This window comes from Sebastes fasciatus, chromosome 3 (genome assembly GCF_043250625.1).
Source record: "Sebastes fasciatus isolate fSebFas1 chromosome 3, fSebFas1.pri, whole genome shotgun sequence".
In the NCBI taxonomy this organism is placed as follows: Eukaryota; Metazoa; Chordata; class Actinopteri; order Perciformes; family Sebastidae; genus Sebastes; species Sebastes fasciatus.
Window position 1 is genome coordinate 41,431,282 of NC_133797.1, and position 142,637 is coordinate 41,573,918.

General features: G+C 43.5%; 9 protein-coding genes and 1 non-coding gene across 24 annotated transcripts in view; 4 read left to right on the forward strand and 6 right to left on the reverse strand.

Annotated features, from left to right (window-relative positions):
- The window catches only part of LOC141765180 (spectrin beta chain, non-erythrocytic 1-like), a 41,927-nt gene extending 37,158 nt beyond the window's left edge, over positions 1-4,769 (reverse strand). The window contains exon 1 of one of the 2 annotated variants that reach the window (XM_074631200.1): positions 4,619-4,769. The gene's annotated coding sequence lies outside the window, so the exon portion shown is untranslated. The remainder of the gene's footprint in view (positions 1-4,618) is intronic. The other variant, XM_074631201.1, reaches the window with a different exon arrangement.
- A 5,431-nt stretch (positions 4,770-10,200) lies between these two features.
- polr3f (polymerase (RNA) III (DNA directed) polypeptide F) lies at positions 10,201-16,347 on the reverse strand. The gene is made up of 9 exons (XM_074631300.1): positions 16,180-16,347; positions 13,771-13,888; positions 13,619-13,686; positions 13,464-13,531; positions 12,639-12,751; positions 12,389-12,532; positions 11,339-11,446; positions 11,034-11,225; positions 10,201-10,403 (listed from the first exon to the last, which is right to left on the reverse strand). The coding sequence occupies exons 1-9, from the start codon at positions 16,239-16,241 to the stop codon at positions 10,326-10,328; spliced, it is 951 nt and encodes a 316-aa protein (XP_074487401.1). The 5' UTR covers positions 16,242-16,347; the 3' UTR covers positions 10,201-10,325.
- Positions 16,348-23,537: 7,190 nt separating this feature from the next.
- Positions 23,538-33,686, forward strand: dzank1 (double zinc ribbon and ankyrin repeat domains 1). 6 transcript variants are annotated; one of them, XM_074631228.1, is made up of 20 exons: positions 23,538-23,697; positions 23,896-24,046; positions 24,128-24,221; positions 25,233-25,296; positions 25,811-25,926; positions 26,020-26,090; positions 26,725-26,881; positions 26,983-27,138; positions 27,362-27,445; positions 27,638-27,754; positions 28,241-28,402; positions 28,484-28,718; positions 29,705-29,808; positions 30,065-30,148; positions 30,247-30,337; positions 30,539-30,594; positions 30,947-31,030; positions 32,083-32,210; positions 32,749-32,823; positions 33,311-33,686. In XM_074631228.1, the coding sequence occupies exons 1-20, from the start codon at positions 23,589-23,591 to the stop codon at positions 33,471-33,473; spliced, it is 2,301 nt and encodes a 766-aa protein (XP_074487329.1). In that variant the 5' UTR covers positions 23,538-23,588; the 3' UTR covers positions 33,474-33,686. The 6 variants fall into 6 exon arrangements, 5 of the variants coding, with proteins under 5 accessions (XP_074487329.1, XP_074487331.1, XP_074487330.1 ...); XM_074631230.1 differs by having other exon boundaries at positions 26,983-27,096; XM_074631229.1 differs by having other exon boundaries at positions 26,725-26,842.
- A 1,511-nt stretch (positions 33,687-35,197) lies between these two features.
- On the reverse strand, positions 35,198-41,234 carry kat14 (lysine acetyltransferase 14). 2 transcript variants are annotated; one of them, XM_074631226.1, is made up of 11 exons: positions 40,976-41,234; positions 40,752-40,873; positions 40,218-40,339; positions 39,257-39,429; positions 38,752-39,180; positions 37,829-38,424; positions 37,243-37,376; positions 36,248-36,423; positions 35,960-36,150; positions 35,627-35,843; positions 35,198-35,596 (listed from the first exon to the last, which is right to left on the reverse strand). In XM_074631226.1, the coding sequence occupies exons 1-10, from the start codon at positions 41,232-41,234 to the stop codon at positions 35,670-35,672; spliced, it is 2,376 nt and encodes a 791-aa protein (XP_074487327.1). In that variant the 3' UTR covers positions 35,198-35,596; positions 35,627-35,669. The 2 variants fall into 2 exon arrangements, with proteins under 2 accessions (XP_074487327.1, XP_074487326.1); XM_074631225.1 differs by having other exon boundaries at positions 35,198-35,843.
- A 642-nt stretch (positions 41,235-41,876) lies between these two features.
- Positions 41,877-45,443, reverse strand: pet117 (PET117 cytochrome c oxidase chaperone). The gene is made up of 2 exons (XM_074631323.1): positions 45,253-45,443; positions 41,877-42,026 (listed from the first exon to the last, which is right to left on the reverse strand). The coding sequence occupies exons 1-2, from the start codon at positions 45,346-45,348 to the stop codon at positions 41,877-41,879; spliced, it is 246 nt and encodes an 81-aa protein (XP_074487424.1). The 5' UTR covers positions 45,349-45,443.
- Positions 45,444-47,807: 2,364 nt separating this feature from the next.
- rrbp1b (ribosome binding protein 1b) lies at positions 47,808-65,887 on the forward strand. Of its 5 annotated transcripts, none has more exons than XM_074631216.1 (24): positions 47,808-47,919; positions 50,944-51,633; positions 52,460-52,599; positions 53,285-53,407; positions 53,801-53,953; positions 54,853-54,971; positions 55,172-55,325; positions 56,345-56,441; positions 56,629-56,708; positions 57,111-57,148; positions 58,542-58,634; positions 59,326-59,368; positions 59,595-59,635; positions 60,755-60,842; positions 61,329-61,409; positions 62,142-62,234; positions 62,391-62,462; positions 63,760-63,846; positions 64,018-64,110; positions 64,193-64,264; positions 64,347-64,439; positions 65,141-65,224; positions 65,313-65,385; positions 65,677-65,887. In XM_074631216.1, exons 2-24 carry the CDS (start codon positions 50,970-50,972, stop codon positions 65,778-65,780), a joined length of 2,685 nt encoding a protein of 894 aa, XP_074487317.1. In that variant the 5' UTR covers positions 47,808-47,919; positions 50,944-50,969; the 3' UTR covers positions 65,781-65,887. The 5 variants fall into 5 exon arrangements, with proteins under 5 accessions (XP_074487317.1, XP_074487315.1, XP_074487319.1 ...); XM_074631214.1 differs by having other exon boundaries at positions 65,313-65,384; positions 65,664-65,887; XM_074631218.1 differs by having other exon boundaries at positions 65,313-65,384; positions 65,682-65,887.
- A 607-nt stretch (positions 65,888-66,494) lies between these two features.
- On the reverse strand, positions 66,495-98,195 carry LOC141765190 (CSC1-like protein 2). 3 transcript variants are annotated; one of them, XM_074631222.1, is made up of 24 exons: positions 97,772-98,195; positions 88,009-88,227; positions 86,349-86,428; positions 85,896-85,934; positions 84,416-84,506; positions 83,803-83,840; positions 83,518-83,660; positions 80,902-80,953; positions 80,609-80,717; positions 79,467-79,537; positions 78,787-78,867; positions 77,575-77,698; positions 77,246-77,379; positions 76,061-76,198; positions 75,806-75,959; positions 75,543-75,649; positions 75,073-75,159; positions 74,922-74,987; positions 74,542-74,704; positions 74,232-74,337; positions 73,944-74,111; positions 71,822-71,937; positions 71,638-71,721; positions 66,495-71,484 (listed from the first exon to the last, which is right to left on the reverse strand). In XM_074631222.1, the coding sequence occupies exons 2-24, from the start codon at positions 88,198-88,200 to the stop codon at positions 71,272-71,274; spliced, it is 2,556 nt and encodes an 851-aa protein (XP_074487323.1). In that variant the 5' UTR covers positions 88,201-88,227; positions 97,772-98,195; the 3' UTR covers positions 66,495-71,271. The 3 variants fall into 3 exon arrangements, with proteins under 3 accessions (XP_074487323.1, XP_074487324.1, XP_074487325.1); XM_074631223.1 differs by having other exon boundaries at positions 66,495-71,487; XM_074631224.1 differs by lacking the exon at positions 85,896-85,934 and having other exon boundaries at positions 66,495-71,487; positions 97,772-98,194.
- A 5,141-nt stretch (positions 98,196-103,336) lies between these two features.
- On the reverse strand, positions 103,337-103,442 carry LOC141765456 (U6 spliceosomal RNA). Its single transcript, XR_012593505.1, has one exon. It is a non-coding gene; the product is annotated as a U6 spliceosomal RNA (small nuclear RNA).
- Positions 103,443-117,668: 14,226 nt separating this feature from the next.
- On the forward strand, positions 117,669-127,712 carry LOC141765231 (3-oxo-5-alpha-steroid 4-dehydrogenase 2-like). Its single transcript, XM_074631310.1, has 5 exons — positions 117,669-118,091; positions 122,056-122,219; positions 124,301-124,402; positions 125,463-125,613; positions 127,245-127,712. The coding sequence occupies exons 1-5, from the start codon at positions 117,808-117,810 to the stop codon at positions 127,309-127,311; spliced, it is 768 nt and encodes a 255-aa protein (XP_074487411.1). The 5' UTR covers positions 117,669-117,807; the 3' UTR covers positions 127,312-127,712.
- An 11,438-nt stretch (positions 127,713-139,150) lies between these two features.
- Positions 139,151-142,637, forward strand: part of dpy30 (dpy-30 histone methyltransferase complex regulatory subunit) — a 5,050-nt gene continuing 1,563 nt past the window's right edge. The window contains exons 1-3 of one of the 2 annotated variants that reach the window (XM_074631320.1): positions 139,151-139,223; positions 140,266-140,306; positions 142,551-142,598. In XM_074631320.1, coding sequence (XP_074487421.1) covers positions 139,214-139,223; positions 140,266-140,306; positions 142,551-142,598 — 99 coding nt within the window. In that variant the 5' untranslated portion in view covers positions 139,151-139,213. Of the gene's footprint in view, positions 139,224-139,243; positions 139,365-140,265; positions 140,307-142,550; positions 142,599-142,637 lie in introns of those variants that run through there. The other variant, XM_074631321.1, reaches the window with a different exon arrangement.

The window sequence follows — 142,637 nt, forward strand, 5'->3', positions numbered from 1 at the left end:
AATAATACTGTCATTAATACTGTCAATAATACTGTCATTAATACTGTCATAATACTGTCATTAATACTGTCAATAATACTGTCATTAATACTGTCAATAATACTGTCATAATACTGTCATTAATACTGTCATAATACTGTCAATAATACTGTCAATAATACTGTCAATAATACTGTCATTAATACTGTCATTAATACTGTCATTAATACTGTCATTAATACTGTCAATAATACTGTCATTAATACTGTCAATAATACTGTCATTAATACTGTCAATAATACTGTCATTAATACTGTAATTAATACTGTCATTAATACTGTCATTAATACTGTCATTAATACTGTCATTAATACTGTCATTAATACTGTCATTAATACTGTCATTAATACTGTCAATAATACTGCATATTACTGTCAGTATACTGTCAATAATACTGTCATTAATACTGTTAATAATACTGTCAATAATACTGTCAATAATACTGTCATTAATACTGTCAATAATACTGTCATTAATACTGTCAATAATACTGTCATTAATACTGTCATTAATACTGTCATTAATACTGTCAATAATACTGTCATTAATACTGTCAATAATACTGTCATTAATACTGTCAATAATACTGTCATTAATACTGTCATTAATACTGTCATTAATACTGTCAGTAATACTGTTAATAATACTGTCAATAATACTGTCAGTAATACTGTCAATAATACTGTTAATAATACTGTCATTAATACTGTCAATAATACTGTCATTAATACTGTCAATAATACTGTTAATAATACTGTCATTAATACTGTCATTAATACAGCAATGCAGCAACCTCGTATCTCCAGCCTGTTTTCAGCTTAGTGACGACTCATCTTCATCTGATCTAAGAGGCTTTTTAAAGAGTTTATTCAGCTTCAGGAGGACGAAGAGGACGAAGAGGAGGATTTACTCTTCATCCTTCAGTTAATCACAAACATTCAACATCAACACATCTGGAGATACCTGGTTTCACCTGGACAGGAAGGACCTAGATAAATGTAGTGGAGTATTTAGTACAATAGTTACCTCTGAGATGTAGTGGAGGAGAAGTAGATATACTCTAGTATAAGTACCGTGAATCTGTACTTAATTGTATTGCAGTTACTGTTGTAAAACGAGGTGCGTTTGAATCGTCCACCTGAGAGAGAAGAGGTCTGTGATCACACTAATAGCTCTAAACCAAGATGGAGGAACTCTGGAGCCTCTTCCCTTCATTATTCATGTTAATGAGCGTCAGTCTGGTGAGCTGAGGACACTCAGAGACACTAATATCAGACCTTAAACTAATCATCTGCATTATTGATCACCAGTTATAAAGCGTATCGTGTTTCAGACATTTAAATGTTCAAACAGTAGAATTCATGTTGTTTATTAACGGTCTGATCCATTACCAGACAAACTGCTGAATATCATCATAATAATATTCATAATAATAACACAGGAGTGAGAGTAAATATGGAACGTTTCCATCGTAAACATTTCCTGTAACGCTCACATTGATTATTTCAGAGTATTCCCAGAGGACGCCTACAGACAGGACGCTACTTCCTGTCATGGTTCCATTAACTCTAATGTGTTCTCTGAGTACCTCCGCAGAACGTTTGGAGAACGTACTCTGAAGCTTCAGGAAGACATTAAAATGTTGTGTTTAAGAACATTTATCCAAAGAATAAGACCGTGAGACAAACAACCGACGTCCTGTAAACGTGTTTATGAGCTTTGTTTACATGATGTGGTCCAACATAAGGTTCTCCTACAGTTTGTCCGTCAGACGAGTCGCACGGTTCCTTCACATGAAACTCGTGTTTACAACACGGGGAAGGCGTGGACACGATATGCTCGGCGTTAAAGTGGTTAAGTGGTGAGAACGCCGCCGCTAAGCAACAACAATATTAACGTTACTGTCGGCTAGGGATGCACAATTACACAAATAATAATCATGACTTCGGGGTTCCCACAGTTAACTGAACATGATCGACTGAGATATTAACGTTTGAAATGTTCTGCTCGTAGAAAACTCTGCAGCAGATCAAATCAAATCAAGCGCTTCCTAAACTAACAGCCACCATCCGGTGATCCAGATGTTTTGGCTTCACTTTTAGGTATAGATATTATCTATACAACCAATGTGTTTATGATTAAAGGTCCCATATCGTGCTCATTTTCAGGTGCATACTTGTATTTTGTGTTTCTACTTGAACATGTTTACATGATGTAAACACCTTTATTTTCCTCATCCTGTCTGTCTGAATATTCCTGTATTCACCCTCTGTCTGAAACGCTCCGTTTTAGTGCATTTCAACTGAATTGCGTTGTTAGGCAACAGCTTGGGTCCATGTTTACTTCCTGTCAGCTGATGTTATTCACATCCACTGCAACAGGAAATAAACTGGGAGTCATTTAGAATGTTTACGTTTAAAACCGTGTAATGGTCTAAATATTGTATATTTGTGACATCACAAATGGACAGAAATCCTGACGGCTTGTTTCAAACCTCACGCTCCACCTCCCTGACGGTGCGCTGGTGGTGCGCCCGACCCTGCGGGGACGGGATCCCCCTCAGCCGGTGCGCGCTGGCCCTCACTTTCATTGCACTGCGGGGTTGTGCTTGCACCCTCTGACTCGCGCGTGCGTTAGACTCCTTGGTTCGTGTTTCAAGGCGGGTCGGGTGGGTTGCCAACATCGCCACAGACCTCTGGCGCCTTTTACGGACGTGGCACAGCGCGGTTGGGGTGCACTGAGGACAGTCCGCCCCAGTCGACAGTCGCACGGGTAGCAGGGGGCCCCGTAAAGCTGCAGCTGTGAGCCACCTTCACACCCTCCAGCTGGCTGTTAACGAGGGTCTTTTGGCACAGAGAAGTACTCGTATCGGTACTCGTATCGGTACTCGGTATCGGCGAGTACCCAAATGTAAGTACTTGTACTCGGTCTGAAAAAAAGTGGAATCAGTGCAATTATTATGTAGCGAAAAATTAACTGCCATGGCCTCCGACATTTCTGACAACGCCAACAAACACGTCACAACTCGTGAACTCTGAGCTTTCAGAAACTTTCCCCTGACGAGGGCGTTCATATGAACTCTACTGGTGAACACGGTAAACACCACCACATCTGAAGGAACCAGTAAAACGTGAAGAAGGTGAACAAGAGAACGTTCTGTAGAGAACCTTCTAAAGTTACAACGCATGATGACTTGCATTATTATCAATGTTTATCTGTTGACTGTTGCTTCCATTCATTAATTTATTCATTCATTCATTGTTTGTTTGTTTGTTTCCTTTAAAAGTTCTGAGCTTCAAACTGAGTTTCATTCGACCAACAAAACCCCAAAATTAAAAGATATATGAATGTAAATGGGTTCTGTGGGTACCCACGAGTCTCCCCTTTACAGACATGCTCACTTTATGATGATCACATGCAGTTTGGGGCAAGTCGTAGTCAAGTCAGCACACTGACACACTGACAGCTGTTGTTGCCTGTTGGGCTGCAGTTTGCCATGTTATGATCTGAGCATATTGTTTTATGCTAAATGCAGTACCTGTGAGGGTTTCTGGATCAATATCTGTCATTGATTTGTGTTGTTCATTGATTTACAATAATAAATATATCCATACATTTACATAAAGCAGCATATTTGTCCACTCCCATGTTGATAAGAGGATTAAATACTGGACTGATCTCCTTTAAGGTTCATTTAGAACAGATAAAAACATGATTCAATATTTGAATTGATTGACAGCTCTAATTATTATTAATAAACATGTTTCTGATTTAACTAATCAGAACGTTTAGAAAACATTCCCAGAATGTTCCAGCAACTAAATATTGATGCTGAGTGTTGAGTTCGGGTTCTGGTTCTGGTGTATAGAGACCTATAGAGTCCTATAGGGATCTATAGAGACCAGTCTGGGGAGGTCTGCAGGTCCAGCCCGGACCCCCCTCCCTGGAGGACCCTGGAGCCGCCCTGCCCTGCGTGACGTCATCACGGTTCTGGAACCTCCATGTTTGTGTTTTGCAGGGATTCACGCAACGTTCCCGCAACGTTCACGCAACCACCACCAGTCCACCGGGCCTGCAGAGCCTCCCTCAGCCGGGGGCCGGAGGCTGCAGGCCGGACTAATCCTGCTCATCCTCCCGCTGCACAAACACACCAATACCGTGCACTGTTTATTGTCCTGAGCACGCACACACACACTAACACAACACCATCTCCTCTTCCTCCCGCGGCCACGCCTGTTTTTGCGTCCGTGCATGATGGCGCACCGTTATTCTGCTCCATCCTCCATCCGGCCGCCTCTACAGGCTGCTGGGCGGCCGGCTGAGGAGCACCGCGGGCCGGCCACAGAGAGAGAGAGGGACCGGGGAGAGGGACCGGGCCTCCGGGAGGACTCTCTGCTGCAGACCGGAGAGAGAGTCCTCACTCCCGGGTCTCCGACGGGTCTCCGACGGGTCTCCGAAGGGGAGTTAACGGAGGATCGGAGGCTTCACCGCTCCAATCACTGCACCGCGACAACACAAACCCAGTAGAACCCAGTAGAACCCAGTACAGACCAGTAGAACCCACTGAGGAGCTGCTTACCTGCTCAGAAGATCACAGCGAGTCTGCGAAGTTGAGCTGAGACGAAGAAGAGTCGGAGACAGAGAGAGAGGACAGACTGAGAGACAGACAGGAGGAGGAGGAGGAAGAGGAGGAGGAAGAGGAGGAGGGAGCTGCTGCTGCTGCTGCTGCAGGGAATGACGGGAAAGAATCCGCACTGCCCCCCCCTCCCTCCCTCCTCCTCTTCCTCCTCCCCCTCCTCCTCCTCCTCTCTCCCTCCTCCTCTTCCTCCTCCCCCCTCCTCCTCCTCTCCTCCCTCCTCCTCCTCCTCCTCCCTCCTCTCTTCTCCTCCCTCCTCCCCCCTCCCTACCTCCTCCTCTTCCTCCTCCTCCTCCTCCCTCCTCTCTTCTCCTCCCTCCTCCCCCCTCCCTACCTCCTCCTCTTCCTCCTCCCCCCTCCTCCTCCTCTCCTCCCTCCTCTCCTCCCTCCTCCTCCCCCCTCCTCCTCCTCTCCTCCCTCCTCCTCCTCCTCCTCCTCCTCTTCCTCCTCCTCCTCCTCCCTCCTCTCTTCTCCTCCCTCCTCCCCCCTCCCTACCTCCTCCTCTTCCTCCTCCCCCCTCCTCCTCCTCTCCTCCCTCCTCCTCCTCCCTCCTCCTCCACTCCTCCCTCCTCCTCCTCTCCTCCTCCTCCTCCTCCTCTTCCTCCTCCTCCTCCTCCCTCCTCCTCTTCCTCCTCCCCCCTCCTCCTCCTCTCCTCCCTCCTCTCCTCCCTCCTCCTCCTCTTCTCCCTCCTCTCCTCCTCTCCTCCCTCCTCCTCCTCTTCCTCCTCCTCCTCCTCCCTCCTCTCTTCTCCTCCCTCCTCCTCCTCTTCCTCCTCCTCCTCCTCCCTCCTCCTCCTCTCCTCTCCTCCCTCCTCCTCCTCTTCCTCCTCCCCTCCAGTCTGCATCAGTTCGGGTCTAGGTCTAGGTCTAGGGTCTAAGTCTAGACTTAGACCCTAGACCTAGACCTAGATCTAGATCTAGATCTAGGTCTAGCGCCTCCTGCAGGCTGCAGAGTTCTCTACAGCCACCAGATGAACATGTTGATCTGTCCTGATGGAGGCGCTAGAGACGGAGAGGAAGGGGTTGATCCTCTAGATCTAGATCTAAGTCTAGACTTAGACCCTAGACCTAGGTCTAGGTCTAGACCTAGATCTAGACCTAGATCAGGGGTCAGCAACCTTTACTATCAAAGAGCCCTTTTAGGTAAATAAACAAAACTAAAATCTGTCTGGAGCCACAAAACATGTGATCACTGTGATGAAGGTAACTCAGTTTATAGTCTCAGTATATAGTATATCAGTCTGATGCAGTGAGGGCCAGAGAGACTATGGACTACGGAGTATTAGGGCCACATTGAGGGAACAACATCTGAGATTTACAGAATAAAGTCACAATATTAAAAAGTCATAATATTACGAGAATAAAGTCATAACTTTACGGAAAAAAGAAAATAACATGTAAATATTACGACTTTTTTTCTCGTAAACCTTTGATTTTATTCTCGTAATATTACGACTTTATTCTCGAAATCTCAGATAAATTTTTTTCCTCAATGTGGCCCTAATACTCCGTCGTACCGTCGTGCCGTCGTGCCGTCGTACCATAGACCTACAACAATGATAAATAAAAATTAAAATTCCCACAACCAACAGTTAGTGTAGTGCCTGCATTATAGAGGTAGCGTAGATCACTACTGTTATATATTACCAGCATGATATGATCTAGATCCAGATTTAATTCAAGCTAACTGATAAATAAAGATTGTTTATGATAACGTTTTAGTGTGTGTACGTAACCTCTGGTTTATAGAGGCACATGCACATTCAACAACAAAACTAGCCCAAATAACAGTTAAAACCTATTCAGCATCCTGCTAACATATTAAAAACGTATGTTTGCGTTAATGTTACCTAACTGAACGCTGCTAACAGCTAACACTGCTGGTAAACACGAAGTCAGAGACGGGCATCAACAGTGTTCGAAGTTAGCTTGCTCTTAAAGGGACTGTTTGTAAGAATCCTAAATGTGTTGTTAACAGCTTCACCTGTGTCCGTTAAGTCAACTAAAGTCAGCGTCCTGTTGCTGGCGCTTGTGCTCGCTCTACATAGACATGAAGGAGCATCGCTCAACACAGTGAGGAGACACACGTCAGCTAAAAGCACAATATCACTCTATATTTCAGCTGCTTGGCAGTAATGTTAGCTGACCAGACCAAGGTCTCTCCATGAATCAATGCTGATCCTAGTGTTGGCTTTTCCTGCCTCAGCCTCCCGACCGCGGCCGGAGGGAACAGGGGAGACGCCGGAGTTTTGGTCGGAGACGATAACGTTTCTCTCTGCGGAGCCCCGTCACTTCACAAGACACGGGAAACCTCTGTTGGTCTGGAGGAGCTGCAGCAGTTATTTCTGCACAAACGTCCACTGAACATTCACTAGATGTTCTCAGAGCTAAACTAACTCTTCTGCAGTGTGGAGTGAGCAGCATGCACGTGAGAGGTGGAGAGAGAAGGACCGCGGTTCTAGGATGTTCTACTAACATTAGAAGAACACTGAATGAGAGACAGCTAGCTTTACCACAGTGACCAACGTTAGCTAATGAATCATTTCTTGTCCTTCACCTCTTAAACAGCATTAGTGACCCGTCCAGATGGAAAGTACCAATAACTACAACGTTACACGTCCATCCTGGCAGCAGTATGAGGGAACGTTATGTAGCTAAACATCTCTAAAGTAAGAGACAACTTTTCAACTAGCAAGCTATGCTAGCTAACGCTGTCCGTCTATCGCTGTCACCTCCTTGATCATAACAGAATATAGGAACCTTCATCACTGCTCAGTGCTCATTTTACAAAGGTCACCACAAGACAGCGTGTTCTTTGTTTAGATTATCAAACACTGGATCAAAGATCTTGGGTTCGGGCTGTCAGCGTTAGCTGGCGTAGCTAGCACGCTAGTGAGCCTTGACTTTCCCAGGATGAGACAGAATTGCATAGTGAAAGCAAAGTTTATGGGAAACCAATCTAAACGCACATTATATAACATAAAGGACACGCTGTCTTGTGGTGGCCTTTCTAAAATGAGCAGTGGTTAGTTACTATATTGTGTTATGATCAAGGAGTTGATAAGCTAGCGTTGAAACGTCTTCTTCCACTGAAGTGATTGAATTACTGCAGCAGCTGCTGTATACGGCTCACACGGCCGAAGACTTGTATTTGAGTTTTTTCTCCTTTGAGAGGTGATCTAAACACTTATGGGTTGTAAAAGATAAAGATTTGACAGGCTTGTGCGGTAGCCTGAGTTCCTGGTGTTAGCCGCCATGTTGGTACAGTGTTTTGCCTCCAGGCTCTGAGCCAGTGACTGAAAACTATGAATTAGAGGACATTTTGAAGAGAATTTCTAGGAACCAAAGATGATAGATCGCTACAAGGATGACGTATTCCTGTAGTCCAACAGGAAGTGATCATCTCCCTGGTTCCCGCCACTAACAGGAAGTGATCATCTCTCTGGTTCCCTCCGCTAACAGGAAGTGATCATCACCCTGGTTCCCTCCACTAACAGGAAGTGATCATCTCCCTGGTTCCCTCCACTAACAGGAAGTGATCATCTCCCTGGTTCCCTCCGCTAACAGGAAGTGATCATCACCCTGGTTCCCTCCGCTAACAGGAAGTGATCATCACCCTGGTTCCCTCCACTAACAGGAAGTGATCATCTCCCTGGTTCCCTCCACTAACAGGAAGTGATCATCTCCCTGGTTCCCTCCGCTAACAGGAAGTGATCATCACCCTGGTTCCCTCCACTAACAGGAAGTGATCATCTCCCTGGTTCCCTCCACTAACAGGAAGTGATCATCTCTCTGGTTCCCTCCACTAACAGGAAGTGATCATCTCTCTGGTTCCCTCCACTAACAGGAAGTGATCATCTCCCTGGTTCCCTCCACTAACAGGAAGTGATCATCTCTCTGGTTCCCTCCACTAACAGGAAGTGATCATCTCTCTGGTTCCCTCCACTAACAGGAAGTGATCATCTCTCTGGTTCCCTCCACTAACAGGAAGTGATCATCTCCCTGGTTCCCTCCACTAACAGGAAGTGATCATCTCTCTGGTTCCCTCCACTAACAGGAAGTGATCATCTCCCTGGTTCCCTCCACTAACAGGAAGTGATCATCACCCTGGTTCCCTCCACTAACAGGAAGTGATCATCTCCCTGGTTCCCTCCACTAACAGGAAGTGATCATCTCCCTGGTTCCCTCCGCTAACAGGAAGTGATCATCACCCTGGTTCCCTCCACTAACAGGAAGTGATCATCTCCCTGGTTCCCTCCACTAACAGGAAGTGATCATCTCTCTGGTTCCCTCCACTAACAGGAAGTGATCATCTCCCTGGTTCCCTCCGCTAACAAGAAGTGATCATCTCTCTGGTTCCCTCCACTAACAGGAAGTGATCATCTCTCTGGTTCCCTCCACTAACAGGAAGTGATCATCTCTCTGGTTCCCTCCACTAACAGGAAGTGATCATCTCCCTGGTTCCCTCCACTAACAGGAAGTGATCATCTCCCTAGTTCCCTTCCCTCCACTAACAGGAAGTGATCATCTCATAAACATAAGGCTGTAAAGGAGGATGAGTCGGCGTGACGCCGTTTAATCGTCATTTAGCCGCTTGTTAGCAACCGTCTTTTTTAAAACTCACCAGTAGGATATCTATTGACGTATTTTATATCGTAGAACAAAACGTTAAAAACTCTGCAGCTAGTGTTAACCACAGACCTTATTTCAGACATCTAACTAAAAACACATTGACTTCCAGACGAAGGAACAGGAAGTGACATCATGCTGACTCATTCCCGGGTTTTAGGACTCATTCCTGCAACTTTCTATTGAAAGACGCTGAGTCACGGGTCTTGGGGTACGGGGTATAACACATGCGCAGTGTAACTGGAGCTGCGTTCGTGCGTCGCTATTGGCTCAATTTCAGATCAGATTTTACTGTGCATGTTGTTGAACCCCCAAAGATACGACGCGTTGATGACGCGTGACCTCTCCTCTTTTCACCCTCCTTGCTGGGAACAAGGAAAAGGAACAACTGTAATTTTGTGTGTTTTCGACAGCTGCTGAGGCTCCTGGGTAATGTAGTATTTATAGAAAAACATTGTGCTTGATGAGCAGAAGCTGACAGTGTGGTTCCACAAGGAAACTTCCTGAGAACATGAGAACATGTTGTGTAAAGTGATCCGTGCTGACGGTCAGCACCGAGCCCATTACTCCTCTGATGGAGCACTCTAACCACGTCTGATGGAAAACACTAACGAGAGCTGTGATTGGATAAACACACTCAGAGTGCATCAGAGAACAGCAGCTACATACCTGAGTGCTGCTGTCAGGGACTGTTTTCATATCGATTCAGAATTTAGTCCATAAAATGTTAAGAAGAGACCATCTGAGTGAGTCCCACACTTTGTCCTCAATACTTCACTCAACGGGTCAGAAATCACTAGAACAGTTCAGACATTCTGGTTTTGTGTGTCCAGCTTTGGAGCTTTCAACAGAGCGCTCACTACCCTTTAAAACTGCACAACAACACATCAACAACACATTTTTCATTTGTTTTTATTAAACTTTGTGATAAATAGAAAATAAAAGACGAGGATCACAGATCGCTGGGAACATAAACTGAAAATTTCCTCACAGAGAAAAAGAGCAGAGAGACAAGGAGCTGTCAGAAGTCCAACCACTCCCTCATGTAGATGCAGTTGGACGGAGAGATTTCTCCTCCTTCGTGACAGTCGTCAAACACCTAACCACAGGAAACAGGAAGTTAGGATCAACCATGGAAACGGTTCTGGCTAGAGAGGATCCGTCTGGTGTAAATATGACGTCACGTTCTCGGCGAGAGAAGACTTGTGTTAACGTTGTAAACAGATAAAATCATGTAGAAACTCCTTCAGCACAGACTCCACCTCGCTGCTCCGCCGTTCCTCGCTGGGAGCCAACACCAACACCACACTGCTGGAGGTCCAGGCCGTATTACTGGGCCCGCTGGAGGGAAGGGAGGCACGGGAGAACCAGAACCAGGACTGAGCGGGGCAGACTGTCAGACCCTGCTGCAGTAAAATGAGAGGTTTTCTAAAGGGACTCTGGTGCTCGGAACCACTACCGCTGTTTCCCACAGGGACCGCCAAAACCAATGATAATGAAATAAATATTAACCTTGAACTTGATTCATGACTTAATCTAAAACAAATTAACATTTAACAAAACTGCAAATTCAACCTTCCTACAAGTGTCGAGATACAGGACGCCTGCAGAACGTAAACGCATGAACACAAACTCTAGCCAGAGTTTTACACAAGACGGATCCCTTCTAGCCAGAACTCATGGAAACCCTCTGATCTGGTCCTTTAAAACTGATCACATGTTGCGTTACCGGGCAGAGTCCGCAGGGCGTCCTGACGAGGCCGGTGGCTTGGATGATGGGGTTGACGCCGCGGTAAAGTTTCATCTGTCCGTCCACGCTGCCCACCGTTCCCTCCTTGGCGGCGATGACGGTCACCTCCACCTTCCCGTCGTAGATCAGCGTGTTCAGGATGGTCTCGATGTCGTCCATGGACAGATCCACCTGTAGTCAAGACAAAGAGTCACACTAAGATATGAAGTAAATCATGTGGATCAGCAGGTCGGTGTTGGTGGCGTGTGATGTCATAAAACGGGGCGGGGCTGTGAGAGCTTCACCTTGCTGATTCCCAGCTCACAGATGTACTTCCAGACTTCATGCGAGGTGGCGAACGAGCTGTTCCTCTGGACCATGGGACTCTGTTTGCTGTCCCTCGCCACTTCAGCCTGAACACACAACACAGACGGAGGGTCATGTGACATGTCATGTGTGCAACAAAGATATCTGTGCACATCGAATACGGAGTAACAGCAGCACTAGAATACGGAGTAACAGCGGCACTAGAATACGGAGTAACAGCGGCAGTAGAATACGGAGTAACAGCGGCACTAGAATACGGAGTAACAGCGGCAGTAGAATACGGAGTAACAGCGGCACTAGAATACGGAGTAACAGCGGCAGTAGAATACGGAGTAACAGCGGCAGTAGAATACGGAGTAACAGCGGCACTAGAATACGGAGTAACAGCGGCAGTAGAATACGGAGTAACAGCGGCACTAGAATACGGAGTAACAGCGGCACTAGAATACGGAGTAACAGCGGCAGTAGAATACGGAGTCACAGCGGCACTAGAATACGGAGTAACAGCGGCAGTAGAATACGGAGTAACAGCGGCAGTAGAATACGGAGTAACAGCGGCAGTAGAATAAGGAGTAACAGCGGCAGTAGAATACGGAGTAACAGCGGCAGTAGAATACGGAGTAACAGCGGCAGTAGAATAAGGAGTAACAGCGGCAGTAGAATACGGAGTAACAGCGGCAGTAGAATAAGGAGTAACAGCGGCAGTAGAATACGGAGTCACAGCGGCAGTAGAATACGGAGTAACAGCGGCAGTAGAATACGGAGTAACAGCGGCAGTAGAATACGGAGTAACAGCGGCAGTAGAATAAGGAGTAACAGCGGCAGTAGAATAAGGAGTAACAGCGGCAGTAGAATAAGGAGTAACAGCGGCAGTAGAATAAGGAGTAACAGCGGCAGTAGAATACGGAGTAACAGCTGCAGTAGAATACGGAGTAACAGCGGCAGTAGAATACGGAGTAACTGGTCTGACAGATCATCTCAAATCAAATAATGTTGATATTAGAAGGCGTTTAAATAAAGTTTTGTACCTTGCTCTGAAGGAACTTGAAGCACTGCTGGTTGAGAACTTCGACAAACTCAGACTCAAAGTCCTGGTCGCTGTACCAGGCGCCCCCCGTCACCGAGCGGTCCGGCTGCAGGTTGTACAGCATGTACACCTTCTTCTTAGACGCCTGCACATAAACATGAGACGGTCAGACAGGAAACCACCTCGTATCTCCACGGGGTCAGCCGATCAGGAACAACAGCTGATGTTTGTTTTTAACATTTTAAACTCACAGCGACAGATTTGACGGCTTTGATGAGTTTCTTGCTCTCCAGGTTCTTCAGGATCTTGTTGACCTCAGTCAGAGGGAGGTTGCTCTTAAAGCGGATATCTCTGCTCCAGATCCCTGCAGCACAACACTACCATTAGTTTATAGTGTTTATATCAGACCACCGTTAGTTTATACTCATTTATAATCAGACGTTCTTCGCCCGTTGAAATCTTTCAAAGCGAGCCACAGGAATAAATAGAAACGTGGCTTTTGCAGCGCTTTGTCACTCTCGGCCAGTTAGTTCATTCCAATAGAAAACATGCGATCAAACTGATTTAGTCACTGACGGTTGCTTGCGTTACATTCTGTTTGGAGGGTGTAATATGTAGCCTACATCCCGATACGTTAGACCTCTCTGAGTTGTACACATTATATCCCCTCTAGACTTTTTTTGTGAACCCCCAACCTAAAGTTCAAACTGCACCTTTCAACCTTAACAAAGGCAGCGCAGACCAGATCCACTTCTTCCCTTCTTGTCTTTCACAATAAAAGCTCTTGACATATAATACTCACAGGCGAGTATTTCAGTTGTTAATTCGTCACGCCCCCCGGTGAGTAAAGGCCTTAACTTTAGAAGATACCGATGTGATGTGTCTGCTGAAGTTAACTGGTATATTAACTTGTGAATGTATTTCATCATGAAGACATCTACTGATGTCCAGGATGAACAGTTTTACTGATGAACGGTTGTTTGAAGACTTGAATGACGACTCGACCCTCTAACGTGTAGAAACAGGAAACGGCGATCAGCATCAGCTCTGTGTGAACTCCCGATAACGTTTCTTACCTTTGTTTCCTGCGTCCTCAATGACCTGATAAACCAGCTTCTCCTGGTTGTCTGAACCTTTCATCTTACTGAAACACAACAACAACAACAACAACAACAAGAGGTCAGGAGGCCCACAATCATTTAAACAGACATCCCATAATATTCAGCGTTACCTGGCGCTCTGCATGTCCTTCATCCTGTACAGGAGACCTGAACTGTTCCTCAGCAGGTCCAGCTGACCCTGGAATCAATCACACTGATCAGAAACACTATCGACCAATGAGGAGAGAGGAGTGAGCAGTGACATAATCGTGATGAGACTGACCAATGACAGCAGCTTGTTGATGGCCATGGCTCTCTGCGTGGGCTCCAGTTGAGGCATGTCGTTCTGGATCACCTGGTCGGTGATACCGTGAGGAAACTGCTGACACAGGTCTTTGATCCTAAACACACAAAATGTTGGATTATTATTAAAAATGTATTTTATGTATATATATATAGACTGTATATAGAGTTTGCTGTTACAGAATGTATATAAAGATGGATGACAGTCATTTTAACAAATGTAAACAATATTCTATATACTGTATATTGGACAGGTTTTTATTCTGTATGGCTGCAACTAACGACTGTTTACATTAATAATATGAATTGACTAATTGTTAAATCTATAAAATATCCCATGAAGTCTTCAGTATAAAACAGAACATCTTTTGATTTGATTCATTTTCTGCTGACACCTTTTAGTATTATTATTATTATTATTATTATTAATATTATTATTATTATTATTAATATTATTAATATTATTATTATTATTATTAATATTATTATTATTATTATTATTATTAATATTATTATTCTTAATATTATTATTATTATTACTGTAACTGTATTATTTTGGTTTAAACGTTGTTCAGTTGTCTTTAGGACATCTTTGTTTAGTCGTCGTTAGGACATCTTCGTTGAGTCGTCGTTAGGACATCTTCGTTTAGTCGTCGTTAGGACATCTTCGTTGAGTCGTCGTTAGGACATCTTCGTTGAGTCGTCGTTAGGACATCTTCGTTTAGTCGTCTTTAGGACATCTTCGTTTAGTCGTCTTCAGGCACATCTACGTTTATTCGTCGTTAGGACATCTACGCTTAGTCGTCTTTAGGACATCTTTGTTTAGTTGTCTTTAGGACATCTTTGTTTAGTTGTCTATAGGACATCTTTGTTTAGTTGTCTATAGGACATCTTTGTCAGTTGTTGAGTTGTCTTCAGGACATATTTGTTTAGTTGTTTAGTCGTCTTCAGGACATCTTTGTTTAGTCGTCTTTAGGACATCTTTGTTTAGATGTCTTCAGGACATCTTTGTTCAGTTGTCTTCAGGACATCTTTGTTTAGTCGTCTTCATGACATCTGTTCAGTCGTCTTTAGGACATCTTTGTTCAGTCGTCTTTAGGACATCTTTGTTGAGTTGTCTTCAGGACATCTTTGTTGAGTTGTCTTCAGGACATCTTTGTTGAGTTGTCTTCAGGACATCTTTGTTGAGTTGTCTTCAGGACATCTTTGTTGAGTTGTCTTCAGGATATCTTTGTTGAGTTGTCTTCAGGACATGTTTAGTTGTCTTCAGGACATCTTTGTTCAGTTGTCTTCAGGACATGTTTAGTTGTCTTCAGGGCATCTTTGTTCAGTTGTCTTCAGGACATGTTTAGTTGTCTTCAGGACATCTTTGTTTAGTCGTCTTCAGGACATGTTTAGTTGTCTTCAGGACATGTTCAGTTGTCTTCATGACATCTGTTCAGTCGTCTTTAGGACATCTTTGTTGAGTTGTCTTCAGGACATCTTTGTTTAGTTGTCTTCAGGACATCTTTGTTTAGTTGTCTTCAGGACATCTTTGTTCAGTTGTCTTCAGGACATGTTTAGTTGTCTTCAGGACATCTTTGTTGAGTTGTCTTTAGGACATCTTTGTTGAGTTGTCTTCAGGACATCTTTGTTTAGTTGTCTTCAGGACATCTTTGTTCAGTTGTCTTCAGGACATCTTTGTTTAGTTGTCTTCAGGACATCTTTGTTTAGTTGTCTTCAGGACATCTTTGTTCAGTTGTCTTCAGGACATGTTTAGTTGTCTTCAGGACATCTTTGTTGAGTTGTCTTTAGGACATCTTTGTTGAGTTGTCTTCAGGACATCTTTGTTTAGTTGTCTTCAGGACATCTTTGTTTAGTTGTCTTCAGGACATCTTTGTTCAGTTGTCTTCAGGACATCTGTCTACCTGCTCAGGTGAATCTATTCTAAACACATCTTCAGTGTTTTCTGCTTCCAGACAGGAGCTCGTGTATTTAACCACAGCAGAGGAACATTTAAACCAAAATAATCCCAACAGATTAAGTCTCTTGTTTTCTGGATTAAACGAGTTATTAAAACATGAGTCTACATCTGTAAGAACAATTCGGCTCCACATTCAAACCACCAAGCAGAACTTTAACCATGAAGTGTCTGTCCATCCTGTGATGCTGAGACAACCTTTCATCATTATAACAGTTAAAGATGATAGAAAATGTTCAGATTATGGTGAAATAGTAAACTGGGAGGGCTGGCTGAAAAACCGAATTTACAATAACTTCACCAGGTTTCATAAAATGTATTTAATCTCTGAATATAACTTGTGTGTGTCTGATGATGAGCGAGTAAACACTAAATGTGATAGAAAGTGGACGGAGTTCGGCTCAGCTCGCTACCTGCCGGAGGACTCACCTGTTCTCCACCTCCGCAGAGTCTGGAGGACTCATCTCCTTCTTCACCTTCACATCCGACATTTACACAGTTTCTCTGTCTTCTGTCTGAGCTGCTGGGAATGTTAGTTAGACTGTTAGCCTGCTAGCCTGTTAGCCTGTTAGCCTGCTAGCCTGTTAGCCTGTTAGCCTGCTAGCCTGTTAGCATGGGAGCTAATGTTATCATGCTAGTTCAGGGTCCTCACAAGTTAGTGGGAGCGTCCTGACAACTGCCTGTTCAGAATATCACCATGGGGCGTTTATGGAACTTAAAGGTCCCATATTATAAAACATGAAAACATGAATATTTTACTTATATTTCTTCTGATATTTTACTTATATTTTTCTGATTTTTTACTAATATGTTTTCTGATATTTTGGGGTTATTTCAAGTCAAGTCAAGTCAATTTTATTTGTATCGCCCAAAATCACCAATCCGCCCCAAGGGGCTTTACAACCTGTACAGGATACGACACCCTCTGTTCATCACTTTAATGTTGCAGCTGGTAAAGATGGAGCTACTTTTTCTGACATTTTACTAATATTTTTCCTGATATTTTATTAATATTTTTCTGTTAGTTTACTAATATTTTTCTTATATTTTACGAATATTTTTTCTGATATTTTACCACAATTCTTCAGATTTTTTACATATATTTTTTTCTGATATTTTACGAATATTTGCTGATATTTTACGAATATTTATTCTGATATTTTTGGAATATTTTTCTGATATTTTACCACAATTTTTCTGATATTTTAAATATATTTTTTCTGATATTTTACGAATAGTTTTTCTGATATTTTTGGAATATTTTTCAGATTTTTTACTAATATGTTTTCTGATATTTTACGAATATTTTTTCTGATATTTTACCACAATATTTCTGATATTTTACATATGTTTTTTCTGATATATTACGAATATCTTCTGACATTTTACTAATATTTTTTCTGATATTTTACGAATATTTTTCTAATAGTTTACTTATATTTTTCTGATAGTTTACTAATATTTTTCTGATATTTTACTAATATATTTTCTGATATTTTACAAATATTTTTCTGATATTTTACTTATATTTCTTCTCATATTCTACTAATATTTTTCTGATATTTTACGAATATTTTCTGATATTTTGGGGTTATTTCAAGTCATGTGAAGTCAATTTTATTTGTATAGCCCAAAATCACCAATCTGCCTCAGGGGGCTTTGCAACCTGTTCAGGATACGCGTTTTTACTTTTTTTTTTTATTATAAAGCAGGTTTAAGTTCTGTATAAATACTGTGAAAGTATCGAAACACTCAATCCACAGGGAAATACACACAGCCCGCATTCAGAAACTCTGCATTTGAAATAAGCTGTCAGGATTTCTGCCCATTCATACTGATTAGTACTAAACTCAGACACAAGCTGAAATCATAAATTACCAGTGTATTTCTATAAGTATAAGGTATGAAAGAAGATAATATCAATAAAATACGCTCAATCAATCCACCCACACACTCATTTAGACTCATTATGGTCATTTGGGAAAGAAACTTTTATTCTATCAATTGATAAAAAGGGCATACCATAAGTTTGTTTAGAGACATGATAACACACATAAATTGAAATATTAAAGGTCCCATATTGTAAAAAGTGAGATTTTCATGTGTTTTATATTATAAAGCAGGTTTAAACGCTATATAAATACTGTGAAAGTATCAAAACACTCAATCCTTGGAGAAATACACAGCCCGTATTCAGAAACTCTGCATTTGAAACAAGCCGTCAGGATTTCTGCCCATTTGTGATGTCACAAATATACAATATTTAGACCCTTCACACAATTTTAAATGTCCATCCATCCATCCATCTTCAACCGCTTATCCGGGATCGGGTCGCGGGGGCAACAGCTCCAGCAGGGGACCCCAAACTTCCCTTTCCCGGGCCACATTAACCAGCTCTGACTGGGGGATCCCGAGGCGTTCCCAGGCCAGAGTAGAGATATAATCTCTCCACCTAGTCCTGGGTCTTCCCCGTGGTCTCCTCCCAGCTGGTCGTGCCTGGAACACCTCCCAAGGGAGGCGCCCAGGAGGCATCCGTGCTAGATGCCCGAACCACCTCAACTGGCTCCTTTCGAAGCAAAGGAGCAAGGACTCTACTCCGAGTCCCTCACGGATGACTGAGCTTCTTACCCTATCTCTAAGGGAGACGCCAGCCACCCTCCTGAGGAAACCCATTTCGGCCGCTTGCACCCGCGACCTCATTCTTTCGGTCATGACCCAACCCTCATGACCATAGGTGAGAGTAGGAACGAAGATTGAACGGTAGATCGAGAGCTTTGCCTTCCGGCTCAGCTCTCTTTTCGTCACAACGGTGCGGTAAAGCGAATGCAATACCGCCCCTGCTGCTCCGATTCTCCGACCAATCTCACGTTCCATCGTCCCCTCACTCGCGAACAAGACCCCGAGATACTTAAACTCCTTCACTTGGGGTAAGGACTCATTCCCTACCCGGAGTAGGCAAACCACCGGTTTCCTGCTGAGAACCATGGCCTCAGATTTAGAGGTGCTGATTCTCATCCCGACTGCGTCACACTCGGCTGCGAACCGATCCAGTGAGTTCTGGAGGTCGCAGACCGATGATGCCAACAGGACCACATCATCTGCAAAAAGCAGCGATGAGATCCTCAGCACACCGATCTGCAAACCCTCCTCCACCCGACTACGCCTCGATATCCTGTCCATGAATATCACGAACAGGATTGGTGACAAAGCGCAGCCCTGGCGGAGGCCAACCCCCACCGGAAACGAGTCCGACTTATTGCCGAGGATCCGAACACAGCTCTCGCTTTGGGCGTACAGGGATTGGATGGCCCTGAGAAGTGCCCCCCTCACCCCATACTACCGCAGCACCCCCCACAGTATCTCCCGGGGGACCCGGTCATATGCCTTCTCCAAGTCCACAAAACACATGTAGACTGGATGGGCATACTCCCAGGCCCCCTCCAGGATCCTTGCGAGAGTGAAAAGCTGGTCCGTTGTTCCACGGCCAGGACGGAATCCGCATTGTTCCTCTTCGATCTGAGGTTCGACTATCGGCCGAACCCTCCTTTCCAGCACCTTGGAGTAGACTTTACCAGGGAGGCTGAGCAGTGTGATACCCCTGTAATTGGCACACACTCTCTGGTCCCCCTTTTTGAAAAGGGGAACCACCACCCCGGTCTGCCACTCCTTAGGCACTGTCACCGACTTCCACGCGGTGTTGAAGAGACGTGTCATCCAAGACAGCCCCTCCCCACCCAGAGCCTTCAGCATTTCTGGGCGGATCTCATCAACCCCCCGGGGCTTTGCCACTGTGGAGTTGTTTGACTACCTCAGTGACTTCCACCAGGGTAATTGATGATGGTCCCCCATCAGCTTCCAGCTCTGCCTCTACCATAGAGGGCGTATTGGTCGGATTCAGAAGTTCCTCAAAGTGCTCCTTCCACCGCCCGATTACCTCCTCAGTTGAGGTCAACAGTGTCCCATCCTTACTGTACACAGCTTGGATGGTTCCCCGTTTCCCCCTCCTAAGGTGCCGGATGGTTTTCCAGAAGCACTTTGGTGCCGACCGAAAGTCCTTCTCCATGGCTGCTCCGAACTCCTCCCACACCCGCTGCTTTGCCTCCGTCACGGCAGTGGCTGCTGCTCTTCGGGCCCGTCGGTACCCTGCAACTGCCTCCGGAGACCTCCGAGATAACATATCCCGGAAGGCCTCCTTCTTCAGTCGGACGGCTTCCCTGACCACCGGTGTCCACCACGGTGTTCGAGGGTTGCCGCCCCTTGAGGCACCTAAGACCTTAAAACCACAGCTCACCGCCGCAGCTTCGAACTTTGAACATCGTCCACTCGGGTTCAATGCCCCCAACCTCCACAGGGATGCCAGAAAAGCTCCGCCGGAGGTGTGAGTTGAAGATCTCTCGGACAGGGGCCTCCTCCAGACGTTCCCAGTTCACCCTCACTACGCGTTTGGGCTTACCAGGTCTGTCCAGAGTCTTCCCCCACCCTCTGACCCAACTCACCACCAGATGGTGATCAGTTGACAGCTCCGCCCCTCTCTTCACCCGAGTGTCCAAAACATTTTTAAACGTAAACATTCTAAATGTGTCCCAGTTTATTTTCATGGTTGCAGTGTATGTGAATGTCATCAACTGACAGGAAGTAAACATGGACCCAAGCTGTTGCCTAGCAACGCAATTCCGTTGCAATTCCGTCAAAATGCGCTAAAACGGAGTGTTTCAGACAGAGGGTGAATACAGGTGTATTCAGGCTGACAGTGTGAGGAAAATAAAGTTGTTTTTTTAACATTACAGCATGTAAACATGTTCTAGTAGAAACACAAAATACAAGTATGAACCTGAAGATGAGCACGATGTGGGAGCTTTAAAGAAGCTTCACCGTCCTCAGTGTCTGTACATGAGGATCAGAATCATGTTTATATCCATTAGGTTTACATAACAATAAACATAGTAAACTAAAATAAGAGATAAAAACAAGTACTGCAAACAGTCAAGAAACATAAAATAAAATACACAATGAAAATATAATAATAATAATTAAATATGATAAATATATATATAAATAAAATTAGATATAAATATCATATCAACAGTTCATATCGACAGTTTTTGTATTTGTATAAAAACCTTTGAAATGAAATAAAGTTATTTAATTAAAAAAAGAAGAAGGTGTATTTACCGGCGCAGCCCGGCGGGGCGGGCGGGTGATGGTTCTCTATTAGCCCCCCCCCCCCCCACACCGCTGTGTGCCGGTGACAATCACACGCGCGCCGCGCTAAACTCGTTGTTATGGTGACGCGTCCGTAAACAACCAGAGGACTCTGAGCAGAAAGTCTGATTGATCTCTGATCTGATCTGAAGTAAGAACACATTATTGATTATATTATATATTGATAATTGTTTAATTAGAAGTACACGCGCAGTGTGACGTCAGTGTTTCTGTTTCATGTTGATTTGATCTCAGTGGAAGTAACGTGAGGCTGAGGAGTAATCTACTAAAACTACATCTAATCAACTAATAAATGACGATGTATTATTATAGATTAAACTACCGGCAGTATATAATAATAAATGATGTATTATTATAGATTAAACTACCAGCAGTATATAATAATAAATGATGTATTATTATAGATTAAACTACCAGCAGTATATAAAGTCATTAAAAGTAGCTCCATCTTTACCAGCTGCAACATTAAAGGGATGAACAGAGGGTGTCATATCCTGTACAGGTTGTAAAGCCCCTTGGGGCAGATTGGTGATTTTGGGCTTTACAAATAAAATTGACTTGACTTGACTTGAAATAACCCCAAAATATCAGAAAAATATTTGTAAAATATCAGAAAAAGTATTAGTAAAAAATAAGAAAAATATTCAGAAAATATTAGAAAAAAATATTCGTAAAATATCAAAAAAAATATTCGTAAAATATCAGAAAAAATATTCGTAAAATATCTGAAAAATATTCGTAAAGTATCAGAAAAAATATTCGTAAAATATCTGAAAAATATTCGTAAACTATCAGATAAATATTCGTAAAATATCAGAAAAAATATTCGTAAAATATCAGAAAAATATTAGTTAACTATCAGAAAAATATTCGTAAAATATCAGAAAAGATATTCGTAAAATATCTGAAAAAATATTCGTAAAATATCAGAAAAAATATTCGTAAAATATCTGAAAAATATTCGTAAAGTATCAGAAAAAATATTCGTAAAATATCTGAAAAATATTCGTAAAGTATCAGATAAATATTCGTAAAATATCAGAAAAAATATTCGTAAAATATCAGAAAAATATTAGTTAACTATCAGAAAAATATTCGTAAAATATCAGAAAAAATATTCGTAAAATATCTGAAAAAATATTAGTAAAATATCAGAAAAATATTAGTTAACTATCAGAAAATATTAGTAAAATATCAGAAAAATATTAGTAAACTATCAGAAAAATATTAATAAAATATCTGAAAAAATATTAGTAAAATATCAGAAAAAATATTAGTAAAATGTCCGAAAAATATTCGTAAAATATTTAAAAAGTCATTAAAAGTAGCTCCACCGTTACCAGCTGCAACATTAAAGTGATGAACAGAGAGTTGTCGTTTCCTGTACAGGTTGTAAAGTCCCCTGAGGCCGATTGGTGATTTTGGGCTTTACAAATAAAATTGACTTCACTTGACTTGAAATAACCCCAAAGTATCAGAAAAATATTCGTAAAATATCAGAAAAATATTCGTAAAATATCAGAAAAATATTCGTAAAATATCAGAAAACATATTAGTAAAAAATCTGAAAAATATTCCAAAAATATCAGAAAAACTATTCTTAAAATATCAGCAAATATTCGTAAAATATCAGAAAAAATATATTTAAAATATCAGAAAAATTGTGGTAAAAAATCAGAAAAATATTCCAAAAATATCAGAATAAATATTCGTAAAATATCAGCAAATATTCGTAAAATATCAGAAGAAAATATATGTAAAAAATCAGAAAAATATTCGTAAAATATCAGAAGAAATATAAGTAAAATATCAGAAGAAATATATGTAAAATATCTGAAAAATATTCGTAAAATATCAGAAAAATATTCGTAAAATATCAGAAAATATTTGTAAAATATCAGAAAAATATTTTAAAATATCTGAAAAAATATTAGTAATATATCAGAAAAAATATTCGTAAAATATCAGCAAATATTCGTAAAATATCAGAAAAAAATATTCGTAAAATATCAGAAAATATTTGTAAAATATCAGAAAAATATTTTAAAATATCAGAAGAAATATTCGTAAAATATCAGAAGAAATATATGTAAAATATCAGAAAAATATTCGTAAAATATCAGAAAAATATTCGTAAAATATCAGAAAATATTCGTAAAATATCAGAAAAATATTCGTAAAATATCAGAAAAATATTTTAAAATATCTGAAAAAATATTAGTAATATATCAGAAAAAATGTTCGTAAAATGTAAGAAAAATATTCGTAAAATATTTAAAAAGTCATTCAAAGTAGCTCCATCTTAACCAGCTGCAACATTAAAGTGATGAACACATTAATGCATCAATAATTAGAATCCTATAATATAATATAGATTATTCTGCAGAACGACTACTTTCACTTTTAGTACGTCCAAGTATATGTTGATGCTGATACTTTTGTACTTTTACTTGAGTGAGGTTTTGAATGCAGGACTTGTAACAGAGTATTAACACATTTAAATAATTTCTTCCTCCTCTGATGATTGACTGATTGATTGATTGATTGATTGATTGATTGATTGATTGATTGATTGATTGATTGATTGATTGATTGATTGACAGACAACCGTCGTCATGACAGCAGGAGCGGTGTCGGCTCCGCTCATCATTCCCATTATCCAACGGCGGACACACAGAGCCAAGAACCACCTGGACACCAACACACCTGTCTCCATCCAGTCAGGTACCAGTAGTACCAGTAGTACCAGTGGTGACAATGGTGCCAATGGTACTAGTAGTACCAGTGGTACCAGTAGTACCATTAGTACCAGTGGTGACAATGGTGCCAATGGTACTAGTAGTACCAGTGGTACCAGTATAGTATCAGTAATACCAGTAGTACCAGTGGTACCAGGTGAGTCTGACAGGTGTTTCTCTGCAGACACTCCTGAAGTTCTGATCTTCTTCACTCTGGACGGGTCGCGGCCGGCGGCGGCGGCACAGCAAGGGTCAGCAGGCAGCAGCAGGAAGTACAGCGGACCCATCCTGCTGCCTGCTGGTCGAGTGGCTGTCAGAGCTGTAGCCGTCACCAGGTAACCGCTCACCTAACACAACGACAGTGCTGACAACACTTCCTGTCCAGCCTCTGTGACTCAATACAGTCTCATCCGTAGTGACGGCAGAGAGAGCTCCACGGTGACGAAGGTTTTCTCGGTTGAACATGTGGACTCAAACTGCAGGAAGGAGAGCGTCCAGAGTGACCAGCAGGTAAGACTACATTTCCCATGAGCCCCTGCTGCCATCTCCCTGCAGAGGATCATCATGTTGTGGTGATTCCTCCATCTTCCCTCTGACAGAACAGCGCCTCTTGCCTGAGGTCAGAGAGTAGAGAAGCAAAGACATGAAACTCTGGTGTTTTTTAGACAGCTGCAGCCGCCATTTTGGACTGAAAACACTTATTAAATTTATAATAGTTTATTGTTCAACACAGGACATTTCAGTAGAGACATTAATTATGACAATAGAATAGAAATAATGTAGTTTTACTTTTGTACGTCTCTTGTAGGAGGACGTTTTACTGGTGCCTGGTCGTCGCTTTCAGTCCAAAATGGTGGAAGCGTAGCTCTGCTGCTGGGCGCTGATGTTGACATGGAACCAACTATTAACATTCACTTCTTATCGATATATGTTGTTTGCTGAAGTCTCCGGGCTAACGTCCTGATTTATTAAAGTATTTTAAATAGTTTTAAAGGTCCCACATCGTGCTCATTTTCAGGTTCATTCTTGTATTTTGTGTTTCTACTAGAACATGTTTACATGCTGTAATGTTAAAAAAACACATTATTCTCCTCGTACTGTCTGTCTGAATATACCTGTATTCACCCTCTGTCTGAAACGCTCCGTTTTAGTACATTTCAACGTAATTGCAACGTAATTGCGTTGCTAGGCAACAGTTTGGGTCCATGTTTACTTCCTGTCAGCTGATGTTATTTACATACACTGCAACAGGAAATAAACTGGGACACATTTAGAATGTTTATGTTTAAAACCGTGTAAATATTGTGTATTTGTGACATCACAAATGGACAGAAATCCTAACGGCTTGTTTCAAACGCACAATTTCTGAATACGGGCTGTGTGTATTTCTCCTTATATACTGAGCGTTTTGATAGTTTAACAGTATTTATAAAGCACTTAAACCTGCTTTATAATATAAAAGACATGAAAATCTCACTTTTTACAATATGGGACCTTTAATGTTTAAAGTTTTCATTTCAGCGTCCGTCTGAAGGAACCTCGTTGTCTGCTGAGAACTTTGCTGGTTCTTCACTGAGGCCTCCAGGTCGGTTACACTGGTTACTCTACTATAATAATGATATAATAATAATGATAATAATAATTAAAGTATAGTTTCATTCTTCTGCTAAATACTGCCGTTGTGATATGTTTCTACTACAGTTAGCCTAGTTTAGCACAAAGACTGGAAGCAGGAGGAAAGTCTGTCTGATGTATGTGTCGTATGTTGTTAGCCAACAAGCCAATCAGCGGTCCATCCTGAAGCCAGCTAGGTTTAGCTGACTGGAACCAGAGGTCAGGATATGGAAGCTAACTCTGAGCTAACTAAGCTAATATCATAGGGCTTCATCTCAAATAGTGTAAATTGTTAGCGTTGGAGACAAACTATCCAGGAAGTGACAACCCAAAGACAAAATAAAAGTACATAAATTACAAAAGAAACATGTTGGGAAGGACATGTTTAAAACAAACTAAACACGTAGCTGTGTGAGAAACTAAACTAAACTGACAGATTTACGGGGATATCCCTTCATTCTTCCTGTCCTGTTGTTTGTCTTCAGAGCCGAGGATGATGGGAAACGCCTCTCCTCCATCAGGTCCTCGTTTTCTGAACAGTCTTCTGGGCTCTCCGACCCAACAACAACAAACTGGACCTTCCCAACGTTCCCAGTCAGCGGTAAACAGACCAGCTCATCCAAACCCAACACCGGCTGTGGTACTGAAACGTGTCCGTGATGACTTTTATTTTGTTGTGTTTCCTGTCTGTCAGAGTCCAGGTGTGTTGAAGCAGCTGAGCAGCACGCAGACGTCCCGAATCCACCGAGAGACCGACTTCTTGCGGTACGAACAGACGCGCTACCGTGACCTTTTTAATAATCATGTTGTTCTTTTTCCTTCGTCTCCGTTCTCTTTGTCCCAGAAGATGATTCATATTACAAGTTGTCTCACACATAACAGAATGATCCAGTCTCTTCCACACAGTGAGGCATACAGCTGATTAATTAAACACTGGTATCGGATCGGTACTCGGTATCAGCCGATACCCAAAGCCCAGGTATCAGTATCCGTATCGGGACTGAAAAAGTCGGATCGGTGCATCTCTACTTTTAAGTTTCACTTTCACTTTCACAACGTAGGAGGGCTCTAATGACCCACATCTATTGTGCTCATAGCGACCGATTTCTCCCATTTAATGGCCTGATAACAGTCTAACTGGTCCAATCTGAGCGTGATCTTAGAAACAAAACTGTCTTTGTGCATTTCCAGGTGTTCTAGACAGTTCTGTCCTTTAGCCCTTATAGTGGATCAGTTATCAGAACCACAGCATGAACCCTCATGAAGACTTTTAAATCACCAAACTCCACTCATGATGTAGATAACCTCTAGATTTAAACCTGTTAACACAGCTGTCTAATTCTCTGTGTCTGTCCCTGTCTGTCTCTACCTGTCTGTCTGTACCTGTCTGTGTGTCCAGGTGTGCTCAATGTTTGAGTTTTCGTCCTTCAGATCCTTTTTCTGGGTTCTGTGCTCAGTGTGGAGCTGCAGTTCCTCCGTTACCTGAGCACAGACGACCCCCTGCTGAGGGAGGACAGGTACTCCACTCACACCTGTCCTCTGCTGAGGGAGGACTGGTACTCCTCTCACACCTGTCCTCTGCGACGCTGAGACGCTCCACTGATCACAGTGTGTGTGTGTGTGTGTGTGTGCGTGTGTGTGTGTGTTTTGTTGTCAGGTGGTCTGCTGTGTGTTCTGTAACTCTCTGGTTCCGGTCAACACTCCGACCTGTTTCACCTGTGAAGCCTCCGTCCGTCAACAACTACAACCACAGTCTAGTAGAATACTACAGGTACACACAGTACTACAACTACAGTCCAGTAGAATACTACAGGTACACAGTACTACAACCACAGTCCTGTAACGCTGCGTTCACACGGCTACAGGCTACGAGACTCTAACGCTACGTTCACGTTTACTTCTACTGACTAAAGGATCTGAGTACTTCTTCCACCTCTGTGTAACATCACACGTCTCTCGTTATTCTTTCCATAATGAACTTCTCTGTCGGTGTCAGATAAACATCACTGACTGTATTCAGTGTGTTTGCTGTGCAGGATCACGTGCGGTGTGTTTACTGTGGAAGCGGGAATCCAGCTCACATCTCCAGCTGTTTGACCTGCGAGAGCCGCCTGCAGCCGGTAACACACAGACTACTACTGTATACTACTGTATACTACTGTATACTACATTTACACTTTGTTTTAACGGGTTGATCTAACTGTGTGTTGATGTGTGTGTGTGTGTGTGTGTGTGTGTGTGTGTGTGTGTGTGTGTGTATGTGTGTGTGTATGTGTGTGTGTGTGTGTGTTGATGTGTGTGTGCTGCTGCAGGCGGCGTGGAACGGCGCCCCCTCTGTCCGCTCAGCAGACGGCAGGAAGTTGACCTGCTCCAGATGTAAACGTTTAAACCACGGCGATGCCAGATACTGCGACTGGTGCGGCTCGAAGGTGAAGACACACCTGGACAACACCTGTGTCCTTCAGTAATACACTAGTAACACTGTTGTTGTTCATTGATGTGTAATATTCTGATTTTGGTGTGTTTCTGCTATAGCTAGCTCTGGGTTAGCGTAGCCTAGCACAAAGACTGGAAACCAAAGTGAACTGCTAGCCGACCGTCTACCGGTAGGATAGCGTTCTATAAAACGTTAAATCTCTTCAGCTCGTGTTAACAGAGCTTATATCAGACATCTGACTAAGAACACATCGACTTCCAGACAAGGGAACAGGAAGTGACATCATGTCTCTATTGTGGCTTGTGTGAATATTTTGGCTGAAAATGACCACATTCGTAGTTAATCAGTTGATTTTCACTCTTTTGTTGATTTAATTGTATTTTTAATGGAGCTAGGCAGTTTATCCTTCCAGTCTTTGTGCTAAGCTAGTGTGGAGAGTGAAGCATTGTGGGAAATGTAGTGCTGTGTGTACTTTTAGCCCGGTCACGCAGCCAGCTGTGTGGTTTGTCGGCGATGCGGAGCGAGCGGACATCCGTACGCCTTCTACTGCACAACCTGCGGCGCCTTTCTGGAAGCACCGCTGCCACCCACATCCTGCAATGACATCACGCGACCTGTCGGGGGCGCCGCCACGAACAAGGTATGCTGCACCGCTGACATCATCACTCACACAACTCATAATAGGATACGTGACACATTCTACGTACCTGTGTGCGAGCAGGCTTCAGTCCCAACTTCCCATGATGCCACCTGGCAGGCCACGCCCTCCTCCGGCCCCGCTCCTAGCAAGAAGTTAGCCACGCCCACTGCCGAGCAGTACACACAGACTGTTGGACTCTATTACCCATCAGCCACTGAGCTGCAGAGGAAGGAGCAACAGAAGACGCTACAACTCAGCAGGCAGCCGGCGACCAGAGACCGCCAACCGCTGCTGACCGCCATCAGCCCGGGCAGAGGTAAAATACTACTGATACTACTACTGCAAAATTGACCACAAAGACACACAAAATAACCACAAAGAGATACAAAATGACTACAAAGACACACAAAACAACCACAAAGACACACAAAACGACTACAAAGACACACAAAACAACTACAAAGAGATACAAAACAACCACAAAGACACACAAAACGACTACAAAGACACACAAAACAACTACAAAGACACACAAAACAAACACAAAGACACACAAAACGACTACAAAGACACACAAAACAACTACAAAGAGATACAAAATGACTACAAAAACACACAAAACAACTACAAAGACACACAAAACAACCACAAAGAAACACAAAACGACTACAAAGACACACAAAATAACCACAAAGAGATACAAAATGACTACAAAGACACACAAAACAACTACAAAGACACGCAAAACAACCACAAAGAAACACAAAACGACTACAAAGACACACAAAATAACCACAAAGAGATACAAAATGACTACAAAGACACACAAAACAACTACAAAAAGACACGCAAAATAACCACAAAGAGACACAAAACAACTACAAAGAAACACAAAACGACTACAAAGACACAAAACAACCACAAAGAGACACAAAACGACTATAAAGAGACACAAAACAACCACAAAGACACAAAACAACCACAAAGAGACACAAAACGACTACAAAGACACACAAAACGACCACAAAGACACAAAACAACCACAAAGAGACACAAAACGACTATAAAGAGACACAAAACAACCACAAAGAGACACAAAGGGACTACAAAGAGACACAAAACAACCACAAAACGACTACAAAGAGACACAAACCAACCACAAAGAGACACAAACCAACCACAAAGAGACACAAAACGACTACAAAGAGACACAAACCAACCACAAGACGCACTGTTTGTAGCTGTTTTGTGTCTCCTCAGTCGGGCGTGGTCTATTGTCTCATGACCCGTCCTTGTCCTCAGGTTACTGGAGGAAGCAGCTGGATCATGTGTGTGCTCACCTGAGGAGCTACGCTCAGAACAACGCCCCCTTCAGGGCTCTGCTGGGAGAGCCTCGTCTGGGCCGGGTACGCCACGCCTCACCTGCACCTCACCTGCACCTCACCTGCACCTCACCTGCACCTCACCTGTACAACAGTCACATCACCAGTGGGATTAATTCACTTCAATCACTCAGTCTCAGACACATGTTCAGACTGTGAGCGTGTCGTTTGGGTTCAGACCGGGTGAACAACATCTGTAGGTTGTCAGGTATCATGATCACCTGATCAGGTGCAGGCCGTGCTGTGGTTTACTTCCTGTTGTGTTCCTGCTCTCCTTCAGATGGTCTCTGCTGTGATTCAGGAAGATCCCTACGAGGTCAGCGTGACCGTCAGCTTCGTGTCGGCCGGACGGGAACACCAGCAGGTCTGTTCTGAAACCTGCCGCTGAGACACCGGAGGAAGGAAACCTTTCATTCTGTGTGTTTCAGTAAGGTGACTGACTGACGGTGTGTTTGTCCTCAGGTGAGTCCAACAGGTGACGGTGTTGGACCTGCAGGTGGGATCGAGACTCTGAGCAGCGTTACCGAGCGATCTGCCAACAGCAGCAGTCTCAGTAAGAACTAACAGCAGACACTTTACCTGGACATTCTCATCTACAGCTTTAATGGGATGCAGTTGTTGTTTTTCTGAACAGCTGACACACGTTGACAAAAAATAAGACGGTGATGTATCCTGATAAGCGAACGCACATCAGAAAATGTCACACATGTATTTTATACTCAGTTCCTCCTGGTTTTGTTTGTGTGTCTGACAGGAAGTGATCGGTCCACAGGTCTGATGAGAAAACCAAACCTGACCCCCAAACCGCCGGTAAGAAACCATCTCTGGACGTCTGACTGATAATAAAACAGAAGAAGAAACTGAACACTGTCAGTAGAGACATTAAATATGACAATAGAATAGAAATAATAAAGTAGTTTTACTTTAGTACGTCTCTTAGTAGACGGACGTTTTACTGGCGTCTGGTCGTCGCATTCAGTCTAAAATGGCGGCGGCGTAGCTCGCTGCTGGGCGCTGACGTTGACATGGAACCAACTATTAACATTCACTTCTTATTGATATACACTGTTTGTCTAAACTCACCTGAGATCAGACGTCTGCTGCTGTCTGACTTCCTGCGCCGTCAGAAACGCTCCTCTCTGATTGGTTCTCGTGGTTCCAGGTGAAGGACGTGCAGCTGCTGAAGGAGCTGGGTCCGGGTCCGGGTGGAGGTCAGGTCAGCGTCATCCAGCAGCTCCTGGACCAGGTAGGAGCCTCTGGGGGGGTCGACCTGTATGATTCTGGGGTTCTGGTGTAGTCGGCAGATATCCGGGTCAAGACTTCCTCTTCTGTGCGCTGCTCGTTGTTTAAAGACTAAAGCTCCAACGTGATTGGTTGATAGTACTTGGACTACGAATAGAAACCAGAACACTTCAGATACCAAATATTCTGATCCCGTTCCCGACCACTGTGTAACACCGGTAACACCGTGTAACACCGTGTAACACCGTGTAACACCGGTAACACCGTGTAACACCGTGTAACACCGTGTAACACCGGTAACACCGTGTAACACCGGTAACACCGTGTAACACCGTGTAACACCGGTAACACCGGTAACACCGTGTAACACCGTGTAACACCGGTAACACCGTGTAACACCGGTAACACCGGTAACACCGTGTAACACCGGTAACACCGTGTAACACGTGTAACACCGGTAACACCGTGTAACACCGGTAACACCGTGTAACACCGTGTAACACCGGTAGCACCGTGTAACACCGGTAACACCGTGTAACACCGTGTAACACCGGTAACACCGGTAACACCGTGTAACACCGTGTAACACCGTGTAACACCGGTAACACCGTGTAACACCGTGTAACACCGGTAACACCGTGTAACACCGGTAACACCGTGTAACACCGTGTAACACCGTGTAACACCGATAACACCGTGTAACACCGGTAACACCGGTAACACCGTGTAACACCGGTAACACCGTGTAACACCGGTAACACCGTGTAACACCGGTAACACCGTGTAACACCGTGTAACACCGGTAACACCGGTAACACCGTGTAACACCGTGTAACACTGGTAACACCGTGTAACACCGGTAACACCGGTAACACCGTGTAACACCTGTAACACCGTGTAACACCGTGTAACACCGGTAACACCGTGTAACACCGTGTAACACCGTGTAACACCGACCACCGTGTAATAAACCTGATTCATATGCAGGTATCTGAATCCTGGTCACCTGACGTAGTTCACACTGATTGGTCCGTTTGTTTCCTTGTTCACCACCAGGGGGCGGACCCTTCCTGCTGCGGCAGCGACGGACGACACGCTCTGGCGGTTGCCGTGGTGAACGGTCATCATGATGTACTTCCTGTTCTAGTGCAGCGAGGAGCCGACGTGGACCAGCAGTCTGGACAGTAAGACGACAAACAACCAGATAAAAACAGGAATAAGTTTCAGTCTGAGGCGTCGATGTGACAAAAACAATATTTAAAACAAGAACATTTCCTCATTTTCATGTTAGTTTGACATTTACTCATCACTCGATGCTAAATTATTTGTTTTCTTATTTTATCACAAAGTTTCTCTGTATTTGACCAAACCAACGTATCACGTTAAACTTAGTTATAACACAATAAGCTGCTCTGTTGTGTATTTGTGTTGTAACTTCCGTCCATATTTAACTCACATTCATTTATTGTCCCTTTTCTTGATTCGTGTCTCTCAATGTTTCTCTGAGTCCGTTCTGCTTTTCTAGACTGTTTACGTTTAATGTTAAAAAATAATCTGATTATGACATGAAGAGAAAATGTTCCTGTTATAACGACAGACTGCAGTGAGGGAAAGCTAAATATGAGTCCTCCTCCTCCTGTTCCTCATCTTCATCCTTATCCTCCTCCTCCTCCTCCTCCTCCTCCTCCTGTTCCTCCTCCTCCTCCTCCTCCTCTTCCTCAGGATGAAGAACACAGCTCTCCATGAAGCTGCCTCTCTGGGCTCTGAAGGTGTGAACTGTGCTCGGGTGCTGCTCAGGTATGACACACCTGCATTCACAGATGTCCAGAGAAAACCTCGTATCTTCAATATGTGACCTTTCCATGACTCAGAGAAACTGACTGCTGATACTACTACGAGTGCTACTACAGCAGCAGTAGTACTAATACTACTACAGTAGTACTGCTGCTGAACACCGTCAGCCAGGCAGAGGTAAAAAAAAAAAAAATACAACTGCTTCTGATAAAACAACTACAAAGAGACACAAAATGACTACAAAGACACGAAACAACTACAAAGAGACACAAAACGACTACAAAGACACAAAACGACTACAAAGACACAAAACGACTACAACCCGTAAAGAAACACTTGACCAGATGTTAAGTTCCATGGTTTCCTCATGATTTCCCTCCTGATTGGTTGGACAGGTTGATATTTAGCGGTCGTTGTTGTTGCTCCTCCCACCCCCCCGATGTCACCGTGACATCATTCATGACATCATTCTCCCCGATGTTGGTTTCAGCTGTAAGGCCGGCGTGAGGCGGAGGAACGCCGGCGGTCAGACGGCGTACGACGTGGCGGTGAACTCCAGCAGCAACGACATGGTGTCTCTGCTGGCTGCTCGGACCGGACTGGACCTGCTGGGCAAACTGGGAAAACCCAAACTGGACCTGGATGTGTTCTGACTGGTAGAACACATCAAACATCTGTCTTCACTGGTTTCATCTGAAGCATCCAGATGTTGAAATAACGGAGTACAAACTAGAGCAACATGTTCTGTTCTTAAATGGTTCTGATATGTTTAGACTTCTAGTACAGATAGTACTCAGACTAGTAATAGTACTCTTACTAGTAGTCATACTAGTAAGAGTACTCTTACTCGTAATAGTACTCATACTAGTACTCATATTAGTAATAGTACTCATACTAGTACTCATATTAGTAATAGTACTCATACTAGTACTCATACTAGTAATAGTACTCATACTAGTACTCATATTAGTAATAGTACTCTTACTGCTTGTAATGTTAATATTGTGTGAAACATGTTAACTGGATACTGAAGGCAGCGTGTGTTGGTTCACTGGATGTATTTAGTTTGAGATACTTTATTAAATAAAAAGTTATGTATGATGAAAGTCTGTTTGGTGCTGAAACCGAAGTGGGAGTTAATTTGAATTATTTAGGCGCCTGGGTTAGCTCAGTTGGTAGAGCGGGCGTCCATGTATTAAGGCTTGGTCCTGACCGCGGCGGCCCGGGTTCGAATCCATACTGTGGCCCTTTCCGCATCCACTCTCTCTCTCCCCCCTTTCAAGACTCTATCCACTGTCCTGTCAATAAAAATGGAAAATGCCCCCAAAAAAATAACTTTAAAAAAATTTAAATTATTTACATTTATTTTCTGTTGAAAAAGAAATTTCAACAACAAAATTAACAACAGCAAACATGTAGAGTAATACCTTTCGTACATGTTTAACATGTTACTGAAGTTAAACTCGTTTTGGTTTTAAAGGGACTGTTTGTAACTTCTTCACGTATAAATCCTTGCTGGTCGGTGTCTCGTGGTCGCTCGCATGTGTCTCATGGTCTCTCGTGTGTCTCATGGTCTCTCGTGTGTCTACGCTGTTCAGACTCAGACTCCAACACAAACTCCAGTGAAGCACCAAAACCTCTTGGTTGTATCTAGTGAAGCTGTTAAACAGTGTTGGCCGCGGTCGGAGGACGCGGGGGAGACCGTAGCTTTGGTCTCCAGGACCGGAGTCTCTGCTCCTCTGCTCCTCTGCCTGCCTTCACTCACACACCACGCTCCTTCTCTCTCTCTCTCTCTCTCTCTCTCTCTCTCTCTCCACCTCTCACGTGCATGCTGCTCACTCCACACTGCAGAAGAGTTAGTTTAGCTCTGAGAACATCTAGTGAATGTTCAGTGGACGTTTGTGCAGAAATAACTGCTGCAGCTCCTCCAGACCAACAGAGGTTTCCCGTGTCTTGTGAAGTGACGGGGCTCCGCAGAGAGAAACGTTATCGTCTCCGACCAAAACTCCGGCGTCTCCCCCGTTCCCTCCGGCCGCGGTCGGGAGGCTGAGGCGGGAAAAGCCAACACTAGGATCAGCATTGATTCATGGAGAGACCTTGGTCTGGTCAGCTAACATTACTGCCAAGCAGCTGAAATATAGAGTGATATGGTGCTTTTAGCTGACGTGTGTCTCCTCACTGTGTTGAGTGATGCTCCTTCATGTCTATGTAGAGCGAGCACAAGCACGAGCAACAGGACGCTGACTTTCATTGATCTAACAGCCACAGGTGTCGCTGTTAACAAGACATTTCTGATTCTTGCATAGTGTCCTTTAATGGCTCAGAAACATTCCGAGGAGAAACAGGTTTACTGGAGTCAAGAACTGACCAACTCGTATATAAAACCAGACATTATTGGAGACTTTATTTTTATATTTCGATGGTCCCGATATGATGGGATGCATTTCTGCTCTTGCAGAACGACTTCACAGTCAAGATTTTCCTGAATTATTGTTTGTCAGAATTTCTTGGTTGTAGATTTCTTCACAAAACGGTCACATCTTCCATGACACCAAAAATCCGGTTTGATTTAGTCAGTGTTGTCGGGCTCCAGCAGGCGGTGGTCTGTTACTGGAGGGCTCCTGCTTGAATCTCTGGACTGACTGAAAACCTGTCCTCCCCCTTCAGCAGCTACTGTCCAGGTGCCTTTGAGCCAGGCATTGTGCTACAGACCAGCTGTTGTCCAGCAAAAAAGGAAGAACTCTCCGTGTCTTCAGTACCGACAGGACTGCAGCAGGTGAACTCAGGTGAACTCAGGTGAACTCAGGTGAACTCAGGTGAACTCAGGTGAACTCAGTGTCGTCGTCATCTCAGCGTCTCAGTCGGAGGAAGAAGGCGTGGCGGCACTCTGTGCTGTCCACAGGATAGTATTTATCATAGAAGTCCAGGATGTACTCCTCCGCTTTAAAACCAAACTTCTGATAAAGCAGCATGGCGGGATTACTGGCCGACACGTGCAGCGTTACGTCTTTCCCCATACACGTCTGAAAAACACAAACAACAACACGTCTGAAAAACACAAACAACAACACGTCTGGGAAACACAAACAACAACACGTCTGGGAAACACAAACAACAACACTGACCCCTGCTGCCTCACCTGGATGAGATGGTAGATCATGAAGGTGCCGATGCCGGCTCTCCTCCACTCAGGATGGACCTGCAGGAAGGAGATGTAGGCCTCGTTGTACTTCACGTCAGGCACCATGAAACCAAAGCCGATCACGACTTTCTTATAGAGGACGACCACGCTGAAGTCCGGGTACTGCAGGCACTCTGATAGGTCCACACCTGGAGGGGGAGAAGACCAAACAAACGGTAGGTTTAGGAGACACAAATTCATGGTCGGGTGGTTCTAGGCAAGTAAACGAATGTGCGTCAGTGCTACCTGGCCAGAAGCTGTCGTGACACATGGCGTTGACAGAGGGGATGTGGTTTGGGCGGACGTAGCAGTAGTCGATGGAGGCGTTGGGTTCAGGGACCCAGTCAGGCTCCTTCCTGTGATGGTAAGCTCTGATCTCTGCCAACAACCTCAGCTTCACCGGACGACTCTCATAATCCCTCCTGAAAAACAAACACAGTGCTGTACTACCTACTATGATTACTATCACTAACGAGATGGCATTGACCCGTGGAGGTCAGAGGTAGTCAACCTTCTCTACCTGACGGAAGGTTTCGGGACTCTCTCTACTTGACGAAAGGTTTGAGAACTCTCTCTACTTGACGAAAGGTTTCAGGACTCTCTCTACTTGACGAAAGGTTTCAGGACTCTCTCTACTTGACGAAAGGTTTCAGGACTCTCTCTACTTGACGAAAGGTTTCAGGACTCTCTCTACTTGACGAAAGGTTTCAGGACTCTCTCTACCTGATGGAAGCTTTGAGAACTCTCTCTACTTGACGGAAGGTTTCAGGACTCTCTCTACTTGACGAAAGGTTTCAGGACTCTCTCTACCTGATGGAAGCTTTGAGAACTCTCTCTACTTGACGGAAGGTTTCAGGACTCTCTCTACTTGACGAAAGGTTTGAGAACTCTCTCTACTTGACGAAAGGTTTGAGAACTCTCTCTACTTGACGGAAGGTTTCAGGACTCTCTCTACTTGATGAAAGGTTTCAGGACTCTCTCTACTTGATGAAAGGTTTCAGGACTCTCTCTACCTGACGAAAGGTTTGAGAACTCTCTCTACTTGACGAAAGGTTTCAGGACTCTCTCTACTTGACAAAAGGTTTCAGGACTCTCTCTACTTGACGGAAGGTTTCGGTACTCTCTACTTGACGGAAGGTTTCAGGACTCTCTCTACTTGACGAAAGGTTTCAGGACTCTCTACCTGACGGAAGGTTTCAGGACTCTCTTTACCTAATTGAATATTTTATAAAACTCTTTACCTGATGAACGGTTTCAGGATGCGAGAGGTGTATGGACTCTTGATGGTCTGGTCCAAACTGCCTTCGGCTCCCATCAGACGATGCCAGAAGGACACCGAGTGCTGCTGGATGCCTCTTCTGCTAGAAAGGTTGGTCTGCACACAAACAAAGTTGTCTAATGTTTACCATAGACAAGTTTCATTTGAACATTTTACTGTTGCTTCAGTATCCTAAATTGCTATAAGAGCAGTTTCTCTGATACCTTGTTGACAGCAGCTGACCACTGGAGAACTGGTAAGAAGGATGTTGGCGGAGAGTTCAGAACTGTGTTAAGACTAACTCTGCTTTTTCATTATGCCTTCTACTGTATTTTGTGGTTTTGTTAAATTCTATAGAAAGAATCAACAGCTGTGAATGAACTACCATCATGAATGATTCCAGGAGCAGCATCAATGAAAAGTTGTCTTGAGGTCACATTGCTTCCTTAAAATAACCACTCCTGCTGAAATAGGATGCTAGGACATGACATGACGTAGGGAGGTAAGTATGAACCAACGGGATATAAGAGAATGTGACTGAATAAGACCAGGATGAATGTTGAAGGTACCTGGAAGCGATCAAGAATACGCATCTCCTGGCTGTTGGTGCAGTATCTCTCCATGACTCCACCTCGCATCAGTTTCCCCGCCCCCTGGGCGCCGTAGATCCCTCCCACCAGGCTGAGGGTGGCGCTGACCGCCCGGTCAATGTCCAGCAAGGGGAGCCCTCTCTGACGCTTGGCCTGGCGGACCAGCAGCTTCCTGTGGAGGCGTTTGGCCTGCGGGGTGACGGCCAAGGCCAGTGTGCAGGTATCCAGCCGTCGCAGCAGCATCCTCTCCTCATAAAGACTGAGGCAGGCGAAGTGAGGAGTCTGGGAGACGCCGCCAGCTCCGTCTGCTTTCTCAGGATGAGCTATCCTCCTCCGCTCGGGCCCTCCGGCACCAACACACCCACCAGTGGAGAGAGACGGACCTTCACTGCGTCCCACTGGCTCTTCAAAGTCGTCATCGCGCTCAAGGTCTTCATCGTCCTCGCTCTCTGCTTCACATTTGATATGTGGTGGTACTGGCCGGAGCTTCTTGCGGGCAACAAGGTTGGCGCGAGGAGGAGGGATGTACTCCATCCCTGGGTCGATCATTCCCTCCGTCTCCATCTCCTCATCGTCTGGAGGTCCAAGCAGCAGAGAGGACAGGCCATCAGTGTTTACATCATGTTAAAATAACGCAACAACTCACAGCGGACGGTTCATTTAGTAGATCCATCCATCCATTATCATTCACACCTACGGGACATTTAGGGTCACCAATGAACCTGCATGTCTTTGGACTGTGGGAGGAAGCCAGAGAACCAGAGTAAACCCACGCTAACACGGGGAGAACATGCAAACTCCAAACAGAAGCCACGACCCTCTTGCTGTGAGGCGACAGTGCTTTAGTAGATGTTCATTTCTATTTAGAAGAACACACCTGGATGAGTGGAACATGAACTCACCGTGGAACAGAGCCTGTGGCGGCATGGCGTCGGGGATGAGGTCTGCCTCCGACAGCAGACTGGGTGTTGCTGATTGAGATGCTGGCGTCCCCGGGGCGGAGAAATCAGGTGAAGGTGATGGTGACGGGCTGGTGAGCGGTGTTCGGTCTGATGAGCTGAGGGAGGAGAAATCAATGACCTCGCCTTTCTCCAGGACGAGGTCGGGCCGGCGACTGGCATTCCCCCCGCGGCCTCCTTTGACCGGCGTGGAGGAGGCGCTGCGGTCGGTGTAGCCTCCCACCGCCTCTTTCTGAGCCCGTCGGATGTCTTTGGCTTCTTGTGTGCGACAACGCTTCTCCTTCAGCTGGATGGCGTTCTCCACAGCGTTTCTGGCGCCGCGCTTCCTCAGGCCCTCCACGGTGATGATCGGGTCCATGGCAGGTTTCGAGGCTGTAGGTGAAAATATCAGCTCAGTGTCGTTTTGGACACATTTTGACCAGAGCTCTCCTGGATCAGTGCAGGTTACCTTTAGCCTTGGTGGTGGATTTGTCCGCCTCCGGCCGCAGAGTTGGAGGTCTGTTCTGAACGAGTTTCCACCAGCCGGGTTCGCCAAACTCCTGCGCTCCAGACCGGAAGAAGGTGGGACTGCCGACCGACAGGCAGCCGGCCACCGTGCTCCACCACGTCGATGTCTTCTTCCTGCAGAGAGACAGTCACCAGGTCAAACACGGGAACAGGAAACGGTACATTCGGACAGGACGTGCTGAACGAGGCAGAGCAGCCTCCTCTCTGGAGGTGAATCATGAGGAGCACATTGAGGTTATAAACAGGGACAAGCAGAGGACATGTCCAGTGATTCTTCACACTGTGCTGTACCATCTTTAGGCTGTCTCCACCACAGAGCCAAAAAACTTTTTGTTTTTTAAGCATGAATTCAAGTATGAAAGTACGTAGTAGTCGATACCAATACCAGTGAAATTCCATGATTCTCGATACCAATTCAATTCCCATTTCCTTCAACATCCACTCCTTGTTGTTAAGAAGTGAAACAGGTCATAATTCTCTCTATTATCTATTTTATATTGCTGTGAAAACATCTCCTTCAAACAACAATTAATTCAAGTTTCTCACCAAAAACTACATTTTACTAGAGTCCATTTGAAAACAACATGATAACGTTAAAGATAACCTTCACCCAATACTCATTTTTACTGAAAGCTTGAACGCATCATAATGTAATTCAATTGCACCTCCCGTGATGAAATCGTCAGGATGAGCTAACAAGCGCTCCTCTTGCTGATTTCAACACAGGTTTGTTGTTCACCGTGTAGCATCATCAGGGAAAAATAGGATGCATCCTGTGGACACGTCAAGAATTAGTTTACTGCGTTCCAAACACATTTTCAGCAGTCTCGCCCTCCACCTCCCTCCTTTTCAACAGTATTAATAGACATGTTAATAACAGTATTAATAAAAGCTACAGTGACCTCGTTCCCAGCAGGAAGTTCCAGTGGCGGCCAATAAAGGCGCAGATGTCCTCTTTCCACCTGAAGTAGCCCTGTCGGCCCGTCCCCTCCAGAGACAGGTTGTACATGGCCAACATCACCACCTGACACACATATTAAAACATGAAATGTTAATTATGATCATAAGCTTTGTTATTTTATCTTTCATATCAGAGGTGTGTATCTGTAGTGTGTGTGTGTGTGTGTGTGTGTGCTCACAGTGGGTCAAAGTAAGCGTAACCCTTTATGTTAAAGTAACCCTTTATGTTATTTCCGCTAACGTTGACTCAGCTAGTGCTAGCGTTCACATTATTCAGAACCTTATTGATTAGCTCACTGTGCTCACCTACGTCACTGCTTCCTGCTAACGGCTGAGTGGGCGTTAACATTTGAAATAAGCGGATCAGAACACAGGTGGAGCCGCCGTCTAAAGCCAGCAGAGCTCTGCGGTATGAGAAGAAGCTTTACTTAATGCTTGTGTTGGTTGCTGTGTATCAGCTGCAGCAGAGTTCGTACCTGCTGCCAGGTGAGTCTCATCCTCTCAAAGCTCTCTTTGCCGTCCTCGGAGCAGTCGGAGCAGATGAATTTAAAGAAGTTGTCTCCTTTCAGGTAGCTGGGCTGCTCACCTCTGAGCTGAGCTGAGGCACAAACACAAGAGTTAGAACTTCATTTAGTGAGTTTCATATTCAGGATCTGATGTGGATCACGAAGCAGCAGGTAAACGTGGTTTTGAATCTCACCTGCAGGGACCCACTTGTGGCAGCGGTCGCAGTAGAAGGACATGTCCTCACAGGCCCAGCCTCCGTCAGCCTCCTCGCCCACGTCGCTGGTCAGAGAGTCTCCGCTCTGGTCATGTGACAGGTCCACCGATCCCTGATCCTCCGACTCCACGATGAGCAGAGTCTCGCCCTCCACCTCCCCCTCCTCCAGACCCTCCGAGGCCGACGTACAGGCCGCCTCGTCCTCTCCTCCACCCAGCTGCTCGCTGCTGCTGTCCATCACTGACACACCTGTACAGGTAAACATCCGGTGAGTCAGAGCAGCGTCGCTCTCACACGGTTTACAGTCTGTGGTCGCTCTGATCGAGGTTTATTCATGACCCGCATCACAAATGTGACATCACTTCCTCTCTCTGGGCCGAGTGCAGCAGGTAGACTTCAAACTGGTTCTGATGAACCAGGACCAGAGGACAAACCAGGACCAGAGGACGAACCAGGACCAGAGGACAAACCATGACCAGAGGACAAACCATGACCAGAGGACAAACCAGGACCAGAGGACAAACCAGGACCAGAGGACAAACAAACACTACTGTTGAAACGTTATTAATCAGCTGTTCTATCGATGCTCTTCTTCTCTCCTTCAATAATAACTATTCTAACAGAGATTAAAACAGAAGAATTCAGACACCAAATGTTTTATTTAAAGAAGAATGAAATGAGTCAAACGTCCCGTTAGAGGATGTCCCCACAGTGTTGTGTGATGGGAGAATACTGTTGAACTTGCATGTTGAATGAGTTAATTAAGCATCAGTGAACCACAACGAGTCAACTGGGCTCTAAATATTTACTCCACAGTGTGTTGGTTAGTGATGATCTCCAGCCTCTCTGTGTGTGAACAGGTGGACACAGGTTACCTGTCTCAGTGGTCCTGTGGATGGAGCTCTGTCAGCCGGCGGCGTCTCTCCTCCTCCAGCTGTGTGGTCAGAGTCCTCTGCTCCTCCAGCAGCCTCAGATTCTCCTTCTTCCTCTGCAGCCGCTCCAGATCCCTGACGACGCCCTCGTGGAGACGCTGGACCACAAAACACAACAACAACAACAACATCAGCTGTGATTCATCCTGATGAACGTCATCATAATCCATCACATGATGACTTGTTTCAGTCTGGACCAAAGAGGACAGACAGACAGTTTTACACTGTAAATAGTCTCACTACTACTAATAACCCAATTCAGGAGTCCTTAACAGAAATGTAAACTGTTCAACCCTTGGTTTCATTTGTAATTGTTCGATCATGTTGTCTGTGTTATTGCAGATGGTATACATTTGGCCAGGGTGTTTTATTTTATTAATATTTTGGAAGTTGACCCTAAGCTCCTATAATAAGTCTCTAATAAACTGTGTGGCCCTGAAGGACAAACATGTCCCATTAAAACCACCATGTTTGATCCCACGGCCATTACAGCATCAAATCATTCATCCTAATATATCAGGATTTAATCTGGAACACTGGACTTTCACTATTTTACACCAGATTGAGCCATTTTCTCATGTTTGCCCATTTTTAAAAGGGACTGTTTGCAAGAATCAGAAATGTCTTGTTAACAGCGACACCTGTGGCCGTTAAGTCAACTAAAGTCAGCGTCCTGTTGCTGGCGCTTGTGCTTGCTCTACATAGACATGAAGGAGCATCACTCAACACAGTGAGGAGACACACGTCAGCTAAAAGCACAATATCACTCTATATTTCAGCTGCTTGGCAGTAATGTTAGCTGACCAGACCAAGGTCTCTCCATGAATCAATGCTGATCCTAGTGTTGGCTTTTCCCGCCTCAGCCTCCCGACCGCGGCCGGAGGGAACGGGGGAGACGCCGGAGTTTTGGTCGGAGACGATAACGTTTCTCTCTGCGGAGCCCCGTCACTTCACAAGACACGGGAAACCTCTGTTGGTCTGGAGGAGCTGCAGCAGTTATTTCTGCACAAATGTCCACTGAACATTCACTAGATATTCTCAGAGCTAAACTAACTCTTCTGCAGTGTGGAGTGAGCAGCATGCACGTGAGAGGTGGAGAGAGAGAGAGAGAGAGAGAGAGAGAGAGAGAAGGAGCGTGGTGTGTGAGTGAAGGCAGGCAGAGGAGCAAAGTACAGCAGAGACTCCGGTCCTGGAGACCAAAGCTACGGTCTCCCCCGCGTCCTCCGACCGCGGCCAACACTGTTTAACAGCTTCACTAGATACAACCAAGAGGTTTTGGTGCTTCACTGTAGTTTGTGTTGGAGTCTGAGTCTGAATGCATGAGACACCGACCTGCAATGATCTTTAGAAGTTACAAACAGTCCCTTTAACTCTGCCAACATCGCACACATTGCACCTTTAACTACTGAATGTGAAGCTAACTTCACATTCAGTAGTTAAAGTAACTTCCTCCTGAAAACACAAAGTCACTGAAACACCCAGCAGCTCATTTCGTCACTAACGTGTCTCTGATGCTTCTATTCTGAAAAACTGTACCGGATGTTGTTACTAGCTGCTAGCGGCTAGGTAGCGGCTGTATTATTATGAATCTGTAGTTAACCGTCAGCTTCAGTCAGTCAGCTTCAGTCAGTCAGAGTCAGTCAGTCAGCTTCAGTCAGCTTCAGTCAGTCAGAGTCAGTCAGCTTCAGTCAGTCAGCTTCAGTCAGTCAGCTTCAGTCTGTCAGCTTCAGTCAGTCAGAGTCAGTCAGCTTCAGTCAGAGTCAGTCAGCTTCAGTCAGAGTCAGTCAGCTTCAGTCAGAGTCAGTCAGCTTCAGTCAGTCAGCTTCAGTCAGTCAGCTTCTGTCTGTCAGCTTCAGTCAGTCAGAGTCAGTCAGTTTCAGTCTGTCAGCTTCTGTCTGTCAGCTTCTGTCTGTCAGCTTCAGTCAGTCAGCTTCAGTCAGTCAGCTTCTGTCTGTCAGCTTCAGTCAGTCAGAGTCAGTCAGTTTCAGTCTGTCAGCTTCTGTCTGTCAGCTTCAGTCAGTCAGCTTCAGTCAGTCAGCTTCTGTCTGTCAGCTTCAGTCAGTCAGAGTCAGTCAGCTTCAGTCAGTCAGCTTCTGTCTGTCAGCTTCAGTCAGTCAGAGTCAGTCAGTTTCAGTCTGTCAGCTTCTGTCTGTCAGCTTCTGTCTGTCAGCTTCAGTCAGTCAGCTTCAGTCAGTCAGCTTCTGTCTGTCAGCTTCAGTCAGTCAGCTTCAGTCAGTCAGCTTCTGTCTGTCAGCTTCAGTCAGTCAGAGTCAGTCAGTTTCAGTCTGTCAGCTTCAGTCAGTCAGCTTCAGTCAGTCAGCTTCTGTCTGTCAGCTTCAGTCAGTCAGCTTCAGTCAGTCAGCTTCAGTCAGTCAGAGTCAGTCAGTTTCAGTCTGTCAGCTTCTGTCAGTCAGAGTCAGTCAGCTTCAGTCTGTCAGTTTCAGTCAGTCAGTTTCAGTCTGTCAGCTTCTGTCAGTCAGAGTCAGTCAGTTTCAGTCTGTCAGCTTCTGTCAGTCAGAGTCAGTCAGCTTCAGTCTGTCAGTTTCAGTCAGTCAGTTTCAGTCTGTCAGCTTCTGTCAGTCAGAGTCAGTCAGCTTCAGTCTGTCAGCTTCAGTCAGTCAGTTTCAGTCTGTCAGCTTCTGTCAGTCAGAGTCAGTCAGCTTCAGTCTGTCAGTTTCAGTCAGTCAGTTTCAGTCTGTCAGCTTCTGTCAGTCAGAGTCAGTCAGCTTCAGTCTGTCAGCTTCAGTCAGTCAGTTTCAGTCAGTCAGCTTCAGTCAGTCAGTTTCAGTCAGTCAGCTTCAGTCTGCTTCAGTCCGCTTCAGTCAGTCAGCTTCAGTCTGTCAGCTTCAGTCAGTCAGCTTCAGTCAGTCAGAGTCAGTCAGCTTCAGTCTGTCAGCTTCAGTCAGTCAGTTTCAGTCTGTCAGCTTCTGTCAGTCAGAGTCAGTCAGCTTCAGTCTGTCAGCTTCAGTCAGTCAGTTTCAGTCTGTCAGCTTCTGTCAGTCAGAGTCAGTCAGCTTCAGTCAGTCAGTTTCAGTCAGTCCGCTTCAGTCAGTCAGTTTCAGTCAGTCAGCTTCAGTCTGCTTCAGTCCGCTTCAGTCAGTCAGCTTCAGTCTGTCAGCTTCAGTCAGTCAGCTTCAGTCTGCTTCAGTCCGCTTCAGTCTGTCAGCTTCAGTCAGTCAGCTTCAGTCAGTCCGCTTCAGTCTGTCCGTTAAACACCGGCCGGTTGTTATCTTAACGGTTAAACATTCCGTTAACTTCCGGTGACCTCCACAGCTAAGTTAAGCTAAGCTAACTGTTAGCTCGGTTCGGTTCGGTTCGGGTTACCTGTCTGTCCCAGGACTGGTTGAGGTGAACAGCAGCGACAGTGCTCAGAGTCAGAACCACAGAAACACCCAGAACCACTCTAGACACCGCAGACATCACGCTAGCGTTAGCTTCTATTAGCTTCAGATGCTAACCGGCTCTGAGGTCCAGCAGGCTGCTTCTTCTTCTTTGGTGTTTCTTGGCGGTTGGTGAACCAGCTTAAAGATGCAGTACCGCCACCTGCTGGCCTGGAGGGTGGGTCATTCTGGATAATCATTACTATATCTCACAAAATAAACAAAACAAAAAAAGTTTTTTTTAAATTTTTTTATTATTTATTTATTTTTATTTTTTATTGTGTCTTTTTTTTATTTATTTTATGTTGGTTTTGTTTAATTTCGGTTGTCCTTTTATGTTTGTCACAGCTCTTTGTTTATGTTTTCGCTATGCTTCTTCTGTATGTAAATGTTTTTAATGTTTTCTGCTGTTACTATGGATACTATCATTTTGAAATAAAAAATAAAAAAGATATATATTCTATGGAGTCTTTGGTTTAATCCTGTATGTCCTATTTTCAGATGTGTAATGTCCCAGTGTTCTTGCCAGGTTTTGTGCATGTAGTCCTTAATGATCGTTGACAATCAGCCGCCTGGTATCCAAACAGCGCCCTCCTCCGGCCTCTACCAGCATCCTACAGGAGAACTGTTAAAGCTAATACAAGTACACATACCACAGTGTAGAAATACTCTGGTACATTCAACATTTAAGTACAAAAGTACGAGCATTAAAATATAATTAAAGTACGAAATTGAAATAAGAAAACATTAAAATATACTTAAAGTACGAAAAGTAAAAGTACCCATTCAGCAGAATAATCTATAGTATACTATTGTATTACAATTATTGATGCCAAATGTTTTTGAATATTTTACAGATATTTTTCAGATATTTCACTAATATTGTTCTGCAATTTAACTAATATTTGTTTTTATCATATTTGACTAATATTTATCTCATATTTAAAATATTTTTCCTTTATTTTATTAATATCTTTCTGATATTCTATTAATATTTTCTCATATTTTTCTCATATTTTAAAAATATTTGTCTCATATTTTATTAATATCTTTCTGATATTCTATTAATATTTTCTGATATTTTACTAATGTTTTTCTCACATTTTATTAATATTCTTTTGATATTTTATCAATATTTTTTTATATTGTTTCTGATATTATACTAATATTTTTGGGATATTTTATTTGTCCAACTCTTTAATGTTGCAACTGGTAAAGGTGGAGCCAATTTGAATGACTTTATATACTGCTGGTAGTTTAATCTATAATAATACAGCATTTATTAGTTGATTATATTTTGTTTTAATAATCTGAATCTGTAAAATAACTAAAGTTAGTTAATAAATGTAGAGCAGTAAAAAGTACAATATTTTTCTCTGAGATGAAGCTGAGTAGAAGTAGAAAGTGGCAGAACATGGAAATAGTAGTATTTTTTAATAGTATCTTTTTCATATTTTTTATTGTAATCTTTCGATTCTATATTTATGTTCTTGACTTTTACAGTACTGTGTCATATTTTTATTTCCTCTTACTATGTTCAATGACAAATACCTTGTAAGTGAAAATAAATGTGATACTGAAATATTCCAGTAAAATACAAGTAAAGTGTACAGTACAAAGTTGTACAGTACTTGAGTAAATGTACTTAGTTACATTCCACCACTGGCTGTTAGCATATTCAACAACATAATATAGAATAAAAGATGATAACAAATTTATTAAATTAAAGAGATGAATTGAAATGTCGAAACATAAATACGTATGTTCTCAGCGGGTTCTTCAAATACATTTCTATAATGTTTTACGAAGCTTTTGGTTTTATTATTATTCATAGACAGAGATTAAGAGGTGAGCTCAACTCTTTGGCAACCAAAGAGGTTTGTTTATGGATAAAGAAAATGAACCCGATGTTCTGGACATTTGTTATGTGAGTAACATAAATCCTCCAGATGTGACAAAAATAAAACACTTTTATTGTTTTTTTTTCATTTTTATTATGCCTGTGATAATAACAAGTCATATTTTTTAATAATTAAATCAGAATATTTAAACATGTATTTAATTTGATTTAATACATGTTTCATTATTTACTAAAATAGATTATTTCTGTCATGTAAACAAATGCTTACTCAAAAATTACATCACAAATATTTATCAGAAATATTTAACAATAAAACAAAAATATTGAAATTAAAATATTATTTTATTAATTCTGTTAGAAAAAAATGTGTTGTTGAAATAATAGAAAATAAAATGATATATATATATCTTTTTATTTCCATTACAGATAAAAGTACTTTATTATTAGAAATAGTATATTTTACTATTAATACAATAATATAACAATCAGCACTGACTTTTAACAGAAAAAAGTAGTTTTCTATTCATAAAACAGTAAAAATAAATATTTTTATGTGAATAAAATCAGAACGTCAACATTTGTCAAATCTGTAGTTTTAAGAGAACTACATCTCCCATGAGGCTCTCTGGGTTAAATGTGACGTCCCCGCTGACTGACCAATGAGGAGCCGCGCTGCCGGCGGGGGGGCGGAGCTTCTGGTCTCGTTCAGAGAAAGTGCCACGACTCTGCAGCCTGACAGACTCAGCTGAGGTGAGGAAAACTATTTATACATTTCATTTAAAACTCAAATTTAACAAGTTTTCTATTGCACTGCTTCTAAAACTACAAATACACATTAATACTATACTCTGAAACTACAAATACACACTGAAAATACAAATACACACTAATACTACACTCTAAAACTACAAATACACACTAAAACTATACTCTAAAACAACAAATACACACTAAAACTACACTCTAATACTACAAATACTCACTAAAACTACAAATAAACACGAATACTATACTCTGAAACTATAAATACACACTAAAAATACACTCTAATACTACAAATACACACCAATACTACAAATACACTAATACTATACTCTAATACTACAAATATACACTAATACTATATTCTGAAACTACAAATACACACTAAAACTTCAAATACACACTAATACTATACTCTGAAACTACAAATACACACTAAAACTTCAAATACACACTAATACTATACTCTAAAACTACAACCAAAGTGATTTCCTATAGAAACATCTGGGAAAGAAGAAAACATCTGTCTGTTGTGTGTGTCGGTGGTTAAAGTCCGTTCATGAGATGAATGTTTTAAAGAGGCTCTCTGTTAAAAACACAACTTATATAAATATAAACAGTATGTATAAATACAAATAAGATATTAAATAGAGTTTGAGGGCTGCAGACTGAACACATCTGTGTGTGTTTTTATTTAAAGGGTTCAACTTTTAATGTGAAATTCAGTATCTGAGGTGTGAGTTACATAACTGTGGGTGTGTGTGTGTGTGCCTGCGTGCGAGTGTGTGTGTGAGTGTGTGTGTGTGTGTGTGTGTGTGTGTGTGTGTGTGCGTGCATGTGTGTGTGTGTGCCTGCGTGTGAGTGTGCGGGTGAGTTTGTGTGTGTGTGTGTGTGTGTGCCTGCGTGTGCGTGTGTTCACAGTACAAAGGGTTAATTGTGGATTCGGACACGTTGCTCTTTCTCTCACTGTGTGTTCTGTAAAACATATTCTGCAGTCAGAAATATAAAACATATTCAGGTACTTCAGTAAAACTCAATATAAATAACATGATGGAAGTTTTGGGAACAAAGTGTACTTCAAGTATAAAAAGTAAAATATCTCGTTATGCAGAGTCGTGTTTATATTATCACATTATTGAATCAATATTATCATGTGAGCTGTATCTGAATGCTGTCGTTGGTGCAGCTTTTAAATAATTCATATGTGAAAACAAAGAATCAACTTTTATAAACTCATCAAATGTTTTTTTAGCTAAAGTACCTCCAGCTGTTAGATAAACACACGCAGCACAGTAGAAGTATATAGAAGTGGAAATACTAGTAAAGTAACTTCCCGTCACTGCTGACACTTTTATCCAACATGTGTTCTGAGGCGGTTTTATGAACCTAACATGTAAAAAATGTTCATGTCTGCATCTCACGATTATTTTTCATGAATCTATTGATTATTTTATTGATTAATCGATTGTTTTACCTTCAAAAACACCAGAAAACAGTGAAAAAGCAGAGTTCCAGGTGGTTAACAGACCACAGATGTTCAGTTTACTGTGAAATAAAACTGTCACCAGACGATACGGTATGGTACGGTACAGTACAATACGGTACGGTACGGTATGAAACGATACGGTACAGTACGGTATGAAACGATACGGTACGGTACGGTATGAAACGATACGGTACGGTACGATACGATACGGTATGAAACGATACGGTACAGTACGGTATGAAACGATACGGTACGGTACGGTATGAAACGATACGGTACAGTACGGTATGAAACGATACGGTACGGTACGGTATGAAACGATACGGTACGGTACGATATGAAACGATACGGTATGAAACGATACGGTACAGTACGGTATGAAACGATACGGTACAGTACGGTATGAAACGATACGGTACGGTACGGTATGAAACGGTACGGTACGGTACGATACGATACGGTATGAAACGATACGGTACAGTACGGTATGAAACGGTACGGTACGGTACAGTACAATACGGTACTGTATGGTACGGTATGAAACGATATGGTATGAAACGATACGGTATGATACGGTACGATACGGTACGGTACGATACGGTACGATACTGTGCGATACGATAGGGTACGGTACTGTACGGTACTGTACGGTACGGTACGGTACGCTACGGAGAAACACATACCAATGTAAACCACAACAAACAGATATTGCACAAGATCTGCATAAAAACAGCATAAATAAGAGATAAAGATAAGAACACTATGACGCTGTCACACAACCCGACCGCCTCAAGAAACATTATTTAAAACACCGATTGAGGCACAAACAAGTTTTTAAGACAAGACTTAAATGACTCCAACAACAAAATGATTATCAAAATAGTTTCAGATTAATGTTCAGTCAATAATCTAGAGCTGCAACAATTAGTCGATCAACAGGACATTAATCAGCAGGTAGTTTGATAATCGATTCAGATGCTTTTCTTCGTCACATGTGATCGTATTTCTCATTTATCTCGTATATCTTTGAATTTATCGGCTCAAATAAAAACAGTGTTTGAATACGACATCTTGGCCGGTGGGAACTTTTAATGGTCATTTCTGACATTTTACAGACAAAACAATTAATTGACTAATCAATAAAATAATCAGCAGATGAATTGTTAGTTGTAGGAGACTAATCAATTAATCAGATCATCATTTCAGCTCAGCACATCATCCTTTGGTTTACAAGACATTTGTTAATAAAAGAGGCCGACTGTCACATCATCATTAAAACGTGCTTGATTTAAATACAGCCCACTGAATGAAGGTTTAGATTGAATCAGTGACGCTGAGCACACAGACGGTGACCTTTGACCTCCAGTTAATGATCAGCTGGTAAACAACAACCCAGGAAAATCAATATAGTAGTTGAGGTATTTTGCTGTGAATCAAAGTATTGGGTGGATTGTAATCGTCAAGCTCCACCTCTAGTGTTGTCTGGCTCTCCTTCAGGCTGAATGTCCGCCGTCTTTATCCTCCAGACTTCCTGTCCGACACTCTGGTCACCATGGACGTCTCCGACCCGCAGACACTCGGCTTCATGGTCTTTGGAGGATTCATGTTCATCTCGGCGGTGGGCATCGCCCTCGTCTCCACGCTCTCCATGAAGGAGACGTCGTATGAGGAGGCGCTGGCCAAACAGCGCCGCAAGCTGGTCCAAACGCAGCCTCAGAGAGCAGAGAAGAAGAAGAAGGACAAGACCCTGGAGAAGAAGAACAAAGCCAAGAAGAAGGAGGAGCGGCCCGACGAGAAGCTCTCAGACCCAGGCAGCGATGGCGGCGAGGAGCCTGAGGTGGTGGCTTGTACCGAGCCAGAATCTGACCCAGAACCTGCAGCTGAGCCGGCAGCTGCTGCCCCTGAACCCAAACCAACACCTGAACCAGAACCAGAACCCATCGTGGTCACCGCCACCGCCACCGCCACCACCATCGATTCTCCTCCGGCGCCATCACCAAAGGAGAAGAAGAAGAAGAAGTCAGCCAAGGTGGAGCTGGCTGCTGTGGTGGAAACCGTTGCTAAGGAAGTTCTGGTCATGGCCGCGGCGCCGGTGGTGGACGTGTCTCCGGTGAACGTCGTCACTGAAGTCACTAAAGAACCAACTGTTGCTAAAATTGAAGAACCCAAAGAGACGGCGAGCAAGAAGAAGAAGTCCAAGAACAAACCTGAACCAGGTGAGTTAACGAATGAACGGGGATCATCGTGTTTATCGACCTCAGAAGAACCAAACTGGTCGGACTCTACGGTAAAATAATGTTTAATTAAATTATGGATTTCAGTTTGATTAAATTATGTCTGATTAAAGCTGGTTATACACTGTACGGTTTCAGCCCGTTTCCAGATTTTACTCCCCGACGTCAGCGCCTTCTTTATCCTCTTTTTACAGTAATCAGAGCGTCGCTATCAAGATAACAATGAAGGCTACAACAGATATAGCTAGAAAAACTTAGCTAACTTACCTCCAGTTCTCTCTGGACAAGCCGTACTGTCCACGTCTTCCTCGCCACGAGTCCATATGACGTTAGGTCAGATGATGAAGGCAGCATGTTTCGGCCTTGTTAGCATCGTGACCCGTACAGACCTCTGTTAGCTAACAACCTTTACCTGCCTCGGAGCTTTCAAACCAAACTTTATTGACAACTGTCAACAGAAAGGCCCGCTGGAGCTGACGATCAGACAGTACAGTGTGATCACTCAGGTCGTGGCTGACGATCAGACAGTACAGTGTGATCACTCAGGTCGTGGCTGACGATCGGACCGTACGGTGTGATCGCTCAGGTCGTGGCTGACGATCGGACCGTACGGTGTGATCGCTCAGGTCGTGGCTGACAATCGGACCGTACGGTGTGATCACTCCGGTCGTGAGCTTTGGCTTCACATCGCAAATGATCTCCTCGTACAGTAGGAGTAGGAAGTACGACATTTATAGAATTACAGTGTACAGTGTATGGCCAGCTTAAAACAGAACATCCTGTCCTTTTGTCCTGGTTTTTCTTTAAGTGACCGACTCCTCCGTGCCACTGCCGTACGGCGAGCTGCTGTCTGCCGTGTCCAACGGGACGCTCAGCGACGACGAGATGCACAAACTCACGGAGGTCCTGAACCAGACAGCTGGTGTCCGCCAAGACTCTTGGCAGCTGGTAATGATTTAAATAAGGGCTATTCAAGTGTTCGTACTGGGAAGTTGATTTACCTCAAAATAAATTATCAGTTATTGGTTAAAGACGTTTCTCCTTCCCAATGTAAGTCAATGGGAAAAGGCATTTTTGGGGCCAATGGCATCACGTGTCGGACACGGAAGTTGTAGTACCGCCGTTTGGCCTCTACGGAAATTTGATTCACAGCCCGGGGCTCTTCCTGGAGGCTTGGATATATACAAATTATAGTGCATTACTTTTTGTAGGTATAGCTACGAACAGTTTATTGAGACCAGCCTGCAATATACCATTCACCAGATACCAGCTAACGTTAGCAGCTAGCACGCTTACCAACTAGTTTTAGCAGATGGATCAATACAGTGACATAAATAGCATTCAAAAGTTAACGTTCGACTTAAGTCCAGTGTTCGAGGTAGCACACGACCACCAACACTGTTGAGGTGGTCGTCCATTATTGGGTGTTGAGAAGCGGACGGCCCGTTGTTATTCTGAAACATCAATAGTGCTCGGTGTGGAACGGCTTTAAGTCTGATGGTGTTGGCACATGCCACCATTTCCACTACATCACCACCTTCCAACCCACGTGACCCGAAAGCGGCCGTAGTGTGAATCATTCTCCACGTTCGGAAAGCTTTTAAATAAATCTGAGTCTTTGTTTGACCTTCAGGCCTGTCAGAAAGGAGACCCACTGTCCGTTCTGAAGAAACAGCTGGAGGAGAAAGAGAAGCTGCTGACCACCGAGCAGGAGGGCGCCGCCACCGCCAAGAGCCGCCTCCGAGATCTCAGCAAGGTGAGCCAGGAAGCGTCCAGATCGTCAATCGTGTGATCTCTGCGAGATTCATTCCTTCAGTTCTGTTGGTTTTGTCAAGGTGACAACAATGCTACCCAACAAGGAACAGTACCGAGACACCTTAAAATATCTGAGATACAACGACAAGTCAGTAGAACAGATGGAAATGTTCCAGACGGAGGGGACTGAATCAGACATGTCTTAAAATAACCACTGAAGAATGTGAAATAAGGCAACTGACTCCATTAGTAAGATTCCTCTGGACTCTAGACAGAGGAAACAACCAAGCAAATACATTTGGACAGTTGATTAAATTAACATGTTGGCTTCAGACCTTCAGTGTTTCATAAGAAAGTCAAGGTTACTTTAGGCTTCCTGTGTTTCCTTCTTCAGGAACTTGGTGCAGAGAAATCCAAGGTGGCGTCTTTGGATGCCCGTCTGAAGGCGGAGCTGAGTGCTCAGGTTCAGAAGGTCGATGCCATGCAGGCCAGAATGGAGACTGCTAACCAGGAACACCTGAACCAAACCCAGAAGCTCAACCAGAAGGTACAAACCATACCAACTAACTCTGAATCCTTCAGTGGCAGATCAAAGGAAGCTTTTCAGGGCCAGTAAAGTCTCAAGTCCAAAAGGGCAAGTCTAAGTAAAGTCTCAAAACCTTGCGGGAAAATCTAAGTCAAATCCCAGAGGGAAAGTCAAAGTCGAGTCAAGTCCTTGAGGGCAAGTCTAAATCAAGTCCCCAAGGGCAGATCCAAGTCAAGTCCCCAAGGGCAAGTCTAAGTCAAGTCTCAAATCTTGTCAAAGCAAGTATCAATTCAAATAAAGTCTCAAGTCCAACAGGGCAAGTCTAAGTCCAATCTCAAAACCTTGCTGGAAAATCTAAGTCAAATCCCAGAGGGAAGAGTCAAAATCGAGTCAAGTCTTGTAAAAGAAAAGTCTTAAGTCTCAATTCAAGTCCTTGGAGGTATGCCTAAGTCATGTCTTGTGTCCTTGAGGGAACATTTGAGTCAAGTCTCAAGTCTTGTCAAAGCAAGTATCAATTCAAGTCTAATGCCCTTGAGGGCAAGTCTAAGTCCAATCTCAAAACCTTGCAGGAAAATCTAAGTGAAATCCCAGAGGGAAGAGTCAAGTCTTGTAAAAGAAATGTCTCAAGTCAATCTCAAGTCCTTGAGACCAGATCCAAGTCAAGTCTGAAATGTTCTCAAAGAAAGTCTCAATTCAAGTCTAAAGTCCTTGGAGGTATGTCCAAATCAAGTCACAGGTCTTCAAGAGCAAATTCCAAATCTGTGAGGTCTCTGAATGCTGATCATTAAAATGACTCTCAAAGCTGTTAATAGTGACTTTAAGTATCAGGGGTCGAGTTCTGTCTGACTGGTTGTTGGCCGGCACAGATAAGCTAAGTCCTTGTAGCATGTTTTAGCTAACTGTCTGTTAAACTTGAACAGATCGGGGGTCTGCAGGAGCAGCTGGAGAACGGTCCCAACGCTCAGCTGGCCCGACTGCAGCAGGAGAACTCCATCCTCCGAGACGCCCTGAACCAGGCGACCAGCCAGGCCGAGAGCAGGTAACGCACACAACGACCGACCGCTAGACTGGGTCGTATCGTAGCTCCTGACCTGTAAATAGCATTCATGTCAACATCCGAGTCGTTGTTATGACTGTGATAACTCTGGTTGTTAACAAATGACAGGACTGGTTCTGTCGGACCCCGTCAGTCCACCAGCTTCCTTCCGTCATCCGGTCTAACCCTAACCCTCCCTGCAGGCAGAACGCGGAGCTGGCCCGTGTCAGGCAGGACTGCGTCCGTCTGGGTAAGGAGTTGACCGAGCGTACCGACGCTCTGCGGGCCGACGAGGAGCGCAGGAAGAGCCTGGAGTCCAAGATGGCTGCTGCCGAACAAGAACTGTCCCAAGCCCAGGTCAGAAACACAGAACTGTAAATGTCCATTCTTCAGAGAGAAAAGCTCACCAAGCTGCATCTGTGGTTTCTTACTTCTTTCAAATACTTTAAAAATGTCTTCTCCAAAACACCTTTATGTTAACATTCAATATGACGGTGGAGCTAACAGGAAGTGACCATGGACGTATAAAGAGAACTGGATACAGCGTCGGAGGCTCCCGTTCATTCCTATGAGAGAGTCTCAGTGGAGCATGAAGCCGAAATCGCTCGACTGTCAGATCATCGGCGTTCTTCCTCATCCATTGGGCCCATAGATCAGGCGCAGTAGCGTCTCCTTTAACTCCTCCTCCACCTCCTCCTCCTGCCTCTCGCTCCTTTAACTCCTCCTCCCGCCTCTCGCTCCTTTAACTCCTCCTCCACCTCCTCCTCCCGCCTCTCGCTCCTTTAACTCCTCCTCCACCTCCTCCTCCCGCCTCTCGCTCCTTTAACTCCTCCTCCACCTCCTCCTCCCGCCTCTCGCTCCTTTAACTCCTCCTCCACCTCCTCCTCCCGCCTCTCGCTCCTTTAACTCCTCATCCCAGCTCTCGCTCCTTTAACTCCTCCTCCCGGCCCTCGCTCCTTTAACTCCTCCTCCCGGCCCTTGCTCCTTTAACTCCTCCTCCCATCCCTCGCTCCTTTAACTCCTCCTCCCGGCCCTCGCTCCTTTAACTCCTCCTCCTCCTCCTCCTCCTGGCCCTCGCTCCAGCCTCGGTCTGGGTCTCACTCACATGAACGGAGGAAGGGAAATAACTCTGGATTCAGCTGTTAGTGCGTTTTAATGATTCAGACTGGGGAGTTGATTCACCTCAAAATAAATGATCCTCTGAGTTACAGACGTCTCTTTCCCAATGGAAGCATGGGAAAAAGTATTTTTGGGCCCGATGGCGTGACGGACATGGAAGTTGTAGTACCGCCGTTTGGCCATTACGAACGTTTGCTTCACAGCCCGGCGCTCTTCCTGGAGGCTCGGAAGTGACCCGTTTTTTCTGTTTGTTTCAGCTGGTCCATGAGGACGCTGAGCGTGCTCAGCAGCGGCGACTGGAGGAAGTGCGTTTGGAGCTGAACGCGGCGCAGCAGGAAGCCGCTGCCGTTAGCGGTGAGTGTTTCTGTCAGTGTAAAGCTAACTCCGCCCACAATGTCCCAGGAACTATGGATAAGTCCAGGAATGATCACAGGAAATAAAACATTCCTTCAGTACACAGATTTCTGTATTTCCATCACGTCTCAATGTTCCAGACAGCCAGTAACTCAATAACAGGATTGTTCTGCTGTTGGTCCCTCAGAGCTGCAGGGGGCGCTGGCGTCCAGAGAGACCGAACTACAGGAGCTCAAGGTCCAGCTGGAGAGCCGCGCTGCAGCCCAGGTAAATAACCTGCTATTATTAAACAACTCCTTTGATTGATTTATATTGATGACAACAAATTGCTGTTTATTCTGTTGCTTTCTCCGCCTTCATGACCCCCTCACTGCTGATTGAAAGGAATGTGAAGACATTTATTTGGTTCCTCTTGTTTTCCAGCCAGTGTTTGTTAAGCTAGCTGCGTGTTTCTCTCTCAGAAGACATTTACTTAAAATGAAATGAGCCTTTTGCTGGTTAACATTGATGGCTACATCTGCAGTAATAAGTAAAGTAGACTTTGGACCAAATCAATAACTTTGAAAGACAATCTGTGAAGGGAATGATTTTCTCGTAGAGTTTAACTTTAACTTTTTAGTTGTCAAATAGCATCCGGTCTTGACAGCACCGCCCTGTTTGTGTCTGCAGGTGGACCGGTCGTCTGAAGTGGATCAGCTGAAGAACTGGTAACTGTTCTGCTGTCACGTTATTGAACCAATGACTCCGGCCCTGTCTACATGGATACAGAGATTTTACCCTCCGTTGAATTCTGTCCACACAAACTTCGTTTAACAAAATATCTCCGTCCACAATGGACGTCAACCTCCGGGTCTGCACAGTGAAGCCGATGCTGAAGAGCCCTAAAGCTGCATCCTCTCTACCAGCCAGCAGGGGGCGACTCCTCTGGTTGTGTAGAAGTCTATGTGAAAATGAGCTTCTACTTCTCTCTTGATTTATTACCTCAGTAAACATTGTAAACATGAGTTTATGGTCTCAATCGCTAGTTTCAATTCTTCTTGGCCAAACACCAAGATGAGGACGTCCAAAAACCAAGATGGTGACGGCCCAAAACCAAGATGGTGACGGCCCAAAACCAAGATGGTGACGGCCAAAAACCAAGATGGTGACGGCCCAAAACCAAGATGGTGACGGCCCAAAACCAAGATGGTGACGGCCAAAAACCAAGATGGTGACGGCCCAAAACCAAGATGGTGACGGCCAAAAACCAAGATGGCGACGGCCAAAAACCAAGATGGCGACGGCCAAAAACCAAGATGGCGACGGCCAATTCCAAGATGGCGACGGCCAAAAACCAAGATGGCGACGGCCAAAAACCAAGATGGCGACGGCCAAAAACCAAGATGGCGACGGCCAATTCCAAGATGGCGACGGCCAAAAACCAAGATGGTGACGGCCAAAAACCAAGATGGCGACGGCCAAAAACCAAGATGGCGACGGCCAATTCCAAGATGGCGACGGCCAAAAACCAAGATGGCGACGGCCCAAAACCAAGATGGCGACGGCCAATTCCAAGATGGCGACGGCCAAAAACCAAGATGGCGACGGCCCAAAACCAAGATGGCGACGGCCAAAAACCAAGATGGCGACGGCCAAAAACCAAGATGGCGACGGCCAAAAACCAAGATGGCGACGGCCAATTCCAAGATGGCGACGGCCAAAAAGCAGTAGCTGGTTATTTCTTTTTTTTATAGATATTTGAGATTTATCTTTCTGGTTCACGGCGTGACGTGTTATGTGGCGAAACCGAAATGTGACTCATGTGGACGGACGACGTGGTGGAGTTGCTGCTTAGCGTCACCGTATTGTTGTCGTTGTCTCTGGAACATGCTCATTACACAAAGCAACAATGGACATGAGCAAATTGATGAGATGACATCATCGTTTCCATGAATACACAGTAACCAGAGAAAAAATCTCCGTTTTAGTCACCTAAAAGTAGTTTACGTTGACGAGAGGCCGAAACGTAGAGGAAAATGTTCGTTAATGTGTAGACGGGGCCTGAGATGTTGTGGAGGTGTGGCGGATTGTAATCTGACTTCCTGTGTGACTTCCTGTCAGCGTGCAGCTCAGAGACGAGCAGGTCGTCGCTCTGGAGGCGGAGCTCACTCAGCTGAGGGCGGAGCTACAACTGACGTCTTCACAGTCAGAGAGGTCAGAAACAAAAGACGCACAAAACATTTAATGTCCTGATTCAGAATCCTCCGATGTTACTTCAGTCGGGGTTTTCTCCTGGTGCTCAGGTTTCTCCCACAATTCCAACTCGTGCATCAGGCTAATTGGACACTAATTACCCCAAATATGTTTTAAGATATTTGGGGGTAATTTAGAGTACTAAAAAAACTTTAACTGATCATATTTCAGAAAAGGTTTTCTCCTGGTGCTCAGGTGTATATACTGTATATATTAATAAGAAATAATTTATTAATAAAAAAATAAAAAACAGTCAATTAAAATTTCCGATACGTCTCTCTCTCTGAGTAAATTGTAGATATCTACATTGTCCTTTTTAGATAATCTAAAATTAAATTATGACGTTGTAGATATCTCTAACTGGAGTTAGGGAGAGTCTAAATGTAATTACAGATATCTAGAATTAGAGTTGTGACGAGGTGAAATGACGTTCTAGATATCTGGAATAAGAACTCTGACTAGTCAGAATGTTATTGTAGATATCTCTAACGTTAATTCAGGATAGTCAAGCTGAGATATTAAATGTTAAAACTTCTTGACTTAGAGTTTGATCACAGCAGCATCTGGTGGACGTCGGAGGAACTGCAGCTCAACAACTTCAGTTAAAATCTGAGATTTTGTAAATAGTTTATTTGTTTCTTTGTGTCCTCAGAGTGAAGGAAGATGAAGCAGCAGCTGATCAGACGCAGAAAGACGTATGTTTAAATAATGTCATCATCATCATCGTGTTTACCTGCCGGTGTATCGTCACATATTATTTTACATGACCATTAGTTAAAAAAAAGACCTGGAACATCCAGACGTCCTGGATGCTGTCAGAGGGAACCGCTGATTCAGGCGGTTATTTTCTGTATTGTAATATTAAAAACAAGCTGTGAGGTTTGTGATGTTTCTTCTTCTTCTTCTTCTTCTCCTCTGCAGGGATCAGGAAGTGAGACGGAGTCTGAGCAGCCGTTTGAAAGGTGAGAAACACATCTGGATTAAACAGCTGATTCAGGACTGAGTTCTGGAGGAAAGATTCATTTTCTGGTTTTTGTGTTTAACAAAATTAATTAATTTTAAACCTCTATGTGACTCTTTCAAAGTACAAAAAAAACACATTTTATTTCTCCCATTTTTATTTAAAAAAACATTTAACTGAAATACAAGATCCTTCATGGCAAAACATATCCATGTTAACTGATGTCTGTTTTTAAATGCTAAAAGTAAAATAGTCTTCAAAACATAAAAGATCTGCCGCTGAAATGATTTCAAACTTTTTAGTTTTTATCAAAAATCTGGTAGAAATGAGCGTCAATATTTAATAACGTTACTCAGTGAAGCAGAATTATTGACCATGTTGTGTTTGTTGACGTTGTGTTTGTTGTTGATGTGTTTATTGTCTGTTGTTGACGTATTTATTGTTTGTTGTTGACGTGTTTGTTTTTGTTGTTGACGTTGTGTTTCTTGTTGTTAACGTTGTTTGTTTGTTGTTGACGTTGTTTTTGTTGTTGTTGACGTTGACGTGTTTGTTGTTGACGTTGTGTTTGTTGTTGTTGTTGACGTGTTTGTTGTTGACGTGTTTGTTGTTGTTGTTGACGTGTTTGGTGTTGACATTGTGTTTGTGTTTGTTGTTGACGTTGTGTTTGTTGTTGTTGTTGACGTGTTTGTTGTTGACGTTGTGTTTGTTTTTGACGTTGTGTTTGTTGTTGTTGACGTGTTTGTATTTGTTGTTGATGTTGTGTTTGTTGTTGTTGTTGTGTTTGTTGTTGACGTTGTGTTTGTTTTTGACGTTGTGTTTGTTGTTGTTGTTGACGTGTTTGTATTTGTTGTTGATGTTGTGTTTCTTGTTGTTAACGTTGTTTGTTTGTCGCTGATGTTTGTTTGTTGTTGTTAACGTTGTTTGTTTGTCGCTGATGTTTGTTTGTTGTTGTTAACGTTGTTTGTTTGTCGCTGATGTTTGTTTGTTGTTGTTAACGTTGTTTGTTTGTTGTTTGTTTGTTTGTTTGTTGTTGTTAACGTTGTTTGTTTGTTTGTTGTTAACGTGTTTGTTTTTGACATGTTTGTTGTTTGTTGTTGACGTTGTGTTTGTTGTTTGTCAGTCTGGAGAGAGACTCTCAGCTGCTGCATCTGGAGGAAGAACTACAGCAGCTCAGAGAGGAGCTGCAACAGGCCCGTAACCACGGCAACGTGAGTCCAAATCAAACACTTCATATAAACGTTTCCTATCCTAATTATCCTTTAAAGTGTAAAAACAACCTGATGATAGAAGTTACTTTATTACAGAAACATTCATATATTGATAAAAACGTTATTTAAACGTTAAAGTTTTCTGTGTTGTGAAATTTTTTTCATGTGAAATTTTCAAACAAAAAGTTGAAACGTCCAAATTGGGAGAAAAGTTTTGAAAAATGTGAAAACTTTTTTAAACAAAATCTGAAAATACATTCTGAATTCTGGGTAAAAAAAGGAAAATTTGTTGTCATAAATATAAAAGTAATAAATCAAATATTTGTCATCTTATTTCTGGTGTGAAATAAAAAATAAATCTACAGTTTATTCTTCACAATTTCTGTGAAGTTCAACAAGTTTGGATGGAAACTGAGTTTTAATTCTGATACTCATTTAATGTTTGAAAATGAACCAATGACTTTTCTTCCTCCTCATCATGTTCAGGAGCTGCAGGACCAAATGGCGACGCCTTCGACTGCAGAGCGTGAGAGCGAGCAGCGAGAGGCGGAGCTTAAAGCAGCGCTGGTCAGTTTATTCAATATCTAAAGATCTGAAATCAATCAGAGTGATCAGAGACCAAAACTAAAGAAGCATTTTATTGTGAAGTTAAAGATGTTCAGTTTGTTTATACTTTGACTTTTACAGTGTGCTGAACTTGCATGTCCCATGTTGTAAGTCACATGTTGCAGGTTGCAGATCGCGTGTTGCAGGTTGCATGTCACATGTCCCATGTTGCAGGTTGCATGTTGTAGTTTGCATGTTGCATGTCCTATGTTGCAGGTTACATGTTGTACGTTGCAGATCGCATGTTGCAGTTTGCATGTCACATGTCCTATGTTGCAGGTCGCATGTTGTAGGTTGCAGATCGCATGTTGCAGTTTGCATGTCACATGTCCTATGTTGCAGGTCGCATGTTGTAGGTTGCAGATCGCATGTTGCAGTTTGCATGTCACATGTCCTAGGTTGCAAGTCGCATGTTTGCATGTTGCATGTCACATGTCCTATGTTGCATGTTGTAGGTTGCATGTTGCATGTTGTAGGTCGCATGTTGCAGGTCCCAGGTTGCATGTTATTGGTCGCATGTTGTTGGTCGCATGTTGCATGTCCATTTTGCATGTTGCAGGTCACATGACTGAAGAATCAGACTTTTATTTTGAAGATGAAGATGTTCAGTTTGTCTGTACTTCACAACTCCAGTGTAATGAACTGACAGTTTTTTACACTGTAAAAAAAAATATATATTTTTAACGTCTTCAGACTGAAGCAGAGTCCAGGTTTGACACCCTGCGTTTGGACTTCCAGGCATCGTTGCAGGTTCTGTTTCCTGGCGTCTCTGTGGAGGCGGAGCAGGTCGGTCAGCTGTTTCCTGTTTATTTATTATTATATTATTATTATTATATTATATGTATTATTTTTCACTGTGTGGACTCAGAGTAAACAGCAGCAGGAGCTTTAAGAGCCTGACAGTCAGAGCTCAGGTGTTAATAGTGTTGTGTTTCCTTGCAGAGCGACTGGATGCAAAGTTTTACTCTGAAAGTTCAGGAGAGTAGAAGTGAAGCGGAGAGGTCTCACTCTGAGGTAAAAACACAACACGTTTCCTGAAAAACACGCAGCTGCTCTGACCTGAAATCTGGTTTCAGAAAAACTCAAGAAATTCTTCAAAAATAAACTTTTTCAGATATTTCTATACGAGAAGTCAAGAACTCACGTTTTCCTGAACTCGGGATTATTTTCATGGCAAGTTTTCTTTCAGACATTTTGAACTTCAGTATTTTTTCAAGTGTTTGTCCGGAGCTGTGGAACTTTTTAATGAAACGTGAAACTTTTACAGAAACTCTCTTTTCTTTTGCTGAACTTGAATTTAGAAACTTTTTCAGGAACTGATGAAGTTTTTCTCAGAAGTCTGAACCTCTGGACGCCTCCAGGAACATTTTCAGTTCACAGTTTAATGATCTTTAACAGTTATGTTTAATCAGAATTTTTAAATTTTCTGTCATTCGGACACTTCAGGAACTCCAGAATAATCTTTATAAAAGCTCAAACTCTTGGGAATAATTTCGTGAATTTTGTTTCAGAAAGTTTTAGAGAGTTTTACACCTTTATAGAAACTGAGTTTTCTTTGCTAATATCAGGAACATCTCTATAAACTTCTCCAGAAGTCAGTAAATCTTAGAACACAGAACCAGCGGCGATGAAGGCCGACTGTAGCGTCGCCTCACGTCTCTTGTCTCGACCAAAAAGTTACACTCGAACACACCGCAAAGACGACAGCCGGCGGCCGACTACCACGTACGTTCTGTTACTGCGTGAGAGGAAATAACTCTCCTCACCAGCAGGCGGTGATAGTCTGTATTCATCATTCAGAAAGGGAAACAGGAAGAGCGAGGACGGCTGTTTCTCTTCTCCTGCACTGATTGGTTGAAGCTGAACAGCCAATCAGAGCGACTTCTCTCACTGACGAGCTCCGCCGCCGATTCAACATGTTGATGAACTCCAAACACGGGCAGACTAGAGCCGACGGTGACGGACACGCCGCAGATGCTCACCGACGACCTCAAACTGTCCGACTGCCGACCGTCAGCTCGGCGTTTCAGAACCTTTAAGGAACTTCATCATGAACTCAAGGACTTTTTTTTTAGTAGAAATCCTTTTTTGGAAACTCAGAATCTCGAAAATGTTTCAGTAAAATTTTTAGGAACTTTTCCTGAAGATTTTCTGGAATTCTAAAACTCAGAAACTTTTCAGGAACTTTCTGAATCAGACAGTTTGATCAATAAATGATGAAATTAATGTTCATTAAATGAGATGAGATGAGATGAAATGAGATTAATGCTCCTGTGTGATGTTAATCATGTTGATGTATTTTGTGGTTCAGCTTCAGTCGAGGCTCAACGAGGCCGAGAGGAAACAGACTGAACTGCAGACGGAGTTCCATCAGAACACGAAGCTGCTGCAGGAAACGGTAACAACAACAACAACAACAACAACTTCACGTTAATAAACCTGTAAATAAAACGTCTTCATCGGACCTTTCTTCTTGTATCATAGTTACTGTGTACAGTGTATCTGTACTGTATCAGCTTCTCTTTTACAGTTCTGGGTAATCTTGAACGGTTGTTTTCTCCTCTGACAGGAGGCAGAGCTTCAGGCTCTGCAGCGACGCTCTGAAGAAGAAGAAAACATCTGGAAGAACAAACTGTCTGAAGCCGAACAGCAGAAACAAACGGTGAGTTTTACACCATGTTTCTAAAATATAAATGTGCAACGCTATGAGCTGGTTCTCAGTGTGCGATTGCTGCTGTCTGCAGGTCCTGGATCAGCTGAAGCTGCAGGAGGACGACGTTCATTCGAAGAGGACGGAGACAGAAGACACTCAGCAGGTCTGTCCTCTCTGTCCGTCTGAAATAAAACCGGCTGGAAACTCGATGTTGGTCGTTAACGTTGAGTTTTGTTGTGTTTCAGCTTAAGGAGCAGCTGATGCTGCTGGAGGCACAGCTGGAGAAACAGCTGGAGGAGGCCACCTTCAGCCAGAGCTGCTGTGAGGAGCTCGCTCAGGTTGGAACTGCAGCACACAGCACACAGGTTGCATGTTGGATGTTATAGGTCGCATGACGCAGTTTGCAGGTTGCATGTCGCCGGTCACATGATGCAGTTTGCAGGTTGCATGTCGCCGGTCACATGACGCAGTTTGCAGGATGCATGTTTCAGGTCACATGACGCAGGTTGCATGTCGCCGGTCACATGACGCAGTTTGCAGGTTGCATGTCGCCGGTCACATGACGCAGTTTGCAGGTTGCATGTCGCTGGTCACATGACGCAGTTTGCAGGTTGCCAGTCACATGACGCAGTTTGCAGGTTGCCGGTCACATGACGCAGTTTGCAGGTTGCATGTTGCAGGTTGCATGTCGCATGTCACACTGAACCTGATGTAGAAATACAACGTAGCAAAATAAACAAACAACTTCCATTATTGATTAATCTGCTCAAATTCGACCCGTTTCTAAAGTTTGGATGTGAAACGAACCGTTAACTTCTGATCAGAACGAAGCTTCATCCTCAACGACGTGTTCTGGGTCACATTAGACCCGGTAGTAACTATGGGTTGTTTATGTTGACAAATACATAATAAATGTTGCCAAACCATCGCGAATAACAAAATAATTCATCAAAACAAAAATCTTAGTATTAAAATCCGATAATAACGATGATAATAAAAGTTGAATAACACTTTGTAATAATATTAAAATCACCTCCAGGTGCAGTCGCAGGTGCAGCAGCTGTCCGTCAGGCTGCAGGCGGAGCAGCAGCAGCGACAGCAGCTGGACAGACAGCTACAGCAGGTCAGTCACATCTGGAACATCTGTCACGTTTCACTGATGACAGGAAGTGAGGTCAAACGTTTCCTTTGTTGCCGTTATTGTTTTTCAGGCTCAACAGGAAGTGTTGGAGCTGCAGCAGCAGCAGGTGGAGACTGATCAGAGATCTGCTGCTCCGCTCCAGGTTGGTTCAGATTTAAGATTCAAACAAAATTGAATTCACATTTTAAAGATTTTAAAACTGGACACAGACATCAAACAGAGAGGAAGCACTACTAGTAATGTCTGAGCAGCTTTTTCCATCTTAAAAATATCTTATGGTGCCAAATTTATCCCGAACATGATCAATAAATAAATAGCAGATTACTGATTTTCTGCAAAACACTGAATTTTCTTTTGACGAGAATTTAAAGGTCAAACCTTCCAGAAGTTTTGTTGAGTCTGAATTCTTCTGTTTCTGCAGGAGGAGACGGTCAAGGAGACGGAGACAGTGAAGGAGGAGACGGAGACGGTCTTGAAGGAGGAGACGGTCCAGGTGAAGGAGGAGACGGAGACGGTGAAGGAGGAGACGGCGGTGTGAGACATGTCTTCATGTCTTGTTACCATGGTTACATGGCAGAGCAACAGAATCACAGATGATGAAGAGAGAGCGACGTGAAATGTGTTTTAATAAATAAACTAACGTCTGACTCGACTGTTGGTTTTTATTCTTCTGATGTTGAAACGCAGCAGTGACGTGTGCAGAGCCGCTGATTCTAGAGACGGTCAGTTATTGATCGCTGCTCTCGGCTCAGTTGTTTGCTTGGATTTATCGTCCATCAACAAACAAAGAACAACGTGTTGCAGGTAGCAGGTCGCTTGTTGAATGCTGCAGGTCGCTTGTGGCATGATGCAGGCCCTTTGTCGCATGCTGCAGGTTGCATGTCGCATGCAGCAGGTCATATTCAGCAAGTCACTCGATGCATGCTGCAGGTTGCATGCTGCATATCGTTTGTCGCATGCTGCAGGTCGCTTGTTGCCTGCTGCAGGTCACAGGCTGCAGGTCGCTTGTCGCATGTCTCAGGCTGCAGGCTGCTTGTTGCCTGCTGCAGGTTGCTTGTCGCATGCCTCAGGCTGCAGGCCGCTCGTAGCATGCTGCAGGGCGCTTGTCGCATGCTGCATGTCGCTTGTCTCCGGCTGCAGGACGCTTGCCGCATGTCGCTTGCGGCATGCTGCAGGGCGCTTGTCTCAGGCTGCAGGTTGCATGTTATGTGGCAGCTATTTGACTTCTCGTCCACAAACACAGGACAACGTGACGGATGAAAGCCAATTTTATTGATCAAGTAACATAAATAAGACAAACGTTTCACTGTACAGACGACCTGGAAACAAAAGTAAAAATAAATATTCTCACAGCAATAAATTAAAAGAAAAAACAGACCAATAGACCGCCAGGTCGGAGTCCGTGAGATGAGACGCTGAGTAGTGTTCGTCTCCGACGACGACGGTGCAGTTCGATGGCTATTTACACACATTTTATTATTTTACATGATTTTCACTTCCGGTAGCCGACGTTTCGTTTCACACTCGTCCGTCTTCGGTTCACATTCGTCTTTTCACAACTTCAGCAACAATTTAAAAAACTAAGAAAAGCAAAAAGCAGCGTCTGATTATTAAAAACCTTCAGTTACATGTTACAACAGCTTCTATCAACGTTCCTTTAATACACGTTCAGTATCAAATACTTCAGTCAGCAGGTTACAAAAATACCAGACTTCTTTTAGTTACATGAGCATCTTCAGTTCCTACGTCACCGAGGGGTCAGTGAACGCAGCAGCTCTCAACCTTCAGTTTGACCCCGAAGCTGTGGAGACGACACGTTTGTTCTGAAGCGTTGACGCTCCGTTAGCGTCTCGTCATGAGAAGTCGCGGTCGGTTAACAGAGAGGAGTTTGAAAGTTTGATTCTTGACCTGCTCAATAATCTCACCACGCAGTAGCTGTTCTGGAGCTTTCAACCACATCACATGGTTTTCATCAACAGATCAAATATGAACTTTGAATCTGCCAAAACCAACGAGACGGTTGATTCTTATTAATCTGACAGATAATCACGTCTCGTATCACATAAAGTTCTGATGACTTCATCATCTCATCACATTGTTCATTATTAGATTATTATTATTGATCCGTTCTCTGAGATGTGAAACAGTTTAATATTGATCAGGACTGAAAACATGGTTTTAAATTAGTATTTTATATATAAGAAGTATTTAACAACATATTTGCCATTTTTTCCTTTTCGTTATCTCAACCTGTTTCTGGAACTGAATAGTGTTTAATCTCTGTTTCCACCCGGACGACTATAGAGCTACACCAACTGTCGTTTCCTGGTGGAAGAGAGCCGTCGATGCTCGCGACACAGCGCGGTTTGAGCTCATGTTTAACCTGCGCTCGCCACAGCATGCAGCGCCCGAAGTTAAGCCTCACTCGACGCAGCGGAAAGTTGTTGTGGCGCAAACCTTTAGAAATCCTCAGACCCCCCCAGACCCTTCAGACCCCCCAGACCCCCTCAGACCCCTCAGACCACCACTGGGGTTTAGAAATCCTCCTTCTTTAAGGTCTAAAGGTCGACAGGTATGGTTAAGACAACGCGTTTTTATTTATGGGTATTTCTTCTCGTCATGATTACGTCTTTATTTTGTCTCCGACCACATAATCAGACTGTCGGGTTGAGAGCTGCTGATCAGAACCTCATCTAGTCTCAGACCTCAGATCCACTTTGAGCTCTCCGTCACTTTCAGTTTCGTGTGTGTGTACAATCTCGGCCGGAGTGCCGACGGCAGACGGCCGGCTGGAGGTGACGTGGAAACCAAAAAAACAAAACAAAAACATCATCTGGACTCAAACGCTGCAGGTTCTCCGGCGTGTAGCCACCGACCGACGGTGACCGACAGCCACCGACGTCCTGGTGGCTACAGCTTTCATAGTTCAGCTCTGTGTCCGCCCACACACGCACACACACACACGCACACACACACACGCACGCACGCACACGCACGCACACACGCACACACACTGCAACGTAAACTGATGTAAACATTATTGGAGGAAAACAAACGAACACCTGAGACTACTCCGTCGCTGCACTGCTGCACCGAAACGAAACTATTTCTCCTCTCGCTTCCTGACGATGCTGCCACCAGCCGGGTTGGCTTCCTGTTGCCATGGCAACCGATAACGACTAGACCAGCAACTGCAGCTCTATTGTTCACGAACGTTGGTGTTTGTCCACTACGGGTCGGACCGGCACCGAGGCGTCGCCGGTGATGCCAAAATAGGTTCTACATGTGAACTCGTGAACATGATCTCAAGTCATCGTCCACTTCCTCCCGTCTCGACGTAGAGGCGCTCCAGTGACTCAGACCTTTCAGACTGTATAACGCAGAAAATACCGGATTCTGATTGGACGGCAGGCGTCCAATAGAAACTGCATACGGGGAGATTAAACTTGATTTTCAAAGTGATGAAGTGAAACCAGAGATCAGCTGGAGGATGAAGTCAACGTGATGAAGTCAACGTGATGAAGTCAACGTGATGAAAGCAACGTGATGAAGTCAACGTGATGAAGTCAACGTGATGAAAGCAACGTGATGAAAGCAACGTGATGAAGTCAACGTGATGAAAGCAACGTGATGAAAGCAACGTGATGAAAGCAGCGCGAGCTCGTTTACGGTGAAGATGGAGGTCGCCGCCATTTTCCCTCCAAAAACCCTCCAATCAGAAGAAAGAGGCCCCGGCTGGCACACGTCATCAGACACCAAGAGGATCATGGGAAAGTGACGACTGAACCTCCATCATCGCCGACGTTTCAGAGAATTATCAAAAAGCTGAAAAACCTTCCGAGGTGAATATTCAGGATTCTGTAGAAGACGTTTAGCCTAGCCTAGCTTAGCACAAAGACAGGAAGTACTGTTAGCCTAGCTTAGCTTAGCCTAGCTTAGCACAGAGACAGGAAGTACTGTTAGCCTAGCCTAGCTTAGCACAGAGACAGGAAGTACTGTTAGCCTAGCCTAGCTTAGCACAGAGACAGGAAGTACTGTTAGCCTAGCTTAGCTTAGCACAGAGACCCGGTCCTAGCAGGAAGTGTCACAGCGTAATGAATGCGCATGTCCTCGTGAAATATTTCATCAAGACCTAGAAGCTACCGCTAAGCTAGCTGGACCAAGAAGACAATACTTCGGTCTTAATATCAAACACAGATAGAAACTAACGAGGAGAACGACGAGCTAGGCTTTATGCTAAGCTAGGCTTTATGCTAAGCTAGGCGTTATGCTAAGCTAGGCTTTATGCTAAGCTAGGCGTTATGCTAAGCTAGGCTTTATGTTAAGCTAGGCGTTATGCTAAGCTAGGCTTTATGCTAAGCTAGGCGTTGTGCTAAGCTAGGCTTTGTGCTAAGCTAGGCTTTGTGCTAAGCTAGGCGTTATGCTAAGCTAGGCTTTGTGCTAAGCTAAGCTTTGTGCTAAGCTAGGCTTTGGGCTTTTTTGTAAGAGAAGCTGAAGACGTCGTGGACCCGTCTACGTCCCGGACCCGTCTACGTCGTGGACCCGTCTACGTCCCGGACACACAGAGATGAAACATCTGGTGATATTTCAGTTGGACTAAATATAAACGCGACCGTTTGGGCTCAAACTGCAGCAGTGACGGCGTCGAGGAGGTGAAGGTCAAAGGTCAAAGGTCAGCTGGTTGAGCTCCGTCTACGGGAGACAGACAGCCGGTTTAGGGAGCTTGTTAGCCAGATGTTGCGGTGTTTTGGTGACCTGGTGATGTCACCGAATCCTTCATGGTGCAGGTTGGTGCACAATAAGCTACTGGACACACACGCGCACACACACACACGCGCACACACACACACACACACACACACACGCGCGCACACACACACACACACACACGCACACACGCGCACACACACACGCACACACAAACAGAAAACGTTGTCCCTTGAGTCCCGACAGCTTCAGGCGTTGAGGGTAGACGGTCCGGACGAAAAGCGCTACTCTTCTGCGTCTACCGAGCTCAAACTATCGACTACTGCTGCCAGAGCGTCTTCTCACCGTCTCCGTCCCCCTAACGAGAAGACTTCTGATCGATGAACACGGACACAAACGTCCACGTTCCCTTCGCCACCTGATTTAAGGTCGTTCGGCTGAAATCAAAACCAGAAATGAAAGAAATGATCGCGTGGAGTCTGGGTGGTTCGGTGGTTCGGCGGTCGAGGAGCGGTCCAACTGAAGAGGAATCAGGTAGGAGGAGGTGCTGCTGGGATCGGGATGGAAATCCGGCGAGTTCATCGGCCGCTACAGTCCTGCGACGGATGACATCGTCTGCAGGTGGCAACGTCATGAATCCAGACAGCACGTTTTAACAGCATGCAGCGAAAGCTTGGCAGGTAAAAAAAACCAAAACAGAACTTCCAGGTGATGTGTTGAATCCGTGACGCACAAAAAAGAAAAACGGCGACCAGGGAAGGGAGACCGCGATGCGTCTGCGTAAGCGAGGCTTCTACCACTACGAGAGCTGGCGGTTGGCGACTTATTTAGCACTCGACGGGGGGACGACGGGGGTTCGTGTGGAAAGCGTCCACCAGGCCGAGGAGAAAGACAGCGTCAGCATCAGCTTCGACCCACTCCACAGGTCGAGTCCCGGCGACCCGTCTTGATCAGGAGTCAAGACACGAGTGCGAACAAACGAAATCCAACCCAGGCACGAATTTTTAAACCCCGCCCCCAACCCCGAGAAAAAAACAACAAAAAAAACTTTTGGCTTTGTGGTTATGTACAGTGACTTCCTGCAGAAACAGTTTGATGTCCATCAAGTTTCCACAGACGTGCAGGACTGGATGTTGGCGACCCGGCGCCGGCGTCAAGTCAGGGTCAAGTCTTCGAGCTGGGAGAGGGTGGAGCTAACCGTGTCAGTCTATCTGTGTGTGTGTGTCTATGTGTGTAGTGATTCAGTCAGCTTTATTCTCTAACTGTTGTGTGGGTATAGACCCTCAACTAGCTCCGCCCCCTCCCTTTAGCTCCACCTCCAGCTACTGGTGGACCTCGTTGGCGATCAGACTGTCCTCCCCTGACTGAAAATCCGCCTCGTTGATGCTGTTGCCTCCGTTCAGCAACTCCTCGTCCTGTGACGACCCTCGGTCCTCCTCGCCGCTGCCCCCGCCCGGCTCGTCCGAGTTCGGGTCCTGGAGCACCTGGGCGATGTACATCTGCTGCTGCTGCTGCTGTTGCTGCTGCTGCTGCTGCTGCTGGAACACCAGAACACAACACACAGGTCAACCAGCAGGAAGACACCACAGCTAGCAGCGCTGCACATCATCAACACATCACAACACATCGTACTGTTCTGGTCTGTTAGTCAGCTAATAAACACAAGAAGTGGAGTTGGATCCACTGACCTGAGATTTGGTGATCGGGGAGGACGTGGGACGAGCTGGACGTCCGTTCTCGACAGCGTCCACGTCGGTCTCCTTGGTGTCGATCTGAGACGGAGGCACAGAGTGAGACTGTGTGCTGAACAGCAACTTCAACGTTTCGTACACGTCTTTGAAGAACTTTTAATAAAACAGCTGGCGTAGTTACCTTGTAGTTGTGAGCGCTGAGGTACTTGAAGTGTCCGAAGCAGACGTGAGACAGACAGACCACGATGGTGACGATCAGAACCACCAGAGTGAACATCGAGGTCGGCGTCTCGAAACCTGGCGGCAGATTAGCAGTTAGCATTACTTAGCATTCAACAACAACAACAAACACAAGTATAATGTATGTCTACTGACTCCGTTAGGACTCGTCTCGACGGACTATCGGGACTCGTCTCTACTGACTCCGTTATGACTCGTCTCGACTGACTCTATCGGGACTCGTCTCTACTGACTCCGTTATGACTCGTCTCGACTGACTCTATCGGGACTCGTCTCTACTGACTCCGTTAGGACTCGTCTCGACTGACTATCGGGACTCGTCTCTACTGACCCTACTGACTCTATCGGGACTCGTCTCTACTGACTCCGTTAGGACTCGTCTCGACTGACTCTATCGGGACTCGTCTCTACTGACCCTACTGACTCTATCGGGACTCGTCTCTACTGACTCCGTTATGACTCGTCTCGACTGACTATCGGGACTCGTCTCTACTGACCCTACTGACTCTATCGGGACTCGTCTCTACTGACTCCGTTAGGACTCGTCTCGACGGACTATCGGGACTCGTCTCTACTGACCCTACTGACTCTATCGGGACTCGTCTCTACTGACTCCGTTAGGACTCGTCTCGACGGACTATCGGGACTCGTCTCTACTGACCCTATCGGGACTCGTCTCTACTGACTCCGTTAGGACTCGTCTCGACGGGCTATCGGGACTCGTCTCTACTGACTCCGTTAGGACTCGTCTCGACGGGCTATCGGGACTCGTCTCTACTGACCCTACTGACCCTATCGGGACTCGTCTCTACTGACCCTACTGACCCTATCGGGACTCGTCTCTACTGACTCCGTTAGGACTCGTCTCGACTGACTATCGGGACTCGTCTCTACTGACTCCGTTAGGACTCGTCTCTACTGACTCCGTTAGGACTCGTCTTGACGGACTCTACAGACTCCATTAGGACTTGTCTCGACTGACTCTGTTAGGACTCGTCTCTACTGACTCCATTAGGACTTGTCTCGACTGACTCTGTTAGGACTCGTCTCTACTGACTCCATTAGGACTTGTCTCGACTGACTCTGTTAGGACTCGTCTCTACTGACTCCATTAGGACTTGTCTCGACTGACTCTGTTAGGACTCGTCTCTACTGACTCCATTAGGACTTGTCTCTACTGACTCCGTTAGGACTCGTCTCGACTGACTCCGTTAGGACTCGTCTCTACTGACTCCGTTAGGACTCGTCTCTACTGACTCCGTTAGGACTCGTCTTGACGGACTCTACTGACTCCATTAGGACTTGTCTCGACTGACTCTGTTAGGACTCGTCTCTACTGACTCCATTAGGACTTGTCTCGACTGACTCTGTTAGGACTCGTCTCTACTGACTCCGTTAGGACTTGTCTCGACTGACTCTGTTAGGACTCGTCTCTACTGACTCCATTAGGACTTGTCTCTACTGACTCCGTTAGGACTCGTCTCGACTGACTCCGTTAGGACTCGTCTTGACGGACTCTACTGACTCCATTAGGACTTGTCTCGACTGACTCTGTTAGGACTCGTCTCTACTGACTCCATTAGGACTTGTCTCGACTGACTCTGTTAGGACTCGTCTCTACTGACTCCATTAGGACTCGTCTCGACTGACTCTGTTTGGACTCGTCTCTACTGACTCTATTAGGACTTGTCTCGACTGACTCTGTTAGGACTCGTCTCTACTGACTCCATTAGGACTTGTCTCGACTGACTCTGTTAGGACTCGTCTCTACTGACTCCATTAGGACTTGTCTCGACTGACTCTGTTAGGACTCGTCTCTACTGACTCCATTAGGACTCGTCTCGACTGACTCTGTTTGGACTCGTCTCTACTGACTCTATTTGGACTCGTCTCGACTGACTCTGTTAGGACTCCTCGTCTCGACTGACTCTGTTAGGACTCGTCTCGACTGACTCCGTTAGGACTTGTCCCGACTGACTATGTTAGGACTCGTCTCGACTGACTCCGTTAGGACTCGTCCCGACTGACTCTATTAGGACTCGTCGGGGGGGGGCGGGGCTTACCTGTGCGCACGGTGGAGAAGAAGAGCAGCCAGAAGAGGCAGAGGATGGGAGCCGCCACCACCTGGGTGACGGCTCCAGAGTGGATCTTCTTGTCCAGTTTGGAGGGCAGGTAGGCGTAGTACATGTTGTATCGGTCCACCAGGTGTTTCAGCAACATGTACATCAGACCTGCAGGGAGACAGGTGAGTTCAGTGTTTAGAGACTAGGTACTAGTATTAATACTTCAGTACTGATACTGTACTGTAGTACTGATGCAGTATTATGGGCTGTTGCGTGGTTGAGACTGACCGAAGGGGACGATGATGGGGCAGGTGATGCTGTACGCCATCACCACCGTGAAGACGTTCATCATCCAGGCGTACGCCGCTCCGAACTGAAACTCATAGGCCTGGTGCTGCGGGGACGAAAAGACAAAGTTTATAACAGGAAACAGCCTCGGCAGCGCCACCACGAGGCAGCGATGACTCATCACACACTAGATACCTGAACTCTGGAGTGGACAGACAACTTAGCTACTCTTAGATCATCCAGGTGAAACAATAAAGGACTCCGATATTTTGTCCATCAGGACGCGTGCTCAGTCGGCATCCGTCCTCACCCTCTTGACGTTGCGGCGGTCGGCGGCGGAGCGAGCCAGGCACAGTCGGATCATGTACATGAGCAAGCCGGGGATCCTCAGCAGGTCCATGGCGTTACCGATGAACGCAGAGGCGATGACGTAGTTGACGAAGAACGCTCCGTTATCCGGCAGGAAGACGCACCTGAAGGGGACACGGCACCTCCGTTAGAGCAGAACGTCCCACCAGAGACGAGGACTCGAGTACTACTGACGATCAATCAAACTTTATTAATACTCCGTAGACAAGTGCAGAGAAACGGAGTACAAATACATGAAGAAAGGCGACAGATAGTCCAGGCCGTGTTCAGATTATAAAATATCTTAAAAGTGACGTCTACTGGAAATAAAACAGTACTTACTCAAATCTGACTGTGGCATCAGCCAGGAACTTCCTATCAAAGAGCCATCGGAAGAAAACATCCAGACTGGAAAACAGAGAGGATTCAGTGAGGACAGCAGAGGTCAAAGGTCACTCGGGGACGGATTCTCACCGCACGCAGTGTTTATTACCTGCTGAGTCCGAGAGACGGCAGCAGCAGAACCATGAAGATCAGGAAGGTGTAACATTTATGCATCGTCGTCCTGTTTTCTCCAGACCTGCAGACACACAGCAGAGGTCAAATCAGGGTGAAATCAAGGTGAAATCAAGATCAAATCAAGGTGAAATCAAGGCCAAATCAGGGTCAAATCAAGGTGAAATCAAGATCAAATCAAGGTCAAATCAAGGCAAAATCAAGGCCAAATCAGGGTCAAATCAAGGTGAAATCAAGATCAAATCAGGGTCAAATGAGGCTGATGTATTATAGTACTGATGTTGTTTTATAGTGTATTGTAGTGCTGATGTTGTTTTATAGTGTATTGTAGTGCTGATGTTGTTTTATAGTGTATTGTAGTGCTGATGTTGTTTTATAGTGTATTGTAGTGCTGATGTTGTATGGTAGTACTTGAAGAGGAGCTGGCGTAGGAAGCAGCAGTGTTACCTGGTCCAGTGAGCCTCGAAGAAGGCCGAGTAGTAGACGATGGTGGGCAGCAGAGCAGAGAAAGCCCAGAGCAGCAGAGTGGGGAAGAACTGAGTGACGATGGGATTCTGTTCAAAACAAGAGAAGAAGAACTGGTATCAGACCATTACTACCAATAAAACTACCATCAACCATCAACCAGCAGAGTCAGAGAAGAAGAACTGGTATCAGACCAGCTCTACTGTAGATCGGCTTCACTAGAAGGCTGGTTGTGGTTTTCTTACGTTGAGATACTCGACAGGCTTTGTGACGTTGAACTTGTCCATGGTGGAGATGATGATGGCGGGCGTGGTGAGGAAGAAGAGCAGGAGGAAGAGGATGACGTTGATGATGAAGCAGCGGATCCACCAGGAGATCCCACCCAGCGACAGGTGCTCCCTGCAGGAAGAAACCAGAGGACACGTCAGCGTGAGAGGGTGATGGGTGCGTTTGTTTGGTATGTGCTGGTGTTTTTTAGGCGGGTGGAGACGTGGACGTACCAGCGGACGTTCTGCGGGTCGGGAGCGTACGAAACGCTCCAGCTGTGAACGTGAAGCGCCTCGCTGAACTGAGAGGAACGAGGCTCCTGACGACACCGACAACCCTGAACCTGACAGGCGTTAAAGTCCTTCAGAATACTGTAGAAACAGAGGAGGAGGAGTCAGAGAGAGGAGGAGGAGGAGGAGGAGGAGGAATAGAGAGGAGGAGGAGTCAGAGAGGAGGAGACGGAGGAGTCCGAGAAGAGGAGGAGGCGGGGTCAGAGAGGAGGAGGAGGCGGGGTTAGAGAGAGGAGGAGGAGTCAGAGAGGAAGAGTGAGTGAGAGGAGGAGGGGTCAGAGAGGAGGAGGAGAGAAGAGGAGGAGGCGGGGTTAGAGCAGGAGGTGGGGTCAGAGGAGGAGAGAAGAGGAGGAGGTGGGGTCAGAGGAGGAGAGAAGAGGAGGAGGTGGGGTCAGAGCAGGAGAGAAGAGGAGGAGGTGGGGTCAGAGGAGGAGAGAAGAGGAGGAGGTGGGGTCAGAGAGAGAAGGAGGCGGGGTCAGAGAGGAGGAGGAGGCGGGGTTAGAGAGGAGGAGGAGGTGGGGTCAGAGGAGGAGGAGCAGGAGGAGGTGGGGTTAGAGAGAGGAGGAGGCGGGGTTAGAGAGAGGAGGAGGCGGGGTTAGAGAGAGGAGGAGGCGGGGTAAGAGAGAGGAGGAGGCGGGGTTAGAGAGGAGGAGGCGGGGTTAGAGAGAGGAGGAGGCGGGGTTAGAGAGAGGAGGAGGCGGGGTAAGAGAGAGGAGGAGGCGGGGTTAGAGAGGAGGAGGCGGGGTTAGAGAGAGGAGGAGGCGGGGTAAGAGAGAGGAGGAGGCGGGGTTAGAGAGAGGAGGAGGCGGGGTTAGAGAGAGGAGGAGGCGGGGTAAGAGAGAGGAGGAGGCGGGGTTAGAGAGGAGGAGGCGGGGTTAGAGAGAGGAGGAGGCGGGGTTAGAGAGAGGAGGAGGCGGGGTTAGAGAGAGGAGGAGGCGGGGTTAGAGAGAGGAGGAGGCGGGGTAAGAGAGAGGAGGAGGTGGGGTCAGAGGAGGAGGAGGCGGGGTTAGAGAGAGGAGGAGGCGGGGTTAGAGAGAGGAGGAGGCGGGGTAAGAGAGAGGAGGAGGCGGGGTCAGAGGAGGAGGAGCAGGAGGAGGCGGGGTCAGAGCAGGGTAACGTGAGGCTCACATGGCGGTCATGGACTCGTTCTGGAAGGTGACGAAGGCCATGCCCAGCGGTTTGGTGTGGACCTTCTCCTTCTCCTTCCTGTACTCCTCCTTCAGCTTGGCCTCCGTCTTGGTGTAGTAGCTGACCGCCTCCTCCTGCAGGACAGATGTAGGCTGCTGAATCACTGCTAACATGCTAACAGGCTATTAACCAGCTCCTCTCATCAACATGATCATCAGGATGTAAAACCACATGACTCTTCATCATAATGTCTGCTAGCTTCAGGCTAGTGAGAAGCTCCTCAGACTCAGTATGTGTGAACAGAGCGTTAGCGTTAGCGTTAGCGTCACCTCCTCGCAGCCGGTGATGGCGCAGCAGCAGAGGTGTCCGCAGGGTTTGGGGTTGATCATGGTGGGAACGTGTTCCTTCGCCATCAGGTCAGTGAAGAACTTCTTACTGCGCTCCGTCTTCTTCCTGACAAACACAAACACACAAAGCATTATGGGTAGGAAAAAAAAATCCAATCACCTATGTTTCGAGATTTTTTTACAATTTCTAAATCGATGCTTTAATGCCAGAATCGATCTATCTGCTCATCTGAGTCTATGTGGAGGTAGAAGGAAGTCACCGCTTTTATTGTGGTAGTCTGAGTAACGTGACGTCATATCCGTTCCGTATCCGTCAAACAAAACAAACCTCAGAGTCTAAAACGTTGGAGGGTCGTCGTGGATACGACCTGCACCCTCCCATGTTAAATCCAGCGTGGTAAACACTACACATCCAGTAAAGGATGGAAACACTTTGGGTTTCACACATTGACAGGAAAAGCAGAGCTAGACAGAGCAGAGCTAAAGCTGCATGCTAACTTCTAAAAAAGGTCACAATATGTCCCAAAATATGTCTGAAAAAAAGGTAAAAATATGTTCAAACAAAAGTCCGAAATATGTCTGAAAAACGGCTGAAAAATGTCCAAAAATAGGCGAAAAAAAGTGAGAAAAAGTTAGCAGGTACCGTTATGGTATGGTGGTAACGTTATGGTATGGCGGTAACGTGGCGGTGGAGCCGGCCGTCGCTCTCGTCTCCGTGGTCAAACGGGCCGACGCTACGACTGTAGAGCACCCAGATACTGACATTTATGTTCTCTGCATTGAAACGGCCCCGATGGAGCTGACCATGGATGGATAAAGAGAACGGAGCTGACGGGAGAGCTAGAGACCACCTTGGAGAAGTTACAGGAAGTAAACACGTGGGACTACGTCCGCTTTTCAAAATAAGACGTTAACAAAGGGAACTGTAGATACTAAATACATCTATGGAAATCAGATTGATGGATTATATTCACCAGAAGTATAAAACATTACATGTCCTTTATAGATTAAAACTTTTCCAAAGTAAAAAGAAGTGTATGATATAACTTTTCCCCTGCAGAGTCTAGTGTTAGAAAAGTTAACAAAAATCACAATAAGTGATAGTAAGAAGTTTAAGAAGTTGTTTTGTCTTAGCAGTTAACACGAAGCTGGAGTGTGTCCCAGCATGCACTGGGCCCTGACGCTCTGCCTCACCTCTCTGCGTTCAGAGACATCAGTTTGGCCACGTTGTAGCAGATCCGAGCCTCCAGCACCGTGCAGTTCTCATACGCCTGTCTGGAGGAGAAGAACGGTTACAACGGGCTCAAGTCTTTCCACCAATACGACCGACCAGGAAACATTCTACTCGACTTACTCTACTTATGTCAGGAGAGAAATCAGAAAGAAGAAGGAGGAGCAGAAGAAGAAGAAGAAGAAGGAGGAGCAGCAGAAGAACAAGAAGAAGAACAAGCAGAAGAAGAAGAAGAAGAACAAGCAGAAGAAGAAGAAAAAGCAGAAGAAGCAGAAGAAGAAGAAGAAGAAGAAGAAGAAGAAGAAGAAGAACAAGCAGAAGAAGAAGAAAAAGCAGAAGAAGCAGAAGAAGAAGAAGAAGAAGCAGAAGAAGAAGAACAAGCAGAAGAAGAAGAAAAAGCAGAAGAAGCAGAAGAAGCAGAAGAAGCAGAAGAAGAAAAAGCAGAAGAAGCAGAAGAAGCAGAAGAAGCAGAAGAAGAAGCAGAAGAAGAAGAAAAAGCAGAAGAAGCAGAAGAAGCAGAAGAAGAAGCAGAAGAAGAAGCAGAAGAAGAAGAAAAAGCAGAAGAAGCAGAAGAAGAAGAAGAAGCAGAAGAAGAAGAAAAAGCAGAAGAAGCAGAAGAAGAAGAAGAAGAAGAAGAACTTACTCAAAGTGTTGTTTGATGTGAATCTCCTCGGCGTATTTAGAGATGCCGTTAATGAATAAAGTTCGCTTCACCTGAAAGACACAAACAGCAGAACTCTGATCCTCCATGTTTGTCTGTTTTCATGTTGAAGAACTATTAACATTTCAAACCAATAATAATATAACTGTCTTTTATTGTGAAATCAGTGTTAGGCCTTTACTGTGAAACAACCACAGGAAATGAGGTTAGCTAACAAACGAAATTTTTCAGCTCTTTGACAAACTTTAAACAGCTACGATAAAAATCTAACCTCTTACGATAAAACTTTAACCGGCTACGATAAAACTTTAACCGGCTACGATAAAACATTAACCGGCTACGATAAAACTTTAACTGGCTACGATAAAAATCTAACCGGCTACGATAAAAATCTAACCGGCTACGATAAAACTTTAACGTTTCCGATAAAACTTTAACCGGCTACGATAAAACTTTAACCGGCTACGATAAAACTTTAACGTTTCCGATAAAACTTTAACCGGCTACGATAAAACTTTAACCGGCTACGATAAAACTCTAACCGGCTACGATAAAACTCTAACCGGCTACGATAAAACTCTAACCGGCTACGATAAAACTTTAACCGGCTACGATAAAACTTTAACCGGCTACGATAAAACTTTAACCGGCTACGATAAAACTTTAACCGGCTACGATAAACTTTAACCGGCTACGATAAAACTTTAACCGGCTACGATAAAACTTTAACCGGCTACGATAAAACTTTAACCGGCTACGATAAAACTTTAACCGGCTACGATAAACTTTATAACTGGCTACGATAAACTTTATAACTGGCTACGATAAAACTTTAACCGGCTACGATAAAACTTTAACCAGCTACGATAAACTCTAACCGGCTACGATAAACGTTAACCGGTTATGATAAAACTTTAACCAGCTACGATAGAACTTAAACCACTTTAACCGGTTACAATAAAACGTTAACCGGCTACAAAGAAAAAATATCAGTTCTTTGTTCCATATATTTCTTGGATAAAGATTGTTGCCACGACAACGACTGACAGCTATTTGAAAAGCAGATCTACGCAGGTGAAGGTGAGAGTGATGCTACAGGTGAGGCTACGAGTTATTTATCGTACCAGGTCGTCCTCCTTGTAGTGCATCTTGGACGTGTGTCTCCTCATGCTGTAGACGGTCAGCAGCAGATACATGAAGGCAAACGAAGTGTGAAGCCACAACAGATTCGTCCTGAACACAGAAAACACACATTTCAATTTCACACAAATCTCCCAAAATATAAAATCTTTACTGTTATGAGCAACTCAAAACCACCGCAACAGAGTTATTGGAAGAGGCTTTTGTCTCTTTTGATAGGCTAACAGTTTCCCCCTGCTTCCAGTCTTTGTGCTAAGCTAAGCTAACAGGGACTCACCCAGACTTCAGGTTGGCTATCGTGGTGCGTCCGAAGCTGTAGGCGTTGTTTTCTGGAACAAACACAAGCAGAAGTCATCAGGAAACCTTCGTGACTGATTTCCTGTTAAAACGTGTGAAGTCGTCATTTTTAAATCACAGGAGGAGGAGGAGGCTGGAATAAGGACACGTTTGAATGAGGACACGTTTGAATAAGGACACGTTTGAATGAGGACACGTTTGAATGAGGACACGTTTGAATAAGGACACGTTTGAATGAGGACACGTTTGAATAAGGACACGTTTGAATGAGGACACGTTTGAATGAGGACACGTTTGAGGTACTTTACTTGAGTATTTCCACGTCCTGCTACTTTCTACTTCTACTATACTTTTATTATCTACTGTCACTATGGTACTTTGTACAGCACTACATTTATCTGGTAACTATAGTTACTTTACCAGAGAGACCTCCAGAATGAAGTACCTGATCAGACGGTGTCCAGGACGAGCTAAAACCACCATCTACCATCAGACAGCAAACACACACCTACAGACCTACACACCTGTAGAACTACAGACCTACAGACCTGTAGACCTAGAGACCTGCAGACTTACAGACCTGTAGACCTACAGACCTGTAGACCCGTAGACCTACAGACCTGTAGACCCACAGACCTGTAGAACTACACAACTACAGACCTACAGACCTGTATACCCGTAGACCTGTAGACCTGTAGACCTGCAACCCGGTAGACCCACAGAACTACAGACCTACAGACCTACAGACCTGTAGACCCACAGAACTACAGACCTGTAGAACTATAGAACTAGAGACCTACAGACCTGTACACCTGTAGACCTGTAGACCCGTAGAGCTGTAGACCTGCAGACCTACAGTTCTGACCTGACTGCTGTTACCTTCTTTAGAAGGGGGTCCGGGGACTCCTTGGCTTAGGAAAGCACCTTTACTGATAATTCTGACTAAAATCAATCAGACACAAGGTGAGACAAGGTGAGACAAGGTGAGACAAGGTGAGACACGGTGAGACAAGGTGAGACAAGGTGAGACAAGGTGAGACACGGTGAGACACGGTGAGACACGGTGAGACAAGGTGAGACAAGGTGAGACACGGTGAGACAAGGTGAGACACGGTCAGACACGGTCAGACAAGGTGAGACAAGGTGAGACACGGTGAGACACGGTGAGACAAGGTGAGACACGGTGAGACAAGGTGAGACAAGGTGAGACAAGGTGAGACACGGTGAGACACGGTGAGACAAGGTGAGACAAGGTGAGACACGGTGAGACAAGGTGAGACACGGTGCGACAAGGTGAGACAAGGTGAGACACGGTGAGACAAGGTGAGACAAGGTGAGACACGGTGAGACAAGGTGAGACAAGGTGAGACACGGTGAGACAAGGTGAGACAAGGTGAGACACGGTGAGACACGGTGAGACACGGTGAGACAAGGTGAGACAAGGTGAGACACGGTGAGACAAGGTGAGACAAGGTGAGACAAGGTGAGACAAGGTGAGACAAGGTGAGACAAGGTGAGACACGGTGAGACAAGGTGAGACAAGGTGAGACACGGTGAGACACGGTGAGACAAGGTGAGACAAGGTGAGACAAGGTGAGACACGGTAAGAGACGGTGAGACAAGGTGAGAGACGGTGAGACAAGGTGAGAGACGGTGAGACAAGGTGAGAGACGGTGAGACAAGGTGAGACACGGTGAGACACGGTGAGACACGGTGAGACAAGGTGAGACAAGGTGAGACACGGTCAGACAAGGTGAGACAAGGTGAGACAAGGTGAGACAAGGTGAGACACAGTAAGAGACGGTGAGACAAGGTGAGAGACGGTGAGACAAGGTGAGAGACGGTGAGACAAGGTGAGAGACGGTGAGACAAGGTGAGACGGTGAGACAAGGTGAGAAGAGTCAAACGTTCAAACGCTTTCAACAAACTTCAACATATGTGTTGTGAATATCTGAATATTAGAGGTGTTGGTTTTTCTTAGACATCATGTTTGTCATATTGAGGGTTGTCTCCCTGCAGAGTTCCTCTCGTTGTCAGAGTCTTTATATCTGGACCAGTTTGTTATTGACTGGTTGAAGGTCAACTAGCTGGAGGCTAACTAGACGAGCTAACTCTAGACCAGGGGTCAGCAACCTTTACTATCAAAAGAGCCATTTAGGAAAAAACTAAAAAAATTAAATCTGTTTGGAGCCACAAAACATCGAATCATTGTGATGAAGGTAACACAGTTTATAGTATATAGTATATCAGTCTAATGCAGTGAGGGCCAAAGAGACAATGTACTACAGAGTATTAGGGCCACATTGAGGGAAAACACATCTGAGATTTACACAATAAAGTCAGAATATTACGAGAATAAAGTCATAACTTTACGAGAAAGAAAAGAAAATAACAAGTAAAATTACTACTTTATAATATTATGACTTTATTCTCTAAATCTCAGATTTATTTTTTTTCTTCAATGTGGCCCTAATACTCCGTCGTACCGTCGTACCATAGACCTACAACAATGATAAATAAAAATGAAAATGTAAACACAAAACAGTTATTCATTTCCATTTTTATGAATCCAGAGGGACGGCGGCGTTGTTCTCACCCAGAAGGTCTCCGGAGAAGTTGACGGGCAGGACGATGCCGACGGAGAGGACGCCGACTACGACCAGCAGGCCGATGATGTGACGCTGGAAGGACAGGTAGTGGACGGCATCCTCGCCACACTTCTCCCTGATCTCTTCATCCCTGCAGGAGGAGGAGGAGGAGGAGGAGGAGGAAGAGGAGGAGGAAGAGGAAGGGTCGGAGTCAACACAAACCAGCTTATAGTTCTGCAGATCATTATAATAATAACTTTATTATGATTATTATTATATAAGACGGTACTCACTTTATTCTGAAGATGGCCGTCAGCCACGAGCAAAAACCCTGCAGGTACAAACACAGAACAATCAGGAGGAGCAGGAGACAATGAGGAGGAGGAGACAATGAGGAGGAGGAGGAGGAGAAGGAGGAGACAATGAGGAGGAGGAGGAGGAGACTGGGAGGAGGAGCAGGAGACAATGAGGAGGAGGAGCAGGAGACAATGAGGAGGAGGAGGAGGAGACAATGAGGAGGAGGAGGAGGAGACTGGGAGGAGGAGGAGGAGACAGGGAGGAGGAGGAGGAGACAGGGAGGAGGAGGAGGAGGAGACAGGGAGGAGGAGGAGGAGGACACAGGGAGGAGGAGGAGGAGACAGGGAGGAGGAGGAGACTGGGAGGAGGAGGAGACAATGAGGAGGAGGAGGAGACTGGGAGGAGGAGGAGGAGGAGACTGGGAGGAGGAGGAGGAGGAGACAGGGAGGAGGAGGAGGAGACAGGGAGGAGGAGGAGGAGACTGGGAGGAGGAGGAGACAGGGAGGAGGAAAAGACAGGGAGGAGGAGACAGTGATGAGGAGGAGACAATGAGGAGGAGGAGGAGACAGGGATGAGGAGGAGGAGGAGGAGTGATGAAGGAGTCCTTACGTTGTCTCTCTGGTCGAAGTCGACGGAGGAGGAGACGGAGGTGAGGCGTTCGTAGCGGTCGGGCGTCTCCGAGTGCATCGCCGAGGCAACGCTGTGGATACACACACACACCTGACAGTTAGCATGTAGCCGCTCTGACCTTTGACCTCTGCGCCTGGAAAGCTGATTGGACTCCTGAGCTGAGACACTGAACACAGAGGGAGCTGACAGGAGGTAGAAACACAAACATCAACGACATGGACCAGAAACACTCCAGAGGTGCTCCAGATGTGTTCAGATCAAACTATTGATCCAGACGCTGCAAATAAAACTAAATATAAACTAAAGAACACTCTGAGAACACAACGTCCAGCGAGGACGTCTTCAGTGAAACACAACTAGTGTATCTGGATCCACTCCTCTAACTGAAACGGGCTCTTCCTCATCAGACACCTTCAACCAGGAGTCATGAGTCATGAATCAGAGCAGCAGCTCTTCTGTGATCCTGCTGACAAACCAAACTGAAAACATCAAATCAGGTAACAAAGATTATCAATAACGTCCAAAAACCAAATGTACATAATGTCAGAAACCTGACCAGGTGATCACTCGCTGTGTTGTTTGTTTTTGTTTCGTCTTCTTCTTCTTCTTCTATCTGTTTTATGGCAGCGTGCAATCATTGTTTGTTTGTGAGGTTGCATCCTGCCCCCTACTTTACTGGAGGCATTGTTGCGTCTATCAGTCTCATTTCAGCGGTTCTTCAAAATAAAAGTCCTCTGCTACTTTGTCTTTATTGAAGGGGACAAATGCACCTGTTGCACCGGCTATGACCTGCTCCATGTAAGAAACATTTTACAGAACGAGTACTTTTACTTTAGTACATTTTGCTGAAAATACTTCCGTACTTTTACTTAAAAGTAAAAATTTGAATGCAGGACTTTTAATTGGAAAGTATTCTCACAGTGCAGTATTTATACTTTTACTTCAGTAAACAATCATGAGTACCTCGTCTTCCACCGCTGGCTGTGTGGAGTTAGTTAGCTAACTAACTAGCTAGCACGTCACAGGGTTTACGGCACACCGAGCTACAAACACACACATGGCCTGTTACCTTTGAACCGGTTCATAGTTATCTGTGTCTCGTCTCCGGCTGAGTTCACGTTACACATGAAGAGAAGTGAGGAGCAGTGTTAGCATCACGGCTGTTATACAGTTGTCAGCATCACAGCTGTTAGATCACATCTGTTAGAATCACATCTGTCAGCATCACATCTGTTAGAATCACATCTGTTAGAATCACATCTGTCAGCATCACATCTGTTAGAATCACATCTGTCAGCATCACATCTGTTAGAATCACATCTGTTAGAATCACATCTGTTAGAATCACATCTGTTAGAATCGCATCTGTTAGCATCGCATCTGTCAGCATCCCATTAGCCAACAGAGCGTGATCAGGATGTTAGCGGACAAACCCAACACGGAGGAAGCAGTAACGTACTATTCTCGCTCCTCCCGGTCGCTGAAACGCTTCTTGAGTCTTCAGGATGGAAACAGAGAGAATCACCAGAGTTGCCATGACGACAGAGAGAGAATCACCACGCCACTAAGTTCTTTAATTGATATTTCAGAGGTTGCAGCGGCTCAGTTTTAAAGCTAGAGAGAAGATACTGGTATCATAGTAAACTAGAGAACCTGATGAATCCATCGGTACCAACCAGGTCAGACAAGCTTGAAGTGAAGGAGGATAAATAATGCTCCAAACTTACGCTACATTTTGTCATGACCATTTTCAAAAGGGTCCCTTGACCTCTGACCTCCAGATATGTGAATGAAAATGGTTCTATGGGTACCCACGAGTCTCCCCCCCTCAGAGGGGACCCGACCCCCATCACCACACGACATCACTGTCTGTTACCTACAGGTAAAGGTCAAAGGTTAAAGGTGAGGTTACCTGTCGGCGTCGGTGACCAGCGCCAGGCGTCCATAGTCCCACGCAACCTTACGTAGAATGGAAAAGACGAAGAGCAGCACCTGAAGAAGAAGAAGAAGAAGAGACAGGAAGACTTCCTGTTAGACTTCTGGATGGACACAATGAAAACATCAGAGGTCAAAGGTCACTGACAGAACCACAGCAATGATGTCATCGTGTTGTTAGTACGAGTCATTAAACATCAGTATGTAGGTCGATCCATGAAGCTGCAGTATTGATTTTTCCAACAGTCGGTGAACATCACAGCAGGAACAGCTCCCACAATGCAACAGCAGAGCTGCGTCCTAATTCAACAGGACTCCAGTAACGGTTGGTTTCATGATGTTCTGACAGGGAGGAGGAATATCTCTGGGACACCATCACCTCCATCAGTAACGCTTGTACTTCCTCACTGTGGGACGACGGTAACTTTTATTTACGCTGTTCAAAATGTGGCGGCGAGAACTCATCACTCCGGTGACCTCATCACTCCGGTGACCTCATCACTCCGGTGACCTCACAGGGGCCGCCCAGTTTAGGATGATTTTTAAGATTTGACTTTTTATGTCCTTCACAGCCCCAAAATATAAATCTGAACTGCTTTCACACCAAGAGCAAAGCAAATCCTGGTGTCTCTATGTGGTGAAAGCCTCTCAGCGTTGAGATCGTCCTCCTGTCCTCACTGACGTCCTGACGTTGTTGAATCAGAAATGGAGGATAAATAAATCTAGTACGTGTCTGTGGTCACCCAGAGCGACGATAGTCCATCACATCTGTACAGAGACCAGAAACCACAGACTGTCTCTGGTAGAAACAACAACGTCTCTAGAGGACGTCATGTTGAGTGTTGATGGAGCAGCTGCATAGCCTGACACTGATCCATCCAGACTCCATTCAGAAAACAAGCATTTTAAAAGTTGTCTGCTTGTCGTCATGGTAACAGACCTGCCAAAGCATGAATTCAGACTTTTTTACTAATCAGCATCATGATGTCGTTATTTCAGCATCATTTTGATCTGGTTATTGATATTAAATCACAGTTCAATCTGTTTATTTTGGGTTCATACCGCAGTAGAGACGTGAGGCTGCTAGATACAGTCACTGTATGTGAATACAGCTCGCCGCCGGGCAACGTTATGAACCCAGACACGACGGCGTTTAGTTTTCTGACATATCTGGGACTTCACCAACATGTACAAAGCAGATACAGAGGTTATTTCTTCCATGGCTGATGGAGGAAATGTTGTTGGTATCCATGGAGACGAGCTCCTCCTCCTCTCTGGAGCGTCTAGAGCGAATGAACACAGAGGATACTGGCGGTCCAACTAGCGCCAGTAAAGAGAGATGAAAATTCTCTTCTCTTTGGTGTGAACGCAGCGTTAGTGTGCAGCCTGAGATCCTCAGACAGGAAGCTGCTGACTGTTCTAAAGGGGGCGGAGCGTCTGATGGTCGGAGGAACGTCGGTTTTCTTTATCAATATATGTTTAGGTTTTCTTATAACTCCTTACATCTGCATGTATCAATGTTCTGTTTGTCTCCGTGAAGATGGATCAGTCATTGACCCACCAATCCCACCCCCACCCCGACCCACACCCCGACCCCCACCCCGACCCCCACCCCGGCGTGGACGGCAGCAACTCACCAGGAAGCACATGAAGTCGAGGGCGAGCACGGTGGGCACCCCTCCGAACGGCAGCCCCTGCAGCACCGTGCTGCGGATGCGAGCCGAGTAGCAGTAGTCTTTGGACTCGCTGTGAGCGGAGCAGTTGTCATGGCCGCTGCACGCATGGCCGCCGCTGTATATCGCCATGGTAACGATCAGCGCTCTGAGCATGCTCACTGCCGCATCTTCGCAGAGAACCTGAGGGAGGAAATGGACATGTTAAAAAAACTGTTACCTTTAACCTTTCACTCAACAGGAAACTGTAAAGACATCAGAGCTGCACCCATAGCAACGGTCTGTTATACATAGCAACGTCCTGTTATGCATAACAACGGACTGTTATACGTAGCAACGGTCTGCTATACACAGCAACGGTCTGCTATACACAGCAACGGTCTGTTATACATAGCAACGTCCTGTTATACATAGCAACGGACTGTTATACATAACAACGGACTGTTATACGTAGCAACGGTCTGTTATACGTAGCAACGGTCTGTTATACATAGCAACGGTCTGTTATACACAACAACGGTCTGGTATACGTAGCAACGGTCTGTTATACACAACAACGGTCTGGTATACGTAGCAACGGTCTGTTATACGTAGCAACGGTCTGTTATACGTAGCAACGGTCTGTTATACGTAGCAACGGTCTGTTATACACAACAACGGTCTGTTATACACAACAACGGTCTGTTATACATAACAACGGTCTGTTATACACAACAACGGTCTGTTATACACAACAACGGTCTGGTATACGTAGCAACGGTCTGTTATACGTAGCAACGGTCTGTTATACGTAGCAACGGTCTGTTATACATAGCAACGGTCTGCTATACATAGCAACGGTCTGCTATACATAGCAACGGTTTGCTATAAAGAAATAACAGACCGTAAAACGCGGTGATCAGAATCGAGTATTCAACACAGCCATGTAATAAATTTGAATACATTCCCTCCAATCTGAAAACCAAAACGACCGATCAGTCGACTAAGAGGGAGCAGCCCTACCAGATGTTATATTAGATGATATTAGCATTGAGCTCAACGCAGCGCTGTGTGCTAGCATGTTATTGTGTTAAAGAAACATTAAAAGTCATCAGACTGTTGTGGGTTTATCTGAATCATCACATAACCAAACTCCATTTAAAAAAAGCATCGTTATGAAACCACCACCATCAACTGTCCACGCAACACGAGAAGCAGTGCACCCTGGGAATATTTCTGGGTCTGATGTACACCAACAGAGAGAGATGATCAGTGTTTGAGAGTGACGCCTCAGAGCTGACTACATTACCCAGCATGCCTGAGCAGCAGCAGACAGCTCGCCCCTCTGTGACCTAATGATCCCGTTGTCACGGTAACACTGACTACGGCGCCTGACCCAGTTTTCACGCCTCGGCGGGCGTTTGCCACAAACCCAGAGTGACGGCGCACCTGACTGATGATGTCATCGTTACATCACGTCGCAGTGAGAACAAAGACGACGTGAGGACGCGGCATGCACCCACCGACACACACACACACACTGTATACATATATACAGTGTGTGTGTGTGTGTGTGTTCTACGTGGTTCTGTGTAGAACCGTGACGGTCTGATCTGGAATATTCCACCAGCCCCCTTCCCCCCTTGTTGTCATGGTGCAGCAGCAGTATGACTCATCTGAAGCTGCAGACTCATTCTGACAAACACAGTCCACATCCCCAGACCAGGACCCCACCAAGACCTGGAGACCTCCTGACAAACACAGTCCACATCCTCAGACCAGGACCCCACCAAGACTGACAAACACAGTCCACATCCCGAGACCAAGGCCCGACCTAGACCTGGAGTCCTCCTGACAAACACAGTCCACATCCCCAGACCAGGACCCCACCAAGACCTGGAGACCTCCTGACAGAGCAGGACACCTGGTCCAGACCCCCATTAGACCACACCATGTTCTTAGAGTTAGACCTGAACCCTCTGAGCCCCGTTAAGCCTGATTTATGCTGTTAGCAGCTGCAGAGCCTGGCACTGATCCATCCAGACTCCATTCAGAAAACAAGCATTTTAAAAGTTGTCTGCTTGTCGTCATGGTAACGGACCTGACAAAGCATGAATTCAGACTCTTTACTAATCAGCATCATGATGTCGTTATTTCAGCATCATTTTGATCTGGTTATTGATATTAAATCACAGCTCAATCTGTTGATTTTGGGTTCATACTGCAGTAGAGACGTGAGGCTGCTAGATACAGTCAGTGTATGTGAATACAGCTCGCCGCCGGGTGACGTTATGAACCCAGACACGTCGATGTTTGGTTTCCTGACATATCTGGGACTTCACCAACATGTACAAAGCAGCAACAGAGGTTATTTCTTCCATGGTTGATGGAGGAAATGTTGTTGGTATCTATGGAGACGAGCTCCTCCTCCTCTCCGGAGCATCTAGAGAGAATGAACACCGATGATACCGGCGGTCCAACTCAGGCCCGTAAAGAGAGGCGAAGATTCACTCTTGATGTGAACACATCGTTAGACCTCCACCAGCCCTGATAAACTCACAGCTTCCTGTTGAACTGCTGATTCAAAAACTAAATAGTTTTTAAACAATCAGGTGAAGCTTCTTTAACGTTTTTTTGTAGATTAACGTTAGAATAAGTCTGTCAACGTTAACACGTTAACAACACGATAACAACACGTTAACAACACGATAACAACACGTTAACAACACGTTAACAACACAATAACACGATAACACGTTAACAACACGATAACAACACGTTAACAACACGATAACAACACGTTAACAACACGATAACACGTTAACAGCACGTTAACACGTTAACAACACAATAACACGTTAACAACGCGTTAACAACACGATAACAACACGTTAACAACACGATAACACGTTAACAACACAATAACACGTTAACAACGCGTTAACAACACGATAACAACACGTTAACAACACAATAACAACACGATAACACGTTAACAACACGTTAACAACACGTTAACAACACGTTAACGCAAATTCATTATAACGCCACTAACTTCTTTAACGCATCAACACAACTTGTGATTTTTAGGTTGTAGCAGCTCAGTTTTAAAGCTAGAGTGAAGATGTTTACTATGGAGGACAAAACCTGCCAAAAAAAAAAAAAAATACATAAATAAATGACTCGATAAATAAATAAATAAATATTCCATTAAATACACAAGAAAATAATATTAAAACTAAATGTAGGCATTAATTAATTGATTGAAAATGTGACATATGATAAGATATGATATTTCTGTTTTAATTTGCTTATTTATTTATCTACTCTATTTAATTTTCCCCTTTGGTTTTTTAATTAATATTTTTATTTCTTTTAATTTAAATGTACTTTTTTTTAATTTCTAATTTATTTTTAAATGTATTTATTCATTACTAGTATTCATTAGGTTTTTAGGTAGTAGCGGCTCAGTTTTAAAGCTAGAGTGAAGATACTGGTATCATAGTAAACTATAGAACCTGATGAATCCATCGGTACCAACCAGGTCAGACTAGCTGGTAGTGAAGGAGGTTAAATAACGCTCCAAACTTACGCTACATTTTGGCGAGGAAAAAACTGTCATGTCCATTTCCAAAGGGGTCCCTTGACCTCTGACCTCCAGATGTGTGAATGTAAATGGGTTCTATGGATAACCACGAGTCTCCCCTTTACAGACATGCCCACTTTATGATAATCACATGCAGTTTGGGGCAAGTCATAGTCAAGTCAGCACACTGACACACTGACAGCTGTTGTTGCCTGTTGGGCTGCAGTTTGCCATGTTATGATTGGAGCATATTGTTTTATGCTAAATGCAGTACCTGTGAGGGTTTCTGGATCAATATCTGTCATTGATTTGTGTTGTTCATTGATTTACAATAATAAATATATACATACATTTACATAAAGCAGCATATTTGTCCACTCCCATGTTGATAAGAGGATTAAATACTTGACTAATCTCCCTTTAAGGTTCATTTAGAACAGATACAATTAATTTATGATTAATCATTATTAACTATTTGAATTGATTGGCAGCCCTACTTTAGAAACATGGAAACACTGAGCAGCTAAAAAAAGAAAATGTATTTTTTGATAGCTGACTGACGTCTGCAGCTCAAAGATAACAGCTGAGAGGCTCTGCGACGCGACGCCCTGCGAGGACCAACCCAGCGTTCAGATTATCAGGCTGCTGTCTACAGACCCGTCTCTACGTCACACCTCCAAGCCCTTCTCTACCTCACACCTCCAAGCCCTTCTCTACCTCACTCCTACAGGCCGGTCTCTACCTCACACCTCCAGGCCGGTCTCCACCTCACACCTCCAGGCCGGTCTCCACCTCACACCTACAGGCCGGTCTCCACCTCACACCTCCAGGCCCTTCTCTACCTCACACCTCCAGGCCCTTCTCTACCTCACACCTCCAAGCCCTTCTCTACCTCACTCCTACAGGCCGGTCTCCACCTCACACCTCCAAGCCCTTCTCTACCTCACACCTCCAGGCCGGTCTCCACCTCACACCTCCAGGCCCTTCTCTACCTCACACCTCCAAGCCCTTCTCTACCTCACTCCTACAGGCCGGTCTCTACCTCACACCTCCAGGCCGGTCTCTACGTCACACCTCCAAGCCCTTCTCTACCTCACTCCTACAGGCCGGTCTCTACCTCACACCTCCAGGCCGGTCTCTACGTCACACCTCCAAGCCCTTCTCTACCTCACTCCTACAGGCCGGTCTCTACCTCACACCTCCAAGCCCTTCTCTACCTCACTCCTACAGGCCGGTCTCTACCTCACACCTCCAGGCCGGTCTCTACGTCACACCTCCAAGCCCTTCTCTACCTCACACCTCCAGGCCGGTCTCTACCTCACACCTCCAGGCCGGTCTCTACGTCACACCTCCAAGCCCTTCTCTACCTCACTCCTCCAGGCCGGTCTCCACCTCACACCTCCAGGCCGGTCTCTACCTCACCCCTCCAGGTCATCTGAACCTCTACGGTGAGAGTTGAGTGAAGTGTGAACAGACTCCGGGTCAGTGTTTTCTTCTGCTTCACTGTGAGCTGACTGGAGGTGTTATCAGTCGGCTGCAGGCCTCCAGCAGTGAGTCCTTCCCTTCTATCAGCGCTAATAACTAGGGATGTCACGATGCCAGAGATCTAGTAGTCCATACCAATACCACTGAATTTCCACGATTCTCGAGACCAAATTCGATGCCAATAAATCTCATGTAATGTATCTATATATATCCTCAGATTGCAAGCAGTAGTTTAAATTCACTGACATGGTGACATTTCACTGGGTAACGGCTACCAGAGGTGGGACCAAGTTGTTCAATCATTGTTTTGCAAGTCTCAAGTCTGTGACTCAAGTCCCAACTCAGGTCTCGAGTCCTAAACGGGCCATAGGAGCTCTTCACCAACTGTAACGTCATTTTAACAGCAGAGTAACGGGATCCATCTGGTGAACAGTAACATAACGTTCGTGCTTCATGGTTTTCTCCTGAAACTTGACTGGATGCTGTTGGATTGGTTCAAACTAAGTGGATCTGAGGAGTTAAGTGTAAGATAATCAAATGCAAGTCCCAATAACATTCACCGGAAATACAGAGTCCAGAGTTCACTAAAAAATAAAAACACCACTTTTCAGAGATTTAGCAATAAGCAACAAAAGATAGAAAGTCAGTTTGTTCAGTTCAGTTTTTTCCCTCACAAGTGACTCCTCTTCTCGAACATAAAGGATCTCTGCATCTCTGGATCTTGCTGCAGCATGGCGCTGCTGTGTGTGAGAGCAGAGGACAGAAGCAGCCGCATTTACCGCTTGGCGGTTGTTCATTTCAGACCTTGCAGGCATCGTACGGTACCTTCGGTACAAGTAGCGTCACGTTTTTAGAATTTTGGCATCGACTTAGTACCGAAGTATCGGTTCTCGTGACATCCCTACTACTAACACCGAGGGACCGCGGTAATAATGCTGAAGATCGACAGCCAATAGAGAACCAAGCTGACTGAAGAAGGAAGGACAACCATCACGGCTAATGCTAAACGTGGAGCATAAAGTAGTGGTGAGATGGAGCTCAGAGATGGAGGACCAACGTGTTGATTAGTGTTTATATAACGTGTCTCCGTGTCTTCATCCGTCCATCCTTCCTCAATGTTCACTACGAAGTAAAAACTAACATCTCTGATTCTTCCTGCCCGTCGTCGGCCATGTTGGTTTACACTAAAGTCTCGTCTGATCTCAGAGATTTAGAGAGATTTCTGTGTTTAGTTGTTGTTGATGAATGAATGTGTTAGTGTGTGCTGTTGCTGTTTCTCTCCAAACACTACAGGAACTAACCTGTTCAATTTAACACAACATGTGGTTATGTGTGGGCTCGCTCACGTTTTACACATCTGGTAAGATCTGAAACATCTGTTAGTGGGGACCAGACTCATAAAATAATGTGTTTGTGGTGGAGCAGCATGTTAATGATTTTAAATCCTTCATTAAAACCATCCCTTCGTCTCATTAAAGGTCCCACACCGTGCTCATCTTCAGGTTCATACTTGTATTTTGTGTTTCTACTGGAACATGTTTACATGCTGTAATGTTCAAAAAACACTTTATTTTCCTCATACTGTCTATCTGAATATACCTGTATTCAACCTCTGTCTGAAACGCTCCCTTTTAGTGCATTTCAATGGAATTGCGTTGATAGTCAACAGTTTGGGTCCATGTTTACTTCCTGTCAGCTGATGACATTCACATACACTGCAACAGGAAATAAACTGGGACACATTTAGAATGTTTACGTTTAAAACCATGTAATGGTCTAAATATTGTATATTTGTGACATCACAAAAAAACATGACATGACAGAAAACCTAACGGCTTGTTTCAAAAGCACAATTTCTGAACACAGGCTGTGTGTGTATTTCTCTGTATATTGAGCATTGTGATAGTTTAACAGTATTTTTTATAGCACTTAAACATGAAAAGCTCACTTTTTACAATATGGAACCTTTAATGTAGTTAACGCTCTGGAATAGAGATGTTAATAATTAACCGTTTACCGATATTAAGCATTTTCAAACCAATTAACGCTATTGGTTAAACGGTTAAAAGAAATATTAATAATGAATTAAAAAAGCTGAGCAAAACTGAGAGGAGCGGCTCCTCACTTTAAGGAGAAAGGCTGGTCCACCTTAAGAGTCCACCTTAAGAGTGCTGAGCCGGCGTTACAGACAGGAAGTTATTACTATTTGATATTTACGTATGTTCAGGGTCTATATTAATAGTATTAATATCTTTATTATATTAAGTTATTTCCTCACTGTGGCAGCAGGTCACTGGACATTTCCACCAGCTGCCTCTTCTGAGATCTCTTTAGAACTCTTTAGAACAGTAAACACTACGTAGAACTCTTTAGAACAGTAAACACTACGTAGAACTCTTTAGAACAGTAAACACTACGTAGAACTCTTTAGAACAGTAAACACTACGTAGAACTCTTTAGAACAGTAAACACTGAGTCAGAGGTACCAGACAGTAGAAATATATCATCCTGTAACTTTACTCTCTGACTAGTTTTAATTTATGAATTGCTTTTAAAATATAATATTTCTTAATATAATGAAAACCTGTCTGACATGGAGGCAGCTGACCTGAGATCTTTACCTGCTACAGAAACATTTAGCCTTTAAGTGCTCATTTTAATCCCTCTATATACAGTATATATGTATATACATATATACAGTATATACTGTATATACATATATACAGTATATACAGTATATACTGTATATGCCTCAGATCATCATTTTGCTTTTACATTTACTTGTGTAATTTCCACGTGTTTATATATATAAAAACCTATTTTCTGAGGATTGTTGAAGTTTAACCTGAGACCAAAAGGTTTTTATCTCCAGTGACTCTGATGGAATTATATCTGATAAATAAACAACCTTTGACCCTTGACCCTAAATTAGATCATTTTCCAACTCAGAACTAACTAATCACTATTCTCATTATTGATTAACCTATTAACCTGCTGCTCTTTGTCTGTCATTGTCTACTGTTTTACAAACTGTTACACCTGTGTGTGTATATACAGTTTATATATATATATATATACACATATACACACACACACTATTCTGCCCTATACATACTATATCATGTTTACATTCAGTTAAATTAAAAAATTACATTTATATTATATATATATATATATTTATATATATATATATATTGATATTTTTTACGTATGTTCAGGGTCTTATTAATAGTATTAATATCTATATTATATTAAGTTCTGAGAACTCTGTAGAACAGTAAACACTGAGTCAGAGAGGTACCAGACAGTAGAGATATGGAATATATCATCCTGTAACTTTAATCTCTGACTAGTTTTAATTTAGGAATTGCTTTTAAAATATAATATTTCTTAATATAATGAAAACCTGTCTGACATGGAGGCAGCTGCTCATTTCATTTCCTGCTTATGTTTATATTTATTTTAGCTGCACTCTTATTTTAGATTATCATTTTACATTTACTGGTATGATTTCCTCCTTTATACATATATATATTAATATTTTCTAAGGATTGTTGAAGTTTAAATGAGACCAGAGAAGGTTTTGATCTCCAGTGACTCTGCTGGAATTAAATCTGATAAATAAACAACCGTGACCTTTGAACTCTGTGATTGATCAGCTGTGATTGATAGCTGTGATTGATCAGCTGTGTGTCAGCTGATCATCAGTCATTAAAGATAAAAACAGAGAGATCTATTTTAGTGACTTTAAAGGATTAATCGATTATTGATCGATGGATTAATTGGCTCACTGGTGTCTGTGCATCATATTAATGATTTAATAACTATAATAATTATCCTGCTGCTGCTGGTGTTATATATTATATTATAATAATAATTAAAGTGTTATGAAATATTTGTAATGGAAAGAATTACTTTCTCAATGAGGCTTCAAGAAAATAAATTTGAGGAAATTTGGAAGGAGTGGAAAAAGTATATTTCCTCAAAACGCCCTTCTTGTTTAATTTTTCTAAATGTAATTTGTTTTATTACCATGATTTATTTGATCTTATTTCACATGAAAAAGCACCTCCATGTTCTATAATTCCATTGTAAAAAGTGGAAATGTTGGTTCACTATATATGTGTATGTTTATGTAAATGTCTGAGTAAAACCAAATAAAGCACACAATGATAAATAATAATAATTAAAGTGTGTCTGTGAAGCTGATCGAGTCTCTGGATGAATCAGCGGCCCTGCTGCACCTGCAGTCCGGCCTCAACCGACCAGAGCCTCCGCCGCAGAGAGCCGCAGAGAGGAGCCGTGATGAGGCCCGGAGGAGGCGCGGTTAACGGAGCGGAGTGTCGGTGTTAGAGAGTCGGTGAGTCCGTCAGAGGTGAAACCACATTACCGCTGCAGACAGACGGACGGACGGACGGACGGACGGGGCTCCGTTTCCTCTGCGCACATTATATAACGACACCCACCGACACCCACCGACAACCACCGACACCCACCGGGCCGCTGTCAGGCCGCCGGTCCGTCTGGATCAGCGGCCCGTCAGCGGCCTCTCTCCTCCGGCCTGACAGCAGCTAATCATCCCGCTGAGCAGATCAGATCAAACAAAGCCGTCTTATGATAAACCAAAGCCCCGTCAGAAGAAATAAACCCAATTAGGACCAAAGCCGGTACCGGTACCTGAACCACCAGAAGATCCTCCTCCCGTCCTCTCTCCGGTAAATCACGGAGATCTCACCGCAGAACAACGTCTCCGTTATTAACTCCTCTCCGGTATTATCGTTGTTATCTCCTCAGTGCTGCTCCGCCGCCCCGGCTGCTCGATGCCGCAGCGCCGCCATCACACACACTTAGAGCCAGCCGCCTCACCGCGGGCTCACTGGGAGAGAATCCCTCCGCAGGAAGGAAGGTGTCCCTCCGCCGGCCGCTGAGTCCGCTCGAGCCGCTGCTGAGTCCGGCTGTCGGGTTTAAAACGGAGGCGGTGTCTCTCCGGTACAGAGAGGAGCTGAGAGGACCGGAGCTGCTGCTGCTGCTGCTGCTGAGGAGAGAAGACGGTGAACCGGAGCTGCTGCTGCGCTGCCCGGAACCACCGGCAGAGGGCGCCAACACAATAAAAACCCACTCTTTCACGCTTTTATTTTGACATCTTATTCCTATTTTTTTTAATAATTTATCGACCGAGTTTTTTTATTCACAGAAATAATAATAATAATAATTAAAAAATAATGGTTAAATATGTAATAACATATAATAATAATAAGTACAATAATAATGTCTGAAAAAAAGTTAAGAAAAATAAATAGTTAAAAAAAAGTCCGAAAGAAAGAAAAAAAAAAATCTGACAAAATGTCCAAAAAAAGTCTGGAAAAATGTTTTTTAAAAAATGTCCAAAAATTGTCCTAAAAAGTAAAAAAAGAAAAAAAATATCCGACAAGTGTCCAAAAAAAAAGTTTAAATAAAATGTCCGAAATATATCCAAAAAATGTCCGAAAATATTTCTGAAAAAAAGTTTTTAAAAAAAATGTCCAATAATTGTCCTAAAAAATTAAAATAAAAAATGTCCAAAAAATGTCCGACAAAGCGGAGCTAATGATGCTTCTGCTGCTGAGAGGAGGAGAGAAGGCGGTGAACTGGAGCTGCTGCTGTGCTGCCAGGAACCACCGGCAGAGGGCGCCAACACGGGCCCCTTCACAATAAGAGCCCACTCTGTCATGCTTTTATTTTGACATCTTATTCTTATTTTTTTTATTATTTATCGATTTACCGAGTTTTTTATTCACAGAAATAATAATAATAATAATGGAAAATATAATGGTAAAATATTTTCCACATATAACTACAATAATAATGTTTGAAAAAAAGTTAAGAAAAAGAAATAGTTAAAAAAAAGTCTGAAAAAAGTTTTTTTTAAAAATGTCCAAAAATTGTCCTAAAAAGTAAAAAAAGAAAAAATGGCCGAAAAGTTTTGTCATTTCCAAAAAATGTGCGAAAAAATTTCCGAAAAAAAGTTTTGAAAAGTGTCCTAAAAATGTCCAAAAAGAAGTTTTGAAAAGTGTCCAAAAAACTTCTAAAAAAAGTTTCAAAAATGTCCAAAATTTTTTCTAAAAAGTAAAAAAAGAAAAGAAAAATGTCCAACAAGTGTCCAAAAAAAAAACGAAAATATTTGCGAAAAAAGGTTTTTTAAAAACTGTTCAAAAATTGGCCTAAAAAGTCCAAAAAATGTCCGACAAAATGTCCGAAAAAAAGTTTTTAGGTGTCCAAAACATTTCTAAAAAAAAGTTTTAAAAAATGTCCGAAAAATGTCTGACAAGTGTCCGATAAAATTGTTTAAAAAATATATATTTTTTAAAATGTCCAAAAATTGTTTTTAAAAAATTTCCGAAAAAAAGGTTTTAAAAAATTTCCGAAAAAAAAGTTTTAAAAAGATTTTCGAATAAAAGTTTTTAAAAAAATTCCAAAAAATTGTCCTTAAAAGTAAAAAAAAATGTCCGAAAATATTTCCGAAAAAAAGTTTTTTAAAAAACGTCAAAAAATTGTCCTAAAAAGTAAAAAAAAATGTCCGAAGAATTTCCCAAAAAATTCCGAAAAATGTGTCTCACGCTAAAAGTCCACCAGATATGTGTCTTTAACTACGGTGTCTTTTTACTCCACCTCTTCCCAGCAAACACTCTGCTTGGTCTCATCTTCAAAGATCCGATAAATAGATTTATATAATAATAATAATAATGATAATATTATCAGTGTGTATCACAGTGTCAGAGGTCCCATTTGTGACCTTTTTAAAGTTTAGTTTCCTTTTCTAAACTCTTCCCACAGATGAACTCCTTTCACTGTTCTCCTCTTGAAAACAGCTCATTGTTGTGTTTCTGTACTATAAAGTACTTATTTAGTTGAATAATGACGTCTGTATTCATGTTCTGCGATATATAAACTGTGTTTATGTAACCGATGGACTTCTGTGTTGTTTAGTTAGTTAGAAAGGACACCGTGACACCGGGATCTCTTCATATATGGCCTGTTTCTTCTCTGCCAAACACACAGGAAAACAGAACCTCCATGTCAAAGCTCATGCCCGCTCCAGCTCCTATACACACAATTACAATATACAAAACGGAAGTGAGCTTAACTCGCCATAACTTTAAACTAGTAGCATTTACTCTTAAAACAACTACGGTATTCCTAAATGCCAGTTCATTGAAATAAATATATTGACATGTTGGGATGGACGTTATAACATGGTAAGAAACAAAAATATAAATAAAACAGTAGGATAAATAATGGGATGGATAAGGATAATAAATCAGACAAAAGAAATGACCCCCACCTCTCCAACAGGAAAGTTGTACTAAGGTCAGAGGGGATTTATAGTCAGGACCACAGAAGAAGAAACGAAGGAGGGGCTCTGAACCTAACACATCCTGGAGTTTAGAGGTTCTCCCTTTCAAAATAAAGTGCAACTACATCCATTTAGTGTAATTACAAAAAACAAGATAAACATAGGGTACATAATGACCCTGTTACAACTACATGATCACATACTGGAGGTGAACCAATAACCAGTCAGAGGTTTTGTAAAGATGAAAAACTTTATTTTAAAAACATACAAACACGGCGATCAGAAATCAAACAAATATATAAAATAAAAAAACAATATATTATATACACACACACACACACACACACATATATACACAGAAATCTATTTTTCTTCCTCCTGTAGGACTTTAAAAGTGCTGCTGTTGTGATGCCTCCTCTCTTCTCAGTCAGCCACTGCACCACAGTGCCGCCCTCCGGGTCAGATCAGACCCGGAGGGACCAGTCCGTCCCGCCGGGTCTGATGTGGACCAGAACGTCTCCCTGGTCTTTCTGTAAAGACTGTGGCCGGTTGCTTTCACCCTGTGTTGGCCACACTGGCGGCAGGTCCTCTGTTTCGGGGGTGGCAAAGGGCCTTCCCGCATGGCCTCCCTCTTCTTCTCCAGCCTCCAGATGGTGGTCCTGGTGATGCAGGTCTTCATCCACTGCTTCAGAGTCATCCGTCCTGCTGCCGCCACCTCCCAGAACTGATGATCTCTGAAGCTGTAGAATCCCGTGACCTGCAGGACCACCAAACAGGAGACAAGAGGCTGCTGGCTGGACTACAGAGTCCTCCTCAGAGCTGCTAGTGGACTGGGCTACAGAGAGTTTGAGGAGACACACACAGCAGTCAGTCACAATAGTTTTACATTTCTCCACGGGTGGGGTCGGTCGGCCGCTCAGTCTGTCCGGAAGATTAAACTCGGCAGGTGAATGACGGCCGCTTGGCCGGTGTGGAAGGATCTCCGTTGGACCTCTCCTGGTGCATCTCCTCTGTGAGGTGGTGGTTAGGGTTACGGTTGGTGGGGGTTAGGGTTAGGGTTGGTGGTGGTGGTTAGGGTAAGTGGTGGTGGTTAGGGTTGGTGATGGTGGTTAGGGTTGGCGGTGGTGGTTAGGGTCAGGGATTGTGGTTAGGGTTAGGGTTGTGGATGTTGGTTAGGGTTGGTGATGGTGGTTAGGGTTGGTGGTGGTGGTTAGGGTTAGGGTTGGTGGTTAGGGTTGGTGGTTAGGGTTAGGGTTGGGGATGGTGGTTAGGGTTAGGGTTGGTGATGGTGGTTAGGGTTAGGATTGATGGTGGTGGTTAGGGTTAGGGTTGGTGATGGTGGTGGTGGTTAGGGTTAGGGTTGATGATGGTGGTTAGGGTTAGGGTTGATGATGGTGGTTAGGGTTAGGGTTGATGATGGTGGTTAGGGTTAGGGTTGGTGGTTAGGGTTAGTGGTGGTGGTTAGGGTTGGTGGTGGTGGTGGTTAGGGTTGGTGATGGTGGTTAGGGTTAGGGTTGGGGATGGTGGTTAGGATTGATGGTGGTGGTTAGGTTTAGGGTTAGGGTTAGGGTTGGTGATTAGGGTTGATGATGGTGGTTAGGGTTGGTGGTTAGGGTGGTGGTGGTGGTTAGGGTTAGGGTTGGTGATGCTGGGTAGGGTTGGTGATGGTGGTTAGGGCTAGGGTTGGTGATAGTGGTTAGGGTTAGTGGTGGTGGTTAGGGTTGGTGGTGGTGGTTAGGGTTAGGGTTGGTGATGGTGGTTCGGGTTGGTGGTTAGGGTTGGGGATGGTGGTTAGGGTTGATGGTGGTGGTTAGGGTTAGGGTTGGGGATGGTGGTTAGGGTTGATGGTGGTGGTTAGGGTTAGGGTTGGTGATGGTGGTTAGGGTTGATGGTGGTAGCTAGGGTTGGTGGTGGTGGTTAGGGTTAGGGTTGATGGTGTTCCATGCAGGCCTGCAGGGTCATGGCTGCCACTTTGGTAAGAGCAGAAGGTTGTTGGTCTCCTAGGTGGACCTGGACAAAGTCCTTTCAATTCCACCATACCTTCTTGGTGCCCCTGAACTTGATAGCTGGGACAAAAGAAACCTTGTCCTCCACAAAGCCTTGCAGCAGACAAGACTCCACATCTTTTCCAGCTCTCTCCACCAGGGTGCGAGCCCTTGCAAATGTGTTTGGCGCAGGAAAGCTGTCCTTGGCAGCCAGATCTTTGCAAAAGTCCTCCAGGGTTGATGATGGTGGTTAGGGTTGGTGGTTAGGGTTAGGGTTGGTGATGGTGGTTAGGGTTGGTGGTGGTGGTTAGGGTTAGGGTTGGTGGTTAGGGTTGGTGATGGTGGTTATGGTTAGTGATGGTGGTTAGGGTTGGTGGTGGTGGTTAGGGTTGGTGATGCTGGTTAGGGTTGGTGATGGTGGTTAGGGCTAGGGTTGGTGGTGGTTAGGGTTGGTGGTTAGGGTTGGTGATGGTGGTTAGGGTTGGTGGTGGTGGTTAGGGTTGATGGTGGTGGTGGTTAGGGTTAGGATTTGTGATGGTGGTTAGGGTTGGTGATGGTGGTTATGGTTGATGGTGGTGGTTAGGATTGGTGGTTAGGGTTAAGGTTGGCGGTGGTGGTCAGGGATGGTGGTGGTGGTTAGGGTTATCATGTAAATATATTTAACTTGTACTGTCAGTGATATAGGTCAGTAAGTTAATTGTTGTTCTTGATCCCATATAAGGGTCAACCATAGACCTTTGCATGACCCTGGCCTTGGGCCCCCCCTGACTTTGGGCCCGGGGACAGCTGTACCCTTTGCCCCCCACTGCGCTGTTCTCTGCTACTGCAGTTCCACCAGCGGCCACAGCGGCGCTGTTTCACCCAAACACCGGAAGTACCACAATACATGTTTTAAAAATCATATAAAGCATATAAAATAATATAATATAGGTGGAACGCTTCACGGTGTTGCGTGTCATCCTTGCACAGGGGCCATGCTAATCTTCTCTGTATCGTTCCAATTTTAGAGTATGTGCTATCGAAATAACACAGTAGTTCTGTGTTTCTGGGGGGTATTTATTGGCCTCCCACACAGGAAAACACTGTTTCCTGGTGGTAGGACACAGAGGCTGAAATGGAGCAAAAAAACCTGGTTGAAATGGCAGAGAGTGACAGAATACGGAGTCTGGGTGCTGTGCTGTGAAACCTGAACCTCCAGTGGCTCCCTGGGATCCGGTCTGACCCACTCAGGTCCCGTCTGCCCTGCCCAGGAACTCATAGGGCTGATGGGAAGTTTATGCATGAGCTTTTCACGTCACACGGCTGGGATTGGTGAGCTGAAGAGCGCGAGAACAAGAGGTTGACTCACGCTCCGCCTGCATTCCTCCCAGAGGGACTCTGACCCCCCCAGAGAGAGGGACCGGGGTCGGGGAGGACTCACAGAGACACTCAGGCTGCAACACGGGACCGGTTCTTCCACTCAGACGATCCCTCAGCGCTCACCGAGCTGCTGCTGCTGCTGCTGACGGTGTTCTGCTTTTAAAGAAGAAGAGAGACAGTCTGAGGATTCATGATCAGAAACACAAGCTGAGTATGAAGAAACCCGCCTGAGCAGAAGGAGAAAAAACAACAACATGGAGCTTTATGTCTTCACCAGCTGCAGCTAACATCTGTATAGAACCAGTCTGAGTTCAGAAGCCAGCAGGTTTTAGTCCTCATTATCAGGACTGAAGGGACTAAAGGTTAGTGTTGTTATTCCACCTCATTCAAACTCATTTACAGTTACTGTTCGAGAGTCCAGATATTAGTGTCAAACAAGCAGGATTATTCTTTATATCTGTGAATAAACTCTGTTCTTTAGGTTCACATTAGGAGGTTTCCTGTTTTCATTCAAACAAAGTCGAGTGCAGTTCCACAAACTCACCAGCAGGGGAAACACTAACACCAGGCTGTGACTGCAGAAACAAACTAATAGAACCACTCATTTATATTTAGGCGTGTTTGATGGGAATTATTGTAGTTTAACAATAATTCAGCCACGAAACATGCAGGTATATTTTGTGCAGAGTAATCGACGAACCGTACTCCATTATAAAAACACAATTTACATTTGTTTTGCTTTTTCGTAAAGAGTGCTCATCTCGATAAACATGAATTTGGATTCAATTGAATCGGGAGTTTAGTCTAGGAAATTCGGCATACATTCAACACACCACTGAGCTCTTATTTGAATTATATCGCAACTTTAAGAACAGTTATTACCTCTGTTATCCTACAAGCTACCTACATACACAGCGGAGGGATAGTGAGAGTAAACACGTTATAAAGGTTGTAATTCTGTTGGAATATAAATAAAACATTAACCGGGTTTATTTACATACACTTAACAATAAACCGGCCACAAAACATGCCTTAAAATTGTGTGCGGAGTAATCGCCAAACCAGACTCCATTAATAAAAACACACAGTTAACATTTGTTTTGCTTTTTCATAAAGAGTTCTCACCTCGACAAACATAAATTTGGATTAACTTAAATCGGGAATTTAGTATAGAACATTCGGCATACAACCAACACACCACTGAGCTCTTATTTTAATTATATTGCAACTTTAAAAACAGTTATTACCGCTGTTAAACGTTTAAAAATGCAATGCAGTTCCACAGACTCACCAGCAGGTGTCAGCCTCTGACCAGTCTGTGCAGTGAGGAGGCGCTGTGGTCTGACTGCAGAAACATGGAGGAAAAACACACAAAATACTGTTAGAAACATGAGTCACATCAACCGGGTTTATCTCTATACACTTAAATTAATTCTTCTATTGTTTAACAATAATTCAACCACGAAACATGCCTTAAAATTGTGTGCGGAGTAATCGACAAACCAGACTCCATTAATAAAATCTCAAAATTAACATTCGTTTTGCTTTTTCATAAAGAGTTCTCACCTCGATAAACATGAATTAGGATTCATTTAAATCAGGAGGTTAGTCTAGGAAATTCGGCATACAACCAACACACCACTGAGCTCTTATTTTAATTATATTGCAACTTTAAGAACAGTTATTACCGCTGTTGTCCCACAAGCTATATACATACAATGCGGAGGGATCTCTACAGTCTGCCTAGGCGGAGTGTTAACACGTTATAAAAGTTTAATTCTGCAGGAATAAAGTGCCTCTTTGATTGTTAGTAGTTTTACCTTAGACATGTAGTCATGTAGTCATGGGGGGCAGCAGGTCTGGAGCTTGGTGTCCACCTGGACCAGGACACCTGTTCACCTGATCACAGCCTGCTGATGGCTGCTGGAAGTCGCCCATCACCCCTCCCCCACTCTGAGGAGCAGAGAGGCCAATCAGCCAGCAGCCAATCACAGAGCCCGATCAATCAATCATCATTAAAATGGCACTTTGACCCCTCTGATTGTGACCTTTGACTCCTCACAGTGTGTCAGCAGCATGTTAATGTGTACAGATATTTTGCACTAATATCATCATTACTATCAGAATGTGAACAGCTGGTTGCATTATTTATTATTTACATGTTTTCAGTGTTTCCTATACGGTGTTACTGTACTACTCTATAAAACTACTCTGTTAAACTCACTATAAAACAGAGCCATTTTTCCCTCCCAAAAATCTCTGTATTTCTGTGTCAACAATCATTTAAGTTAGAGCAGCGCAGTGAACGGCATACGCGGCTGTCATTAAGGGACCGTCGCACAATTCCTCATATCACCCTCTGTGTGCTCATTGTACTGCATGAGAGCCTGATGCTGCTGTCTCAACCACACCTGGGCAGGGGCGGTGCTCTCTGCCCAGGTGCTGGCCCTCACACATACAGCAGACAAGTCAGTGTAAAAAGACAGAGAGCTCCCTCACTACAGCATTCTTTATAATCTTGGTTTAGCCTTCCCTCCCCTTTGTGACCCACACCTTCTGAGTGGAAGCATTGTTTATTCATAAAAAGAGTTACTGGGGATTAGAATGTTTTGGGAGAGTGCAGGAGCGAATATGATAAGAAATGTATCTAAACTAGGACAGTCTCTGCTTTCCCAAAACATTCAGATACATCTGAGTACACAAATGCTACTACAAAGGGACATGGTATTTTTCTTTTTCAGACATTTTTTTCGGAAATTTTTCAGATCTTTTTTTTCAGACTTTTTTTTCGGACATTTTTTCAGACATTTTTCAGACTTTTTTCAGATCTTTTTTTTAGATCTTTTTTTTCAGACTTTTTATAGATCTTTTTTTTCGGTCATTTTTCAGATTTTTTTTTCAGAGTTCTTTTTAGATCTTTTTTTTCGGACATTTTTTCAGACTTTTTTTTCAGACATTTTTCAGACTTTTTTCAGATCTTTTCTTTCAGACTGTATTTTCTGACATTTTCAGATCTTTTTTTTCAGACTTTTTTTTCCAGACTTTTTTTTCTGACATTTTCAGATCTTTTTTTCAGACTTTATTTCCCGGACATTTTTCAGATCTTTTTTTTAGATCTTTTTTTTCTCACATTTTTTCTGACTTTTTTCAGATCTTTTTTTTCAGATCTTTTTTTCAGACTTTCTTTTTTACTTTTTTTTCAGATTTTTTTTTTCAGACTGTTTTTTCTCACATTTTCAGATCTTTTTTTTCAGACATTTTTCAGATCTTTTTTTTTCAGACTTTTTTTTCAGACTTTTTTCAGATCTTTTTTTCAGACTTTTTTTCAGACTATTTTTCAGACTTTTTTCAGATCTTTTTTTCTGACTTTTTTCAGATCTTTTTTTTCTCTGACTTTTTTTTCTGACTTTTTCAGATTTTTTTTTCTGTCATTTTCAGATCTTTTTTTTCAGACTTTTTTTCAGACTTTTTTCAGATCTTTTTTTTCTCTGACTTTTTTTTCTGACTTTTTTCAGATCTTTTTTTCTGACATTTTAAGATCTTTTTTTTCAGACTTTTTTTCAGACTTTTTCAGATCTTTTTTTTCAGACTTTTTTTTCTGTGATTTTCAGATCTTTTTTTCTGACTTTTTTTCAGACTTTTTCTGATTTTTTTTCAGACTTTTTTTTCTGACATTTTCAGACCTTTTTTTTCAGACTTTTTGTCAGACTTTTTCAGATCTTTTTTTTCAGACTTTTTCAGATTTTTTTTCAGACTTTTTTTTCTGTGATTTTCAGATCTTTTTTTTCAGACTTTTTTTCAGACTTTTTCAGATCTTTTTTTTCAGACTTTTTCTGATTTTTTTTCAGACTTTTTTTTCTGACATTTTAAGATCTTTTTTTTCAGACTTTTTTTCAGACTTTTTCAGATCTTTTTTTTCAGACTTTTTTTTCTGTGATTTTCAGATCTTTTTTTCTGACTTTTTTTCTGACTTTTTTCAGATCTTTTTTTTCAGACTTTTTGTGATTTTTTTTCAGACTTTTTTTTCTGACATTTTCAGACCTTTTTTTTCAGACTTTTTGTCAGACTTTTTCAGATCTTTTTTTTCAGACTTTTTTTTCAGATCTTTTTTCAGATCTTTTTTTTCAGACTTTTTTTTCTGATCTTTTTTTTAGCTTTACTGCTAGTAAACAGAGCAGAGTTTTTTTTCATAATGATACCGATAATAACATAATTATTTCTCTTTAACGGGCTGAGTTTATGCCGAGAAGATTCAGAAATGTTCTTCATATTGACATTTATGATTAATGTTTGTTCAGCAAATTAGCAGTACTATTATAATTAGAGTATTCTCTGAGTGGAGTTCAGGGTCAGCTACAGTGACTATAGGTTGTAAAAGGCTCTGAACATGAAGCGACAGGAACGATGGTGTGGTGGGAGGGAGTGGTTCTCTTTGGTGGACTCTCTTTATGCTGAATTCAACAGTAGCTGCCAAGCATTGATGGTTTTAACACATGAACAGACCTGCTGCTGTTTAACATCTGGAATGTGAAGAATCTGACTCCACTGTTTTATTTGTCAACTTCAGCAGGAAAAAAATATAAAAAGAAATATATAAAGAAATATATAAGGACAAGAATACAGAAATAAATAAGTTTGTTTTATTGTAAATAAATGGGGGGAGGGGGTGCAACAAGAAAATCATGCAGAAATAAATACATATAATTTAATAATGAATAAATATATTTTAAAAATAAATTCAAAATAAATACAAAATTAAATGAATACATGTAAAAGTTAATAAAAATAAATTAAAGGGAAATTTAAATAGAAGAGTAGATAGATAACGGAATTAATACAGAGGTAAATAAATAAAGAAGCAAAGGAAAACAGAAACATTAATTTATTGAGTAATTTATTTAGTTTTTTATTTAAAACCTTATTCTGAACCTCTGTATGAATACTGACATTAATTTATATTCACAGTATTGTTAATATAAAAACAATACATGTATGTGTGGTGGCAGTTTCTGTTAAAACAAGACACAAACCAAGGTAACAACTTGTCTTTCAAGTAAATTTAATAAAAAAGCATATATTAATAAGAAAAGCATCTGCAGATGAACTCACAAGCACAGCCACCTGAGTGGACTTTGGCAAGTGAGCCCCGAACACAAAGAGTAGTCAGCATTTATACATACTAAAGCAACACACACAGATAAGTGCAAAGAAGAGAAAGATAGAAAGTGTATCATTTCGCAGCACAGAACAGACAACAGAGCATCACAAGACATAACAAGTACTTCAGCCCTCTGTTGTTTATGGTCACAGAAGATAAAACATGTACATACTGTTTAATGCTTATGGTGACAAGTTTGAACATGTAAGGCCCCAAGATTATCTAAAGGTACAGTGTGAACTTTGGCCTACTCCTCGGGGTGTTGGACTGTCAACTGCAGATATGAAAATTGCCATTACATATGTTATATTTAACAAATTCAGAAAAACAAACTGCAGAAAAAGAAAATATAAAGGAAACAGAATTTAGTATGTGTGATAATAATAATAATATGATTACGATAAAATAACACATGTACAGTATGTATGAGGCGTGTATTTGCATTGTTATAAGAGATGTTTGGTTTGCACTGCTCCTCCGGAATAACCAGTTCCACGCTGGTTTATCTGACATGAATAATGAATCTAATATTATCTGCTGCTCTACCTGAAGGACAGAACACAGGCTGCCAAACACAGATGGTGAAAGGACAATTACTACAACCAGAATACACCACTCACTATCTCTGCCTTTACTACTACTAATACTACTGTTGTAAATTCTTTCATTGTCAAATGGCAGCCTCTGCCATGGACAGGATAATCTCATCAAAATCATTCCCCTGCCTGCTGGCCAATTACACACAGGTGGCCTCAATCCACTGAGGCCATTCATTCCCCTCCCCCTGATTGGCAACTGCAATCAGGTGTGTTGCTTCAAAGACTATATAAGGCCCACAGCAGAACCAGCAGAGCTCTCTGCTGCATCATCCAACCCTCTGGCCATGCGTCCCTGCGAATGTAAGCCTGTTATTTGACCTATGTTAATTTGCAACCCCTTGTTTTCAAGCCAGTTATTGACCACAGCTTGTAATTGTTCATTTGTTATTTAGTATTTAATTTATATTACTAATTTGAGTTATGTACTCTTTTGCACTGCAGAAACCATGGTTTGGATGCCAATAAACCCCCTTAAACTGATTCCGTCGTCCTCTCTCTTTAATTTGAGAATCTTAGGCGGTTGGCCCTGCCGGAACCCAAGAAAGTTTTATTATGGTCCTTCGAGCCGGATCGCTGACTACCTAAGTTAAAGACAATGGAAGAAGATAAAAATGAACAGTATGAGAGGAATGGAAGTGAATCAGCACATTACAAGACTTATCCCAGGAGACAGAGGAAGAAACCACAGTGTTATGGGTTTGAAGATCTGTCAGGAAAATCCATCTCTACACTTAACATGGATCAAGAGTCTTTGTCAAACATGATGGAATCACTGAAGGAAAGTGAAATGGAGGAAACCAATGAAATGGAACTCATTCGAGGCAAAATGGAGGAGCTTGAGAAACGCAGCCGGGAACGACGGGAAATGTTGGAACACATTAGCACATTGCTGGGGCAGAGCACAAATCAACCCCAGGCTCAAGATGAGCCACAACTTGAGACACAAGAGGAAGCACCTTCCCATGATTCTCACCTTCCAACATTCTCAACAGTCAATTACCCTGCAGTGCCTAAACCTCCTCCTCCAATAGATGCCCACAGAGCTAATCCTGTTCTTCAGTCTTCAGCCTTTATTCAAGCAACACTGAGTCATGAACCACTGAAGCTTCATGATGAACTGAGAGGGGCTGTAGGTGGTTTTGAACCACCAGGGGGAGCTCTTTTGGACCACCTGAAGGAAGTCCTAAATGAGCCTATGTACCAAGGTGTACCTCTTCTCCCTAATAATCCTGAAAATGATTCTGATTCTAATCAATCCATCTTTCTTCATGGACCAAACACAAAGCATAATGTGAATGCTGAAGTCCAATATGACGACATAAGGCCTCATGCACAGCTAGTGGGAACATCCACACCTCATCTGAATCCTGACCAAGCATCAGATGCTGCGGTTAGGCCTCAAGTCCAACAGAGAAACATACAGCAATTTACACTGACTGGGCATATGGATTCAGCAGAGGAGAACTTCACTGCTTACAGGCTCCATAACCTCCCTCTCAGTACTGTCAAGATGCCTGTAGTTCCACCTGCATTCCCATATAAGCCACTTGCTTCAACTCAAGGCTTAAACATACAACCCACTTTACAGCATGGATTGTGTCCTAAGCTTACCACTTGTGTTTCCCAACAGCAGCGTTTACCATTACAGTATCAGGTGATACGTTCACCAATTCATGTGGTACATTCACAATCCATTCTATCCTCTTTGGGCCCTGTTTGCTCCCAGCCTCTTTCCTTATCCAACCAGAAAAGACCTCAACCTTCTACTGCCCCCCCTGCAGGTGAGGCCATGCCTGCCACCAGCCATTCTTTTCATTCATTCCATCCAAGAGCCCCAGGAAATCAGTGCATCGTTCCTACCCACTCTCATCCACAATTTCTTCCTTATGCTGGCGTGCAGTCACAGCCACTTTCATCACAGCAGGTAGCTCGGATATCGCTACCACCACCTTCAGAAATGGCTCATCTAACTGCCACAGCTTCAGCTAACCCGCTTCCACATGAGCCATCACTGTATGGAGTTCCAAGGCCTACTATCCCAGATTTCACTAAGGATAGTGAGAAGGACTTTGCCAATCTGAAGCTGGCACTGGACAATCTTTTGAACCCCTATGTTCAGCTGAGCGAGAAATATAAATACCACGTTCTCCTGGAGCATCTCAAATTGCCTGAAGCCCAGATGATTGCTCAGTCTTGCCGTCATCATCCAGAGCCTTATACTGCTACAGTGCAGGCCCTCCAACTGCAGTATGGTCAGCCCCACCAGTTGGCTCAGAGTGAGATAGCCGCAATACTCACAGCACCTGATGTCAAGATTGGTGACTCACAAGGGTTTCAGAGTTTCTCCCTCCAGGTTCACCTGCTAGTGAGTATGCTGGTATCGCTAGAGGGTCCAACTGGTTATGAGCTGAACTGTTGCTCTCATGTCGACCGTTTACTGAGCAAGCTGCCAAGATATTTGAGAGAGAGTTTCATCGAGTTCTTGCACTTACAAGGCAAACTCACTGTAGCCACATTGAACCCATACAATCTAAGGGACTTGGCTGGATGGTTACAATCCAAAGCCCAACAACAGAGGCTAGACAAGAGCCACGCCCTGAAATCTCACGCTCACACAGCAAAGTGTACTTCTCTCACTCCAACTCCTCTAACCGTGTGCTCCTTAAAGTTGTCCCAGTACTCCTCTGGAATGATAATATTTCACTGAGTACATATGCCATACTAGATGATGGCTCTGTTCGATCCATGATCCTGCCTGCTGCTGTCCAACAGCTTCAACTGAAGGGAAAGGAGGAGGTACTTACCCTCCGTACCATTCGTTCTGACATCACCAACATTGAAGGCGAAAGCGTGCAGTTTGAGATCTCCCCCATCTCAGCACCCACGGTCAGATACCCCATTCGGCATGCTTTTACTGCAAAGGAGATCGATCTTATTGATCAGACATACCCAGTTCAGTCTCTTAAACGCCGATACCCATATCTAAAAGATATCCCCCTTCAGCCTTTCAGGAGAGTCCAACCCCTTGTCTTAATTGGCTCAGACAACTCATCTTATCTCACCCATGGAGCCGGTGAGAAGAGGTCTTCAGGGAGGACCCATTGCTGTGCACACTCAGCTGGGTTGGACCCTCCAAGGTAATGAGGGTTTACCTATAAGTTGTCCTCCTGCACACCAATGTCTGTTCACTGCCTCCATCATGCCATCTGATTCCTTGCTTAGTCATGTGGAAAAGCTATGGAAACTGGATGTACTACCCTTCCGCAGTGAGAAACAAGTCACTCGGTCCCAACAAGACAAACAGGCCATTAATATGTTGGAGGCGCAAACGAAAAGAGTGACTGTCGATGGAATTGAGCGCTATGCCACTCCACTTCTCCGGATTCATGATGCTCCCAAACTGAAGGCTCCAATGGTTGCTACCATGCCCAATCTAAGGAGTACAGAAAGGAGGCTCCTCAAAGATGAGGAGAAGACAGCTGTCTACAATGAGGAGATACTAAAGCTGGAGAAAGCTGGCTATGTCAAGAAAGTTCCTCTTGAAAAAATTAATAGCTCATCGGAATCTTGGTATCTGCCCCATCATCTGGTCCATCACAATAATAAAGCCCGCTTGGTATTCAATTGTTCATTCAGATTCCAGGGGATGTGCCTGAATGACCAGCTACTTCCTGGTCCAACTCTGAGCCCTTCCCTTATTGGGGTCCTCCTTCGTTTTCGCCAATACCCGGTAGCAGTAAGTGGTGACATCAAGGGCATGTTTCACCAGGTGCGACTGCTACCCAAAGACCAGCCCTTGCTCAGATTCCTTTGGCGAAACATGAAGAGGGAACTGGAACCTGATGTTTATGAATGGCAAGTGCTACCCTTTGGCACCACAAGCAGCCCCTGTTGTGCAACTTTCGCTGTTCAGAAACATGTCCAAGATCACTGTGAGGGATACGAGGAGATCAAATGGGCTGTGGAGAATAATTTCTATGTTGACAACTGTCTGACAAGCTGCCTCAGTATCCCAGAAGCAAGATGCCTGGTTGACAAAACACGAGAACTTCTGGCCATAGGTGGCTTCCAAGTGCGTCAGTGGGCTAGCAATCACCCGTCAGTGGTAGCTCATTTACCCCCAGATGTGCAGTCACAGAGCTTGGAACTATGGCTCTCACAGAACCGTGTTGAACCGGTAGAGTCCACTCTGGGCCTGAAGTGGAACTGCTCCCCCGATGTCTTGAGCTATCAGCACAAGCCCCTGCAGCAGTCCCCAGTAACCATGAGAAGGATCTATCAAGTGCTTGCTCAACAATATGATCCCTTAGGGTTCCTTATACCCTACCTTACCAGAGCCAAAATCCTCGTCCAACAGCTTTGGTCAAAGAAAAGAGATTGGGACGACCCAAACTTACCTGCAGACCTCCACGCAGCCTGGGAAGCATGGGAGAAGGAGTTACCCAATCTTCAGTCTATTACCATCCCCCGATGCTATACCCCAGCAGATAGACCCGATGTCATTACTCAGGATCTGCATGTCTTCTGCGATGCTTCTGAGCGAGCATATGGAGCAGTTGCTTATCTGCTCAATGAGTATAAGGAGGAATGCCACACTACCTTTGTCATGGCTAGGTCTAGAGTTGCCCCTAAGAAGCAATTATCTATGCCACGTCTGGAGTTGTGTGGTGCTTTAGCTGGCGCTCAACTAGCCAAACTCCTTCAGAAAGAGCTTAGCATCACTCTCCGTCACACTACCTTGTGGACAGATTCCACCACCGTTTTGGAATGGCTGCAATCCGAATCCTGCCGCTTTAAGGTGTTTGTGGGCTTAAGAGTGGCAGAAATTCAAGAGCTCACAGACCTTCATTCCTGGCGTTATGTGGATTCTTCCAATAACCCTGCAGATGACATTACCCGAGGAAAAACTCTTTCTGACCTATCCCAGCATAATCGCTGGAGGAATGGACCTCCCTTCCTTAAGCAACCACATGACAGTTGGCCTATGTGGCCTAAACATACAGTCAAGCCAGACCCCACTGAACTCAGAGGTCTCACTTTTTGCTGCCTGACAACCATTGAAACTCGGAGTCAGCAACAACTGAATCTCACACAGGACTCATGGAAAGACCTAGTACAAGTCCGCTATGATAACCTCAACAAGCAGACCTCTGAGAGTTCACCAGCACCAACCTATGGGGATGCTGAGATCAGATTGCTTAAACAGTGTCAAGCGGAAAGTTTTCCAAGGGAGCAGAAGTCCTTGCAAACTGGCAAACCTCTTCCTCGGAACAGCAAGCTCAGAGCTCTTGCCCCTGAACTCGATAAGCTAACAGGCCTCATAAGAGTTGGTGGAAGGCTACGGAACTTTCAAGGGTCTCTTGAGATTCCTGTGCACCCTGTTGTGTTGGATCCTTCACACCCAGTCACTAAACTGCTTGTTAAGGACTTTGACGACCGTCTTCTCCATTCTGGCCCCGAGCGTGTCTTTGCTGAAATCCGTAGACACTACTGGATTCTCCGTGGGAGGCAGGCTGTAAAACGTCATCAATCATCCTGTCCCGCTTGCCAGCGATGGCGAGCGAAGCCTAAAGTCCCCCTTATGGCCGATCTTCCACCTGCCCGTCTTAGGCTATTAAGCCCTCCATTCCTTTCTACAGGAGTAGACTGCTTTGGGCCTTTCATGGTCAAAATCGGACGGCGTAGTGAAAAACGCTGGGGTGTCATATTCAAGTGCATGACGACCAAGGCAGTACACCTCGACCTCCTCAACTCTCTGGACTCTGATGCATTCCTCCTTGCTCTCAGGAGGTTTATATCCCGCCGAGGTAAACCTATGGACCTACATTCTGACAGGGGCACAAATTTCCGTGGGGCTGAAAGGGAGCTTCAAGAAGCATTTCATGCAATGGAACCCGAACTTCAACAGAAACTCAGTGACTATCAACTCACGTTCAAGTTCAATCCTCCAAACTCTCCTCATTTTGGCGGTATCTGGGAGAGAGAGATTCGATCAGTGAAGAATGCACTTCGAGTTGCAGTGGGTCACCAACCAGTGTCTGAGGACATACTTAATACTGTGCTGATAGAGGTGGAAGGAATCCTTAATTCAAAACCTTTGGGATACACCTCCTCAGATGTGGCTAACCTGGACCCAGTTACACCAAACATGCTGATCATGGGGCGGCGAGACTCCACCTTACCCCAAGTAACCTACGCTCCTGAGTCCATGGGGCGGCGCCGATGGCGCCAGAGTCAAATCCTGGCAGATCAGTTCTGGTCACAGTTCATTCGGGATTACCTCCCTACCTTGCAACCACGGAACAAATGGCTAACTGCGACAGATAACCTGGAGGAGGACACAGTAGTCCTTGTTATGGATCCTCAACTGCCCCGAGCCCAGTGGCTCATTGGAAAAGTAAAAAAGGCCCATCTCAGTCCGGACGGACGGGTCAGATCTGCGGACATCTTGATTCAGGACCGGACCTACACCAGACCAGTCGCACGGCTTATCCCGTTGCCCTCACTGCCACCTTGACAACTTTAAGGAACTCGGTTCTCAGTCACAGAAGCTGGGCTCCTGTGGGGGCGGCTGTTGTAAATTCTTTCATTGTCAAATGGCAGCCTCTGCCATGGACAGGATAACCTCATCAAAATCATTCCCCTGCCTGCTGGCCAATTACACACAGGTGGCCTCAATCCACTGAGGCCATTCATTCCCCTCCCCCTGATTGGCAACTGCAATCAGGTGTGTTGCTTCAAAGACTATATAAGGCCCACAGCAGAACCAGCAGAGCTCTCTGCTGCATCATCCAACCCTCTGGCCATGCGTCCCTGCGAATGTAAGCCTGTTATTTGACCTATGTTAATTTGCAACCCCTTGTTTTCAAGCCAGTTATTGACCACAGCTTGTAATTGTTCATTTGTTATTTAGTATTTAATTTATATTACTAATTTGAGTTATGTACTCTTTTGCACTGCAGAAACCATGGTTGAACTGATTCCGTCGTCCTCTCTCTTTAATTTGAGAATCTTAGGCGGTTGGCCCTGCCGGAACCCAAGAAAGTTTTATTAACTACTACTACTACTACTGCTACTTCTACTACTACTACTACTAATGCTCCTGCTGCTGCTACTACTACTACTGCTACTACTACCATTACTACTACCACTACTACTAATACTACTGCTACTACTACTGCTACTACTACTACTGCTACTTCTGCTGCTACTACTACTACTGCTACTACTACTACTGCTACTTCTACTACTACTAATGCTCCTGCTGCTGCTACTACTACTACTGCTACTACTGCTACTACTACCATTACTACTACCATTACTACTACCACTACTACTACTACTGCTACTTCTGCTACTGCTACTGCTACTACTACTACTACTACTACTGCTACTACTGCTACTACTAGTACTACTACTACTACTAGTACCACTACTACTACTACTACTATTGCTACTAGTACTACTACTAGTACTACTACTACTACTGCTACTACTAGTACTACTACTACTACTACTAGTACTACTACTACTAGTACTAGTAGTAGTAGTACTAGTACTACTAGTAGTACTACTAAGTAGTAGCAGTAGTAGTAGTACATGATTAACTCATGTGCAGTACTACTGCAACTTTTCACCCAAATACCACTTTCTGTGTAACGAGTTAATCATGTCATGTTCAAACTCAGTGTTCTAGTTGATGTATTACAGCGCTCATATTCATTGTTTTTTTTTGTTTTGGGTGTTTCAGTTCAGCTGTGAACTCTGCCAGTTCAGTTCCTTATTTTGACATCCTCTACGAGTCATCGACATTTCTAATAGTTGACACACAGGAACAGACTCCCAGCCCAGTCTCTCTACTCCTACAGAACAACCACAGTATTATTTATATTTAGTACACACTAGATAGTCTAATGGGATCCTCCTGCTGACCTCTGGTTCACCCACAAGTTTTGGAGGTTTGTCTCATTAGTCATCATCTCGCTCTCTCTCGCTCTCGCTCTCTCTCGCTCTCCCTCTACCTCTCTCTCTCTCTCTCTCTCTCTCTCTCGCTCTCTCTCTCTCGCTCTCGCTCTCCCTCTCTCTTGCTCTCTCTCGCTCTCGCTCTCCCTCTCTCTCGCTCTCCCTCCTTCTCTCGCTCTCTCTCTCTCTCTCTCGCTCTCTCTCCCTCTCCCTCTCTCCCTCTCTTTCTCTCTCTCTCTCTTCTCTAATATAACCCTCCTCCTTCGGTCTCCAGTCTTCAGTGCTGAGGCGAGTGGAGCCGAGTCAGTATCGGTGTGATGGAGTGCCGTGAGGCCGTTGTTTCCTACCTGAGCTGGGCTCTGATCCTCGGGGGCGGGGCCTTCCTGTTGCTGCAGACCCGGAGGACCACCAAGTACGGCCGCTACCTGCCAGCGCAGGCTCGCTGCTGTCCGGCCCGGCTGGGCTGGTTCCTGCAGGAGGTCCCAGCCTTCCTGCTGCCGCTGCTGCTGCTGCTCACCGGGGAGCCGAGGACCGGGGTCACCGGAGACAGCACCGGGAGGACGCTGCTGCTCTGCACCTTCATGTTGCACTACTTCCACAGGTCACCTCATCTTCCTCATCCTCATTTACAGAGCATCAACTAATGAAAGTGTACTACATGATGAGTATCAGTACTCCGATCCTCTTCTGCAGTAAAAGTACTAATACTTCACTGAAAACATGCCTACTACGGTCTGGGTATCATCGGATAATCCGTTATTCCTTTGGAATTCAGAAAGGAAAAAACTTTTTATTTTTTCGTTTCTGAATCAAAAAATGAAAAACGAACCCAAACCGGGCCGTTTGTTTGTTTTTGCGAATTCCTTTTCTCATTATTCGTTTTGAATTGAAGAACGGAAGTCACGTGGGTTTTTCGTTTTTTCGTTTTAAACCAAAAACGAAAAATGAAATCACGTGGTGCTCTGTTTGTTTTTTGTTTCCAAACGAAAAACGAAAAAAACAAATTAAAAAAACGATCTAATTTAGTTTCTTCAAGTTTCTTTCTGTCATTTTCTCTTTTGAATCGAAGAGCGGAGAACGGCAGTCACGTGACCCGGAAGTGAAGGCAAACATGTCAAAATAAAAGCCAAGAAGATAGTTTGGTCATTCTATAAAAGTGTAACATTATTTAAGAACAGGATCAAAGTAACAGTAGAAGATAAATAGAATAAATAAATACACAAATAAATACATACATAGATATTTTATTTTTTTTGTTCTTTTCATTAACACATGAATGTCTTTTATCCAAAGTGTGTGATAAATTACAGGGAGGGTCTCTACAGATGTTATACAACAGGGAGGGTCTCTACAGATGTTATACAACAGGGAGGGTCTCTACAGATGTTATAAAGAACTCTCACGTAATTGACACTTTTCTCTCTCACACCCTTACTATGGGCTGTTTCTTTATGTCGGCAGGTGAGAAGCACTATGTGGCTACTCCTTTCAACACACCTGACACTTCCACCTGATCCCTTCACTCCATTAGGAAGGCTGTAGCCGAGTAGTTCTACATCATGATAATGCTGATTTTTCAACCAGTGACTATGACATTAATGCCAGCTAGACAGAATAAAGCTCTGTCTGTCATGACAATAGTACTGGACTGAAGGCCACTCCATCAAAATCATGGAAATTCACAATAATTAGGCTGGTGCTAAAAAAGCCGACGCAAGTAAGCCAAATGATCTTTGGCCTATCGCAATAACCTCCATATTGTGTAAAACCATGGAACGAGTTCTTGCCAGCCACCTGACCAGCACAGTGGCTACTAAGCTAGATCTGCTCCAGTTCGCTTAAATAAGAGCGACAGAGTCCCAGACGACGCTGTGCTGACTCTGCTTAACACAGTCACTAAACACCTGATGCATCCTAAAGGTTATGCCAGAGCTTTATTTGTGGATTTTAGCTCAGCTTTTAACTCAATGAAGACGCATATTCTCCTGAAAAGGCTCCTTGATCTCAACATCAACACAGGGTTAGTTGTGTGGATCAGAGGGTCTGTGTCAGGGAGAACATGTCAGACAGGCTGCCCACAAGGCTGTGTTCTTTCCCCTGTGCTATTCTCTCTTTTTACTAATGAATTTATGACCAATGAGAAACATTTTAGACTGTTTAAGTATGTGGATGACATGGCCTTAGTTGGCCTTTTACAGGAAACAGGCCCACTAGGTGAAGCTGCCTATCTGGCCCACGCTACAGCCCTTCAGACATGGTGTCACACTAACCAGCTAGAAATCAATGTGGCCGAGACGAAAGAATTAATCATGTGCTGCACAAAACAACATTTGATCACAGAGCCAGTTTCACTTGATGGCCAACATGTTGAAACTGTGGGACACTTTAAATACCTCGTTACAGTCCTGGACACCCAGGTGAGCTTCTCTGTAAATACAGAGTATATCTTCAAGAGATGCTCACAGCGACTTTATCTTCTAAGGAAACTTAGTGGCCTCGGTGTCAGCCAGCAGATTTTAGAATTAGTGTACAAAACTATTGTTGAGAGTGTTTTAACCTTTAACCTTCCTGCCTGGTACGGTCACCTACACTGTAGATAGAAGAATAAACTGTCTAGGATTGTGTCAATAGCAGGCAAAATAGGTGGTAAACCCCAAAAGCCCTTGACTCAACTTTTTACAGAAAGGACGAGGAAGAAGGCGAGGAGCATCCTGGCAGATAGCTCCCATCCTCTCTGCAGCCAGTCGGGAGGCGCTATAGAGCCCCTCTGGCAACTAAACATGTGTTTAAAAAGTCTTTCATCCCAAATGCCATCAATACTCTAAACTCAACACAGTGACTGAGCAGATCTGAGCCACAGACACTGACATGAACTGTTTTAATGTGTAACATAACCTGTCTCTGTGTTTTACTAACTGCTGTCTGGTTTTTAATGTCTGTTGTTTTCTGTGTTTTGTGAGCTGAAGACAAATTTCCAGCCTGGTGAACAATAAAGTTTGATTGTATTGTATTGATCAGATCATATTGAGGGGCCGTCAGCTTTACAATTTAGTTTGGAGGGAGATTCGCTATCAGTGAAGTCAGTGCATTTTATGAGTAGGCCTTCTGTGACGTTACCCACCACAGGGGTCAGAGGTCACCACTCCTCAATCCACAAGAAAAGAAACCAAAAAACCAATAGAAACTTTTATTAGCTTACAGGAAGAGCGACGCTGCTCTTCCTGATTTCAACATATTCATCATAACAAGCAACGTTTCAAACGCGAGCAGAATATAGCGGACACGTTTCCACAAACAAGACTCCAAAGCTCCAAAGACGAATCCGGTATGTTTAAACATTGTAATGAAATACTAAACAAAGAGGCATTCACGAGGACAGCTACGTATTCTCTTCCTGCTTTCAACAGCTGCCGTAACTACGACAACCACAGACTCATTCGGCTGAAAGTCGCCAGTTAACAGGGTCGCCTGATAAACCGTAACACCGGCTACCAAGAATGGAAGATTTGATATCGGTCTGTAGTTATTTACTATTGATGAGTCCAGATTGTTCTTTTTGAGAAGTGGTTTGATGACAGCAGTTTTCAGTGCCTGTTGGAAGACTCCTGAAACAAGAGATGCATTGACAACCTGTAAAAGCTCTGAGACCATACAACCTGTTGGCAGAATGTCAAGGCAGCATGAGGAGGATTTTAGATGTTGTATGATTTCCTCCAGGTATGTCTGATTTATTGGATAAAATTGTGTCATGTTATTTGCACCAGGTTTAAGGGGGCGCAGGGGAAACAAACATCCTGTACCTGATAAGGAGGAAGTGACTGCTTGTCTGATTTTGTGAATTTTTTCTATGAAAAAGGAAGCAAATTCATTGCAGGCCCTGGAGGATAAAAGTTCAGAGGCTACTGACACAGGAGGGTTTGTTAGCCTGTCGACAGTAGCAAACAGGGCACGTGCATTGTTGTTGTTTGTTGAAGGACCGCCTTGAACACATAACACCTAAATTTGCATCTTAACAGATCCTGTTAAAATTTGCATCTTAAAAGGATCTTAACAAGATTCAAAGTCATGTGCTTGAATAATGTTTTGTTACCCGCCAAGCATCTTCTCTGTGCAGGTGAGATATGACTGCAGGAAACCATCACTGCACACGCTGTTCACCAGGAAGTAGTTCCCGTCCCAGAGTGCTATCGATCTGAACATCTGTCTCTAAGAAAGAGAAGAGAGTTTCACTAAATCTGGATCTTTTCATTGTTAAAAAAATATCTCATCAAAGTTTTTGCTTTTGACCAAGATCCACTAAATATCCTGCTAGTCAGCTGCTTTCTTCCATATCAAGTAGCCGACGGTATAACTGAGCTGCACACACCAAACAATGGGTTCTTATTACAGGACACCAAGTGGTGTCTGTTTCCCTGCAGCATAGAACGTTTTATTTTGAAAGTGGTGTCTGTTTTCCTGCAGCATAGAAAGATTTATTTTGAAAGTGGTGCCCAGTGGTTGCATTTTGGGGGGGAAAAGTACCAGATGAAATGTGTAAAAACAAACAGGATGTGACTGTTCTGCAGGAGTTTTATCTACGTCTTACTGACCAGAGGACGACCTGTCCCGCTGAGCGTCGTCCTCTTCGCCGCCGTCTTCTGCTCGCTCAACGGCTTCCTGCAGGGACACCACCTGCTGCACTGCGCCCGGTTTGAAGACACCTGGCTGACGGACGCTCGCCTGGCTGCAGGTAGGTCATCACACAACATCCACCAGACTACAGGTTTAGTCAGTTTGGTTCTAAATACTACATTACCCATGAGCCTCTGCAACCGTTGGCATGGAGAAGAAGCCAGAATGTGAAACTGCCGAAGTTAAAGATCAAACGACAGTGTGAAGCCCTGTGATTGGATGTTTGCTAGTGAAATGCATCTTGGTAGTCGTAGTTTAACCTTCTTTTAAGGTTAGCACAGTTGTTCAGCTTCTGTTCTGATGATTCAGCGTTTCATGTCCAGCAGACAGTCAGCTGACTGTAGACTGGGAGCTGACCAGTACAGACTAGTAATCAACCTCCGGGTCTGAATAGTGAAGCCTTAAACCTGCATCCTCTCTAACAGCCAGCAGGGGGCGACTCCTCTGGTTGTGTAGAAGTCTCTGAGAAAATGAGCTTCTACTTCTCTCTTGATTTATTCCCTCAGTAAACATTGTAAACATGAGTTCATGGTCTCAATCGCTAGTTTCAAGTCTTCTTCAATACAGCATGATGTTCATTTAGTAAATGATGGTCCCATTTAGAGTCAGATAGACCATAAAGCAGGGGATGCTTTAGGGCGGGGCTACGTTGTGATTGACAGGTCGCTACAACTTTAACCCTTTCACTGTGTGCTTTCACTTCATCAAAGTTAATTATAACATTTTGGTCGCCTAAAAATGTCTTATTCAGCGTTCCGTTGTACTTAGCTCCACCCTCTCGTGTCACTTCTGGTTGCAAAAAGCCAAGATGGCGACGAACCGAAAACCAAGACGTCCAAAATCCAAGACGGACAAAAACCCCTCTATATCTTTACATAGACAACAGTTGATGATATATTAATACTCTGGATATCGAATAGAGAACCTTTAACCTCTTCCAGATGTGAGCAGTTTCTCTGTCTCTTCTGTCCTGGTTTGACCTCCTGACTCGAGACTGATGGCAGATGACGAGTGAGTGTTTGCGTGACTCCCTGAGGGAATGGAGTTTTTATGTACCATCACATGTGTGAACCAGATGGCTGTAACAGTCGGTGTCTGTGTCTGACCTTGTGCATAGAAGACCTGGTTAGTAACGTCCTAAAACAAAAGACAACAGAAAAATAAGTGTGCAAGAAATGTTGGATACATTTTTTTACTGTAGGTAATAAAATAAATAAATTACGGAACTGAGGGAGAACGGTGATATTCAGAGAAAAACTACAAACTACAAACTACAACGACTTATAGTAGGAAATTTACGAGAAAAAATATGTTTTTTTGTCACGGAACCACATGGCTTCACTTTGAAAGGATGGATGAACCTCATCTATATATACATCATATTATATTATATTATATTATAATTACAGTCTATTATATCATATTATATTACAGTATATTATGTTATATTATATTATAGTATATTATATTATATTATATTACAGTATATTATGTTATATTTTATTATTATATTATGTTATTTTATGTTATATTACAGTATATTATGTTATATTATATTACAGTACATTATTTTACAGTATATTATATTATATTATATTACAGTATATTATGTTATATTATATTACAGTACATTATGTTATATTATATTATATTACAGTACATTATTTTACAGTATATTATATTATATTATATTACAGTATATTATGTTATATTATATTATATTACAGTACATTATTTTACAGTATATTATATTATATTATATTACAGTATATTATGTTATATTATATTATATTACAGTACATTATTTTACAGTATATTATATTATATTATATTACAGTATATTATGTTATATTATATTACAGTACATTATGTTATATTATATTATATTACAGTATATTATATTATATTACATTATTATATTATGTTATATAATATTATATTACAGTATATTATGTTATATTCAATTCAATTCAATTCAAACTTTATTTCAGACACACAGGAGGGTCCATAGCAATAAAAGAAAAATAAATATATTATATAACAGTATATTATGTTATATTAAATTATATTACATTATATGACAGTATATTATGTTATATGATATTAATTATGAATTCTTCCTGTTTGTGTATTATGAAGGCGTTATTCTGTTCGTGGTCGGTATGATCATCAACATCCACAGTGACCACATCCTGCGCAACCTGAGAAGACCTGGAGAGACCGTCTACAGGATCCCCTACGGTACCACAGATCCACACTTGATCCTGATCCACACTAGATCCTGATCCACACTAGATCCTGACCCACACTAGATCCTGACCCACACTAGATCCTGATCCACACTAGATCCTGACCCACACTAGATCCTGATCCACACTAGATCCTGATCCACACTAGATCCTGACCCACACTAGATCCTGACCCACACTAGATCGTGATCCACACTTGATCCTGACCCAGACTAGATCCTGATCCACACTAGATCCTGATCCACACTAGATCCTGACCTACACTAAATCCTGATCCACACTAGATCGTGATCCACACTTGATCCTGATTCACACTTGATCCTGATCCACACTAGATCCTGATCCACACTAGATCCAATTGATCTTTGCAGCTGGAGGTCCATTTCCTTTAGTTGTGAACCCTCTGATGAGCTTGTGAAGGAATTCTCCCTTAGAGAATCGTCACCTTCATGCGTGTTGGTTTATCTTCTAGGCAGCTGCAAGCTCAGAGTTAAAATCATAAAAGATTACAAATTAGGTTACATTAGTATCAATTTATTCCGCAGATATATTCATCAAAGTTGCACAGAGTTATTAACAGAAGTTCTGGATTCATCAATGTGTCCCTGATACCATGTAATACAGTGTTCAGTTCGCAGTGAATGAACCCCGAGCTCTGCTATACATTTACTTTTATACACATTAGCAGGCGAACCCTGGGGGAGGGGTCAGGCTTTCTGCAGACCCAGTACTTTTCCATCCTATGTCACAATACATTTACAGGCCCACTCAACATTTCATCACGAGATCATTTATGTGATCATTCTTGCCTCGTCTTACATCAGTCACTTATCTGTAGACAGTCTAAGCCTAGTAGTTAACACCAAACTCGCTAAACTCCCAACATAATTAAGTTTGTTACACAACAACAGTTTTATCATGATATATTTCCAACACTTGCTGTAGTGGACTCCTTCATCGGGGTGTATTTTGTTGACTCATAAAGTAACAGAACTCTCCATCGACAGCAGCAGCTTCCACTTTTGATACCTGGATCTTTATTTTTCTCTCAGGGGGAATGTTTGAGTTTGTGTCTGGCGCCAACTTCTTCGGGGAGATCGTGGAGTGGTGTGGTTATGCGTTAGCCGCCTGGTCTTTACCCACCACCGCCTTTGCTTTCTTCACCGTGTGCTCCATCGGGCCCCGAGCCTACCACCACCACAGGTACGCTACCAGTCCAGCAGGTGTGTCATGAGACAATGAATGTCCCCCTTAAAACATAAAATGTCCAAGTTGTCCCATTAAATCATGAGCAGGATCAAAGGTGTTGACGTCACGTTACTCAGACTACCACAATAAAAGCGGTAACTTCCTTCTACCTCCACATAGAACTCAGATGAAGAAATGCAATACATAGATGAATTCATCCTATTTGTATAACTACTTATAGCTGCTGTGCATCTCTCTCTATCTCTCTCAACCCAACCGGTCGAGACCACCCAGAGCCGGGTTCTGGTTCTGCCCGAGGTTTCTGCCTGTTAGAGGGGGATTTTCTTGCCACTGTTGTACCTTGTTCATGCTCATGGCTGACCTCTCGTTGGGTCTCTAGATTATAGAGTATAGTCTAGACCTGCTCTCTATGACAGGTGTCTCGAGATAAATTCTGTTATGATTTGACGCTATATAATAATAAATTGAATTCATTAAATATCGCTCTCCTCAAAGCCACCAGATTCCATTCACAAAGACAGTAATTTTCCCTCTCAGAACACGAGAGTTGCTGGTCTACCGCTGCATCCATCGGTTAGTTAGTTTGTGTTATTGTGTGACTTTCTGATCTGAACTAACGTGGCGTCCACAGCAGCACATCGCTTAGCTTCCTGACGGTACTCCTGTCTGCTTCTCCACACTGGGAGCACGCCGACCGCCATCTAAGTTACTGTATTAATACACTGACTATAAGGATGTATATTTATATATCTCTATATATATATATACTGTATTAATACACTGACTATAAGGATGTATGTATATATATATATATATATACTGTTTTAATACACTGACTATAAGGATGTATGTATATATATATATATATATATATATATATATATATACTGTTTTAATACACTGACTATAAGGATGTAGCTTCATCTGGTTCTTTGACGTTGACTTCAAGTAAAATATGAATTAAAATATTTGTCACACCCGCTACTGTTCTTGCTGGAAGTATCACCTGAATGCCTGTTTACTACAGATCAGTGCTATGTACTGCATATCTTATTGATGGTTGGAAGAAAAATGATCACTATTAACTGGATGAAGACTAACCCTCCCACAATTGCTCAATGGTTACAAAAAGTCAAACAGGTGTACATGATGGAATACATGACTGCCCAGGTACAACTGAAATTGCCTATTTTTAAAAGGAGATGGATGTTAGCTATAGAATACCTTAGTTAGGACTTCTGCACTTAACTGTCTTGATGTATAGTTTTTGTAGGTATGTATGTGGGTGGATGTGGGTGCACTCCATCCAAATGCGGCGTTACTTTGTTGTACTACAGGTGAGGCCCAGTCTCAAGGTGGTTTTGTTTTGTAATGATAAATTGCCTGTTAACTTGTATTATTGGCAATAAAGTTCAAAAAAATATATACATATATATTTGTCACAGTTGAACCTGCTGAAATAAACATTTTACTTTATTAGGAATTCTCTTTTGTTTAGTGTAATGAAAGGCAGTTGCAGTATGTGTGTGAAATATCATAACTAATACCACGTCTCATCTCATTGTAGTGTTGTTGTTGATGTGTAGCCCCTCAGTGGTTTGAACAGTATTGGTTGTGTGTTGCAGAGACTACCAGAAGAGGTTTGAGGACTACCCTCGCTCCAGGACCGCTCTCATCCCTCTCATCCTGTAACCATGACGACGGCCAATCATCTCCAGATGTTTCCCTCTGCAGCTTCTGGACATTAAAACACTGCCAAGTGTAAGGAGATGATTAATTCCTCAAAAAGACGTTACCTCACCCCCCCAGTGGTGGAAAGTAACTAAGTATATTCACTCAAGTACTGAAGTATATACAGTATATAATAATGAATGATGATGTATTATTATAGCTTAAACTATCAGCAGTATGTATAAAGTCATTAAAATGAGCTCCACCTTTACCAGTTGCAACATTGAAGTGATGAACACATTAATGCATCAGTAATATAATGTAAATTATTCTGCAGAATGAGTGCTTTTACTTTTGGTACTTCAAGTATATTTTGATGCTACTTTTGTACTTTGACTTGAAAATAAAATATCAAATTATGATTATTTTTGACTGATATTTTAATTGCAATATGATTTGTGATATTAGAGGGAATGATAATTTTTACATCATTATTCTAACTTTCATTAGAAAACATATTCCAATGATTATGGTGTGATTGTTGGGATATGTACCAAACAAACATGTTTTATTAAGTCTATTATTAACACAATATCAGGGACCAATTGTTTATTTATATTATAATAAATACAGTATTTATGAAAATAAAAATCTTAATTTTTGTCTAATTACCCTTGTGATGAGGGTCAATTAGTGAATGCAGAATATACAGATCACCTGTCTGAGTGAATGCGTGTTTATTATTTGAATGAGACCAAAGTTTTCACGGAATACTTGAATATTAAGAGAAACACATAAAAACTAATTAATTACATCGACGTCCGTGCTTTTATTTTGAAGTACGTCTGCACAAACTGGAAACATGCGCGTCGTTGGGGTTACGTCACTTGTACGTAACCGTTGAACAGTATCGACGTGCTGCTGGAAGGGAGGGATGACGCCAGAGGCGGTTGGCAACACTGGGCTGTGACTGGACAGGAGATGGCAGAGGGAAGTGACGGATCAGGAAGCGAGTTAGGCGAGATGGAATTAGGTGGCGGGAGCTACGGAGAGTGGGATATAGCTCGGAAAAAGAAACGTAAAAAGAATCCAAATAATAAATCGGATGATAGTGATTCAGTTGGCAGAGAAGCTGTAACAGAGAGGAGGAGAGATGATTATAAGGTAATCATTAAACTGGCGCAAGAAGGGGCTTCTTTTGGAGAGTGGAATCCAATACAACTTACCAGATCAATATGTAAAGAAATCGGAGAAATAAAAAGTGCTAAAGTGTTGAGAAACGGATCACTGTTAATTATGTGCAAGGATGGAGGACAACAAGGGCGAGCAATCAGGATGAACAAAATAAATGGCAAAAAAGTACAATGTACAACTGCCTAATCAGGTGACGTGATCAAGATGGCGGAGTAGTTCTCCCGCTGCCCAAACTCCCCAAACTTTTCTGCTATAAAACCTTTGATCAGACCTCGTTTTAGTCAGTCAAACTTGCAAACAAGCAGATTAATATCTGCCTGCCTCGCCTATTATAATGCCGACGCGACTCTGCAATTCCAAGCCCAAAGAGACAGCTGACAAACAACAAACAATGGATGACGATGAGACCGCCGCCGCAGGCCGGCTGACAGTGGCCTATCTGGAAGCTACTTTGGAAAAGTTCTTCAATCAGGCTGAGAAAAACTCCAAAGGAAGATTCGAACGTCTAGAAACTCAACTGGGAACCATACAAGAGACACTCTCCAAACATGCTGAGGATATCAAGGCCCAGCGTACAATCACTGCAACGCTGCAGACACGGGTCAAGAACGCTGAAGACACCACATCGCAACACAGCCAAATACTGAACCAGCTTGAGAACAAATTCGAAGCTCTGGAGGACAGAAGCAGACGAGACAATCTGCGCCTCATCTTCCTGAAAGAGGGAGAGGAGAAGGGAAACGCACTGGCTTACCTGATGTCCAACATCCACAAGTGGTTCCCGCGGCTCACCGACAATCCACCGGAGCTAATGCGGGCTCATCGCATCGGACCGCCGCGTCCCTCATCGGCTGCTCCAAGAGTCATGATAGTGAAATGTCTGCGCTTCACAGACAGAGATCGCATCCTGAACGAGTCGAGGAGAACACCTGTGGAAGTCGCCGGCCACACTGTTCGATTCGCACCGGACTACAGTGACTGCACTGCCAGGCGGAGACGTCCCTGCTATCCGCTCATGAACCGGGCTCGCGGTCTGGGCTACGAGGCTTTCCTGCTGTACCCCGCCGTCATCAAACTGGTCCACGGCGCTGAGCAACATCTTTTCAACGAACCGGCAGAGGCAGAGACGTTCCTCAATTCCCTCGAACCCACGAAGAATAGTTCGTAACCGGTAAGACTCAAAATCTGAGCGCTCCACATCAACTCTACGCCACCACTGTACCATGCTGGTGTGTTTACCTCCGCGTCAAGTGACGAGTGACGTTGCATGACGGAGATGACGTTGTATGACTCTCGAACTCATACTGCAAGACTTTCCTGCAAACACTTAAAACTCTGCCATCTCTGCTATTTGGTTAATTATTTTCTAATGGGGAAAATGATATCAATTTATGTTGGATGTTTGATATTCAGTATTTAGGTTTTTCTTGATTCATGCCAGACTTTATCTGAGTATAAATATTAATAGCAAAATATTTCTGTTTGAAGATGGGCAATTTTGTCCCTGTTTGTTTTTGTTAAGCTATATTCCACTCAGATAAGGGATCAGCTTAAGGGGAGGGGGTAAGGTGGGTTCTTTAGCCCCTATATTTCCAGACTGTCTTTTTCACAGTCACAATTATTTTTGGGGTGGGTGGGTAGGGGTTCTGTTTTTTGTAGGGACACTTCTCTTTTCTCAGAGGAGTACAGGGTTGGGAACAAGAGGAGACCGGGGCACGGTAGACGTGAATATGGGACTGGACCTGATGAAACAACCTTATTTATCTTTATTAAACAGCTGTATTTTCTTTATTGAGCATACTTTGGTAGCACTGCTGTTCTCTTTACATATTCATGACTAACATTACACTACTATCTTGGAATGGGCGAGGCTTAAATATCCCTCAAAAAAGAATAAGCATTATGGATTTATTAAAAAGGAAAAAAATAGAGGTGGCCTTTTTACAAGAAACACACTTATTGGAAAAAGATGTTGCCAGAATGCAGAATAGATTCTACCATGTTATTGCATCTTCTTCAAACACAGAAAAGAATAGAGGTGTAATAATCCTCGCCAAACGCACCTTTCAATATACAGATCTGGGATCTGGGAGAGATACTGAAGGGAGAGTTGCTTATATAAAAACATTAATTAATGGGTTCAAAATAGCATTTATTTCTGTATATGCACCGAATGTATTTGATGCTGAGTTCTACAAATACTTAACTAATACAATACTCGAATTATCAGAATTTTCTCTAATAATAGGGGGTGACTTTAATGCAGTTTGGCTACACTCTTTGGACAGAACTGGGATTACTGAGTCAAGAGAACAACGTCTGGCATCTAGTGCATTAAGGAAATGGGCTATAGATTATTCGGTTGTAGATGCTTGGCGAATGTCACACCCCTCAGTGAGAGAATTTACCTGTTTTTCTTCACGACATCAATCCTTTTCCCGTATTGACTACATTTTTGTCTCTACACAGCTGTATGATAAGATTTCAGATCTTGAATTACTTCCCATGTCTCTCTCAGATCACAGAGCGGTGACAGGTAGAATAACCATTCTTTCTGTCCCAAAACGTGCAGCACGTTGGCGTTTTAACTCCACTCTACTGCAGAATGAAATCTTCCAAAATGAAATGAAAGAACATTTAGATGAATTTATTGCAATTAATAAACCGTCAGTGAATGATCCTGGTATTCTGTGGGAGGCATTGAAGGGATGCATCAGGGATAAAACAATTGGGTTTGCTTCCAATCTAAACAAATCTAGACTGCAGCATATTCAGAAATTAGAAAAAGACATCTCTGAAGTAGAAAATATGATGACCTTGAATGTTACACCAGAGTTGGTACGTAAGAGGGAGCTACTCCGTAAAGACCTCAATCATTTACTTACACATAGAGCAGACTTCCTCATGCATAGAACAAGACAAAATTATTATTTAAACGGTGCACAACCAAGTCACTTACTGGCACTAAAACTTAAAACCAGCGAAAGACTAGCAAATATAACTTCTATTAAATCTGCCACTGGTAAATTGTGTACAGACCCAATAGAAATCAATGATAACTTTAAGGCCTTCTACTCATCTCTATATACATCAGAGATAAATTACGACAGTCGATCCTGCGCTAGCTTTTTAAACCCACTGCAGCTTCCGCAGTTTTCTCAGGAGGATCGTGTTGTTCTTGATGCCCCTTTATCTTTACCTGAACTCCATAAAGCTCTCCTGTCAATGAATAAAGGCAAGTCACCAGGCTTAGACGGGTTACCTCCAGAATTCTATTTAGCCTTCTGGCCCCAAGTAGGACCTCTCTTATGGGATATGATTCTTTCTGCAATTTCTAAGGGTTCATTTTGCAAAAATAATAACATAGCCATTATCTCTTTACTTTTAAAAAAAGGCAAGGATCCACAGGATTGCTCAAATTATCGACCACTATCACTACTGAATACTGATATCAAGCTATATGCCAAAGCACTAGCCTCTCGATTGGAACCGCATATGAATTATCTCATTCATGAGGATCAGACAGGCTTTATCAAAAACCGCCTTGCCTCAGACAATCTACGCCGTCTTCTTCATATCATTGAGTTTTCTAATAACACTGACTGTTCAACAGCTATCCTTTCTCTCGATGCGGAGAAGGCTTTTGATCGCCTTGAGTGGCATTTTCTATGGTCAGTGCTACGCCGCATGGGCTTTGGTAATCATTTTATTACTATGATTCAAGTTCTTTACTCAAATCCCACTGCTATGGTATTGACGGGGAACATCTTTTCTAAACAATTCCTTGTATCTCGTAGCTCCCGCCAGGGCTGCCCTCTTTCTCCTTTGTTATTTGCCCTCTCTCTGGAACCTGTGGCCCAGGCTGTCCGACAATCAGTTAGCCATGAACCTATCAATATGCATAAAACCAAGCACTTTATTTCCCTATATGCCGATGATATATTACTATTTATTCAGGATGTCTCTCGGTCTCTTACCCATCTGCTAAATATATTCAATAGTTTTAGCCAGATCTCGGGATATAAAGTTAACTGGGCTAAATCTGCTTTACTCCCACTCAATGCTTCAGCAAGACAGTTGACCTCTATATCCAATATTCCGGTGGTTCAGAACATCAAATACTTAGGAGTGTCAATCTTCCCTTCAATTGCAAACATTATAAAAAACAACTACAACGTACTGGTGACAGAGATTGAAGCAGATTTACAAAGATGGAAAACCCTCCCATTATCATTCCATTCTCGCATCTCCACTATTAAAATGAATGTCCTCCCAAGAAGCAACTTTCTCAGCTCAATGGTACCTTTACAACCACCTAAAGACCACTGGAAAAAAATTAATTCTTTAATGTTGAGGTTTATATGGGGGAATAAAAAGTCAAGACTGAAACTATTAACTCTCCAAAGGCCAAAAGATGAAGGGGGCCTCGGTGTACCTAACTTCCAGTGGTATCATTGGTCGTTCGTACTGCATCCTGTCTCCAAATGGTTAAATCCTGCTTCTCGGGTGTCTTGGAGGCCAATGGAAGAGAACATGGTGCACCCTCACAGGTTACAAGACCTGATATACTCCAACATTCCACTCAAACAATCAAAAGAGAAATTTGGCTCAATTACAACCGAAGTAATCTCTACCTGGCGTCTTGCCGAAAAGCACTGTAAAATTTTGTCTAACTGGTATCTTCACTCTCCCATTTTTAATAATGTTGACCTCCGTTTGGGTAGCCAACCAATTTCGTTTTCTCAATGGAGCAGTAAAGGGGTGCACACTTTTGGTGACATCTATGGTCCTCAGGGCCTACAAGCATTCCAAGACATCCAGAAACATTTTAATTTACCTGGTTCATCATTCTTTTTCTATCTTCAACTCCGCACAGCGATGCACACTTATGGTGTGCCTTGGAACATATCTCTTCCCATACATGCATTTCACACAGCTCTTACCAGCCCTAGTGGACTGGTCTCGAAAATATACTCTATCTTACATAAGGCCTCCTGTAAGCCACTAACTATTGACAGACTGTGGAAGACGGACCTCTCTCCAAATAACTCCAACCTAAATTGGAAACTAATCTGGCAGAACATCCAACTATCTTCCAGGAACCCCAACCATCAAGTTATACATTTCAATTTCATACACAGAACATATTTCACCCCCCACATATTGCATAAATTTAAAGCTTTACCATCACCAAACTGCACCTTATGCAATCAAAATGCATTAGGTACTTTTTTCCATATGGTTTGGGGGTGTCCAAGGGTTGCAGAGTTCTGGAAAAAGGTTGCAGAGATGCTATCAAACATATTGTCAAATACAATTCCTTATTCACCTGAAGTCCTGTTACTTAATGACAGCTCCAACCTGGAACTCTGTGTTAAGCAGAGACGTCTCTGGTTAGCTGGCCTTACAGCTGCAAAACGACTAATAGCTTGCAGATGGAAAGCTCCACATTCTGTCAATATACAAAGATGGCTTCTTAACTTCTTAGATATAGCAGGTATGGAACACTGGGCTGCCAACATGCATTTGGCAAAAAGGGAAAATATATCACATTGGAAACAAGCAATCACTACAATTAAATCCTTCATATAATTGTTCTCCGTGTCCCAAAGGTCTAGGGTGGGTGGGATGGGAGGGAACCAAAAGGGAGGGATTCGGGGGTGGGGGGAGGGGGGCGCAGAAGTTTTTATTTAAATGACTTTTTGTTGTTGTTTGTTGTTATTTTCCTTCTTCCTGTTTGTTTGTTTTTTCATTTTTTTTTTCATTTTCTTTTTTCTGTAGCTGCTTGCCAATTCTGTATTGATTAGTACATGGACATTTTTGATTATATATATATATTGTTTTACTCTATTGGTGATCTATCAATTTGTAACCCCACCCTATATAATTTTGCTTAAATACCAATAAAAAATTGATCACAAAAAAAAAAAAGTACAATGTTCCCTAGCTGGTGACAAAAAACTAGTCAAGGGAGTCATCTCAGGGATCCCAGTAAATATACCAGATGACGATGTTAAAGCAAACATAACTAATGCAAAAGTAAGTGAAGTCAAACGCATGAAATCAAACAGAAATGGCATTAAAAGTGACAGTCTCTCAGTCCTGATCACTTTTGAGGAGGAAAAACTTCCCGAAAAAATCTTCATTGGATACATGTGCTATGATGTCAGGCTGTATATTCCCCCACCACTCAGATGCTTTAAGTGTCAACGATTTGGACATGTGGCGGCTGTGTGTAAAGGACACCAAAGGTGTGGAAGATGTGGTGGAGAACACGAGTATGGAAAATGTGCCCAGGGAGCAAAGCTGAAATGCTGCAATTGCGGTGGAGAACATAGCTCAGCGTACGGTGGATGTGAGGTTAGCAAAAGAGCGGCAGAGGTGCAGAGAGTCAAGGTGTATCAGGGAATCAGCTATGCAGAGGCAGCAAAGAAGGTTTCAGGAGGAATAAAGGTGACAAAGCAAAATAACACTGTGAATGAAGATGTTGTAAAATGTGCAGGATGCGATAAGTTGAAGGAGGAAACTGCTAGTCAGAAAAAGTGACTTTGTGCTCTTTATGGCAGAAATAATCAACTGTTCGGCACAGTCAAAAAGTCGCAATGAAAGGATTAAAATAATTGTAAGATCAGCTGAGAAGTACCTTGAAGTAAAGGGTTACAATGGGAAACAGTTAGAGACACTCTGAATGAAGATACACAATCCGCACAAACATGGGCTGGATCCTCTTAATGGTGCTAATTCTGCTACAATGGAATGCAAGAAGCTTAATAGCAAATGGACAGGAGTTTAAGAAGTACATTGATAAATTACAAAATAAACCGAATGTAATATGTGTACAAGAGACATGGTTGAAACCACAGTGGGATTTTGTTGTAAAGGGATATTCTGTAGTTAGAAGAGATAGGGAATCTGGTAATGGTGGAGGAGTTGCAACATTCATACAGAATGAAATGAGTTACAAGATAATGCATGTAAACACTGAGCATGAATCAATCGTTGTTAAGGTGTGCACTGACAGAGGTGATATAGATATAATTAACTTTTATAATCCATGCGGGAAATTAAGTCAAGGTATATTAGAGGATGTAGGGGGATCATTGCAAAACAATGTAATATGGTGTGGGGATTTTAATTCACATAATTCATTGTGGGGGAGCAATAGCACAGATGCTAATGGTGTAGTTGTAGAAGAATTTATAGATGATCACTGTTTGGTGTGTATTAATAATGGGGAGGGAACACGGTATAATTGCACTCAAAACACAGAAGCAGCACTTGACCTAACATTTGTAAATAGTACTTTAGCAGGTGTAAGCACATGGAAAGTAATAAAGCATACTACAATGGGCAGCGATCACTACCCCGTACTGACTAAAGTTGGTGTAAAAATTTATTTTGATAAGGGAAAGAAAATTCCTAGATGGAAGTTGGAAAATGCTAACTGGGCTGCTTACCAAGAGATAAGTGCAGCGAGATGTGAGGGAATTAAAGAAGACTATCAAATGGATGTAAACATATTTAATGGTGAACTAGTTAATGAAATAATTCAGTCTGCTGAGGAAACAATCCCAAAGAGTACAGGAACTAAACGTATTAAGAATGTACCTTGGTGGAATAGCGAATGTAGCAAAGCCATAAAAAACAGAAATAAAGCATTTAGGGAACTCAAAAAACTTCATTCACAGGATGCTTTGATCCAGTATAAAAGGGCACAGGCAATAGTAAGGAAAACAATAAGAACCCAAAAACGCACATTTTGGAGGCAATATTGTAGCAGTATAGGAAGAGAAGTAAAGCTTTCAGATGTCTGGGGCATGATCAGGAGAATGGGAGGGATCAGAAGGAGTTCTAAGTTACCAGTGATGAATAATGGGGATAAAATGGCTGTCAGCAACCTAGAAAAGGCTGAACTTCTGGCGCAAACATTCAGGAAAGTTCACAGCTCCGACAACCTAACAGATGAGGCCAGGCGCTGTAGAAATAGAGTTTTATTGGAGAAATCTAAAATATTAGAGAAAAAAGAGACATCAGAAGATCCAATAGACCTGCCTTTTAGTATGTTTGAATTGAGAAGAGCAATAACTTGTGCACGTCAGACCACACCTGGTAAAGATGGCGTATGCTATAAAATGTTAGAGAACATGGCAGATAACACTCTGGTCACTGTGTTAAGACTGGATAACAGAGTTTGGGAAACTGGACAACTTCCTTCAGTGTGGAAACAAGCCGTAATAGTGCCTATTCTAAAACCAGGGAAAGACCCATCAGATCCATATAGTTACAGACCTATTGCCCTAACCTCTCATTTATGTAAAATTATGGAGCGAATGGTTACAGAGAGATTAACATATTTCCTGGAAAGTAAAGCTCTTTTATCTCCACATCAAAGTGGGTTCCGTAGGGGTCGCAATACTATGGACTCTGTCTTATGCTTAGAGTCAGACATCAGGAAAGCACAGACCAACAAAGAAGTAGTATTAGCTATCTTCTTTGATGTGGCAAAAGCATATGATATGCTCTGGAAAGAAGGGTTACTCATTAAATTGAATTCATTGGGAATTGGTGGTAGAGCATATAATTGGGTGAAGGACTTTTTATTTGACAGGAAAATACAGGTAAGAGTAGATGCAGAATATTCAAATGTATATACAGTAGATAATGGAACTCCACAAGGTAGTGTATGTAGTCCGTTATTATTCAATATAATGATCAATGATATATTTTCTCAGGTTGAGCAAAATATAGGAAAGTCTATGTACGCGGATGACGGAGCTCTTTGGATAAGAGGCCGCAATGTATCATTTGTTAATAAGAAAATGCAAGCTGCAATAGCTGAGGTGGAGAAATGGGCAAACAAATGGGGATTCAAGTTATCAGTAGCAAAAACACAAGTTATTTGTTTCTTAAAACGGCGTAAAATCGCACCCATTTCCCTAAAACTGTATGATCAACCTCTGGAGCAAGTCAAAGCTGTTCGATTTCTGGGGATTTGGTTTGATGAAAAGCTCACATGGAACATTCATTTAGATAAAATCAGGAGCAAATGTAAAAAAGTCATCAATATACTGCGTTGTTTGACAGGACAGGAGTGGGGAGCAAGTAGAGCATCTTTACAACATATATACTGGGCTCTCATGAGATCTGTCCTTGACTATGGGTGTGTAGCTTACATGTCAGCAGCAGAATCAAACCTCAAGAAATTAGATGTACTGCAAGCTCAGGCTTTGAGAATCATTAGTGGATCATTCAGAACATCTCCGGTATCAGCAATGCAAGTGGAAGTGGGAGAAATGCCCCTACGGATTAGAAGAATAAAATTAATGCTGGCATACTGGGTTAATCTTCAGGGGCATTATGAAACTCACCCTACCAAAAGTGTTTTGATAGACTGCTGGGAACATAATGAAACAAACTTCATAAGCTTTGGGTGGGTAGGTGATGCAAAGGCAGAAAACATAGGGTTATGTCAATTCCAATATTGCTCTACAGTTTCAGTTTCCTCCATTCCTCCCTGGTTATTCCCATTACCAAATGTTGACCTCAATATACAGCAGGAATTGAAGGAGAAGTCAAAGAAAATTCCAGCATGGCGCATAGTCCAGAATTATTTGGATCAGCACTTCACAGACTCCGTGTTCTTATTTACAGACGGTTCCAAAGATCCTGAGACAGGGTGTGCAGGTGCAGCAGTTTATATCCCGGTGAGTGAGACATACATCAAGAAACGAGTATCAAATTATGTGTCAGTATATACTACAGAAATATTGGCAATATTATTGGCCCTGCAGTGGATAGAGGAGAGGGAAATAAAAAACACCGTTATTGCATCTGACAGTTTTTCAGCACTCACAAGCATAGGATCTGGTAGATCATCAGTCAGAACGGATTTAATTAATGAAATATTTCTCATTATGTATAGGATGGAAATAAAAGGCACAGGTACACGATTCATATGGGTTCCTGCTCATGTTGGTGTGGAAGGAAATGAGCAGGTAGACATTCTGGCCAAACAAACACTAAGAATTAAGAATATAGAATTACAAATTCCATTAAGTAAAGCTGAGGCTAAACCATTCATCAAGAACTATGCACAAAAAGTATGACAGGAGTATTGGGATGAGCAGGAAACTGGAAGGCATATGTACAATATACAGAAACATGTTGGAGCAGGGAGAAAGGTGGGCTGGAAAAGAAGGGAAGAAAATATCATCAATCGGCTGAGAATCGGACATACAGGTCTTAATCAAACATTATATCGAATAGGCAAGCACCCAACTGGGAAATGTACACACTGTAACCATCCAGAAACTGTTGAACACGTACTGATACACTGCAGTAATTACACTATCCAGAGGAATCACCTTTTTCAGACACTAAGGAAGGCAAAACATCACGACTTTTCAGTGTCAGGTCTATTGGGGAATAAAGCAGATAATATATACAGTGAAATTATTCAGTTTTTGAGAAAAACTGATTTAGTTAAAAGAATCTAGAGTTTTCATTATCATTTTTTTAAATTTTTTTTATTTATTTAATTTTGTTTTTTTAGTTCTATTTTGTTTCTGCACAATCTTCTGTTCCACTCCAGTCCAGATGGTGGCGGTACTGCACCTCTAAGATGGTTTGCCAACCGCCAATAAACACCAAAGAAGAAGAAGAAGAAGACGTGCGGCTGCGTAATCTGCGTCGCTACGTCACACATTTTACGTTAATATCCACAACAAACATGGCGGACGGTGAGTTGATTGTTGATTATTGATCAGGTTTTGATCAGGTTATCACCGGTTTGTATTGATTGTTTGTTTCTTTGCTGCGTGTTTCCGGTTCGATTTGATGATTCGGTGACTCAGTTTGAACAACAGAGCTTCATTTTACCGGTTAGTCCCGGACAGAGCGCGTTCATCTGATGCTAAGCTAACAAGCTAACGCAGCTTCAGCAGCTCAGCTCAATGAACGAAGACTTTCTGTTCAGTCTGATGCTCTCTGCAGACTCTGCTTCTGTTCAGTCTGATGCTCTCCGGAGACTCTGCTTCTGTTTCAGTCTGATGCTCTCTGCAGACTCTGCTTCTGTTCAGTCTGATGCTCTCCGGATGGCTTTACATCAGTAGACTCTGCTTCTGTTTCAGTCTGACGCTCTCTGCAGACTCTGCTTCTCTTCAGTCTGATGCTCTCTGCAGACTCTGCTTCTGTTCAGTCTGATGCTCTCTGCAGACTCTGCTTCTCTTCAGTCTGATGCTCTCTGCAGACTCTGCTTCTCTTCAGTCTGATGCTCTGTGCAGACTCTGCTTCTCTTCAGTCTGATGCTCTCTGCAGACTCTGCTTCTCTTCAGTCTGATGCTCTGTGCAGACTCTGCTTCTCTTCAGTCTGATGCTCTCCGGATGGCTCTACATCAGTATCAACCTCATTATCATTAGCATTAGTAGTTGTATTAGAGAGCAGTAAAGACTGAATCGACTGGATCTATGGGAGGTTTGGTGGTTTAGTCTCGTTCTCTGTTGGAAGAAGACACAAACTGGAATAAACAAACTTATTAGTCACATTTTAGAACAAACATCAGCATTATTATGCAATATATTCAAAACAGGATTTACTTTAACAGACATAACATCCCCCACACACACCTGTTCTCACTTAAAGGGACTGTTTGTAAGATTAACAGTAGAGCAACGATCACCTTTAAAAGTTTGACTGAAAGTTTAAACAACAAACGGACGGTTCATTTAGTAGCTCTGATTTCAGACTGAAGAGAACTAAAAACGGTCTGGTTTGTCTTTCAGATCACACAGACGCAGATCAGTCCATGGAGGGACACACTCCTGTGAGTACTACACACTACTACACACTACTACACAGTACTACACACTACTACACAGTACTACACACTACTACGCACTACTACGCAGTACTACACACTACTACACACTACTACACACTACTACGCAGTACTACACACTACTACGCAGTACTACACACTACTACGCAGTACTACACACTACTACACACTACTACGCAGTACTACACACTACTACACACTACTACGCAGTACTACACACTACTACACACTACTACGCAGTACTACGCAGTACTACACACTACTACACAGTACTACACACTACTACGCAGTACTACACACTACTACACACTACTACGCAGTACTACACACTACTACACACTACTACGCAGTACTACACACTACTACACACTACTACACACTACTACACAGTACTACACACTACTACACACTACTACGCAGTACTACACACTACTACACACTACTACGCAGTACTACGCAGTACTACACACTACTACTACGCAGTACTACACACTACTACGCAGTACTACACACTACTACACACTACTACGCAGTACTACACACTACTACACACTACTACGCAGTACTACACACTACTACACACTACTACGCAGTACTACGCAGTACTACGCAGTACTACACACTACTACACACTACTACGCAGTACTACACACTACTACGCAGTACTACACACTACTACACACTACTACACACTACTACGCAGTACTACACACTACTACGCAGTACTACACACTACTACGCAGTACTACGCAGTACTACACACTACTACGCAGTACTACACACTACTACGCAGTACTACACACTACTACTATGCAGTACTACGCAGTACTACACACTACTACTATGCAGTACTACACACTACTACGCAGTACTACACACTACTACACACTACTACACACTACTACGCAGTACTACACACTACTACGCAGTACTACACACTACTACGCAGTACTACACACTACTACACACTACTACACACTACTACGCAGTACTACACACTACTACACACTACTACGCAGTACTACACACTACTACACACTACTACACACTACTACGCAGTACTACACACTACTACGCACTACTACGCAGTACTACACACTACTACACACTACTACACACTACTACGCAGTACTACACACTACTACGCAGTACTACACACCTACACACTACTACGCAGTACTACACACTACTACACACTACTACGCAGTACTACACACTACTACACACTACTACGCAGTACTACACACTACTACACACTACTACACACTACTACGCAGTACTACACACTACTACGCACTACTACGCAGTACTACACACTACTACACACTACTACACACTACTACGCAGTACTACACACTACTACGCAGTACTACACACCTACACACTACTACGCAGTACTACACACTACTACACACTACTACGCAGTACTACACACTATTACACACTACTACACACTACTACGCAGTACTACACACTACTACGCACTACTACACACTACTACACACTACTACGCAGTACTACGCAGTACTACACACTACTACGCAGTACTACACACTACTACGCAGTACTACACACTACTACACACTACTACGCAGTACTACACACTACTACGCAGTACTACACACTACTACACACTACTACACACTACTACGCAGTACTACACACTACTACGCAGTACTACACACTACTACACACTACTACGCACTACTACACACTACTACGCAGTACTACGCAGTACTACACACTACTACGCACTACTACACACTACTACACACTACTACGCACTACTACACACTACTACGCAGTACTACACACTACTACGCAGTACTACACACTACTACGCACTACTACACACTACTACGTAGTACTACGTACTACTACGCAGTACTACACACTACTACGCAGTACTACACACTACTACACACTACTACGCAGTACTACACACTACTACGTACTACTACGCAGTACTACACACCCTGTACATAATACTGATTAAAGGAGCAGTCCAACATTTAGTGACGTCCTGTAGAGACGGAGGTCAGGACGTGGTCCTCCTCCGGGTCTGAGAAGTGAAGCCAATGTTTACTATCGTTATTGTTACATTGATGAATTAATAAACTAATTGTTGAAGATGACGATGACGATGATGACGATGATGACGATGATGACGACGAGTCGTTTGTTTTTAAAGTTTTTATTTCAAACCAGTGAACATGAATCTTCCTGCAGGTGTCTGAAAACCCTCACGCAGAATACGGCCTGACGGAAAACATCCAGGTAACACACACACACACACACACACACACACACACACAC

Bases quoted from the DNA above. Each gene is read 5' to 3' on its own strand.
- polr3f (XM_074631300.1), bottom strand. From the start codon at position 16,241: ATGTCGGATGTGAAGGTGAAGAAGGAGATGAGTCCTCCAGACTCTGCG. The intron at 13,889-16,179 runs GTGAGTCCTCCG...TTGTGTGTTTAG, and splicing joins TCTGCGGAGGTGGAGAACAG to GATCAAAGACCTGTGTCAGC. The intron at 10,404-11,033 runs GTAACGCAACAT...TCCTGTGGTTAG, and splicing joins CGCCCTGCGGACTCTGCCCG to GTGTTTGACGACTGTCACGA.
- dzank1 (XM_074631228.1), top strand. From the start codon at position 23,589: ATGACAGCAGGAGCGGTGTCGGCTCCGCTCATCATTCCCATTATCCAA. The intron at 26,091-26,724 runs GTACGAACAGAC...CTGTGTGTCCAG, and splicing joins CGAGAGACCGACTTCTTGCG to GTGTGCTCAATGTTTGAGTT. The intron at 29,809-30,064 runs GTACGCCACGCC...GCTCTCCTTCAG, and splicing joins GAGAGCCTCGTCTGGGCCGG to ATGGTCTCTGCTGTGATTCA.
- kat14 (XM_074631226.1), bottom strand. From the start codon at position 41,234: ATGGACAGCAGCAGCGAGCAGCTGGGTGGAGGAGAGGACGAGGCGGCC. The intron at 36,151-36,247 runs GTAGCACTGACG...CTCCCCCTCCAG, and splicing joins TCACGACAGCTTCTGGCCAG to GTGTGGACCTATCAGAGTGC. The intron at 35,844-35,959 runs GTGAGGCAGCAG...TGTGTTTTTCAG, and splicing joins TGATCTACCATCTCATCCAG to ACGTGTATGGGGAAAGACGT.
- pet117 (XM_074631323.1), bottom strand. From the start codon at position 45,348: ATGTCTGCGGTGTCTAGAGTGGTTCTGGGTGTTTCTGTGGTTCTGACT. The intron at 42,027-45,252 runs GTAACCCGAACC...TTTGTGGTCCAG, and splicing joins ACCAGTCCTGGGACAGACAG to CGTCTCCACGAGGGCGTCGT.
- rrbp1b (XM_074631214.1), top strand. From the start codon at position 50,970: ATGGACGTCTCCGACCCGCAGACACTCGGCTTCATGGTCTTTGGAGGA. The intron at 62,463-63,759 runs GTAAAAACACAA...TTTGTGGTTCAG, and splicing joins CGGAGAGGTCTCACTCTGAG to CTTCAGTCGAGGCTCAACGA. The intron at 64,265-64,346 runs GTCTGTCCTCTC...GTTGTGTTTCAG, and splicing joins AGACAGAAGACACTCAGCAG to CTTAAGGAGCAGCTGATGCT.
- LOC141765190 (XM_074631223.1), bottom strand. From the start codon at position 88,200: ATGCTCAGAGCGCTGATCGTTACCATGGCGATATACAGCGGCGGCCAT. The intron at 85,935-86,348 runs GTAACCTCACCT...TCCATCCTGAAG, and splicing joins CTGGTCACCGACGCCGACAG to ACTCAAGAAGCGTTTCAGCG. The intron at 84,507-85,895 runs GTACGTTACTGC...GTGTATCCACAG, and splicing joins GACCGGGAGGAGCGAGAATA to CGTTGCCTCGGCGATGCACT.
- LOC141765231 (XM_074631310.1), top strand. From the start codon at position 117,808: ATGGAGTGCCGTGAGGCCGTTGTTTCCTACCTGAGCTGGGCTCTGATC. The intron at 122,220-124,300 runs GTAGGTCATCAC...TGTATTATGAAG, and splicing joins GGACGCTCGCCTGGCTGCAG to GCGTTATTCTGTTCGTGGTC. The intron at 124,403-125,462 runs GTACCACAGATC...TTTTTCTCTCAG, and splicing joins CGTCTACAGGATCCCCTACG to GGGGAATGTTTGAGTTTGTG.